The sequence below is a fragment of the Taudactylus pleione genome, unplaced genomic scaffold (genome assembly GCF_031769625.1).
Source record: "Taudactylus pleione unplaced genomic scaffold, aTauple2 ptg000004l, whole genome shotgun sequence".
Taxonomy (NCBI): domain Eukaryota; kingdom Metazoa; phylum Chordata; class Amphibia; order Anura; family Myobatrachidae; genus Taudactylus; species Taudactylus pleione.
This window is the reverse complement of record NW_028284407.1, coordinates 9,304,311-9,426,206: the sequence shown is the minus strand read 5'-3', so window position 1 is coordinate 9,426,206 and position 121,896 is coordinate 9,304,311. Positions and strand designations below refer to the sequence as shown.

General features: G+C 43.8%; 1 protein-coding gene across 1 annotated transcript; it reads right to left on the bottom strand.

Moving 5' to 3' along the window:
- Positions 1-6,360: 6,360 nt before the first annotated feature.
- Positions 6,361-88,082, bottom strand: MTX2 (metaxin 2). The gene is made up of 10 exons (XM_088474337.1): positions 87,859-88,082; positions 67,478-67,525; positions 60,569-60,615; positions 37,894-37,966; positions 26,554-26,630; positions 23,671-23,763; positions 18,980-19,018; positions 18,474-18,599; positions 16,095-16,171; positions 6,361-6,739 (listed from the first exon to the last, which is right to left on the bottom strand). Exons 1-10 carry the CDS (start codon positions 87,896-87,898, stop codon positions 6,529-6,531), a joined length of 831 nt encoding a protein of 276 aa, XP_088330463.1. The 5' UTR covers positions 87,899-88,082; the 3' UTR covers positions 6,361-6,528.
- Between the last annotated feature and the right edge of the window lie 33,814 nt (positions 88,083-121,896).

Genomic DNA, 121,896 nt, shown 5'->3' with positions numbered 1-121,896 from the left:
GCCACCATCACGGGGCACAGCCGCACCAGTAGCTGCAGTACAACAAGAACGGCCATCTAACCTGCCGCTGTATACCATCAGAGACTGCCGACCACCACCCCCAAATCGCAACGCCTACACAGGCACCTACCGGTAGGTAAGTTGTACAAATTGCGGGACGCCGCCACATCATCTATCCTTACCAGACTTCCACCTACACTGTGCCGGGCGTTAAGACTGTCGACCAAAGGTCCAGCAGGGACAACGTGCTGGTCCAGAACTGCACGGAAAAGGAGCCCCCTAAAAGGGTCTACCCACCTTCCCCCCCGTGCACCCATCCTGCTCTTCCCCCCACTGCTCCTGGGTCAATTACCCTCTAGTAGCATTGTGCCTACCTACCTTAAACCAATAAAATTACCTTGACCCAACACCACCGTCTACGTCTCTCTGTCATACAGATCACTCTTACCCAAGCACTTTACACACTGCCCCACCATATAGAGAGCGCGCCTTACCCAGCTTTTACCAGTCTCTGATCAAATGAAGCCTAATATATGTGTGGAAGGGAATTCAGGCTGGAATGGGGCAGGGACCCATTAAATAATATGGTGGTACTATGCCGATAATAAATGATAAATTGTTAGTTACACTTACCTGCCTGGTGATCCAGTGCTTTACACTTACATATCCAGGGGTAATCTCTCTGCTCGGAGTCTGCATGGTGAAGTGGGAAGATCCACCTGTTCTCTTGCCTAGAAGACTGTACTGTACTACATAAATATTCTCTGCATATAAGGGAACAATAGCACATTGGGGCAGCAGTGCAGATCTACAGGCCTTTTAAATAGTTACAATGCCGGCTCAGACCAGGTGGAATTAAATAAATAAAATCCCATTATTAGGGGTAATTAACCCTTTCACTGTCAATAATTTAATCTGCATGTCATGACCTGTCCAATACTAGGAATCCAATCCAATGTTGTGGAAACAAAGTCACTTTTCAGCCAATTCCCCGCATCCATCTAAACAGAAAACAAACTTTGGTGAGCCAGAAGACAACCGGCTCTTATGTAGGGTTGAGTATGTGATCATACAGACAGGATTAGGTAATTATTCTAAACCTAACCCTCAACCCTAAGCCACCTTTCCTGTAGCCTAACCCTCCCTCCCCGCAGCCTAACCTAACCCTTCCCCCCCACAGCCTAACCCTAAACCTAACCATCCCCCTAACCCTAATACTTACCTTCAGGATGCCAGTGGTCGGGATTGTGGAGCCAGAATCCTGGCACTGATATCCTGACTGCCGGGATGCTGACTACATCCCATGCATCAATTAGACGCTTGGGGAACATAATCTAAGGCTGTGTACACACCTATAGATATATCTGTCCAATCTGTCTTTTGGGAAGGAAAATCTGGTCCGTTTTTTTAGTGTTTGGGAACAAATTTCTATGGTTATTTGCTCCCATACATTACCATATTTTTCTTCCCACCAGACAGATTGGACACATATCTATAGGTGTGTACTCAGCCTAAGAGAGAATGTTATCCCAGTGCGACATAAAAGCTAAATGAAACAGAAGTGAATTCGTCTAGTAAGTCTAAGATAAGCACTGATAGAGCATGTGATATCCAGCTGCACCAAGAATTAACTTGGGTCCTAAAGCCCCCAAAAAAGGTTACAATATGTTAGGAAATAATAGGAATAACAATAAATCATTAATAATAAATATTATGTGTAGAGTTTGTATGGGTTTCCTCCAGGTGCTCCAGCTTCCTCCCATAGTCCAAAGACATACTGGTAGGTAATCTGGCTGCTGATAACATTGACCGCCACGTAGGTGTGTCCACGTAGTAGTGAATATAGATAGTTAGCCGCACTGGGGCAGGGGCTGCTGTGAATTATTAAATCGCTGCATAATATATAAATAATACTTAAACACAATAAATAATACGTTAGAAAGAGATAGACAGATTACATATATATATATTAGATGGAGATAGAGATATATATACAGTCAGGTGCATAAATATTGGGACATTGACAGAATTTTCAGATTTTGGCCTCTATTCACCACCACAATGGCTTTGAAATGAAACAAACAAGATGTGCTTTAACTGCAGACTTTCAGATTTAATTTGAGGGTAATTACATCCAAATCAGGTGAACGGTGTAGGAATTACAACGGTTTCTATATGTGCCTCCCACTTTTTAAGGGGCCAAAAGTAATGGGACAAACTAAACAATCCTAAATCTAACTTTCACTTTTTAATACTTTGTTGCAAATCCTTTGCAGGCAATTACAGCCTGAAGTCTGGAAAGCATAGGACATCACCAGACACTGGGTTTCATCCCTGGTGATGCTCTGCCAGGCCTCTACTGCAAATGTCTTCAGTTCCTGCTTGTTCTTGGGGCATTTTCCCTTCAGTTTTGTCTTCATCAAATGAAATGCATGCTCAATCGGATTCAGGTCAGGGGATTGACTTGGCCATTGCATAACATTCCACTTTTTAGCCTTAAAAAACCTCTTTGGTTGCTTTTGCAGTATGCTTCGGGTCATTGTCCATCTGCACTGTGAAGCGCCGTACAATGAGTTCTGAAGCATTTGACTGAATATGAGCATATAATATTGCCCGAAACACTTCAGAATTCATTCTGCTGCTTTTGTCAGCAGTCACATCATCAATAAAAACAAGGGAACCAGTTCCATTGGCAGCCATATATGCCCACGCCATGACACTACCACCACTATGCGTCACTGATGAGGTGGTATGTTTTGGATCATGAGCAGTTCCTTTCCTTCTCCATACTCTTCTCTTCCCATCACTCTGGTACAAGTTGATCTTTGTCTCATCTGTCCATAGGATGTTGTTCCAGAACTGTAATGGCTTTTTTAGATGTTGTCTGGCAAACCCTAATCTGGTCTTCCTGTTTTTGTGGCTCACCAATGGTTTACATCATGTGGTGAACCCTCTATATTCACTCTTGTGAAGTCTTCTCTTGATTGTTGACTTTGACACATATACACCTACCTCCTGGAGAGTGTTCTTGATTTGGCCAACTGTTGCAAAGGGGTTTTTCTTCACCAGGGAAATAATGCTTCTGTCATCCACCACAGTTGTTTTCCGTGGTCTTCCAGGTCTTTTGGTGTTGCTGAGCTCTCCGATGCGTTCTTTCTTTTTAAGAATGTTCCAAACAGTTGATTTGGCCACACCTAATGTTTTTGCTATCTCTCTGATGGGTTTGTTGTGATTTCTCAGCCTAATGATGGCTTGCTTCACTAATAGTGACAGTTCTTTGGATCTCATATTGAGAGTCGACAGCAACTGATTCCAAATGCAAATGTCACACCTAGAATCAACTCCAGACCTTTTACCGGCTTAATTGATAATTAAATAACGAGGGAATAGCCCACACCTGTCCATGAAATAGCTTTTGAGTTGATATTCCCATTACTTTTGGCCCCTTAAAAAGTGGGAGGCACATATAGAAACTGTTGTACTTCCTACACCGTTCACCTGATTTGGATGTAATTACCCTCAAATTAAATCTGAAAGTCTGCAGTTAAAGCACATCTTGTTTGTTTAATTTCAAAGCCATTGTGGTGGTGAATAGAAGCCAAAATATGAAAATTCTGTCAATGTCCCAATATTTATGCACCTGACTGTGTATGTGTGTATGTATATATATATATATATATATATATATATATATATATATATATCTCAAATACCAACAGCGGCTGTCACTCCTCCAAATCGCTGCAAAGTCGCAAGGTGCCTGATACAGATCACAGATACAGGTGAATGTTCCCGGTACGGCACTCTTCGCTCTTAATACAGTAAAGAACCCCCTGGGAACGGGTGGGTTTCCCAGGGGGTTCTTTACTGTATTAAGAGCGAAGAGTGCCGTACCGGGAACATTCACCTGTGTGTGTGTATGTATGTATATATATATATATATATATATATATATATCTCCGTTATTGGCAACAAGAAATTGTCTGCAGGAGCAGAACAAATTTGCTTGGGTACTTGTTAAACATTTCTCATTAGCATTATTCTAAACAAAGCTCCTGCATTGCGACAAAGAAAAATATATTGTGTTCTGATGTGTACAATTGGTACAGACCATTGTCAGAAGATGGGATATTTGCTTTTAATTGGACACATCCCATTTAAAAATAAATATGGGCATAGGTAAAGATAATGGCCGTGTCTCTGCATTTTCTTATATCCATTCACTGTACAAGAACTCCAACGCAGATCATCATACCTGGGACACTTACATGCAGAGCACATCATAGACAGTAAATGCTATGACCAGCATGTTATGCTCATAGAATGGGCAGGAAGTTTTGTGTATACCCCCATGTCATTACCCCAGCAGCAGTTAATCATTAGTTGGTACATGCCTGACGGCTCACATCTACCGCAACAGAAATTAATCCTTATGTTACTTAACGAGTTGATCCTTCTACTAGATCACATGGTTACTTCTCAATTTGGCAGCCTGTCAGGATCACATCCAACTCCATACCTGACAAAAGTCCACGTTCTGGATACATTTTCCATCAGGCCCACCAAGGATCTCCTCGAATTTTAAGAAGGCCATTATAGGGTACTGTGGTCATTTTCAGCCCACAACGCTGCAATATCGGGCTGATTGCATCCTACTCGCTGCCATATTGCAGGGTGTTTGGGCACCACCAGCCTGCAAACTTAGTGAGCCACACTCACTCTAGAAGCTGAAATTAATGTTTACATGTAGGCAAATGTTTTATAAAATCAATGTTTCCTTGATATTTAAAAAAATATAAAAAGTAACTGCTAAATCACAAACCGATCATGTATTAAAGCACAACACAATATTCACAGAAAATACCACGTGACATCAATTTTATTGAACGTTCTATATAGGTAACAATTTTCTCTGTGCCAGTCCCGTCCTTACGCATTAGTTACAGCAGCACCATTTCTAGTGTTGTCTAAGGTATCCTATGCTCTTATTAATTCCCAGTATGACACCCATCAGAAGGCATGCATGCCTATCAACGCTGTCCAAGTGCGCTGCATAAGTGTTACAACTAAATGATTTTTGGTAGGGATGTGCAGGCTCGGATAGGTTCGAGTTTGCACGTTGAGTTCGGATTTTTCCCTCCAAAAAAATGGAACTCAGAAAGAGGCTAAATGTCATCTTGCATGGACAAACATCATCATTCCTTTGTCCAGGAATGATGATGTTTGTCCATGCAAGATGACGTTTAGCCTCTTTCTGAGTTCCGTTTTTTTGGAGGGAAAAATCCGAACTCGGCGTGCAAACTCGAACCTATCCGAGCCTGCACATCCCTAGCTTTTGGCCAACAAAATATAAAAAAAAAAAAAAATTAAATCTACAGAAATGGTCCCAGATTGAGGAAACGACACAAAAAAAAAAAAAAAAAAAACTTCAAAAAATGCATTTGGACTATAAGCAGAGAGCTAAACAGCCCTGGCTTTTTTAATTTAAAAAAATAATAATAATTATTGTAGTATTTTCCAAGACAACTTCCTAAGTGCACTTACTTTTGTACATACCCTTGTGTTACACTGGTCACATCAAAGTCATTTGTTTATTGCCCGTTGAAAAAGTACAATAAAACTTAATTATAAGCAGATATTTACTCTTTAAAGGTGTGTTTAGTTACTAATTATTATAGTGATATAAATCATTTTATGTTGCTGTCTGCTCTTTACCCAATACAATGATCAAACATCTTTCTACTGTTCAAAAGCGGGCAAATGATAATCCCACTGGTTGCTGATACGGTAATCACCGTATAGGTCAAAAGAAAAGCTACCTATGACCTGCCTGACATGATTGGTTTCCATCAACCGACCTTTGCTTACTTTCAGACAGAAGGAATGTGAAGCAAAATTACCCAGCCTTATGGAATAACGTAATATATGCTATAATACACCCACCCCTACATTTGTATACAGTACATTATCATTCCACTTCACCTGGCTAATTCATCAAAATAAACCAACCAGCACCAAAAGGAAGGCACAAGGAGAGAGAAGATCATGTTTGAATTAATGCGATTAAAGAAATAAAAAGAGAAGTGTCATATTTTACTTAATTGGATTAAAGATATGCTGCCATCTTTGGGATGCTAATCTGTTCCAGGGGCTAATCACCTTGTAAACACACGGATTTTCTGAGTGCACGCTTGTTAAAACTAGAAAACAGTAGTTTGACTAAGTCTTGCTGCATGGTGTAAGTAGCACTGTAATCCCCAGTGTGTAATGCAAATGACCTGCCTTTGTTCTCCTCCTGTCAGGCTACATCTGTATAGGTCTTAGTCAGGGGCTTTGAGTAAGATCAAACAGAAGGAAGTGTAGTCTTCATGCAGTTGTCTTAGATTTATTATAATGCAGATACAGTTTGATTCTATGGTTGCTTTTTGTGCAATTCACAGGGTTACCTGTTGTATGTACGTATCTAGTAAATTAGGTCATATTTCAAGTCCCGTTCCCACGTTTCCCAAACATAACATCGAGGTGACCCTAGGTCAGTGTCGGACCTTTGGATAATCTTGTAGAGAAGCTGGCAGAACTGTCTCTATCGTGGTCTTCGAAATAATTCTGTTCGATCCTTCGGCAAAAGGCAACAAGGTTGTTGTAGTTTTTCACTTTTTCGCGGAGTTCGTCGTTAGTAAGCTGAGTGGTGAGAATTGTGAACAGATGCCCGAATACCAGAGCGTCCAGCTCAGTGGGTCTACGGAAATTGGACAAGAAACAGATCAGAGCAGTCTTCAAGTCAAAACCATCTGTAACTCCTAATGAGGACAGAACACGTAAAATACATTCTGTAAAATGTTTCCATTCAGACGAATGCCTTTGATGACACCATGTTTGACAGTGAGGATGGTGCAAAAGCAAAGTGTTAAAATTGGAAAGTTTTATTCTTAGCCCATAAAAAAAAAAAAGAGTCAACAGTATATATAGGGGACAGTAGATGTTAAAATGGCATTTACAGTGGATTTATCAAGGTGGAGGTGGTTATTTTGTGAGCTGAACCAATATTCACAATAAATATAGTTTATTAAAAAAAAAAAAAAAAAGTGGCGTCAATAAGGCATGAGGCACTTCTTGCCTTATTCCTCAGTTATATTATTATACGTTAATAATAGGGCACCACAAGTGGTGCTCAGCGCTGTACATAGAGCAGGCAACAATAACGGTACAGGGTAACACAGTACAGTAAGTAGTACATAGCAGTAATTCTCAGTACACAATACAGCTGCGGCAGCAAAGGAACTAGTTAGCGTACGCTGAAACCTGTATCCAATAGCATATGCGCAGGTAACAGGTTTAGGGATGATGGGAGAGATGTGTAGGTGGGCAATAATCGGCCCTCCAGCTGTTGTTGAACTACATATCCCAGCATGCCTTGCAACAGTTTTAGCAAGGCCAAATAACAAAACTGTGGCAGGGCATGCTGGGATGTGTAGTTCGACAACAGCTAGGGGACCACTTTTTGCCCACCCCTAAAGGCAACGATCGAGTGGAGTACAGGGGTATAGGGCCACGGAGGTGGTGTAGGCTGTGGGCGATGTGCATGAGAAGACGACTGTGAGAAGAGAATGGTAGAAGACCCTGCTCCTAGAAGCTTACAAGGGGAAAATGAGGAGTAATCTAGTGTAGGGGGATTGAGACAGCGTAAGGAGACCTAAGGGAAGGATGCAAAAGTGGTAGAGACGGCTGATGCAGGAGGGTGGTGCGATACCTCCAATTCATCGTTGAATATTTTGGCACAGCCCAAAAGTGGGAGCATTCCCTCTGTGTAGGTGATGAAGCCACTTTAACAGTTAAAGGTCCATTCAACTGCGGCTGATGCCCGAGATGTGCCATTGCAATTGCGTTGGAACACGAGCAACATCCCATCAAACTGCCCGAATTCATGTATCTGTGTATGTAGCCCCACAGGGGCGTGTGTAAAATATTGGACCTAACTCTGAGTTGGACACAGTGGAGCGATTTTTCTTCTGCGCGTGCATCCAGTGTCCATGCGTACAGATTGCTATTAAAGCGCACGATAGACGCGCGGTCTCAGAAAGGTTTTGAAAATGTGCCAGGCATTCCTGGTGGTGACGGTTCGGTGGCCAAGTGGATGCACTGAGATGGTCCATCTTGGGGGCGTGTTATTGGAGCGTTGCTGATACTGGATGCGTACAGAAACGCAGAATTATTCACATAGGAGGCCATAGTCAGACGGGTTGGGTACGGGATACCGACACTCGGGATCCCGGCGTTCAGAATCCCGGCGCCGGCATACCGACATGGTTAATATACAGACACCTGTCGGTCGGTATCCTAACCCTCTCCCTACCCCTGACCCTACCTCCCCGGGGCCTAAACCTAATCTCCCCCTCCCCGCACCCTAAACCTTCCCCCTTAGTGCCTAACCATATCCCTCCCCCTAGTGCCTAACCCCGCGGTTGGTATTATGACCGCATCCTGTCAGACAGATAACCTGCACTTGCCATAGTACTGGTGTAAGTTTCGATAGCGCGACCATTGGTGGCTTCTAAAGCAGCACCAGGTGGCATCGGGCATCTGATGACACTCAAAGTCGCAGAGGCAATATCAGCAAATGAAGCAGACATGGGCAGGGCTGCTGAGAGCTGCGGCGGGGGGTCGGGTAATAGGGGGTGTGGCCTAATCGCGGGAGGCGTGGCCACGCCCCCTTCCCGTAAAAAAAAAAAAAAGATATGCAGCGCCGCGAAGCGGCGTTGCGCGCTGGGGAGGGGGGCGCTCTGTGCCCCCTCAGCCCTGCTCAAAGCCAGTGTCAGTGTGATCGCTCCACCCCACAGGCATAGGAGACTGCTGTGGCTGCTGCTCAGCAGCCACGAGCAGTCTCCACTGCAGCTCAGCACACGCTGTGCGCTGGGCTGCTGTGAGGGAGGGGGAGCGGCGCCGGACCCGGGCCCCGGTAATCTGTACCCGCTCCCCCCCCTCTCGGCGCCCCTGGACATGTGGACTAAGAATCAGGCCCATAACTGGGGAAATAGGAGTATAGTGACTGCAGTGGGGCCCAGCCATTTGACCAGCATATTTAGAATGTAACTCTCTACATGTTTCCCAATGCCCCACACCTACTCTACATAATACAATGCCCCACACCTACTCTGACATAATACAATGCCCCACACCTACTCTGACATAATACAATGCCCCACACCTACTCTGACATAATACAATGCCCCACACCTACTCTGACATAATACAATGCCCCACACCTACTCTGACATAATACAATGCCCCACACCTACTCTGACATAATACAATGCCCCACACCTACTCTACATAATACAATGCCCCACACCTACTCTACATAATACAATGCCCCACACCTACTCTACATAATACAATGCCCCACACCTACTCTACATAATACAATGCCCCACACCTACTCTGACATAATACAATGCCCCACACCTACTCTGACATAATACAATGCCCCACACCTACTCTGACATAATACAATGCCCCACACCTACTCTGACATAATACAATGCCCCACACCTACTCTGACATAATACAATGCCCCACACCTACTCTGACATAATACAATGCCCCACACCTACTCTGCATAATACAATGCCCCACACCTACTCTACATAATACAATGCCCCACACCTACTCTACATAATACAATGCCCCACACCTACTCTGACATAATACAATGCCCCACACCTACTCTGACATAATACAATGCCCCACACCTACTCTGACATAATACAATGCCCCACACCTACTCTGACATAATACAATGCCCCACACCTACTCTGACATAATACAATGCCCCACACCTACTCTGACATAATACAATGCCCCACACCTACTCTACATAATACAATGCCCCACACCTACTCTACATAATACAATGCCCCACACCTACTCTACATAATACAATGCCCCACACCTACTCTGACATAATACAATGCCCCACACCTACTCTGACATAATACAATGCCCCACACCTACTCTACATAATACAATGCCCCACACCTACTCTACATAATACAATGCCCCACACCTACTCTGACATAATACAATGCCCCACACCTACTCTGACATAATACAATGCCCCACACCTACTCTACATAATACAATGCCCCACACCTACTCTACATAATACAATGCCCCACACCTACTCTACATAATACAATGCCCCACACCTACTCTACATAATACAATGCCCCACACCTACTCTGACATAATACAATGCCCCACACCTACTCTACATAATACAATGCCCCACACCTACTCTACATAATACAATGCCCCACACCTACTCTACATAATACAATGCCCCACACCTACTCTGACATAATACAATGCCCCACACCTACTCTGACATAATACAATGCCCCACACCTACTCTACATAATACAATGCCCCACACCTACTCTACATAATACAATGCCCCACACCTACTCTGACATAATACAATGCCCCACACCTACTCTGACATAATACAATGCCCCACACCTACTCTGACATAATACAATGCCCCACACCTACTCTGACATAATACAATGCCCCACACCTACTCTGACATAATACAATGCCCCACACCTACTCTGACATAATACAATGCCCCACACCTACTCTACATAATACAATGCCCCACACCTACTCTACATAATACAATGCCCCACACCTACTCTACATAATACAATGCCCCACACCTACTCTGACATAATACAATGCCCCACACCTACTCTACATAATACAATGCCCCACACCTACTCTACATAATACAATGCCCCACACCTACTCTGACATAATACAATGCCCCACACCTACTCTACATAATACAATGCCCCACACCTACTCTACATAATACAATGCCCCACACCTACTCTACATAATACAATGCCCCACACCTATTCTACATAATACAATGCCCCACACCTACTCTGACATAATACAATGCCCCACACCTACTCTGACATAATACAATGCCCCACACCTACTCTGACATAATACAATGCCCCACACCTACTCTACATAATACAATGCCCCACACCTACTCTGACATAATACAATGCCCCACACCTACTCTACATAATACAATGCCCCACACCTACTCTGACATAATACAATGCCCCACACCTACTCTGACATAATACAATGCCCCACACCTACTCTGACATAATACAATGCCCCACACCTACTCTACATAATACAATGCCCCACACCTACTCTGACATAATACAATGCCCCACACCTACTCTGACATAATACAATGCCCCACACCTACTCTACATAATACAATGCCCCACACCTACTCTACATAATACAATGCCCCACACCTACTCTACATAATACAATGCCCCACACCTACTCTGACATAATACAATGCCCCACACCTACTCTGACATAATACAATGCCCCACACCTACTCTACATAATACAATGCCCCACACCTACTCTACATAATACAATGTCATCACAGCTATTTGGTGAGGTTATTTACACATATTACTATCAGTGTGAATGAGGATCTATTGTATGTACCCCCATAAATGTCACTGGCGACAAGTCACACGATGGAAACGTTGTAGTGACTGAGGTATTAAATGAAGCCACAAGTTTAATGTAACAAAAGCTCACAGCTAAATCTATCCGCTAGCATCGCCTCCGACAGGGAGTGCTAAGGAGCTAGGACACCCAATTTCAGTCTATTTGTAACTGGACCATCATTTTCTGCAATCTGTACATGTATTTATAAAGTGCCAACATATTATGTAGCACTGTACAAATTCTAGGATAAATATTTACAGTAGGTATATGAGACACTATACAGAGATATAAATAGAATTAAAGAATTTAAAGAAAGTAAGCTCTTTCGAGCAGGGCCCTCTACCCTCCTGTGCTTCTCCCTACTGTAATTTAAATTATCTTTTACTCCCCACTAGCGCAACACTTGGCTGCTTATGCGGCGTAAAGGTTGCCAATATAGCAATGTTTATCCATATCCTGTATTGTATTGTATTGTAAGTCAATGGTAACTTATTTGTCTATGTACTTTGTAAGGCGCTGCGGAACACTTGTGGCGCCATATAAATGAGAATAATAATATAACAAGTGATCCTGGCCAAAAGGGCTAGCAGTCTAATGCTGACCGCATCCTGTGATCCTCCCTCTCGACCTGAGTGACTGGATAATTTTCCAATTGGTCACACTGCTGGTGAATGGTAAATTTGGACAAGTGCTGGTTAATACTAGGGCATGACCGCACCCAGTACTACACGGGGCCCTGTTACTGCAGTCAGAAAACAGTCACACACACAGGTCTATAATGGTTCTATTTCAACTAAATTTCGGTCAAGTTATTTAACATATAAAAGATTAAGATCATATTATTATTATTATTATTATTATTATTATTAGAGATCACGCTCATTTTAGGCAATCACATGCTGGGATTTTGGGACGATTGCTGGAGATCACTAGCCATATGACAGTCTGTGTGGTTAGCTAATAAAACATGGATAAAAATAAAGTACTTGCGAATGTGCGCACCCTCTGGGGGTATAATGACCTATTGCTGAGATTTCCTGGAGTACCATGTTCCTGGGTCTCTTCAGGAATCCATACTTGACAGGGTTACTCCAGGAAATCTCAGCAATAGGTCATTATACCCCGGGAGGGGGCGCACATTCGCAAGTACTTTATTTATATACTTGACTATTTGAGGAGTGTGACCACCTCTGCGTTTGGGTGCTGCACTGTTGTGTTGAAGAGCTTTTTTCTCTGCATTATAATTTAGTAAATATGGAAGCTAAGGAAATTAAAGGAAGACTGCAGTAGCCCCAATGAGGTTTTCCACAGTAATGAGATTTTGAATGTATTAAAGTTAAGTAAGTAAACTTTAGTGGTTGCAAAATTGGCCATTGTAAGCAATAATCAACCGTTGTAAGAGGTCTATGGATACACTTTCCTGAATAGGTGAGTTTGGATGGAATACTGAAAGATGGAAACGAACATCTAGAATAATGCAGGATGGCTTTCATGCCTCACACATGTGTAGTGTGTGTATGTGCATCCTTATCACAGCCAGCGATGAAGACATGACAGAGCATGAGAGAGAGAGCGGGGGAGAGACCCGGAACCTTTGCAAGACGGGTCCAAAACTACTAGTCTAGCATAAGGGAGAGGATATAAGGTAGCACAGTGCTGGAAATAGCTTAGCACAGTAGTGTTGAGGGGCTGGAATTTAATTCCAGAAGTTCTATGGAATCAGAGAAACAGTAGATGCTATGTGGATAAAGTATATAGAAACATAGAATTTGAATGCAGTTAAGAACCATTTGGCCCATCTAGACTTCCCCAGTTTTTAATATTTTGGTAACCTCAACCTTATTTGACCCTTAGTTCTTTGTAGGATATCCTTATATCTATCCCAAGCATGTTTCAATGGCTCTACTGCAGTGGTTCTCAAACTTGGTCCTCAGGACCCCACACAGTTCACGATTTGCAGGTCACCCAGCTGGTACACAGGTGTATTCATTACTCACTGACACATTTTAAAAGATCCACAGGTGAAGCTAATAACTCACCTGTGATTCTGTGAGGGGACATGGAAAACATGCACTGTTTGGGGTCCTGAGGACCGAGTTTGAGAACCTGTGCTCTACTGTATTAGCATCTACCACCTCTGATGAGAGGCTATTCCACTTATCCACTACCCTTTCTGTAAAGTAAATTTTCCTCAAATTTCCTCCACACCTACCTCCCCCCCTCCATTCTCAGCATATGTTCTCATGTTCTAATTCCCTCCTGTACCTTGTTAAAACCCATGATATATATGAAAGTTTCTACCATGTCCCCCCTTTACCTCCTCTGCTCCAAACTACACATATTAAGATCTCTTAGTCTTTCCTGGTAAGTTCTGTGATGTAGGCCATACACCATTTTAGTTGCCCTTCTTTGTACAGTCTCTAATGTATTTATATCCTTCTGGAGATATGGCCTCCAGAACTGAACACAGTATTCTAGATGAAGCCGTAACTATGACCTGTACAGTGGCATTATTACTTCTTTCTACCTGCTACTGATTCCTCTTCCTATGCGGAGTCCAGAACCCGTATTTGTATGGGCTAGAGAAGAGATAGGTAATCAAATGGAAGACCAATAAGGAAAAAGCTTAAGCAGTCCAGGTTTCATCTTCTTCACTGACCATTAACTCATCTAGTTAATGAATCAAGGGCTCATATATGATGGCACTGTATGAATAAACAGTAATCAATAGATATATAGAAGAAAGCAGTGTTAATATGCTTTCGGCAAATATATCTGAATCCAATATAGTGTATAAAGCTATTTCTTGCCGACAGCACCCATGTGCAGAGGAATTACCATGGCCAGTGTCCAGCTCTGTGGCGTCAGGTAGTGTGACAAGTGACAACTGCTTCTCACTGTTTAAGCTGGTGGGACAACTACATGGATTGCCTGCCCTCTTCCCATGTCCCCTACGGCTCTCCTGCATAACAAAACGGACTAAGAAAGGAATAGTGCACTTCAAACACTTCTAGACAACCCTTCTGGGCTTTTCATGTGTCTGGAATTTCTTACCTAGTGAGAATAGGAACTACGTGGTGATGGTGGTGGCACTTAGCTCCATTTCTGTTGTGTAAAAGGTCTAAACAAATGGTAATAAACATCACATCACAATCAAAGGGGAGCAGTGACTCTGTGAAAGACACCACTTCCAGAGGCTGCCGTGAATACGGTGACCTTGTCACCCATGCAGATGTCGGGCCATTGGTGGAGGGGTAAGGTAGTATTGGAGAAAACGCATAGATCGGGCGCTCATAAACATACAAAAAAATAAATGAATGAAACTAAAATCAGCTCAATTCGGCCTGGGGATTAAATATTGGCAAATGTAGTAATAAAAGGAATAGCCACATTATAAGAACAGAGCATAAACCCAAACGGCTGGCTATGGCTAAGCTACCCTAACTGATGAGAACCTATCTGCAGCCAGGAACGTACTAACCTGCTACATAGAAAGTGTGAATGCTCCCACTACAAATATCCGGATAGTGCTGTGCAAGCAGCAGTATCATTCCAGACTGGAGCTCTCGGGGAGTGCGAATGACCTATTTCTATCTGCAGCAGACAAATATGGGGAGTATAGTTCCCCCTAGTTTAGGTGGTAAGAAGGATACTGATAATTAGGCTGCATTAAACAGATGGATATTAACTCTGTCATCTAACTCAACCTCTATGATTCCTTTTCTTCCTTCCATCACGTCCCACTACCCCGTCCTTGTATACGGAACTACTGTGTACGTTTTTTTTTATCTAAGTATTTGCTAAACTTTCCAGCTCGGTCAGATCCATTAGGGTTGCTGTGATTGTATTTTAGCCATGGCCCTTCCTTATATTCTCATTCCAGCATAGTGGTTATTAGTGCATAGCTGTATAAACGCCGACCCTCTCCCATGGAAGGTATAAATTGTATACGTGTTCCCAAGTTTTTAGTGTGGTTCATCCATTTACATTCTTCTATGTTATACAGATGTATCCTCATACACCTAGCACAGTTACGCCCTATGGTGCATCTAAGCGGCGATGCGATGCGACTAGGACGCACCAGCAGACTGCGCTGATTAATGCGATATGTGACACTTGTATATCTGTGTGTACTACAGTCTGTATATGAAGCACAATGGAACTTGGAATGAAAAAAGCAGGGGTCGCTACATTGTAGCACTTCGTACTCAGATATACAAGTGTCGCATACCATGCTAATCAGCACAGTCTCCTGGGGTGTCCTAGTCACATCACAATGACAATTAGATGTATATTTGTCAAAACAAAAACAAAAAAAAGACGCCCGGCGCTAGCAGAGTCTCCCGGGGCCTGGCGTGCAGAGAAAAGCTTTTAGGCGCAACTGCAGCAAAGATGTATACGGACACATCTATACATAGCAAATGAAAGTTACATATAGTATGCAAGTAACATCCATGTTCTAGACTGCAGAGTAAAGTTGATTTTTAAATGCACACTGAATATAGCGCAGTATATGTATTCTAAACAAAATTACTTACTGTTTATTGAAGAAGTACGGCTGGGTTCCTAACCTCTGTGATAGGGCCTGGCAGCACTGATCTACGTCTTCATACACCTGAAGGGAGACACATGCAATGCTTTCAGACTGCCCAGTGCGTAAAACTGATCCATCCTGTATAACGGTTACATTCAAACCCCTCCTACGTGGCAATCACTGCAGAGAGCCCTCGTGTCATCACGGAATGTCTGACCAGAGATTCTGCCACTCGTCCAGTACCACAGGTTACCACTCGGAGGTGGCTGCCAGTGGCTCTCCAGTGGTTGCGGAAGGCAGGTGAGGCATGGTTGCTTCCTATAGCAGAATTTCCATCTTCATCAGGACTTCATTACAACACAGTCAGACTGTATAAGACCATACGTATATATGCATACTCTCATCCCATGGCTCATCCTCCTGATGTACAACCCAATGAAACTGTAGGTATATCCACTAGACGTGTAATTATGAGGAGTACCTGACAAAGGGCCTGGTTCACTACCGTACGCAACTGCGTATGCAATAGCGATTATGCACGCAGCTAAACAGCGATAGTATGCTAATTCACTGCAATCCCAATGGAGTACCATCGCACCCTCACGCACACTTGCACAAGCTCTGACCTTGCTCAGAAATTGCTAACAACCAAGCACGCTATGACACCTCAGTCTGCATATGGCATCGCAGTGGCTAATTTATGCACGCCCCTGCAACGGCGTGCAAACGCACTGGCACGCCTGCGTTTCGCAGCCCACCCATCACCTCCCACAAACAGCACTTCCTGCCAATCATTCTGCAATGGATCTGCGTAGTCACTGCGATCGCAGTCCCCGTCGCAGCGGCCAGTTCGCACACTGCGATGCCTACGCATGCGCAGTGCGAAACAATCGGCAGATGGCGTACGTAATCGCAGTTGCCTGCGGAAATGAATCAGGCCCCGAAGACCACATTAGACGTGTGAATACATCCTTGAAAGTGCATGGAAGTGTCTCTCCAAACATACTGCTGACAGCTACATCTTTTTAGAATGGCTAAACGGCCTTTGTAATGTTGTATTTTGCACTTTGAACCTGTCGCCAACCCGTAACGAAGCCCATCTGTTTGCAAACCCCTGGAAAGCTGATGCTTAGTAAATATGCCCCTTGCAGTCAGAAGGGGACAGTAATAAGCCTGAGCAGTCATCTTCCCATCTCACTAGCAGACCCGGTGTATGCTACAAACATACGCTCTCTGCTTGTCTGCGAGGAATCCAGTACAGTATGTGCGAGCGACTAAAGTGACGATCACTATGTAACCAGTAATGAAGCACAAATTTCTTCCTTTGCAAACCTACACTGGGCAGGATTTACTTTTACATATGTGAATATGCTTGAAATGCCTTTTACAGCACAGATTAAACATATGAAATAAAGAGAGAGTCAGTGAAAGGGAGATATAATAATATACTGTAACCCCAACACCCTCCTTGGGTTGTTCTCAGAGGATAATTATAGTTTAATAAATCACAGCATACTGACCATGATTTTGTAAAACTATTACTACTGTACTTACAAAAGTTATATATTGATTTGTCACTTTTTCCAAGGGAAAGTCATGTCCTATACAGACAATGAAAGTAGCCGTATTGTGGACTGGAATACACCTAATTCAGCTCATAAATGGACTAGAAAATGTGACCAAACTGGGGTATAAAATCAATTCAATTGTAATTTACATATTAAAAACGTAAACCTGTGATCCTCAAAGGTGTTTCTGTACACAGAATTATTTTATGTCCCTCATTTTATGTCTACTCTTCTAGACGTTGCCTATTCTGCCCAGGATAACCTATGTAGCATGCCCAAAATGGCCGCCTCATGTGATACCTTTCATGGGTGGGTTATGTAACCTGTGGAATTGCCCAAAATGGCTGCACCAACCCTGCATTAAGCTCTTTGTCCCTGTTCCTTGCACTATGTTCATTGTTTTTTGGTTTGTTTTCTTCTTGCCGTAATACTAAACCTTTGTGCTATGCTTTTTATGCTTGTAAGGCGACTGAGTCCTGTTGGAGAAGAGCGCTCTTTCTACGGCGGAAAATAGGTGTGCGCTGTGTTATGTGCTCAATGTACAAATAGGTACAATTAAGTGAACATAATATGCACAATATCTTTGCAGATTCTGCACATTTAGAACTGGCCCATCCGGTCAGGACACCACTAGGCGCTCCCCAGGAATAGATATATGAGGACTATAATAGACCAGCAGTTCATTCAGGAGACATGCAGATAAGAGCAGCGGTTCCAGGGGAAACACCCAACTGAACACTAAGCAAATAAGAGGAATAATGCCAGACGGAAAACATCATTTTCAGGTCTGGACCAATGGCACAAAGATCACTGACCTGTTCCACGTTTTTTCCAGCCCAGCCAATGGCTTTCATTTTTCTCTTAACGTCCCATTTCTTTTGAAGAACTAGTATAACGTTGAGTGGCCACGAGTACGGGGAGCTGTACCGAGGCTCCGTGATCTAAATAAGACAGAGAAACCGCAAGACCCTCAGAACACAACAGACAGAGCAATCAGGGAGGGAATACTAGACGGCACAGCCTAATGGGTTACAATTTCAAAAATGAATATTTTACAAAACAAATGCATAGCTTGCAGCGGTAAATATTTTCCTTTAAACATTGCTTCTTATAAATGTAAAAAGAAAATAGCTAACAGCTATATTAAAATTTGCTAGATGTATTGCAAAATGTATGTGCCAGCAGAAAAAAAATAAAATACATCGTATCAACTAATGGTATAAAACCTCAATGTTTCATTTATGAGAAGGGACCGACAATTGTGAACAAAAGTGTTTTCTCATTAAAATTTAACCAAGATAAATGCTTCAGAGTCACTCACCTCTTCTAGTGTAGCTTCATCACACCACTGAATATACAACTGCAAGCAAAGAAATCATATAAAAATAGATACTGTATACAGAAGAAAAGCAAAGGGGAGAAGGATTTGGGTTCATATATAAAAGGGTCTTTATCTTTTACATACTAGCCAATCAAAGCAACTACTGCCCTTATATAAAACAGTGTTTGCTCAATCTCTGCTACGAATTTCGCCTCATCTCACATAGATCAGAAATAGAAATATATAAAATTTTGGTAAAATTTTGCACAAATACGACTTGAAAGTGGAACAGGGATTATGTATGCAAAGGTGCCAAATTTCCACAATACGTATATCTCTGAATTTTTCTTATGGTTCATCATTTCATGGAACACTGGGCCTGATTCAGAGCCGCTCGTAAGCGGCCGCTCGTTTGCTCCGAGCGATGTTCGCACATCTGCGCATGCGTATGGGTCGTAATGCGCATGCGCCAAAGTCATTGCGGTCGGAAATCGTGCACTCGCAAAACAGCGAGGGCTTGCTAATTTGAGTGACAGAATGAGGCGTTTGTGGGTGGTAACAGGGGAAGGTGCTTGAAAACGGGGAGTGGAGATCCGAACGCAGGCGTGCCAAACGGGTGTTTTAAGGGTGTGCATAATTAACAAAGCAGCGTCATCGGCTACGTCACTTGGTTGTCTCTTAGCCTGAACTGTTCGCATGATCGCGGTAGGAAAATCCAACCACAAGCACTGCGAGCAGTTCAGACGCCTTTCGATGTACTCGATTAATCTAATAGCGGAGATGACGTATGATGCGAACGGCCAGGGGGCGTCTCTACAAAATAGTGAGCGCTTTGTCGTTCGCTCGCTCAAAGAGGCGTCAACAGACCGCAAAGAGCGAGCGCTCTATTTAAATATCCGGCCCCTTTTTCTGAACGAGCGAGCGCAAATAGCGTCCGGCTCTGAATGAGGTCCACTATTCCTCACTGTGTCCATGGAATTTATAGTCTGTGAACAAATGACTGTGAATTCATTCTGCTGTGTGGGGTGGTTGGAAGTAGGATTGGGCACACATAAGGGCAAATTATGCTGGGTAGAAATCCAAAGAAAGTTTTGTATATTTTAATTACTAACTGATGTATGATGTTGAACTATTACTCTTACTTCAGGTGTTTTTGGCAAAAGTCAAGTTACCACCATTTTGTTTGACTGACCCAACACCCTAATTAACGGAAAGACAGATCTGGCCAAGTTGTATCCAATCAGAATAGTATGTGCATATGCAAAAATGCGTAAAGTCGCTTCTGCACTGTATGCAAAAACCGTAGTTTGCGTACGTAATCTATGTGACTAAGTATCAGCCCCACTGCCTCTTGGTAGGAATGGACTACAAGCTTGGGACTTTAAAGTGTATATCTCACCTTTATATATGTGCCCCCATATACTATTGCCGCAGTCACGCCAAACAGCCATTTGTGCGGCAGGTCCCATGCGACTTGCGGCAACCTATTTTTCGCTTAAATGTGTGTCTTAGTCACAACGCAATGCAACATGAGACTACACTAATTAATCCGATATGCGACACTTGTATATCTGTGTACGACTGAGTCTGACTCTGTATACAAAGTGCTACAATGCAGCGGCCGCAGATTTTTACCACGCCAGGTCCCGTTGTGCTTCATATACAGATTCACCCTCAGTCGCACACAAATGTAATCAGTGCAGTCTCATGAAGTTTAGTTGCATTGCCTTGCGACTGTGGCCCGTATTCAATTTGAGCGGACCCGTGATTCTTTTCCGCCTCCCGGACTTTTCGCCTACATCGCGTGTTTTGCAGGCGGAAAAGTACCGCACGCGTGCACGCCTATCCCCGTATTCGATTTGAAAGTACGCGAAAACGGGACCCGGCGAAACTGAAACAAGCGGAAAGTCCTGTCAGATTTGGGGAAATCAGCCTGACACCCCCCAAAAGATGCTCTGACATGGGGGTTTACCTATGGTGCCCCCCGATTTGGCTTGCTGAAGGTATTTGGTGTTTTTAAACGGGCTCAATTGCGAAAAATCAACCTGCCGCAAGCCCCTGCAATGAAAAAAACACCTGGGGCAAACTTGGGGACCCCCCTAGAGTCTAGTTCGCTAGTTTTTAACTTTGTCCCGCAACATTTTTTTTTTTCGCCCCCAAAATGAAAGTGATTTTTTGGGGTGTTAAGTTTTTTTTTTTTAAATTTTGATGCAGTTTACCTTTGGGGGACTGTCAGAAGGTTGCACGGGGGTTCTCGCAACGTTGCACCCCAAAACCCCAATTCTGCACTTTTTTCCACCTGCTATTCATAGGCGAAACTTTTCTGCCTCGTACACTGCATTGACTTTCCGCCCAGGCGGAAAGTCTTTCAAATTTAATACGGCGATACTTTTCCGCCTGGCGAAATGACGTCATCGGCGATACTTTTCACCGATTCTGGCTTTTCGCCGCAAATTGAATACGGGCTTAAGACGCATATTCGAGCAAAAAAGAAGATACGCCGCTCAGTGCAGCTCACTCGCGCCGCTTGGCGCATTAAGGCTAGAAGTATGAAGACACATCTGTACATAGTGGAGGCAGCTATGTGTAGGGATGACTCAGTCTGTCAGTTTACGGGGGGGCTGGAGACATCACTTTGTGTTTTGCACACCTAGTGAATTACTAGTCTGCAATGTAGTACAAATTGGTCCAGGTTAAAGAAACGCTTTCTTCCTCTGTGTGAAGGTGACAGGTACATTTTGGATTACAAGTTACATACAGAAAGTAGTCATTTAACAACAATCAGTTCCCAGAAAAACAGATATATTTATGCAGCATTTCCTAAAATGCCAAATATTATAGATTACATTACACACAATTCTAAATCGTGTTAATGTGCTCCTGTAGTGTCTGCCAGTATCGTAACTGAGTGAAATGTAAGGGACAATACTTAGTTATTTCCAGCAGTGTTACGTGTGAAATGACTTCATGTACTGAGTATGATGTGAGTCAGAATCGCTATACAGTTCGTTTTATGAATTACACTAATCTGAAGCACAGTAGGTGGAACAACGTCAGGCAATTATAAGAAATGTACAAACGTCTGCAGCAATTATTGCTCTGCTTCAAGAAGTAGATATACAATATGAAATGTTTACTTGCTTGGACAAGGTAACACAGGAATAATATATACAAACGTATCTGTTCTATGTATTATCTGTAAGGGCTCATCCACAAGGATTTATATCTTATGTGTGTGTTCTGCTGCATGTAGCAAGGAGCAAACGCAGATCAGACATGGCTGCTAATTCCAGGGAGATGACAGATTCCTGGGCACTATGCTCTGTCTGTACGGAGGTCAGGAAATCTACGGAGCTTACAAAGAGCAAAGAGGAAAATGCCCTATTTTGTGCCGAGTTTCCAAAAGAATATTACATGGGGATCAATAATCTCTAGGATAATTTTTCTTCTGTGTAGTTGATGTGAGAAGAGCAGCAATGTGGGTGAACCTTACCAGGGGAATAAAGCTAAAATTAAGATTTTAAGAAGCAGTCTTTTTGAGTTGCGGAATTTCAGTGATTAAGGGGTGAATTCAATTAGCTGCGGGAAATTACAGCAGCTAATTGACCCACCCAGGTTATTCAATTGAACCCGATAGCCGGCACGATTGGGGATATTTTTTCACCTGCCTTGAAACAGGCGGCCGATAAAAAATCCGCGCTAAGTGTAATTTTTTTTCACGTCCGATATTGCAAAAACATTAAGTGAATTGCACCCTCCCACCCCAAAAAAAATTGCAATAAAAACCTGTTTTCACTGCACGAAAGATCATCGTGTGTAATTGAATTCCCCCCTAAATCTGCACCAAGAAGTTAATATAAAGACTACAAGTGTGATATTGAGTGAGGGGGGCTTCTGTGTAAACGCTCAGTCCACCCGAGGAGCGAGGCTAAAAATTGGGCCGTTTTTAAGAAAATGGTCACTTTTGCATTATACTTATTTATTTAACAATTTTAAACGAACTTGCTGGTTAGCACTGAATACAAAATCACTGTCGACTGAAAGAACATAGTATAAAGAATCCCAAACAGTAGTTACCAAGGGATTGGTATGATTCACCGCCGGACACATGCCCGACGGTTCTAATGCAGACACTGGAAGATCGACGGTTATAATCCCGACAGGCAAGTATTTCCTATTCACTAACCTAACCCCCCCCCCTAACCCTTCCTTAGGGGTGCCTAACCCTAACCTCCCGCCAAGTGCCTAAACCTAACCCCTCCCTGTAAGTGCCTAAACCTAACCCCCCCTTCCCCGCAGCCTAAACTTAAGTCTCCCAGGGGGTGCCTAACCCTAACCTCCCCCCGGGGGTGCCTAACCCTAAGCCCCCCCTAGAGCCCCTAACCTAACCCTGTGGCTGTCCGCGCCCGGCTTACCTACGATCGGTATGCCGGGCGTCGAGCTCCCGGCGTAGGTAAAATGACAGGCATCGGGATTTTGACGCCTGTCATTAGATCCATGCTGAGATTAGACAGTCGGCATTTAGACCGTCAGCATCCCGACTGCATACCGTTACACCACACGAAAAAAACAACAATTGTGTCAGGAGAACAGAGGCAGTTTGGCACCTGATAGAGATGTACTGGAACCATAAACCACGTTGAGTTTATGAATGAGCTGCAGCGATAGAATACTATAATAGCGTAGCATACCTCTGCTGTCAAAAGCTTATTATTAACCAGTTCCATATATGCTTTCATCTCTGCCCTCTGGACTTCATCCAACCCTTCGCTGAGTGCATGGCCCTATGTGGGGAAATAGGTCAAAGACTTATTATATGAACATGCATCTGTATACAGTTTGCTTTTAACATGTAACTACACCTAGTTATTTATCAGCCATATCAACAGTGATAAAACCAAGAAGCATGGACCCGACTGTGTGGGAGCAAAACCGGCCACGTGAGAGGTTATATTGTGGCGTCTCACAGAAAGCATGGAGCAACTAAATCACTGCTTAGAAACCAAAATGTTTAGCAGCCAGTTTATTCATCCACAATCAACAAGTGGCAAACAGGCTCACAGTAAGTGTAATGTTATGGCATAGGCACAATAATGCAGATTTTCTTTATTATTATTATATGTCCTTTCTTGTGTGAGTAAAACACACTAAGGGGTCTATTTACTAAGCAGTGCTAGGAGACAAAGTGAAAAGTGATAAGAAAGTGATAAGGTGCCAGGAAATCAGCTCCCAACTGTCATTTTTCAAACACAGCCTGTGAGATGACAGTTGGGTGCTGATTGGCTGGCACCTTATCACTTTTCACTCTGTCTCCTAACACTGCTTAGTAAATAGAACCCCTATATGTTGTATGTGTAATCTTAAATGCATAAATCAATTAAAGGTTAAGTTTTAAATACATATTTATAGATAAGAGTGCCCCCACTAAGGAGTCTTCTACACTATACTGCTATACAGGATAGCTACAGTACGAGTGTATTTCACAATAATTCAGAGTCTGACTGAACCAACCGATCAGCAAACCTACTGCCCAACATGTGTGACATACTGCTTGTTGAGAGATCGGGTTGTTTACCCATTTTACCATTAGTCCCTGCCTACCACTGCCTATGCGTTTTTATACAAGTCAGACATCCTACGTCAGCTTTATCTGCGGAATAACTGCTTTGCATAAAATCCCCTGGTGGCCATACAGTATATATTATATTATGTATGGTTCCAGCACCAATGATGCTACTCTGCCCATGGCCAGTAAGGGAACAATGTACATATACAGTACAGAATAGTGCAGGCAGTGCAGTTAGCATTGGTGCCAAGCATGAATCAATCAATTATATCTTTGTACTTATAAATAATAATGATGATGATGCTTCTCTGGAAGAAAAATCTAAAATTACCCATATGTGTGGGTCAGGACGCCATAAAGTTGGTTATTATGGACTCGCTCCCAATAAATGATCTATATTCAGATAGAGGGAGTGAGAGAAGGATTATCTGGCGATCCAGCAAGATTATCTGGTTCTAGCAGTCTCAGACTCGGTCTGGGAATATTTCAGAATAGGCGTCTCTCAGGATGAGCGTCCCTGCCGCAAAGTCAGGGATATAAATCCAGAGTGAATCACTTTGTGATGTGTTCTTAATATGCAGTGTCATAGAGATATGTGTAGGCCTCTGACCTGGGATCCTTCTTTTCCCTAGTAATTAATCCCCTGGCATTCTGTGCCCTTACCCAGTGGCATCACTATGGTTGGTGACACCCATTGTGCTGTACTCACCATGTCACACCTTATATGGCTCTCTGTGCGTGCTCCAGAAAGGAGTGCGACCTTGTGCCACCAAAGCCACACTCCCTGATGCATAGCATTTGGGGAGATGACCCTGTTCTCATCATACTGGAGGCTTGCCCATTGTTCCTGGTGCTGCTTGACAGCCTCCTGGCTCTCTCTCTCCCGGCACAGTGGATTACACATGCATGTGTGCATCATCTATCACCGCTGCTCGGTGACACCAAAATAGTAGAACAGCGCTAATATTTTGGTCACCCCCTCGGATGGTGTCTCACAGTGCAGCCTGCACACCCAAGGCCAACACCCCCGTGAAACCCCTAGTGACGCCACTGCCCTTACTTCTTTCATGGCAGCTAGCCTCCCAACACCCTCTTGTCTCCCATTTCTTCCAGCACCCTTCCCCCTCGCAAGTGCAATCATTAATTTATGGGGGCGTTACTCTCCTTCTCTGGGAAAGTAACCAGTCTCCTAGATCCCACCCAATTCTACAGAGAAGTGAGAGGTATAGGGACTAGAGGACTCTATGGGCAGCGAATTGTGTTCACGTGGCCACTTTCTCCTGTGTCCAAGGGCAAAAATCTCAGCATTGAGCAGTGGGCAACGATAACACTATTATCGGTGCCATGCATCTTGCACCTCCCACCCATAACTCCTCTCTGGGAGATCCTGGAAAGGGGATACAAAAGTGGGTGAATGTAGCTAACACCACATATTACTTACAGTAGATAAAAGTTTGTAATACCCCTTTTACAAGGGGCCAGGGTTGGATTCCCAGGTCAGTGTAAAAGGGGCCAGGGTTGGATTCCCAGGTCGAGAGACCCGGCAATCCAACCCAGGTAACTTGCAGGGTTTTACACGGGAACAACCTGTGAAACCATGCAGTGTAAACGGGAACCCTGGGTCATTCGACCAGGTCCCGTTTACAGCATGGAGACTTCCGGGTTTCTTAGCGCTTGGAAATGATGTCATCTTCAAGCGCCAGGAGAAGTGTTCCACTGCACCCGTGTGCAGTGTGAACAGCGACGATCCGGGAATAATCTGGTTCGGCGCCACAGTAGAAAAGGTCTGTCCTGGGTCTGACCCGTTTTGGAACGGTGTTCCAAATCTTGGGTCAGACCCAGGATTTTGGTGTAAAGCAGTATTAGTCTCCTTTACACCATAAAATTAAATAACACCATACACTGAGGAATACCGACTTTGAGGGACCAGGAATCTCAGGGTGCAATGAATAATCACTGTGCATAACTTAGTGTTGGTCATGAATAAGTCTATTGTTATAACGCTTACCTTGGCTTTCACAAATTGGACTATTGGTCCCAGTTCCGATATTACTTGATTCCCAACATGGATAAAAGGAACTTTGCCTATGAAATATAAAAGGATAAGATGTACGCAGACTATACACTCAAAGCACTTTGGTAAAGTGTAGTTCTTCCAATCTTTTATAGTCATTCAAGGCTACACAATACATTATGGGCAAGACTAACAAATTAGTGAAACTGCCAACATAGAATCTACTGTTTGGTTCCTCAAAGATCCAATGTCTGGAGTTTTGGAAGCCAATGTGAGCTCTAAGTCTAGAGAACTTACTGCAGACAGACTTGTTACTAAGTCTATTTCTAAAGCTTAAACACTGTAGTAGGACAGATTTTCTTACTATAATTCTAGCAATATTTTATATTAAAAACATAAGTACGGTAAAGTAATTAATACAGTTACATACTGAATGGAATAGTCACAATATGTCTGGTAGATGCCGAGAGTCTATTACTGCCAGTGTGATTCACACCCCTCATTATTATCAAGAACTGTGAGCGCAATCATATTAAATTCTCATCACACTCCAGGATTTCAGCACAGTTCTTGGTAATCTGAGGAACCAAATATTATATATAATATTATGTATTAAGCCGGCTATACACTAGCGTATCCCTCCCCTCGGCCTAAGTTACAAGATAACTGTCCAATCTGGTCATGCATAGGCTTGCCATATCATCCTTTTAATTCAGTACACATATGAATTATACCAGTGATGTGTGGTCAATGGCTGGGGAGGCACAAATGGGAGTGTTGGGAGCCTGTCTCACCCCCTACTCACTGTAACTCTCCACTCACTACACCAAGCATCAGTGTCCACCGATTCTCCTACCTGCATCACTGTGTCTTCTCTTGCTTCTGCTGACTAAGCTCCGATCTCTAAACACTGCAGTGAACTTCCTGGTCACATGACACATCCAAGGTGTCCAACAGTGCTCAAGGCCAGCCCCCTATACTTAGAGGCATGCCTCTATTAGCGCTCTTTCTGTGCAGATTGCAGCCCATAGTGTGACCCCGCCCCCAGCTCTGCAAGCAGTGTCTGAGTATACAGAAGCGAGGCTGAGCTGTTGCTGCCTCATCTCTCCTCTCCCTGCAGTCCCGGGGAGCTCCACAAACCTGGTGAGTGTTAACTATAAAAATTATTACAATGAACAAAGAAGATATTTATAAGTTATAAATATCTTCTTTGTATTATTCTAATCATTTTTATATCACATCTCAGGAGTATGACAGGGGAACCTGTGTAATTCACATGTGCCATGAACTAAAAGGGATAATATGGAAAGCCTAGCCATGCAAGCTGCCAAATAATAAAATCTTGCCATTTGGCACTCAAGCAACTAGATTATTTTTGTAATTGACTAGGTCTGACTGCACACACATGCCTGGGGGGATGGACACAAGCCAGTGATCTGTAAGGTCCTTGAAACTGTGCACCACAATGTACATATGGGGATTGTGAAGACATGTAGAGACTATTTTAGTGACCTATAAGTGACTGCAAACTAAAACAGGTCATTGTAGTAACATTTATATAATACAAAGGGCAATCTAGTGGCATTTATACAATACAAAGAGCATCTAGCGATCATTATACAATACAGAGCATTCTAGTGACTGCTATACAGATACACAAGCCATCATAAGAAACTATATATAATACACAGAGTCTTCTAGCAACAATATACAATACAGAGAGCATCCTACTGACCTTTCTAAATACAGAGGCCCTCATTCAGAGCCACTCGTAAGCGGCAGCTCGTTCGCTCCGAGCGATGTTTGCCAAACTGCGCATGCGTACGGATCGTTATGCGCATGCGCGAACCAGTCAGTGCGGCCGAAATTCATGTGCTCGCAAAATAGCGAATGCCTGCTAATTTGAGTGACAGGATGAGGCGTATGTGGGTGGTAACAGGGGAAGGTGCTTGGAAACGGGGAGTGGAAATCAGAACGCAGGCGTGCTTAAAGGTCAAAACGGGCGTTTTATGGGTGTGCATATTTAAAACAGCAGCGTCATTGACCACGTCACTGGGTTTTTTTTTAGCCAGAACTGCTCGCAAAATTGTGGTAGCAAAAACCAACCCCAAGAATAGCGAGCAGTTCATACCCTGTTCGATGTACTCGATTAATCTAATAAATAGCGGACATGACGTCGGATGCGAGCGGCCAAGGGGCGTAGTTTCCCAAAAAACGACCACAAGTTTTGTTCGCTCGTTCAGACCTAGAGGCGTGAACAGACCGCAAACAGCGAACGGTTCATTTGAATAGCCACCCCTATTTTCTGGACGAGCGAGTGCAAATAGCGACCGGCTCTGAATCAGGGCCAGAGGCTCTTAATAAACAGTATAATACAAAAAGCATTCTAGTGACATATACAATACAGAGAGCATCCTAGTCACCTCTATACAGAGTTCATCTTAATAAATAACAGACAACATGGAGAGCATTCTAGTGACTTCTATAGAATACAGAGAGTGATTTAATGATTGTTTTACAATACAGGGAGCATCTGAATTAACAATATATAATCCAACAAACATTCTAGTGACCCATATGCAATGAAGAGAGAGAATTCCTGACTGCGAGCCAAAAAACAGTGCATATGAGTGACTACTTTTCAATGTCTGCCCTGTTCTGAGCTCAGTATAAAATGCAGGTCCAAAATCTTTGACAGTTTTACAATAAAAGCACTTCAAATCTCTGATGGCTTTACTATAAAGGCACAAGAGCTATGGTGGCTTTACATCACAGACCTACTCCAATCTATGGTGGTTTTACGATACGAAACAAAGACTTCTGGTAAATTTATATTGTAGCTAATCCCATTACGCCACCACCCCACCCTTGTTTGTGTCTCTATTTATATTGAGGTTAACTAAAATCTTTACTTATGTTACTGCAAATAAATAGAATCCATATATTAATAGTGTGAGAACACATATATTGAACCAAAAACAGTAATTCTTAAATCTATTGGAATACTTGTGTTTAGCACCACTTTCAGTAATAAGATAAAACCTAAAAGAGGTCGCTCAGAATAATTTAATGTGTCATAATTCTATTTTTAGAACTGTGCATGCGACCATTACTATAATTCCAAAGAAGTTGTAAATATACACCATAAAAAAGGAAAATAAAAACGTCTGCAAAACATGGCTAATTCCATACTCTGTCCTCAGTACCCCACACAGGTCACCCAGCAGAAGCACAGGTGTAGTCATTACTCACCGACACAGTTTAAAAGATCCACAGGTGGAGCTAATTATTTCATTACTGATTCTGTGAGGAGACCTGGAAAACATGCACTGTTTGAGGTCCTGAGGATCGAGTTTGAGAACCTATAGAACAATCTCTGTTCTGGCCACACTGAAGGATCATCAAGGAAAACAAAGCGAAGATTGCAGAATAATAAATTATTATAATGTATATATATATATATTTATATATACAACACACACACACACACACACACACATATATATATATATATACATATATACATACATACACACACACTTACGTACACTTATGCTGCCAGTATATTATGCAGCGGGAAGCTGACGGATGGAATCCTGACCGCCGGCTTCCCGACTGTCTAATCCCAGTAAGGGTTAAATGACAGGCGTCGAGATCCCGATGCCTGTCATTTTACCTACGCTGGGAGACCGATGCCCGGCTTCCCGATCGAAGGTAAGCCGGGCACGGACAGCCGTAGGGTGGGGGGAGGGTTAGGTTAGGGGAACCCTGGGGGGACTTAGGGTTAGGCACTCCCCCCGGGAGGGTAAGGTTAGGGGAAGGGGGGGGGGGGATTAGGGTTAGGCACCCCTAAGGGAGGGTTAGGGGGAAAAATTAGGTTAGTCAATACTTACCTTTGACGATCGGGATTTCCTCCTCTGTCGGGCTGCCGCTGTCAGGATTAGGGTAAATCATATGTATTCCTATGCAGCACTATACAGATCAGCCCCTGGCTAAGATATACAATCGCACACATAAATAACGCCCATTTTAGTTTGAAGACTATGTAGCAGAATATCTTGGACAATGGGAAGACAACGGAACACTGAAAGAAAACACATGTGGACCCAGTGAGAACATACAAACTGCATGCAAATCCTACCCTGGTTACAATTAAACCCAAGGATTCAGCATTGCAATGCTATCCACTGTGCCATTTAAACAATTGTGTGCGTGCCAATGTCTCTAATTTGCAATGTTGCTATTCGTCCCTATTTTTGTTGTCTACTTTAAAATATATATATATTATTTGTGCGTTACTTTTTATATCTGTAATAATGGGGTCATTCTGCGCACTTAGACTGATTCAGAGATGGATGGTAATGTGATTGCACCTGCGATTCCGTACGGAAGGCAGCAGCGAAAATATGATAATTGTCCCAAAGATCACTTGCGCATAGAGACGCCTACTGCTGCTTTATTATCTGCGTACGACGTCTCTTACCTGCGTAAATATCGGTAACATCGACGCACATCGCACAGCCATCTTGCCCTTCTGGCAGGTCTATCCAGTTACAGAATCGGTAGCTCTCCTGGCACGCACAGGGCTCTCATGCTGCGTAGGAGATCGCAAGGGAACACTTTCTGCACGCCCATGGAACAGCGCTTAAACGGACAGACACTCCTCCGTTTTTTCTGACCACCCCTCGTTACCACCACCAAACGCTGACAACCTGTCACTCACTTTGCGATCGGTTACTCCATGTGTCCGTAATCGCATTGCGATCGCTGCACACGCGCAGCTTATATACACGTGGAATTGCAAACAATCGCTCGATCTGCATAAATATCAGCATTGCGTAAGTCTCTAAATCAGGCCCAAAGTCCTTTAAGAAAACTTTATTTAGCAAAAAAAAGAAAGCATAATGTAACATCAGAGCAATCATTTCACAGCCAGAGGAGGAAGGATCATCGTATGAAACTGGAGGGGAAACTGTGTCGCTCCCTGTGGCTTCACGTCATATTTAGAGGTTCTCCAGTGTTCTTCACCAAATGTTCCCCCCAAGCACATGCAGGAAACCTGCTGTTAGACCTGGTTCACACAGAGTTCATGCTAACAGCAGGCTCTGACATGGTCCTTTTCAGTACATTCCCCCTTCTCTCGCTCACAGTCAGCCTAAGGGTAATGGATAAGGTACATCGCACCAACAAAAGCCTCATCTGCATCCATACTCCAAAGTGTATTACAAAAGGCATGAAGATCTTTTTGAACTGCAATGAGTCAAAGGTTTCATTCAGACAGTACTGCCGTGTTACTAGTGGACGGATCTTTTCATATTCTGACATATATATTCACCATTTGTAACCGCCCTTACATTCCTCTAGTAGACGGGAGACATACTGTATCTAGAATACATTGTCATTGAGTTTCCTGGGCTGTGCAATGTTCCAATATATATTTACAGGTTGAGTCTCCCGTATCCAAATATTCAGAAATACGGAATCATTTTGGCATGACTGAGATAATGAACTTTTGATTTTTGATGGATCAATGTACACAAACTTTGCTTGAGCCACAAAATTATTGAAAATATTGTCTAAAATTACCTGCAGGCTGTGTGTATAAGGTGTATATGAAACATAAATGCATTCTGGGTGTATATGGGGGTCCCATCCCCAAGATATTTCATTATCATATGCAAATATTCCAAAATACGGAATATTCCGTTATCCAAAATACCCCTGGTCCCAAGCATTTTGGATATGGGAGCCTCAACCTATATACATATATATATATACACACATACACACACATACTGTATTTACAGATATATACACAAATATATCTGTATACACACACAGTGTGTGTATATATATATATATATATATATATATATAGATAGATAGATAGATAGATAGAGAGAGAGACGGACACACACACACTGGGAAGGTTAAACCCTACGGCCCGCACCCATAAATAGGGGGTGTGGCCTCTCAATAGGGCGTGGCCTTGTGGGAAATGCAGAAACGCCCGACCCACGCCCGTCTTAGTCATGCTAGGGGCTTGCCCAGTGTTCCCACAGGTGGGACACAGACACAGTGCCTGTAAAATGGGACTGTCGCACTGAAATCGGGACAGTTGGGAGGTATGGGTTCGGTTGATGTATGAAGCAGTGAAAAGAGTGGAGGTGGACCAGTGGAGAAGTTGCCCATAGCAACCAATAAGCATCTACCTATCATTTTATAGAATGTACATTCCTCAAAGCGGATTGGTCGCTATGAGCAACTTTTCTACTGGTCCACTTCTCCACTGTTTTCATTGCTTCATACATCATAGTGACACTACTTCAAGTTCACAGGCTGAAGACGTGGGAACATTTGCAATTTACAGATAAAGGACAGTGATATAATTACAATTTATTAGCAATTATTGGTACAGCGTCAGCATACACTGTAGCTTTTAAAAGCAGAAAACAAGACTAAGGTATAATAGGGTGCTGCTCTCTCCTGTGCTCCTGTGTCTCAGTAATACTTTCCATTTAGAGGAATAGAGGCTTCAAGCAATCCACTTACATTTACTTTATTCCAGGATTTTCCTTTGTTCTGACTATTTACTTGTTCGGTTTTGACTGTATTTGAATTCTCTTTAATATACTGCAACTATTACACAGAAACATCAATGGGTGACAGACTTGAATAACTGTATCAGTGTCTCCCCACCACCACATAATTAATATGTTCCGTATGGATGCAGAGCTCAATTAAAATGACACCATGGAAAAAGCGAAAGCATAGAAAGTGCTTTTAAATATTAATATACAGATTCCGCCCCCAGCAGAATTCACTTTACCAAATATATCCCCTCTGCATGAAACACTGCTGATGGAATGGGCAGGTAATTCCACTTAATCCCAAAGTTTCTCCGCAGCCAAGGTAAGAATTACTGCTACATATGTGCAGCTAAAGGAAATATAGATCAACGTGGGCCACGAAAATCACAATGTTTGTTCTAGTTTAACAATAGGCACGTTTGACAATTGTTCAATTCAGAAACAGAGACTGTACATTTATTTATTTGAATAACCAAAATCACTGTGGATGTATTCCTACAGCATCCCGGCACACATGATACCGGCGCTGAGAATCTCGACTGGTTTGAAATACTGACACCTGTAGGTTAGCACTATAACCCTACACCTAATCCTACCCCCCTGCAGCCTAAACCTAACCCTCCCTTCCCACAGCCTAAACATAACCTCCCCACACAGCTTAAACATAACCCCTCGGCAGCCTAATCCTAACCCTCCCACACAGCCTAACCCTAAGCCTCCCACAGCCAAACATAACCCCCCGCAGACTAATCCTAAACCCCAACACACACAGCCTAACCCTCCCCTCCCGCAGCCTAAAACATAACCCCTCTGCAGCCTAATCATAACCCACCCCGCAGCCTAATCCTAACTCTCCCATACCGCCTAACCCTCCCGCAGTTTAAACATAACCCTTGCGCAGCCTAATCCTAACCCTCACCCCCCCCCCCCCTACAGCCTAATCCTTACTGTCGGGATGCTGGAGCCGGGATTCTGACTGCTGTCGGGATTCCAGTGCCGGAATTCTGAGCGCTGGCATCTGACCGTAGGGATGCCAACTACATCCCATTCCTACTGTTGTTTCTGGATGTATAAACTTCTCTGTTTCTTTCAAAATGTGAAGGTTTGATGTTCCGAGCAATCAGTGCCAGAAGCCATCATTCAAGAACTGACAAACTTGGCAACAATAACCCTTCCTCGGTCTCCTCATGCCACCATCTGATACCCGCTGTGACTTTTAAAGTCAAATTAAAAAAAACAAAAAAACAGCAGAACACAAAAATAGTGGGACAGGAGATTTAAAGACAGAAAAAAAACTTGGAGGGGAGATTTGAACAAATCGGTAGACATAGAGATGACCGTTTCTATGTTTTCCCTAATCTGTTTCCGTCGCATAGTATTGGCACAGAGGACAATGTCTCCCAGCAGCACTAACTGCTTTCCAATACTATAGCTGAAGCATTTGGCCTTAGCAGCCCTAATAACTCTTCCACTGTATCTTTGCTCAAGCTTTCCATTAGTTTCTCTATCAATTGATGCTTAGAGAAAAGTCAGCTCAGCACCTTCCCCTTGGAGATCAATATTCTCTTTATTGTGACACCTACAACAGCAGTAGAGTGGTTATTATTTGTAGATATTTTGAGAATATGCAGAGAGCCATCAAAGCACTATTTCTAAAGAGTCACCGATCCTGGCAATAGTGCACAGCTCAGCAGGGCCAGGATTAGCCGATACATTCAATGTTAAACTCAGTATATCATGGCTAGTGTGTTACAAATGAACAATATGCTGACGTTTTCAATAATCATAACCGAGCGTGTGAATGTGATCCATTTCACTGAAGATACAGATAATAATTTACATTTCTAAGGAATTTATTCACATTTTTACTTACTGAGCCGGTTTCTACAGTGGGAAAAACAGTTTAGATGGCGATGTGTAAAACTTAGTGGTGAAACCACATTATATAACTCTTTAATACAACGTCAAAGGGTCAATATCATTAATATTGACTTTTTATTTGAAATATATGTTTAATTTATTTGGAATTTGTTGGTGCACAGGTCCACTGTGCTTCTAATGCAGGCTGCAATATCATATAGGCAACTAGCCCAATTACCATGCTTGGATGTAGTGTTCATTCTAGGTCCGGCGCGGGGGAAGGTGCCGGACCATAGAAGGGGCGTGACCACGAGAAAAAAGGGGCTTGTCTTTAAGACTCGCCCCTTTTTCCACCATTCTTGAGGGCATGCCCAGCACTTACGGACATGCTGGGCTGCCCTCAAACTCTTCCCTCGCTATGAATAGATGCTGTGTGCATGCGCACGGCGTCTATTCACCGGTGATGAGCGCTGCACCACAATATTTCCCCCCGCGGGTGGAGACAGCACTCGCCCGGCAGGTAGTTTTAGCAGTCATTCTGCCCTACTGAAACAGGCGGGGAGCAGCGCCCTGCTAAAATAGCCTAGCGGGAATGGTATGGATGACCCTGGATGAATGTTAAATCAAAAAGATAGGCTGATTATCAGGCATGTTGGCAGAGACCTGTGTGTATACTTACCCAATGATGCCAGACATAATCCAGCTCCATGGCCTGAATGGTGAAGAGCCCAAACTTGTCCAATTGGGTTACTTGTACGTGTGGTCAAATAGGACTTCATAATAAGCTCAATTGGCACAAATGCTCTACAGAAGGATCAGTGCTATTTGTCCCTCTCAGTGAGCAGCCAGGTCACAGATTGAGAAACTCTACAATGGTCTGAATGACCTGACCTCTGTGTGTGTGTGAGAATGTTTATATCAGTACATTAGTGTCAACACACAGAAGAAAGGAGATGGAAGAATGAAGAGTAAAGCTGGCCACACTCTAGACCAACTTTCATCCAACCAGCCAACTAGTTGATTGGTTGGAATGAAAATCTGGTAACGTACGGGAGTAAATGATGATCAGCAATTTGCTCCTAAATGCCAGAAAACAGATGAAAATGGTCGTCAGACAAGTTGAACAAATTGTTTAGATCAAACATTTAACAAAACAACAGTTTTTGTCCATTTTCCAGCGTTTGGGAGCAAATTACTGATTGTCATTTGCTTTCATCCCTTACCAGATTTTCATTCCAACCAATCAACTAGTTGGATGGTTGGATGTAAGTTGGTCTAGTGTGTGACCAGCTTTAGAGAGGAAGTTGGAATAAATATAGCCACAGTATGGATTCTTGTCATGTGACATTCAGCTAGGGGCAATGTGGGTGCCATGCCCTCTAAGTGCTGTTAAAAGGCATGAAATGGCATATATCGCCCCTAAATCATCCTGATTTCACAGCAAAATTGCAACAAGATTACACATTTTTATTTTCAGCTGCACAGGAAATTGTGCAATCTCTGGACTACTGTACGTATGTGTGATTGCATCGCCCTTAATGGAATTGACCAAATACAATGTAAATCGGAAAAAAAAAATACTAAGCAACAGCAAGCCAGGAAGACAAACCATTTAGATAACCCCTGTGCGTCACCCCTGCCTCTCTCCTTTAGATTATAAACGCTCTACAGCAGGACCCTCTTCCTTCATGTGCCTTTCCTTCCCTCACTTATATCATCATCATCTCCTCCCCACTGCCTACAACAGCACCAAACCTTTGGGTTCTCCCGCCCTGCTGCGTATTTGGGTATTACAACTGTTGATGCAGGAATGTTTATAAAGCTTGTTCGGGTCGGGAATGAATAGCCGCCGGTTCATATCCAGACCCCGGAAGCACGAAAACTGAAGGTGCCGACAAGGGCGGTATGAGGCCTAACCCTGCCCCTCTCCCCCCCTAACCCTCCATTAGTGGTGCCTAACCTCCCCCCCGGGGGTGCTTAACCCTAATCCCCCCTTCCCGCACCCTAAACCTAACCCTCCCCGGGGGGTGCCTAACCCTAACCTCCCCATAGCCTAACCTTAACCCTCCATGGGTGTTGTCTAACCCTAATCTCCCCCCGCGGTCCCTAAAACTAACCTTCCTCTCCGCGGCCAACACCTTACAATGATGCCGGCTGTTGGGATTTCGGCATCGGGCTAAAGATAGGCGTCAGGATTTTAACGCCTATCTTTAGTCCCAGGTCGGGCTTCTGACGTCGGGATTCCTGCCACCGGTAAATGAACTACATCCCACTTGTCCATGTCCTGCAATGTTCTGTACTGTAAGTCACTTTTTATTTTGTTCATATGGTTCCTGTACTTTGTAAGGCGCTGCAGACCCCTTGTGGTGCCATATAAAGTATAATAATAATAATAATAATAATGAGCTAGGTGTAGTGTGACATTCTGACAACACCGTCCTTTTAAGGGTGCATAACGTGTAACTTCGCCTTTTCACACAAACTGGATATTTTCAATTTGCTTGAAACGTATTACAGTCAATTGATGCATTAGTTAGGGAAGGTGACTTTCCTGCTGCTTGGCACCACGTGTATAAGGGCCGCAGGCTTTCCATACATAGGAGCTCCTGACTGTGACTTATAAGCAAGAGGGAAAGAGAAAAAAAAACTCCATCTTTGCTTCCCATCTAGCACAGAGAAACGTGTAGCTCTAACAGGTGATAATAATACACCTAGATTTATCATTTTTATAGCCTTTTCCAGCAGCACGAATTACAAGTTGTGAGAAGGAAAGTCTGCGTGCATGGTAATGCGGATATATTTATGACTGGGAGGCCTGCTTTGCGTTGCTATGGAGTCACAGCACCATTTCCAATACAGCATCCTAAATGAATACCATGCTTACCAGATGGAGACATATATTCAGCGTTTGCCTTACAAACCACCTGGACTGGCAGATTGCACATTTGTAAGAAGGCCTGGAAAGACAATGAGAACAGAAATAAAGCATTTGTTGGCTGATGGCAAAAAAAAAACACAGATTAAAAAAATAAGACAATACGCAGTGGCTCATTACACATGTTTACTAAGAATTCAGCCGCTTAGATTTGTACCATAAGCACAAAATCTAAATCTCTCTATGAAGCCAGATAGGCTAGCTTATTTGGATTGGGTAGACATGCAAGGATATAAAGACACACATTGGTAAAATGCATCCATCCCACCCCACAAGAGTGGGCTTACACAGAAGAATGCAGCCTGTTACTGTTTGGGGGAAATCTCAACAGACTGCTGTAGTGGCTAAAGACATTCTCTTAGAAGTATGAAGATTTCTGAAAGATACTAAGGGATCTATTTACTAAGCAGTGTTAGGAGACAGAGTGAAAAGTGATAAGGTGCCAGCCAATCAGCTCCCAACTGTCATCTCACAGGCTGTGTTTGAAAAATGACAGCTGGGAGCTGATTGGCTGACACCTTATCACTTTTCACTCTGTCTCCTAACACTGCTTAGTAACTAGACCCCTAAATGAGCAAGACCTGAGCCATCATTTTATATTGCCTGTATGGACTTCTGATCTACCTTCATATGGGGGGGGGGGGGGGGGGGGGGCGTATTTATCAAGGCTTGGAGAGATATAAAATTGTGAAAGATAAAGTACTAATCAATCCGCTCCTGTCATTTTTCAAACACAGTCTGTACAATCTAACTAATGGTGCGTACACACGGTACGAGCAGTCAGCAATAACTATATCGCCGACTGATCGTCCTGCACCTTCCTGGAATGCTGGACTATCAATATCGATCATCCAGCACGCCAACAACAACCCGCGATCAACAATCGATATTGACCAGGTTGGCCTGCATGCACGGGCGATGGACAATACCGTTATCGTCCATACGTGCCCGTGCATCGCAGGTCGCTGGTGGGTTGGAAGGGACGAAAAAATGCACAATATGAACGATACGATCAATAACATTATCGTTCATATCGTGCATTTTAATCGTCCCATGTGTACTCACCATTAGAAGCTGATTGGTTAATACTTTATCTCTCACAATTGTATCTTTCTCCAAGCTTTGATAAACACCCCTTAATGCGCTGTATGTCTGTTGGTGGCTGTAACGTTACACACTCCTCTGGGTGAGCCAGGATGGCACTTCAAAGCAGATGCAGTTCTAAGGAGTGAGTATCTCCAGAAATATAGTTCTATAAATAGTTCTATATCTTAAAGCACATTGTGTGCCATGCATACAGAAAACGCAAAAACTAGACCAAACACTGACATTACACAATTACAATGAAATGGTTCAGTATGCAGGCACTAGGTCATCATTTACGGTGTCAACATTGATGATGTTGACATGGTTAAAATTTCGACATTATCAGAATGTTGACATTGAGGCTTAGGGTTAGAGTCAGGATTACTGTTGCAGTAGGGTTAGGCCGTGTACACACTAGAACGATATCAGCATGCAAACTGGAACGACAAGTTGTGTATATCGTGTAGTGTGTATACACAATTGCGCGCTGCCGCTAGTTGTATATGACATCCGTGCTGCACGGCCAATCAGAAGATATTGTGTATGAGGCGGTGCAGTTTAATGAAGGACAAAACAATATATATTGCTCAGTCATATATTAAATTGCACAGTGTGTACGGGCAATCGCAGATGGTCCGCGACAAAGGGAATTCGTCCAGACCGACCAGATTGCCCGTCGTTCTGATGTGTACCCTGCCTTAGTGTTTAGGTTCCATATGTTGCCTGCCGCACCTCTTTTTTTTTAATATAAAATACAGGCCTAATCTAGTGTTATGGCGAGGGGAAAAGTCATGGCGCTAGCACATTTTAATGCACCCTTGCACAGAAAGCATAACTGACACACAGCAAGGTGGTGCGTTACAAACACGGAACACCGTATTCAATAAAACTACATTCCCAACATACACGTAATGATGTAAGAAGCAGATCTACAGCAGAGCAGTGAAATGGCCATCACAAGCCGTAAAATACACTGTTCTTTTGTTTCCTAACACAATCAACGTTACATTTTATCATCCAAATATTGGAAAAACACTACTGACCTGCTATAAATATTCAATTGCATTATTTCCCCTTTTCTATCAAAATGAGCATTTAAATCACACACATTCAAATCAAGTATTTCCTTCATGACTTACATGGGAAGATTAATGGAAAATTAATATGTGGACAATAAATGAAGTCTAGCCGGTGTCTGAATTACTTTATATGCATCACGTGCAGTTTCATGGATGCTCCGGAGACATTGTGTCTGCATTACGGTGAGGTTTGTGCGGATGATCTAAGGGCTTTCAGACTTCTAGTTATCAACCGACGTATAATAGAGTTAGACAGCATGGAAATGACAAACCTCTGCTGGTGCAGCCAAAAGGAAGAGCAGTAAAATAAATTCTGGGGAACGGATTTTACGCTGAGACACAATAGCCATTAGTCATTTAACATTTACTTTTCCAGTTTACTGCTAGAGTTACGTAAACAATTCCACAATACATTCCATGGAAGGGGGATATCTGCTATAAGGGTAGACAAAGAATTCAGAAGCCGGTCACTTAATCTAGGAGACATCTGAAGCTTCTAAAGATGAAGGGATTATGGGCGTCATTCAGAGTTGTACATAGACCGATGGTTTCCACACAACTCCAATATTTAATGATTGGTGCATGCATAGGATCAGTACCGCGCATGTGCCGATCACTGACAGTAGTTGCAGCCCCCCCAAAGCTGCAGCAGGATTGACGTGGTGTTGCGGTTTGGGGTAGGGAAAGGGGCGGGGCCGGATAGCGTTCTCGAAAATGGAGACGTGTCTTCTGACGCATATTTCCCGGGCCCGGTACAGTGACCTAAGGGTTACTCAGATGGCTGATGTTTTCGCAGACGATTCGATGCTGCGTCCGAGTAAGCTGCAGCGGATCACAGGAGGTAACGTTATATATATATGGTGTGTATGTTACCTGTATAATGTTGTTTGGTTGTCATAGTTACCCACGATAGTAAGAAAAAAGATGGCGTCCATTTGAATGGAACACAACATCATCATGATATTACTGTGTGTGATACAGCCCGAAATTCATAAAAAGGCTTCAAGTGCAGCATAGAAAATATTCCCTGTCATAGGCTTCAGTGTCTAAAGAGGATGTGACAGATCTGTAAAAAAAAGCCTGTAGTGTCCTATGTTCCCTCTGTCCAGGAGAGAGCATAATGACTCCCTTCAGAAGGTAAGTCCTGGTGCCATCTGGCCTGTTTGGATTTGTGGTGGGGGGAGCCCCACGCTGCACTGACCCCCTCTATGGTTCCACCAGCCCAGGCGGTCAATGCCCAGTGCTGGTTACCTTAAAATCATGGGGGGACCCCACAATTTCCCCCCCTGATTTTGGGGTAACCAGCACTTGGATGAAAGCGTCAGTGCAGGCTTCAAATTGGGGTGACGGACCCCATGTATTTTTTTTAATTCATTTTTGTTTTTTGTTTTTTTATTTTTAACACGCAGAAGTAGCCAGACTGTGTCTGCCTACTTCTGTAATACTACAAAATCTTTCTGTTGGACAGGAAATTGGATAGTCTGCTGAAAAAGTTAGCTGGTTGGCTGGTCTGCTGGAAAAGTTGGTTCAGTGTGAGGTGTACCGTTTTAGTTGGACAGACAAGTTGGACTTTAAATTTATTGATTTATCTCTTATGAATATGTGATTTTTTTTTACCAAAGCATTTTTAGGAACTGCTTATTTTTCTGGCCCATGGATATAAGACACAGAACTGCTCTATACATGCCATTATATCTAATGCAATGAACTAAGCTGCTCTACATCCTGGGGAAATTGCTATAAATAACTTCATATTATGTAAATAATAATAAAAAAATAATAATAATGTAGCAAAAAAAAACAAAAAAAAACGAAACATTAAAAACAGTTCCTATAATAGTATTTAAGCAGGTAATAAAAAAGATCCAGGAATTTAAGGTCAACATTAGATTTGAAAAAAAGTGTCATCGCTGCTACAGAATTATGACATACATGAAGAAAAGGCATCTAGTAAGATTATAGAATACAATACACACGTAAGTGTCGGAGCTTGTGCTGGAAGCAGACACATGCTCCTGAACTGTGATGCTAGGCTAATAAGAAACAAGCCTTCACAACTTCTCAAGTGTCTCTTAAACGACTGTTTTGCCTCTATGACCTTGACCAGAATCTTATGAATCATTGAGGTGCCTCATTTGACATTGTGGAAGTTATTTCTCACTAGGTTTCCCCCCCCCCCCCAAAAAAAAATAGACTTTAAATAAAAGCTTCCTGCCATTTCCCTGCTGAGAAGATAAACTTTGTTGACCAATCTAGATTTCACTCAGATAGTCACTGACAGCAAGCCCCAATCATTAACAAATCCCAGTATTGGGAAAGGGCACTCACTGGCTGTTAGTGACTGAAAGACATGGCGATTTGCGTGCTGCCAAACATTACCGTAGTGGTTTTTTTGTAAGAGGAGCGTCAGAGGTAAGCTATGGAGTATATGTTGAAATCGATGCCAGCTGAAGATCTGGCTGCAAATCCAGTTCAAGCATGCAAGTATAGCACAATATTACATCTACTGAACGGCAAAGAGGAGGTAAAGATAAAGTAGCTGTCTCAAAGAAAGTGCCTATATGTATATATAGGTTACAACCTTCACTATTTCCAGCACAAAACTTAAGGGAGACCAAAAAGCCTTTTCCTTAACATAAACCTATTTTATTTAGTTTTTGCCAATTGTGTAAAAATCAATAGGTCAAACTGTTACTATCCAGTTAAAAATTAAAGCAGCAATCATTCATAGATTTATTTATTTTTTTACTTTAAATAGCAAGTTAAGTATTCTATAGTCATTTTTCCTTAGCTGTCCCTTTGACACCGACAAAACCACTCTGTGCTGCTGGAGCACTCTCCTTACCTCAGTTTGTAGAATAGTGTTTCCCACACATCATGGTGGGGCCGGGATGTAGTTTTAGTTTCCCGGCAGTCGGGATCCCGGACGTCGATATACCGTCACAGGAATCGTCCGTTATGCCGAAGCCAATATCCCGCACAACATCAGGATACTGGCCTGGGGATGGGAGGGGGGGGGGGGGGGGCTAGGTTTAGGCACCCCCCTGGGAGGGTTTGGCTACAGGGAGGGGGAGTTAGAGTTAGGCACCTCCCCCGGGAGGGTTAGGTTTGAGGTGTGGGAGGTGGGGTTAGGCTCCACAAGGAGGAGATTAGGGTTAGGCACCACTAAAAGGTTGTTAGGTTTAAGGGGGGGTTAGCATACTTACCAGCCCCAGTTGGGATTCTAGATCGGGCTTCCGGCATCTGTATGAGAACCGGCGGCTATTCAACTGTCAGTATTTCATACAGATTCTGGTGCTGCTTACTACATGCAGCTCTATACCAGCTTTCATAACACGGTGACAGTGACAGACCAGTAGTGGACATATCCCAAAGTACTGCCTGAGGCTGAAGGACCCTTTTCCCTCAGGAAGGTGTTCTGTAGAATATCACTGTTGACAGCTCCTGTTTATCACTATTTCTGGTACGCAGTTTCACCTGCTATTGGTGGATTCATGATTTCATGGATACATGTTTTTACATGTATTTTAACAGTAACACACTGAGAACCTGTCACAACCCGGGTCTGTTTCCCCTGTCGCTGGGTCACTCACCGATTCTGCCAGCATTCTATGTCACATTCCGGACACACAGGCTTTAGTGTTTCTCGGCCTGCTAGGCCTCAAGCAAGATCTAAGCCTGCTACAGAGAACTGCATTGACAAGTCCCGATCACCTGACTGTAGCGGCCAATCGAGTGATAGCCTGAGCCTCACCGTACCACCTGTCTCTGCTCAGCCTATCCCAGATAACCCAGGGGTATATATCCCAGCTGCTGACTCTACCTAATTGCCAGTACAATGTCTAATCTCAGTTCCTACTGAGTGAGCTATACTGAGCTCCTGTTGCTTACTTGTATCCTGTTTGTGCAGTTTTGATTCCTTCTGCTACACGGACTCCTGCAAGTGATCTACACCTGTGGCAGCTATTCCTCTGGCTGTACAGAAAATCTCAGCCTGTTCTTGATATCCGAATCTGCCACTCACCTGTGTATACTACTCTCATTGCATGGTGAGCGTACCTGGTTCCTGCACCATTGAAGCCGTCCCTGGTATCATCATCCACTATCCATTCTGGTGTCCGGTCTGAATCCGCGTCTGTCTATGCCTAAGGCAGCTATCTAACTAGTTGCACAGTGAATACCTACCTGATCCTATTATCTGAACCTACAACACGCCTGTGTATACCATTTTCACTACATTGTGAGTGTTCCTGCTTCCTGCTCCATTCGCTGCTGTTCCTGGTATCATCACCTACTACCTATTCCTGTGTCTTGTCTGCATCCAGTCCTGCTACCATCCGAGTGCTCCTGGATCCTGGATTACAGCAACAACCCAGTTTCAGCCTGGTTAATACATTGCCAGCATTCAGGTTACAGTAAGAAGAGTGGTTTTTATTACTTTATCTACAGTACTAATCCAGTATCAGCCTGGTCAATCTACTGCCACACTCCTCTGATTGCACATAACTTTTCTTCCACACAAACGTCCCTGGTGGTCTAGTGGGTATGATCCGGCATCTCTCCGCCGAGACCCAGGTTCGATTCCCAGTCAGAGAAGTGCTCTTCACTACATGCCTCCTTAGGCCTGCCAGCTTTCTGTACACGGACGAATATCCAACACCGCGTTCACAAACAAATACTAGTCTGACAGAACCATTTCTGTTTCATTCTGAGGTTCAAGCAACAAGTTGAATCCAGTGTATGGGAAGTCATTCCCGTTTATGGTTTGCCCACATACAAGAAAGCTCTTTGTGAGTACTTTTGATTTATTTAAGGTTGACATAATTATTCTTGTGAAGAACAAAGAAAATCCATTAACATCGGTGGATTTGGTTGTGATACTACAAGTGAACATATGCCAAGAAAGATGCACTTTGTTATATTTTATTTTTATGATGTATGTATGTGGTTAGTGATTACCTCCAGTAATGGAGAAGCACAGATTATTATAGCGCAGAAGACTAAAAGTTTGTTGTATTTCTATCACTACTCATGTTTGTGTCTCCTGGATGCCCATAATCTCGAGTTATGAGACCGACTGTCTCAATCCCAACACTACAATCCCAACGCCGGGACCCTGACAGGACGCCGGACCGTTCGTCCAGCGCCGGAGGTAAGTAGCGATGTAGCCGGGGATGGGGGGGGGGCTTAGGGTCAGACACCCCCTGGAGAGGGTTAGGCTAGGGAAAGGAGGGGGGTTAGGTTTAGGCACTAGGGGGGGGGGGGGAATTAGGGTTATGTTTAGGGTGCAGGGAGGGAGGTTAGGTTTAGGCACTAGCGGGGGGAGGTTAGGGTTAGGTACTAGGGGGGAGGGGGAGGTTAGGCACCCATAAAGGAGGGTTTGGGGGGAGAGAGTGGAGGGTTAGATTACTTGCCTCCGCTATCGGGATTTCCTCCACGTCGGGCTAGCGCTGTCGGGATTTGAATCCCATTCCATTTGGTATATACCTTACCTAATATGTGTTATGTGCATTATTATGCAAAATTAATTCTCCAAGAATATCCAGTATTATTGCCTTTGTTTGTTTTGTACTTTGTGGATTATCTGCATGCTACTGTATAGGCTGTATTCCCCCAGTGCACGGTGCTGCAGAATTTTGTGGTGCCTCATAAATAAATAACAATGTTGTTTTTTGTATGCTAGTGTATTAGTGTGTGAATATGCTTATTACTGTATATGCTGCTCTGATGCACAAATAGTTTTGCTTTTGCAGGAAAAATAAATATACATTTGGTGCCGCATCAGTGTCCTTTAGCCACTGCTTATAGTAACTAATGGAAACAGCTGCAGGGATCCTTCAAATTTGGACCACGTCCCGAGTAAAGTAACTGGTCTAAATGTGTAATTTTAAATTACATTGCTTATTAGGGATTCATGCCAATGCACACTCATTTAGTGCTAATTGTTGACTTATGGCTCAGTATTTATTTACAAACAGATGGAAGTGTCATTGTACATAATCTGTACTGGTGTGACAAAAGACAATGATAGAGGGTATAAAACCTATAAGTACTGTACGAAAGTTAACTGGTTGTAATTCACCTATCTTTTTCAAGGTCATCTAACTCAAGGGTGCTGACAACAAACATGGAATGAAAAACTCTTGTAGCAATAAATCTTCAAAAATACCTGGAATTAGAATTAAAAAAATCCCAGGAATTCCGGGATTCAAAAAAACACGCCGGGACGGGCCGGGCTGGGGGGGGCGGTGGGATGATACTTACCTTCTTAGTTTTGGTCGCATTAATAATAGCACAGGGGGTGGGGGGGGGGGGATAGCATGGAGGACAGGAGGGGAAGATAGATGGCAGAGATAGGGGGCCCCCCCCCACCCTCTATCTCTGGCAGCAGAAAGGACAGGGGGGATGGATGCCAGAAAGTACAGGGGGGTTGATGGCAAAGTGAACAGGGAAGTTGATGGCAGAGAGGACAGGAGGGGGAGATGGATGACAGAGAAGACGGTGAATAAAAGTACATTTAAAAACAATGCTTTTATTACCCCTTTCTCCTTAATCACAGTGCCGAAATTATAGCCTGGTAATCCCGAAATCCCGGGACTGATTTGGGGATTAGAATCCCTAGCCATGACACACTACAGTAACACAATGTCTTCAAAGCCTCTCACAAAGAGAAACAACATTGATGACTTCCTCACATAAATGGCTGTCTACCATACCTACTGAAGTGTTCTGGATGCTGCCAAATAAACATATTTAATATCTCTCATCTCTGCTTAGGCTTCTAATCCCTATGGTTTGTAAAAGTCATTTGAACCTCTCCTCAGCCCTCCCACACCAACTACCATCACTCACTCTCTCTTTCTTCCTATTCTAGGGACCAGATTGATAAGAGCAGACACAAAATGGTACCCACTTCCTTCCTGAGCTTGCTCAATTCCTTCACTGCAAGCTATGGCACCTTCTTTTCATTGGCTCCCACAAATAATGTACTATCTACGCTCTTCTAATCTTCCTACTCCTAAAAATTGTTTTACCTATCTACTGTGCTCATTCCAGCCTTAACTAAAAACAAATCTAATCTTTTTCTCTCTACTGGTATCTTTGTATCGTTATTCAAAATTGCAGTGATTACTCCTATTCTGACCCAAACTCTCCCTTAAATTACCGTGCCATCTCTCAGTTCCCTTGGTCCACCAAGCGAACTCGAGAGGCTTGCCTACACCCGCCTTCTGGAGCCACTTCAGTCTAGATTTTGTTCCCAACACTCTGCACTGACCAAGGTGGTCAATTATATTATTTCTGCTGCAATGCTGACCACTCTATTCTCCTACAATTGCAATATTCAATAGAACACAATAATATTATGGTTTACATCATATGTATCATTTGCCCTTTCAGCCTTTATTATCCACCTCCTATATCAGCACTACAAGACTCAGTCCTGGGTTCTCTGTTCTATTCTATCTATTCCACAACTCTTTGAAAATTAATCAGCTCCTTTGGATTTCAGTATCATCTCTATGAGGCCAATAACCAAATCTACCAATCCTTTCAAAGACTGATCACTATTGGTGATGGCAGAGGTAGCCAATGTCTTTCAGCTATTTCATCTGGGATGTCCGCTGGCCACCTCAAAGTCAATCTTTTATAAACCAAGCTAGCAATATTCCAACCAGCTAACATAATTTACCTACCAGAAATCACTCTGTCTTGACAACATGATAACAAATCCCACCCTTTAAGCCCTCTTCCTATGGATTATTCTTGACTCAGAACTGTCTTTTGGACATTTGAGACTAGCATAGAGAAAGTACAAAGATCTGACTCTCTAATGTTCACTGTTTTGGCATGCTCCTACTCTCTGGAATGCCTCTAGTGCACTAGAAGACTGGAAAACTCACCTCTTGATGCAAGCTTATCAAATCTATGAACCGTCCAAATTAACCCCCAAGCCTTTTTGACCCAAATACCACAGAAAACTTGCGTGTTATTTTTACTCAAACAATCCTCTGACCCCAAGACCAATGTTGCTTTTTGATTGGATCGCATAGCCCCACATAACCCTCTTCTAACTGACTGAACCTAGCCACGATATGGGGCAATCTACCTCATGTAGTGTATTCCTGGTAGAAAGCGGGCAGGGCCTGGGGTTCCGGCCGGGAGCTTCAGCATGCTCCAGAAAAGGGGACATGGCCACTGAGAGGGGTGTGTTCTTGTGACATGCCCCCAATTCGTCATACTTGGGGGCGTGTCCAGCACTTACAGCTTCCCCCATGCTCTCCCCTCACAGTGAATAGATGCCGTGCGCATGCGGGCGGCGATCTGTCACCGCAACTTTTCCCAACCGCGGGACACTGCGGCCGAGGAAGGCTCAGGGCGGGCTGTTTTGGCACGGCACAGCTAAAAGGCCAGGGCGTACTTGCCCTTATAAAATCGATGCCCCGCTAAAAGAGCCTAGTGGGAACACTACCTCATGCATCAACGTCCAAATGCCCTACAGATTGTAAGCTTGCGAGCAGGGCCCTTTTACCTCTTTGTAAAGGACTACACAGTCTCATTTTAGGACTGTTTATTCCTAATGTAAAGTGGTGGTGTTCTATAAATAGAAGGTTAATAAATAAACATTTCCTACTTTAATAGAGCTGAGGTAATTTTATGTGGATCTCTCACCAGGCCCTATGACAGTGATTCCCAACCTCGGTCCTCAAGGCACACTAACAGTCCTGGTTTTAGTGATATCCATGGTTAAGCATGGATAGTTAAGTCAAAATAAATGAGGTACTAATTAAGTCAGCTGTGCTCAAGTATGGTTATCCTTAAAACCTGGACTGTTAGTGTGCCTTGAGGACCGTGGTTGGGAACCCCTGCCCTATGAGGTTTCTTTTTTTATTTTTGTATTTACTCAATGTCATGTGCACTATGTAATTATCACTGTTTTTAGTGTGGTCATCTCTCGTCCAGGCGGTCTTAATTCCATCAAGAGACTGGAAGAGCTGTGAGCTATAGCGTATTCCGGCCCAGTCATAAAAAGTGTGACAGCTCAATACGTTTAGTAGGTTGGCGTGTCGGGGTAAAGAGATCACTCCCAGCCTGGTTTCCCAATGCCTCACAACTCTACTGCTGCACGGTCTGGGAGAGGTCTGTCTAGGAGAGAGCATAATAAAGTGTCTTTGGAATAAAATACTCTCTTGAAGGAAGAGTGTTCAGAGGAAGTAATAATGATTATCTTCATAGGGGTCAATTCAGTCAGGCTCAATGTCTTGCGTTGCTCAGCTGCACATATATATGCCAATTAGCCAATACAATTAGCAATTTGCCTGTGCACATCTATAGGTGAGGCAAAATTGGGGATAGAAGGGTCCTGCGATGCCCCATTCCGATGTACAGCGCATCAAAGCAAATTGAATTACCCTCGTTGTTTTGTGGATAGTAAAAGCTACAAAACACTGCTTATTAAAGAAAGGCCAGAGTAAGGATGGCTTTTAGTGCTGAACCTACACATTTATTTCTTAACTTAAATCAGGTTAAGAAGATTCTATAAAAAAAAATAGTGTTTATTTTGATATTTGCTATTAAGTCAAAAAGGGAATGTTTCCAAAAGTTGTCAATGGGACTTGCTGTCTGAGGTTAGACACATAACACACACCTACTTTTTCTCTGTGATAAACAAAGCTTCTAATTTAATAATATTGACATCTATAGTTTACCACACAGAGGGGTCTTAATTATGTTTGTGTTGATTTTCAGCTAAGGATATTCTTTTAAACCTGTGAATTAAATTTATAGTAAAGTCACGTTAAGTTTGGAAAACAATTTATTTTGCAGCACCGCTGAACACTCCAGTGATGATATAATATAATTGGTGCAGGATTTAGAGAGAGTAAATTCACTTGTAGCACAGGGGAGGTACAGAAGATAAATGAAGATTCTATTCATTTAGCTGTAATTTCATCTGAGGTCTGTATGAGAGATGGTCGCACTCACAGAGTAAAACTGCTTAGCTGGGAATTTACGGCTGGCACAGAGACCATCCTGTACAAGCCGCTATGCGATTTCAAGTTAATTAAACTTCTACGGAGACCACTGTAGCAAAATTATATATGCTGCCGCATTAACATGTAAAACTGGTATCTTGGGGATTCTAGAAAAATCAGATAATTTATTTAAATTTTAGCATACAAGATTATATCAGTAATGGGTGATTACGGAGGCAACACACTAAAGCAATCCTTACTTACCAATGTTTGTAGCATTGAACTTGCTGTATGAAATAAGGGTCCTCCCATGAGGAACAAGATACTTAGGAGAATTAAACCCTATTCAGATAGAGAAAAGGACCCAATAATTTTTCCAGGTCAACCAGAATCAATTTCCTTTTAATTACCGGGTCCAAATGCTTAACCCAGCAATTTCATCTACTGTCTGAAAGGGGGTACTGGCCTGGGACCGGGAACTGACCCATGTTCCAAAAGCCGGGTACATGCCAGGTCTAAACTCTGGCTTCTTTGTAACAGTGATATTACTGGCATCATCAGTTCCCTATAACCTGGAGGATCTGTGTACACTGTTCAAACACCCAATCCTATTGTAAAAGCAAAGATATTTAAATTGTCTTTTAATTTAAGTTAACACAGTTCCGTCAAGCTGGCTCTCATCTATATACTTGGTGCTTTACATGAGACCATCACCATTTTGTGACTGGGATATGTAGTCCCACAGCAGCTGGAGTACCAGGGTTTGCCACCACTGGCCTAGGAAACACCCATCGGTGGTTTGCTCATATTATCGCCAGTATGGTTAGAGTTTCTCACAATATTTAGTCACTTGAGACAAACATAAACGGCAAATTTGCATTTTGGAGGAAAGCAGCACCAAGTAACACTCCATAATATTCAATAAAGTATCAACGTTTATTTATAAAAGGCACCACAATTTCCAAATGAGCCAGACAGGCAAGGAAACAAATAAAAGAAAGCCATATAAACGTACGAGTCAGGTAAGAACAGCCGTGCGCTAGGACCGGAAGTGCGTAAAGTCTTGGAGCGGGTATAATCGTAAATTTCAAAGCAAGTGCAAATCATATAAACCACGTAATCATTACAGAGTTGGCGACAGCACAGAGTGGACAGTGCGAATGGTTAGATGTGGGCAGATGTGAACCAAGTTTTATAGGGCACTGTTTGTGAAAGCCTACAATCTAGAGGGAATCAAAGGAGTGTTTTTTACAACAATTAAATAATGTGAGGTGTATTGGATAGACATACTGGGGGAGATGTACTAAGCCTTGAAAAGTGATAAAGTACCAACCAATCAGCTCCTAACTGAAATTTTTCACACAGCCTGTAAAGTGACAGGAGCCGATTGGTTGGTACTTTATGACTCTCCAAGTCTTAGTACATCTCTCCCTATATGACAAATAAAGTCCTGCAATTTAAAATTTTATGTAGACCTTCTTAGGTGAATACTTGTTTAAGGAATGGTATGTCTGCACATCAAACTCATATATATATATATATATATATATATATATATATATATTTATTTATTTAGTTTGCTGTAGGAATATTGTTTCATTTGTCATCGCACCTGAGGCTTGCTGCTGGGTAATCTATACAATGTCAGTTGGTAAGATGTGTGTAACATGCCAGCTGTGACTGAGTTTATGAGCAATTGGCAGCGTGGTTTTTTTTACTTCTGAGGAATCAAAGTGAATTAAATGGTTCATTGGGCCTGATGCAGAGGCGCACGCTATTTGTGTGCGCTCGCTCTGAATCAGGGTGTAAATTTTTTATTTTATTTTTTATCTCCAGCCTCCAGGCCGCTCGCACAGCTTGTGAGAGCGGCCTGGCGATGGTCGCGACCATCGGGCTTGCGGTGAGATCCTGCGGGAGGGTCTCGGCTCCGGCAAGCCAGAGTGGACTTCCTGCTCTTATAGAGCAGGAAGTCCACTACTGACATCACGAGTGATGTCAGTAGGGCCGCCCACAAACGGCAGGCGTTCCTAAGGGAACGCCTGCGTTTGTGCAGCCACGTCCCCTCCCGCCTACAAAACGGGGCGAGCTATCAATCAACATCGACAGCCGCCCCTCTTGTAGTAAGCCCCGGAACGACGGAGCTGCCGTTGCTCACTGAGGCAGCGCATGCGCCGGGGCCAAAAAGCGACCTGCTTGCGAGCGGGTCTGAATCAGGCCCATTGTCTGTTCTGCACATAAAAAAAAAAACACCATTGACTACACCAAATTTTTAATACTTGCCTGTCCTCCAGCCTAAAATGAGATCCCTGTTACTGGGTAACAATTTTACCCCAGAAGGGTAGAATTAAGTCGGACAAAAGCGGATCCCTACTGACCAATGATCATATGCCCTGACTGGCAAATGATCAGTGATGATGATCCTATTAGGCAGCTTTATTATTTGGTCTGTACATATATAGCAGGTTGTGGCAAGTTTGGTCTAAAATTTCCTAATTCATTATTTATAAGCTATGGCGTCATAATACAGAACATGGCTGCTAGACAACAATAGTTTGAACTCAGCTGCAGAGCCATTAAATACATGGAAATGGGATATATATATATTACACATATATACACACACGCTGAGTGGCCAAATTATTATAAACACCGGGTTAGTACTTTGTTGGGCCACCTTTTGCCCTTAACACAGCATGAATTCTTCTAGGCATGGATTCTACTAACTGTCGGTAAGATGTGTGGGGAATATTAGCCCAAATGTGATGAACGGCATCTCCATAACGTTGCCTCCCTGTTTGCTGCAAATACCAATGGCGTATGGACAGGCCTTCTGCTTCTGTAGCCCATACGATGTAATGTAGGGTGTACTGTTCATTGAGAGGCCATCTGAATTTGTCCCGAATTCAGATTATCCGTAATTTGATACACTGTTACCCGTCTGTAGAACTGAACAAGTTTGCCCGTCTCCGTTCTGCTTAAGCATCCAGTAACCCACAGGTTCTCAAACTCGGTCCTCGGGACCCCAAACAGTGCATGTTTTCCAGGTCTCCTCACAAGTGAAATCATTAGCTCCACCTGTGGATCTTTTAAAATGTGTCAGTGAGTAATGAATACATCTGTGCAACTATTGGGTGACCTGGAAAACGTGACCACTGTGGGGTCCTGAGGACAGAGTTTGAGAACCTCTGCAGTGACCGATTACAACCACAGACCTTGCGCTCAGACAGTTTTTGTCTGCTGGTCCACTGAGGTGCCACCCTTTTGCTACTGTTCACACCACTGCTGCAAGCGCCAACAATCATTCCACGTTAAAAGTCCCCCAGATCGCGTCATTTACCCATTATTTCATGAGTGATGCACTTCATTAGACTCTGCATACCTCCCTCTGCCTTTCTGTTTTTATACAGAGTCGGACATCCTACGTCAGCATTATCTGCGTAAGAGCTACTTTGTATAAGATCGCCTGGTGGTCATAATAATTTGGCCACTCAGGGCTCGATTCAATTGGCCGCGATGTAAATAGCGCCGGAAGATAGCTCCCGGAGCTATTCAATTCTGCGCGGTGTTTAGTCGGAGAGTGCCCGTTCTCGCGACTAAACACCCTGTTTAAGGCCCGAGAACGGGCATTCCCCGACCTAACTTCCCGGCGCGATGCTGTTTTCCAGACGCGAAGGGCAAAAAGCCTTGTGTCTGGACTTTTGTCGGATTTCTCTCACATCCCCGGAGAGGTGCGAGAAGAAATGCTTAGTCGGGCTTAGCAGCGCGGTGTATTGAATTGCTCCGGGAGCCGATTCCCAGCGCTATTCACTTTGCGCAGAATAGTAACGAGCCCTCAGTGTATGTAAATACAAATGTTTGTGATCATTACTAGTAACTCTAGGTAAAGTGATCCTTTAATTACATGACACAGTAAATAATGGAGGTAGGGTAGTTCCACACGGGGAGATTCAATGCCATCAGAACCTCAGAACCTTGCGGGTTACCGAAGCAAGATACTACCAAGTTATTTTGTAGGCTGTATTCTCATGACTATTGTCTATTCAGCCCACACAATGGCTGACACTGCGGTGTTTAAGTGGAATCAGTATGTATGACCGCCGGCCGCATGGCTTACCTTCGTTCGGTATGCTCCCGGTGTAGGGATAATGATAGGCATCGGGATTTCGACGCCTATCATTAGACCCCTGCCGGGATTAGATAAACAGTCGGGAAGCCAGAGGTCGGCATTTCAACCGTCGGCTTCCTGATTGCATCCCGTTTAAGTGGCTGGTGCACTTTAAGATAGTTTTTTTTAAATGACTGAATATTAGACATGGGGGGAAGCTTAAGCCACACAGTATTCAAGCAGTGCTTAGTCTTATTTAAACTTCTGAAGCTTTAACTAGAGATAAGACAAATGTGGTTTTATATTCCAAAGGAAGCTGCACTATGAACGGATATCTCTTCCCTTCTGTCATAGGTTAGATATCTTTATAGATCAAAAATATGCACAATCCACAGCCTGAATCTGTATTTAATGAACTTCATAAAGAAAATCCTTTGAGGCCATTTGAATCAGATATTTTCATAGAGTGACCACATATAACCATGGCTACTATCAGCTGTCAGCCCGGCTTATTAAACTAAAGCATGCAGTCTCAACACACACAGAGTTTAATTTATCATTGAAATGACAGATAAAGCAGCAGAACTGTAGTCTGAAGTTACTATACAGGTTTGCTAGAGCATGTAGGTGTACTTATTTGCAGTCATTTAAAGAGAAAGGTCCTGGGTAACATCCTAATCTTTGGCACGCCGTTTTATAAAGCACACTGCAAATTAGAACAGAATTTTAAAGTATCAGGCAAATATCAATTTGTACTTAAAACCAGCAGCAACTAATGTTATGACAGCAGCAGCAGCGAGCAGTCAAAGCTGCAGGAACAGGTAGGAGAGGACCAGCTCGGCCTGCCAACTCTCCTGATTTTTGGTGGGACAGTCCCAAGTTTGGTTTAGTGTCCCATGCTGTAGGACTTTGTCCCAGTGCAGGGGCAGTTAGGTGGTATGCTCCGCTCTAATAGTGGAGGAGCCATATGCTCCCAATCCACTCCTACCAGAGACTATACTACAGCATAGTGGCATACTGCATGGACCATGCGATTGAGGCTCATAATGAGCTCAGTGATTATGCATGAGTAACTGTCCCTAATTGGTTCCCTGCAATAGTGTCACCAGAAAGAGTTGTCTGTAACGAGCGGTAGACAGAAAATGATGGGGGAGCAAATTAGTATACTCGGGTCAGAAAAATCAGTATTGTGCAACCGGTTACCTTCCGAATGTTGTGGGAATATAATCCCTAGCATGCAGGATATGCTGGAGTTTGTAGTCCCACAACTGCTGGAGCAGGCTAGGAGGGAATATGAGGTCTGATAGAAGAGGAATGTTGGGAGCACTGAGCAACAGGGAACACATTTCCCTTCTATCTGGGACTAAACTTTACTCTGCTATAGAATTTAAGTATCCAAAAAACTAAAGGAATATTATCATTATCCTCATTATTGCTTGCTGTGTTATCTGACTATTTTTATTGTGGGTGCTCATGCTGTGAATGTACCAGGGACCATAATAAAGAAGACAGAAGGCAAAGAGGCTAATTAAAATGAGTATTTCTGTGTGGGGAGGGAATATTATGATGTCTGTGTGCAGACCCGCTCGTTAAGATGCATACTCTCGCGGCTGCCGATGGTATGCAGTGTGTATTCATTGTGCGTATACCTTACCGAAAGTTCACAATGCATTCGCTCGCTGCGCATAGACAGCCCAGCAGAGTGAGTGACAGGGGAAGCCGTTTGTAGGTGGTAACAGGGGCTGGCCATTAAAAACGGGGGAGTGGAGGTGCAAACACAGGCGTGCCTGAGCATCTCAACGGCGTGTTAGAGGTGTGCATAATTATTAGACAGCATCATAGTACACGTCACCTGGCTTGTTTTTACACTGAAGTGCTCGCAGTGCTTGCGGCAGGGTATGGTCAACCTCAAATGCTGCGATCGCATCCGATGTACCGATGGTAGCATACACTTCCTGGACATGACGTGCACAAGTGGGTGTCGGCATACACTATGTGATCGCTCTCTAAGAAATACTGGGCGTACTAATGCATTGCTGTGCGATAGCACTGATTACGCAATTTGCATATACATCGTGCGAGCGGCTCTGAATCAGCTCCCAAGTTCTTTGGTTCATTTTTGGGGCGTGGGTCCCCCTGGATTGCTTTGGTTGATCTGTTTCAGGACACCGCATTATAACACATTTTAACCCTTCACTGTTTGTTTATTATACATGTATTTCACTTTTCTTTTTCATTCTTTATAGGCAGCTGTGGCTGCTCTTAACTATTTCTTTTACACTGCACTTTTCTTACTATAGCGGTGCCATGGATCAACTTAGCTGGGCCAGTTTGGGGGGGGTCCTGCGCTCTGGATTTGAACCCTAGTATGTTTAAAGAGGTTACATGGATATGGTGGGTAGGCCCATAACCTTGGCCATGATTATGTTAAAAACCTCTATTGATTGCAAAATTGTATTGCATTTACATATTATCAAAAATTTGGAGTTGTGCACCTGAGATTTGTCTGTTTTTGTGCCTGCAATTAGACTCATCAGGTGGCACCTCTCATTATATATATATTCAGGTTGTGCAGTCCAGGAATCTTTTCCATAAGCTCCCAAGTTCTGTTCGGTCTGTGAGTGAAGCGGAGTCTATGGATTTGGTGAGGAACGGCATTAGGCTGCAGGATAATCAGTACTAGCTATCTGGAGGATTACATGTATATTGGTATACTGTATATTGTAGAATACAAAGAGGAATATGGAGAAATAATGTAGCTGGTGTATATAGGGTAAGTAGTGTAAATATAAGGGGCTGCTGGGGGTGCCATGGGAAAGGCTTGCGGCATGGATGGATTGGAGTGGGAAGGGACACAAACCAAAGATCACAAAACTGGGTACTTGGCTATTCATGCAGAATAAAAATCAGGTTTGATTTCATCAAATTTTCTCAAGTAAGATGAAAAGAAAAACCAAGAGAACATGACGTGAATCCCAGTATGCAGTTATCATTGGGAAGCATGCGGGCCAGCTACGCATGAATATTATTATTCTTCTCCTTTATTTATATGGCGCCACAAGTGTTCCGCGGCGCCTTACAAAGTACATAAACAAATAATTTGACAACTGACTTACAGTACTAAATAGGACAAGGACATGAATAATATACATTGCTACATTAGTGACCATAAAACCTAGATATGCAACAGAGCGTAAGCAACCAAGTGTTAGGTGCCCTGAGAAGTAGGTGGGGGGTAAGAAGTAGGTGAAAGTAGAGTACGGAGAAGCACAAGAGGGTAGAGGCCCTGCTCGTAAGAGCTTACATTCTTTAAGGGAGGGGCATACAAACAGGTGTGACACAGATGGGGTAAACAGGGGGGAAGGAGCATGTTGCAGCAAGTTAGGATGAGAGCTGGAAAGCATGAATGAAGTAGAGGGTCTTGATAGCCCGTTTGAAGGATTGTAAAGAGGAGGAGAGTCTGATACGGAGAGGGAGAGAGCTCCAAAGGTCGGGAGCAGCACGGGCAAAATCTTGGAGGCGCGAGTGGGAGGAAGTAATCAGTTGGCATGAGAGGTGGCAAGCATTAGTTGAGCGAAGGGGGCAGACAGGAGAGTGAAGGGAGATGAGATCAGAGATGTAAATAGGAGAGGAATGGGTGAGGGCTTTGTAAGCAAGTGTGAGAACCTTGAATTGGGTTCTAAAAGGGAAGGGGAGCCAGTGGAGAGCTTGTAGGAGAGGGGAGGCAGATGCAGAGCGTTTGGAGAGGAAGATGTGGCGAGCAGCAGCTGGAGAGGAGAGAGATGGGAGTTGGGGAGGCCAAATAGGAGGTTATCTGACTTTTCAGCTCACATTGGGGGGGAATTCAATTCAATGCGCTATTGAATAGCGACGGGAGGGAATCCCAAAGCTATTCAATACACCGCGCTGTTTGGGCACACTACGGATTTCTTCTCGCACCCCCTGGGAATGCGAAGAGAAATCCAACCAAAATGCCGGGTGCGCGACTGTTTTTCTGCATAGCGCGGCGCTAACAGCTGCGCGCCTGGCACTTTGGTCAGAGAATGCCGGTTATCGCGCCTTAACACCCTTGTTAAGGCTCGATGACCGCGATAACCGGCATTCTCCGACCACACAGCGCACTGAATTGAATAGCTCCGGCACTATTCAATTTGCGTTGAATTGAATCGCCCCCTATGTGCTTCTATTTGTAAAGTAAGGTGATAATTGTTTCTGTGGGAAGGTGGGCTGCAGTTTGGAACCATAGTTTATTGCGCAGTAGGAGTGATAAACCATAATTTCTTATATCTGTGGCGACACAATCTGCTTGAGCAGTGGTCATGTTGAAAAGTCAAATGAATGCATGTGTGGGCATATTAACACTGAACCCTCTAATGTAAATTCTGCAGTGAGATTGGAAGTGTAACTGCACCTTCTACAGTTTGCTAGTATTTAAAACCGAAAACTAAACTTATTTATTCTAAAATATTAAATAACATTATACAAAGGAACAATGTTTTGTAGCCCCTAACAAAAGATCAGATATCCACTTTTGCAGACTGATGTAGGCAGACTAATAAAAAATATTATGTGATTTGTTGCTAAGGATTACTGCACCATTGTAACCTAACTACATTTCTCATTAGTAAAATAGACCAGGCTATATCTAGGTCTGAGAGAGGTTTTATTTAAAGGTTATTGTGTGGCAATATATCCAATTTGGATACTGACGTATTGGCAAATGTTGCAGATAGTTTATGATCACACGGACAAAGGAAGCAAAATGGTAGCATACATACATACAGGTATGTTGGTAAAAGCATACATGGAGAAAAATAACACCAGCTTATAGTATCGGATCTGATTGAGCAGAATAGAGAAACATGTTGTCTGATGGCCACAATCTATCACTTGTGCGTGGTCACGGATGGTGCGGCCGGCGGTTCGATTCCTGGCAGCGCCTGACCGACATCAGCAGAGTTCCCGGGAAGCGGAAGCCCGACAGCGCTGGAAAGCACGATCGTGGATAGGAAAGTACTAACTAACCTAACCCTCCTTAGGGGTGCCTAACCCTAATCCCCCCTCTAAGTGCCTAACCCTAATCCCCCCTCTAAGTGCCTAGCCCTAACCCCCCCTCCCCCCCCCCCGGGTGCCCTAAACCTAACCCTCCCCCCCCCCCAGCGGCTGTCCGCTCACGGCGCCCGGCATCCCTTCGATCGGGATTCCGGGTGCCGGTCTCCCAGCATCGGGGAAATGTCAGGCGTCTACATTTAGACGCCCGGCTTTTCATCCCTCACCGGGATATGACAGTCGGGAAGCTGGCAGCCGGTATTAAGGCAGCCGGCTTCCCGATTGTATACCCCCTGGAAGAGATGCTGCGCAAGCTTTCTGCTGCAAGCTATCCTGTACAGCTGCATTTGTGTAGTTTGTTCACATGTGTGCAACCAAACTCCTCACTAATCTGCTCATTCACAAGCTGAGTTCAACATCACGGTTACAGTACATGCCAAAATTTTCTTTTTCACAGAATGCTTTTTAGCTCATTGAGGGCTAATTAAAATTGTGCCTATTAAAAATTGCTTTTAACATAAAGACAACAGTCTCAGTCCAACTGCAGAACCTCCAGCAGCAGCAGCAGTCCGCACTAGACGGACTGACAGCTTTTGCAGACCAAGCAATTTCTGGAGAGTCTGAAGTTTTATTGTTATAGACACTTGAAATATTGATCATCTGCTACGCGGCCAGGGCTATAGCCAAGACACCAAATCACAAATAAGAGTCTACGCCTTAAAAATACACTCGTATGGATTTTTGCATGCTGTACATTCACTCGTCTCAATTAAAAGATGACCTCAGGATAAAATGAACTCAGACTAAACTAAACTGAGCATTTTGGAATGAGCGGCTAATGGTCATCCCACGAGTCTTTCAAGACTAAAGACCATTAAGCCTGAAGATTTGACCGAGTGGGAGCTGACGAAAAAGACTACCGACATCTCATAAAAATACAAGGTGAACAGATTTGCAAAACCATTATGGGCCTTTATTATATAGCTGGTATGTAGCCAGTGACCAGCACCGTTTATGGTTAAATGTTCAGATACTAGAAATGTATGATTTCAGATATAGACCTGTAATAAATAAACAATACTGCGTTGCTTATCTTTAGATATAATGCATGGAGATAGGATTATGAGATGATCGCGGTCAGGTCAGGACCATGGAATAGTTCCACCCCAGCAGATGACCGAGGTTAGAAAATGAGATTGTCTTCATTGAGCTCATGAAGTGAGGTGCTTGTATTTGGCTGCAAACCTGAAACGGGGCCGGCTGGAGGTCACAGCTGTAGATTTTTAACAAGGGAGTGCAGGGGAACTTTGATTTCAAGAATAAATCATTACCTGGACAGCAAGACAAGATGCATTGTCAGACAGCAAAACCTGTTCACCTGAGAAACAGCAAAAACACAACAGGATTAACAATGCAAACATGTTTGGAGATAAAGATTGTGGTACAGGAGGGGGATTTATAACTGTAAGACGGTTTCCCTATATTCTAGGCGTCAGCAATGGAAACACTGCGTGCTGCTTACATTCACAATTCCAAATGCATCTTTTTAAATGAACATTCGCTAAAAAGTGTCATCTTTTCAGGAATTAAATAAAAAAAAAAAAAAAAGATTTTTAACTTTATTGTTATGAGACACAAACAAAATTGCATTTAACCATGTAGTCATTATATATGTCCACATTAACATTAGGTTATTCCACAGAAATATATCACGATAAGCATGTGTATTTTTTTTTTTGTATTTTTTTTTTTGTTTGTTTAAACCATTTACTGTAGAGGGAAGGAGGCAAAATGAAATGTAAGTAAAGGCATACATGCTTCAGTAAGGCACAGCACATATAACATAATAAAAAAAGAGATATAATCCCTATAGATTGTAAACTTGCAAGCAGGGCCCTCTTACCTCTAAGTCTGTCTGTTATTACCCTGTTTTGTTCTATCAATGTTTCCAATTATAAAGCGCAACGGAATATGCTGCGCTATATAAGAAACTGTTAATAAATAAATAATAAATAAATATGAAGAAAACAGTACAGAGACTGATAAAAAAAATATATCATAAAAAACAAACATGTTATCATTCTCCTCCCCATATATTTTTGCCAAGATAACCTCTCACTTTTCTGTAACTAATAGTGTGTGTCTAGCACAGAACTGCAACTTGTGCCATCATTTTTGAGGAGCCGACCCTACGCATTTCACTGTCTACACAGCGTCATTATACCAACAGCAGTGGTTAGAACCAATAACTATTCGCACTACTCCATTCAAACCTAATGTCCCTGGCTTTGTGATGGTGCAGCAGAGACAGACACCTGCATGAATGGCAGAAGCAGCAGTACAGGTAAGGGCTAGATATGTACACTCTATTAGAGGGTATAACATAGAATTTGATGGCAGATAAGAACCACTTGGCCCATCTAGTCTGCCCTTTTTGACCTTTTAGTAACCTACACCAAGTGATCCTCAGTTCTTTGTAAGATTATTCTTATGCTTATCCCAAGCATGTTTATATTGTTCTGCTGTCTTAAGGTGCCTATCCACTAGAAGACAGGCAAAATATAAGGGTTTTAGTAGCATCATGGGTGAGAAAGGGTCTGTTCCTGGAAATATTTTTGAGATGCAAACAGCAGGACTGTGAGAGGTGCTGAATGTGTGGTTTGCAGGAGAGGGAGGAATCCAGGAGAACGCCAAGACAGAGCCCTTGGGGCTAGAGGAGATAGTTGTGCCATCAATTGATAATGAAATTGTGGGAAGTGAGGTTATGCAGGAGGGTGGGTGGATGATCATCTCAGTCTTAGACATGGTAAGTTTAAGAAAGAACTGGGACATCCAGGAAGAGATAGAGACACAATGGAGATACGGGTGAGGAGAGAGGGGGAGAGGTCAGGGTAGGAAAAGGTAGATTTGAGTATCATCAACAGAGATGATATTGGAGGTCAAGAGTTGTATGTATACAAGGAGAACAGGAGAGGTCCAAGAACAAAACCTTGGGGAACATCTACTGTTTGTGGAAGTGGGGGGAGGAAGAGTAGTCATGAGAGGAAACAGAGAAGGAACTGTCAGATAGGTAGGAGGACAGCCAAGAGAGAGCAGTGTCACGTAGACCAAGGGAATAAAGGATTTGCAGGAGGAGAGGGTAGTTCACAGTGTCAAAAGCAGCAGAGAGGTCAAGGTGAATGAGCAGAGAGTAGTCGTCCTTGGATTTGGCAGCAAGGAGGTCATTGCCGATTTTTGTGAGGGCAGTTTCAGTGGAGTGGAGAGAAAGGAAGACAGACTGAGCCAAAGAGGGAGTGGGAGGAATGAATGGTGGTAAGACAGTTGTAAAAAATACACTCAAGGAGTTTGGAAGCAAAAGGGAGGAGAAAGATGAGTATTTAGTTGGAGTGTGTGTTAGCATCTAGGGTAGGTTTTTAAGAATGGGGGAGACAAGGGCATGTTTGAATGCAGAAGGGACAGTGCCAGATGAGAGGGAGAGATTGAGGAGGTGGGCAAGATGGAAACAGGCAGAAGGAGAGAGGTAGCGAAGAAGGTGGGAAGGGATAGGGTCTAGGAGGGATGTGGAAGTTGAGGACCGTATGAGGGCCATGATTTCCTTTCCAGATACAGGGGAGAAGGATGTCATAGTTGGTAAGATGGATGGGGGGGTGGTCTGGGAAAAGAATGTCTGGTAGGACACAATGTCCCTCGCATCCCCTCCTCAAGGACAGAGAGCGAGGAGGGGATGCGAGGAGGGTGGAGGGCAGAGGAGGGAGTGGAAAGTGGCAAAGAAACGCCGGGGTTTGAGGACTGGGAGGAGATGAGGTTCTTGAGATATGATTGTTTGGAGAGGGACAAGGCCGCACTGTAGGATGAGAGCATAAATATGAAATGAAGGAAGTCTGCCCTAGAGTGTGATTTCCTCCACTGTCGTTCAGCGATTCATGAATACTTTTGCAGGTATCCAGTGCATTTGGAATGCCAGGGTTGAGGTGTGAATATGCGAGGGAGAGTAGTGATCGCTGGACCAACAAAGTCAAGACCAGAAGTAAGGGAGGCATTGTACAGGGAAATGGCTAGTTCAGGGCAGGAGATAGGTGAAAGAAGTAAGTCAAGCAGGAAGGGAAAAAAAATAGTGTTGACAGCCTTAATGTTACGCTTAGTAATGGTAGCCTTAGGAGGTAGAGGAGGGCAAGGAGAGAGGGATAAGTTAAAAAAGAGAGAAAGTGATGGCTAGAGGGGAATGGGGAATTGGAGAAGTCTGAAATATCACATCAGTGAGTGAAGACCAGATCAAGTGAGTGCCCACTCACATGGGAGGGTGAGGAGGTCCATTGGGAAAGACCAAATGAAGATGTAAGGGTAAGGAGTTTAGGGGCAGAGGATTCTTTGGGAATATCAATTGGAATATTAAACGTCACCTAGGATAACGGAGGGAAGAACTGAGGAGAGAAAGTGAGGGAGCCAGGAAGCGAAGTTGTCAAGAAATTTGGAGGGACGGTAAATGACAGCTACAGGTGTACTGGTTGGAAAAGGCGTATAGCATGCACCTCAAATGTGGAGAATGTAAGGGATGGTTCAGAGGGTATTAGCTGGTAGGAGTAAGCGGGGGGTAGAAGGACCCCAACACCACCACCAACTAAGTATATTTTTAAAAACCTCTAAACCCCATTTGAATTATATATGGCAGCAGATTGTGTTCTGTAAATTGGACTCCAATTTAAAAGCGATGTAGTTTGGAAGCCGACGGTCTAAATCCTGACCACCGGCTTCCAGACGTTCTAATCCCGGAGTGGTACTAATGACAGGCGGCCTAAATCTAGATGCCTGTCATTAACCAGACGCCGGAAGACCGACGCCCAGCATCCCGATTGAAGTGATGCCGGGTGCGGACAGCCGCGGGTGGGGGGGGGGGGGGGGGGGGAGGGGAGGGGAGATGGTTAGGCTTAGGGCTCCTGGGGGGGACTTAGGGTTAGGCACCCCCCCCCCGGGAGGTTAGGTTTAGGCGGTGGGGAAGGGGGGGGTTAGGTTCAGGCACTTAGAGGGGGGATTAGGGTTAGGCACCCCTAAGGGAGGGTTAGGGTGGGGAATTAGGTTAGCGATACTTACCTTAGGGACGATCAGGATTTTCACCCTTGCCGGGCTGCCGCTGTCAGGATTTGAACTGCCCTTTTAAATGGGTGTAGTAGGTAATACCTACTACACCCATTTAAAATGGATGTACATAAAAAAAAACACACTACAACTCCATACTCCTTACAACAGCATCTAACCCTTGACCTCCCTGCTACTTATTTGACCGATAAGACTGCTGTTGCAGTAATGTTTATATACCATGTACTTGTCCTGTAATGTTTTGTACACACTGGGTGATATTTTGGACAACGGAACGATAAAGATATCGTTATCGTTCAGTCGTCCAAAATATCACTTATTTTCTGCACAAAAACGATTAACGATAACGACCAGCAATACGTGCTCCCGCTGATCGTTTGTCTTTGTTGTTCATCGCCCGAACATGCAGGCCAACCTGACGATATTGTCAGGTTGTTGCATGTTCGGAAATGAGGGAGGGAGCCCGGCACTGAACGATATCGTTCATGATATCGTTCATTGTTTGTGCTCAGTGTCGCTAACGACATTGAGCACACCCCTGCCGGGGACACACTAGATGAGGTCGCTCATGGAGCAAATAGTCTAGTGCAGGCCTGGCCAACCTGTGGCTCTCCAGCTGTTGTGAAACTACAAGTCCCAGCATGCCCTGCAACTGTTTTAGCATTCCCTAATAACAAAACTGTGGCAGGGCATGCTGGGACTTGTAGTTTCACAACAGCTGGAGAGTCACAGGTTGGCCAGGCCTGGTCTAGTGTGTACGCACCTTAAGTCACTGTTCTCTTGTTCTGCTCAACTGTTTATGTACTTTGTTAGTTGCTGCGGAACCTTTGTGGCTCCATATAAAAGATAATAATAATTACATTTAAATGTTTCGATTATTCAGTCATCATTGTTTTAAACACAGTTATGTGGAGTACGCACTGATTGGCCGTCCGACCGATCTAACGATTTGGTAAGGTTATTGTGCGACTTTGTGCGTACCCACCAGCATTAGATATGTATTATTCCAGCAGAATACATCTATAGCTTGTATTAGCAATTTAGGATCATAGCCCCTCCCGCATCTAGCTGAGTGATATGAAAGGTAAAAAACACAAATGTATACTGCTGCAAAAAAATACAATAAACCTTATACGGTCAGTGGCAGTATCACATTACTGTACCCCGTCACTGGCTGTTCTGCACCATGTAACGGTGTCTCTCAGATCTCAAAAAAAAAAAAAAAAAAATTTATATTACAGCTTTTGAAAGCATCTGGAATAGACAATCACAGCAGAGGAGCTTGCAGCCGATATTGCAAACGGCGGATCAAGCCCGTCGGACAAGAGGGATGACAAGATCACTGCAATAAAAATTCCATGCCTAAAAGACTATGAGGCTGCCATGTATTAGTCTTCATTACTTTGCAGCCTTTTGACAATTGTAGCAGGCTGCAGATCACCAAATGTGGGCAATAATGTAATCTGATGATATATGAAGAGCTGCTGAAGGGAGCAAGGACCACTGCAGCCTGTGTATTTTAACAGCTCCTTCTCCATCAGCCCCCCCCCCCTCTCCCCATCCCTTTCCATTAACCATGACACTTCCAATATATGCTGCCTCAGCTATTTTTTTCTTCTTACCGGTAACCATGCCAACTGTACTTGCCCCAGTGTTATTTCACATAGCCGTCGGCGGCCACAGCACTGAGTCAATAACGGATGCTTGGCTGTCTAGGGGAGATTTTGCAAGGCTCTGCTCAAAGTGACTGTGTATATTGGTAATTAACAGGTGTGCACAAGGATCTTCATAACAGAGGTCATTGTTATAGCTCTATACTGTGCATGAGCGTTACTGCATGTGGCCTCTTCAGTTGTACAGTGTTATATGACAGATGCAACAATCATTTGTAACCAGTGTATCAAGACACGCGTGTCACCATAGCCGCTTCATGGCAATGCATTAACGTATGATTAACATTAAGCTCTCCAAATAAAATTATTGATTTGATCTTTCAAACAAGTTTACATTTATTCAGGGATAGTTTGGTGCAATGAAATATTTGAACAACATTGTATCACAAAAACATAATTCATGTGGCTTCTGTTTCAGCAGGTGCGTCACAATGCCTGGAGATCAGGGAATCAATGGGAGACTGTCAGGAAATCTTTTATCCAGAATATTCCAAAAATCATAGTTTAGCCTCGTTATCTAGCTTCTATACCTTCCTTTCAAAAGAGAATACTAATAGCAGCAGGTGGAGCATGTTTAAGTGATTAGCATTTTCAAGTAGGCGGGACAAAGCGTATGGCATTGCAAAACGTGTCATTACACCACTGCTCGCTGTGTCCACTGAAGTGGGCGGTACATCCCGATGACAAGTCTGCGCCCACTCTGCAGGCCAGACAGCAGCAAAAGAATCGTCTTCTCCGCCAGGATTACAGTTGACTGTCCAATAATCCAGGAGATGTATGTAGTGTTCATTCTAGCACCCTGCACCCTGTCACAACCCGTGCAATTCCTCTTTCCTACCTTGGGTATCGCTCTATGCTCTGGTGCTTTTAGCACACTCTGGTCTGTATCTCAGCCGTTTGTTGCATCAGCCGAGTGTGCTAGAAGCACCAGAGCAGAGAGTGACACCTGAGGCTGGAAAGCGGAACTGCGCAGGTTTGTGACAAGTGCAGGGTGCTAGAATGGAACATTATGGGCGGAATTCAATTGTTTTAGCGCGCCCGATCTTTCGCCTAAAGTGATGGGAGATCATGGGGTGCTATTCATTTGATGGCAATTAGCATGCTGATCGCGCCCATAGAGGTCATGCTTAGCCGCGTAAAACAGCTAAACCCGACCAAAGTGCTGGCCCGTGATTGTGAAAAGTGCCGTTTGGGCGCCCAAAAGGGTCACTTTTTACGTATTTCAGCTCTCCATTCTCGGGGTTGATTGCGCCCAGCAGGAGCAACAGCTGAATAGCATCATCGGGCGCGAGTCAGCTGCCGGCGAAAAGAATTTCATTGCGCCCCTTGTGTGCATGCTGTTCCAAATTAAAGGAAAAACATCGTTATCTGGAAAACCCTAAATTACCATTACTGATAATAGATCCTATACCTGTACTTGCTAGCAGCAGTCATAATACATTTCTAAATAATTGACAATAGAAATATACTCACTTTTCAATGGCTGATACAGGGCTGCATTTTCTGGCCATGGTTCTACAGCTGTGGAAGAAAACATATTGTGCAGGATTAGGATTTGTGCCAGCATCATACACAGTAAACATGTTTTGAAGATTTGTGGATAACTCAAAAATAAATTAAATAAACTTAACATGACATACAAAGCAGGGACATTTGGTCACTACATATATTAGCATGTCATATCCAACTACCGAATACACTTACAAACTCGAAGAATCCTGATACCACCTGCTGTCTCAGTATGTCAGATATATAATCCCGAGTGTATATATACATGATTACATTGGTTATACTTAGTGACTGGCACAGCAAGGGTTACCAGTGGCACTTAAAACTTGCAGCATCACTCTGCTGAATGGTGCGCGGAGACGTGAACAACATTTGCAGAACAGTAGGCATGGAAATTACACATTGCTACAGCTCTGTCATATTTCCAATCCATCAACTTGATTAATGTTATAATAACTCCGTATAAACTTATCATTCACGCTGTAATGAAGTCAAACTCTAGTTTATTCTTCGACTACCAGGCTCCTCTAGGCAGCTACTCAGGTATATAAAACAGTATGCAGAGTTTCAAGCATTTTTGTCCATTCAATGAACAGACATTATGGTCTTAAAGGGATACAGCTACATTCTCAGGCCAGACCCTTACAGTCTCATTAATAGAGTTATTATTGGCATAGATAAAATGACACCCCGCCATGTGCCACAGAACATGTAGTCTGGCATTCAGCCTGAGAATATCAAGAATATCATAAACATTAACAAAAAATAATTACATATTAGTACCTAATGCCGAATTTAACAGCTTGAAATTAAAAGTTAGTCAAAAGAAAAGTACGCGGAATAACAGCGTGTTTGCGCACGTACACATTTCAAAATACACATGCCCCGTAATCAGCGGAAAAAGCAAGTTTCCTATATATCATCATAGATCTAACAGGCATATACGTGCCTACTTGCTCGTCTGCACGGGCAGCATTTGTGTTAACACGCCGTCGCTGAGCCTTGCCTGCATGCGAACGCCCTTTCCTTCCCCATTGCAGCTCTGCCGTTGTCCAGTTTGATACGTGTAAAATGCGCGAGGATCTGCATGGCCGCGTATACATGTGTTTGTTCTCGGATCACGCATAAAACAAATTCAAGCGAGCACAGGCCAATCCAAATTAACTCTGAGCAAATGAGAAAGATCTGGTCATTCACCAATTAGGACATAAGACTGGATCAAAGCCCAAACACTGCTAATGGATTAGTATTGGCGTCTGCTTTGGGCACCTACCAAGAGCAATGTAAGACGTCTGAAGTTCCAATAGAATTACCAGCAAAGGGAAGTAGTCAGAAACCTAGAAATTGGCTGAAAGATCGGCAGAATGATAGAATAAAACGTTTGCCGTTATATGCATTTCCCTTCAAATTCACAGGAATGGGAAGTTAACAAGGGAGGGGCTTTGCCAACCTGAATAAGGGGGTCATTCAGACCCGCTCGCGAGCGCAGGACGCTCGCAAGCGGGTCGATGTTCCCCCACTGCGCACGCGCACGATGGAGGGAGCTCCATCGTGCGCATGCGCGAGACCCGGCGAGCGACGGGCTCTCCATCGTTCCAGGTCTCGCACCAAAGGGGGCGTGCTGTCGATGTTGATTGACAGCACGCCCCCTTTGGTGGGCGTGCCGGGGGCGTGCCTGCCAGACGGAGGCATTCCCATGGGAACGCCTACCGTCTGAAGCCGGCCCCACTGACATCACTAGTGATGTCAGTGGGAGTGATTTTGGCTCTGATAGAGCCAAAATCACTCCAGGGCTTGCGGCAGCGAGACCCTACCGCAGGGTCTCCGTCGCAAGCCCGATGGTCAAGACCATCGCGACCATCATCATGGACGCTCTCATATGCTGTGGGTGGTCACCCACAGCTATGCGAGCGGCCAGGAGGCCACTCCATTTTCATGGAGGAGGGCCCTGATTCAGAGCGAGCGCTCTGGTCAGAGCGTCCGGCTCTGAATCAGGCCCTAAGTCCAGTCTGAGTGGGGAAGAGTCACATCAGTTCACCAGCCGAACCACCAGTTTCTCTGGATGTTAGTGTACAAAATATATATTATACAGAACAGAGCGAAAACAAAAAAAATCCTACTTTCACTTTACACATGACCACACAGTATTTATGTCTTGTATTGGATGTCAGCAGAAAGGTAACCACTATTTTCAATGAGATGTCACCTACACAATCTAGGTCCAAAACAATACTACAAACCACTGTTACTTGATTTTATCAATTTCAATGTTACTAAAGGTGTGTATCCACTAGCAGATAGTGGAACGACAGTACGATTACAACATTGTAATCGTACAGTCGTTCCTCTTACCCTGCAGTGCCTACACTGAACGATATGTCGTTCAGTGTAGGCACCCTTCCTCATCCCTGAGCATGCCCAGTCTGTTATCGGCAGATTGACCAGCATGTTCAGGCGATGATTGATGTCGGAAACGAACAACAGGAGCGCACATCGCTGGTCGTTTCCAACATTTTCATGCCCGATTTGTCCATCGGGCATGCATGCAGGCCAATCTGGACGATATGGTTAATTTTCTATATGGGAGAACGAAAGTTGGTCGTTCATCGTTGGTGTATCAACAATATCGTTCATTTGCCACACTAGGAATTTCAAGGGCGATTTTCAGCGATATAATTCGCTGAGCAGATCGTCCCGTGTGTACCCGGCATTATCGTTCAATCGCTCATTTTAAATTGCCAAGTGGATACCCGCCTTAAGACATATACAAGCAGCTCATGGAAATAAAGAAAAGACCAAATAAAAAGCAAGAAGCTCGTTACTCTGACGTATCATGGACAATAAAACCCACACAGGGTGAAGTGCATAACCATCTGGGCACATAGGCAATTATATGCAGATAATGAAACTTGATGCAAAGGGCAACAAAACTTTACAATTAAATTCTCTGTCAAAAGGTCCTCAAAGTGTTTTAGATCATATTTCTACATTGAGGCATCCTGAAAAACCTCAGCCAAGCCTGACTACTATCACAAGGCTAGTACCGCACACAACTGTACTGAGGGCCTGATTCAGCAAGGAACGCAAAAGGAGAGAACGCACGCACTTGGCCGATGTTTCTGCACTGTGCGTGCACGAACTAGCCAGTGCGATTGGGTTATGGTAAGCAAAATGCACGCAGTGTGTATGCAGACCCTTCCGATATTGATTGACAGGAAGTGCCGTTTGTGGGTGGTGACGGGGGGTGGTCAGGCGAACGCAGGCGTTATAACGCCGTTATAGGGGCGTGCATAATTAAGGCAGTACGGAGCCATACTGTAAGCTGTACACAGGAAGCGGCTAATATCCTGCGGCAGGTCAGGTCAACCACTTTGTGCTAATGGGTCCGATGGTTCTTGATGTTACCGATGTTTACGCTATCTTGCGTACTGATCAGGCTGTGAGTAAACGGCTTAATACAGGGCTGGGCATCTGCATCTTGTGCTGCGGTCTCCGTGCGTATATGCATTGATTAGCATATTCTCGCAGCGGACGGATGCGTGCGTCTTCTAACGTGCGTTCCTGGCTGAATCAGGCCCTGCGAGCGTGTTATCACTAATGACAGTGGTTCCCAAACTGGGTTCCGCAGGGCACTTGCAGGGGTGCCATGAGTTGGTGGTCCAAGACCAAATCAAATTATTTATGGTCAATGTCATTGGTAACCGTCACCACTGGTTTTGCCTATAATAAAATATGTGGACAAACAACCCTGCCCATCGCACCATAACTGAACCTATGGATGACAGATAAGCACAATTTACTTCATTTAATAATCTTCCTTGATTTTTCAATAAGACATTTTTGGGCTAGGGTTGCCATGAGAAAATGCTGATCCTCTATGATGCCGTGATTCAAGAAAGTTTGGGAACCACTGGACTAAGGGGAAAAAAAAAAAAGGGAAAAAAGCCTGGTCTCCACCAAAAATGTACAATCAAAAAGTCACCGCCAGAGGTGGCCCTAGAACAGTGTTGGCTAACCTTGACACTCCAGCTGTTATGGAACTACATAACCCAGCATGCACTGCTACAGTTTTGCTATTAGGGCATGCTAAAACTGTGGCAGGGCATGCTGGGACATATAGTTCCACAACAGCTGGAGTGTCAAGGTTAGCCAACACTGCCCTAGAAGCTATAAGATTCGCCGGGTATTGTTGACAAAAACTTCTCAAAGCTTAACAATTACTGCTGCAATCCTTCTCTTACTGCCAGCTTAGGAAGGGGATAACGGAAGAAAAATCGATGAAAAAAAATGCTGCATTAGTTAAAATGTATTTTTCACATGAAAATGCTTTAAAAAAAAGACAGATAAAAAAAATTATAATTTTAAAAGTTCTGAGTTAATGTTTTTAAACAAGGGGAACTGAAAACCCCAAGTCAGCGTCTGGTTTTCAGTTCCTCTGCACATGTGTGAACTAACTGTGCAAAGCTCCGGTGACTGGCCCAGCAAAGCAGAAAGTTACTGGGTACCACTCCAGACCAGTACCTCTGATGCTGCTGAGTATCGATCAGTTGTCTTGGTGAAATTTTATTGATAAATGATGATGATGGATGGTTTTCTATCACTGTTATAAGCGATAGAAAATCTTGCCCCATGGCCACATTTGAATAAACAGGCCCGTGAGAGAGTGAATTGGTAGACTTGGAAGGAGATACAGGGATTGATTTTGACTTTTAAGAAGGTAAGAAGCACCAGCAAGATGGATATTATTATACATTTCTCCCTATAAATACATTCTTTATATAAATACAAAAAAGTATAAAAAAAATTAAAAAAAAAAATCTCTACTGGTTTTCATCATGAGTAGAAAAATTCCAACTATGCTGTATATATAAAATCCAGTCACATTGTCGACAGTTACCATGTAGGCATCCAGACCTGTTGACATTCCAAGAATGCAGTTAGGTTTAGGTGCCAACGGGAGGGTTAGGGTTAGGGATTAGAGTTAGGGCTAAGATGAAAATACTCACTGAAACCGCCACTCCGATGTCTGCGCCAGAAGTGACAGTCACATGACAGTCCCGGAAGCCGCTGATACCAGGGATGTTAGGTCGACATCCTATCATGTCGACATGTCATCTGTGTAAACATGATGGAGGCGATTTAACTGTGTTTTAAGGTGCTCTAACTAATGGGTGTCCAATGTTGCAATTCCATTGTTTTTGGGCGGCTTATCTCGCTTGTTGAGCTAATTAGACCAGGGTTAGCCGTGTAATTGGCTAAACCCATCTAAAATCTTGGTTAGCAGAAACAGAAGTTTGGGACCCCAAAACTAGGACTCATCGGCTATTTCTGCTCGCCTCCTCAGGATCGAACAACCAAAAATGCTGTCGCCGGCAGTGAGAGTCGCTGGTGCTTACATTGAATCACTCGAGATGTCGACACGCGAAGCTTGTCAACATGCTACATGCCGAAATTTTAATCATGTTGATATTCTCATGTCAACCTAATGTCGGTCGACATAACTGTCAACCTGAGGGCCTGATTCAGCAAGGAACTGTAGGTAGGTAGGTAGGTAGGATGACCCACTGACAGTATAAGAATGAGCACAGGTTAGCCTAAGCAGAGAGGTTCTGTGGTTTCCATTATTTGAAGATCTGTCAAGATTTCCTAACACCAGATAGAAATACAAAGCTGGTGTGTGAGTAATGAAAACCCCCTAAGGATAATATTTATTTTTCCAAGACTGAGACAATTTATCATATTGATAGTAATATACATGTTCCTGGATATTTAACAGATAGAAAATTCATTATGTACTTCACCAGACTAAGTAGGAGACGTTTTCTAATAACTTACAGTTTGTAATGCCTTTTTGGTCTTATTAAATTGATTTACAAGACCAACAAAATTAGTTATAAGCCATTTTAATAGAGGTTTCAAAGTAAGGATGTTTGTTAGATACATTGATGATTAAATGTTCACTTGCCAACCGGGAGGGGAAAAAAAAATCTAGCACAGGCAATTTTATAGCAAAATCTATTACATCTTAATGTTTTCCTAATTAATCAGAAGGCGAATTGGGTGGCGTATAAAATAAACATCTGAACAAAGAAATTGTGTGAAGAAATTAACAAGAAATCAAAAGAAATGCACAAATTGTTTGAATAACTTGTAATTCTGGAACACATACAGGTGAGTATACAATATGAAGTGCTATAGATGTGGGGCTAAGTGTGCTCCTTAAATCTATCTGCATATTATTGGAAGTGTAGTGATGTCACTGGTCACATGACTCATTTTGAATGCGTTCCATGATAAAATGCATTACAGTCAGTGAAGGTAAAACACATCTAGGTAGGAGACTTAGCACAAAAGCTGCATATACACACACACACAACGATTTTCTGTCAGATTTTTTAAAGTGTAATGAACGATTTTTTTGAACTACAAACGATGTTTGCATAGGGCCTGATTCAGAGCCGAACGCTCTGACCAGAGCGCTCGCTCTGAATCAGTGCCCTCCCTCCATGAAAATGGAGCGGCCTCCCGGCCGCTCGCATAGCTGTGGGTGACCACCCACAGCATATGCGAGCGTCCATGATGATGGTCGCGATGGTCTTGACCATCGGGCTTGCGACGGAGACCCTGCGGTAGGGTCTCGCTGCCGCAAGCCCTGGAGTGATTTTGGCTCTATCAGAGCCAAAATCACTCCCACTGACATCACTAGTGATGTCAGTGGGGCCGGCTTCAGACGGTAGGCGTTCCCATGGGAACGCATCCGTCTGGCAGGCACGCCCCCGGCACGCCCACCAAAGGGGGCATGCTGTCAATCAACATCGACAGCACGCCCCCTTTGGTGCGAGACCCGGAGCGATGGAGAGCCCGTCGCTCGCCGGGTCGTGTGCATGCGCAGTGGGGGAACATCGACCCGCTTGCGAGCGTCCTGCGCTTGCGAGCGGGTCTGAATGACCCCCATATTCCCTTAATGAAAATCGTTGAGATGACAAGTCTGACAACTACAAACGTGAACGCGCATGAACGATTATCGTTCATCGTTTGACTCAGAAAGTGAACGATTTTTTCAAACGATATTGTTTAACGATAATAGTTCAAAAAATCGTTGTGTGCGTATGCAGCTAAAGAAATAGCTTACTTTGTTTCAATTACAAGGGATTTTTATTTATTTTTTTAGTTCATCAGGATCACTAATGGCCCGTACACACAGGACGATCAGACAACGATCAGATATTGTTTCCTGATCGTCCTGCATGTGCTGGATGTTCGTTATCGAACATCCAGCAACATGCACCAACACCCAAACGACATAATGACCCGCGGTCAACGATCGCGGGTCCCTATATTAAATAGGCTAACCTGGTCGATATCGACCAGGTTGGCCTGCATGCACGGGCAATGGTCGATATCGATATCAACCATCCATGCCCGCGCATCGACCATCGTTTGGTCGTTGGAGGAGTTAAAAAACAAAAAAAGGACAATATACACAATCAAACGATATCGTTAATATCGTCCTTTTTATCTGACCGAGTGTATGCACCATAAACCTGAAAATGTAAACTGTCCCGATAGACACAATAACGATAGATTACATTATGCAGTATGAGCTCAGGGCCTGATTCAGAGCCGCTCGTAAGCGGCCACTCGTTTGCTCCGAGCGATGTTCGCACAACTGCGCATGCGTATGGGTCGTAATGCGCATGCGCCAACCAGTCAGTGCGGTCGGAAATTGAGCGCTCGTAAAATAGCGAGTGCCTGCCAATTTGAGTGACAGGATGAGGCGTTTGTGGGTGGTAACAGGGGAAGGTGCTTGAAAACGGGGAGTGGTGATCCGAACGCAGGCGTGCCAAACGGTCAAAACGGGCTTTTTAAGGGTGTGCATAATTAACAAAGCAGCGTCATCGGCCACGTCACTTGGTTGTTTCTTAGCCTGAACTGCTCGCATGATTGCGGTAGGAAAATCCAACCACAAGCACTGCGAGCAGTTCATACGCCTTTCGATGTACTCGATTAATCTAATAAATAGCGGAGATGACGTAGGATGCGAGCGGCCAGGGGGCGTCTTTACAAAATAGCGAGCGCATGTTTCGTTCGCTCACTCAAACATAGAGGTGTCAACGGACCGCAAAGAGCGAGCGCTCAATTTAAATAGCCGGCCCCTTTTTCTGAACGAGCGAGCGCAAATAGCGTCCGGCTCTGAATCAGGCCCTCATTTATTAGTGAATTATAGTATACTATTACCACCTCCGCACTCTGTTAAAGATGCCAGAACACATATAGGGTAGTGTAATAATGGACACCCATAGAAGAGAGTAGAGACTGCCCTCATCAGTCACCTGAGCTCCTATGATATTCCTGGCCCTGCCCCTTTGCATCTACTGGGATCACACTAAACACTATGTGACAAATTTAGAGATGAACTTGCACTGTGTGTTCCTTACTAAATGTGGATATTTGCGGACATGCCGAGTTGTAAACATCTATAAAGCAAAAGCTTTGCTTCTATCCACGTGCTTGGCTAATAGTGCACACTTGCACCAGCGCCATACCTGATGCAAGAGATCGGTCTGAAAAGAGATGGCTATTTACGTACGCACAACTACGGCTACACATCCTCACTAAATCTGGCCTACCTGCAAACGCCCTATTGCCGCCCATTCAGCTGCTAGTGAACAGGTGACTGTAGATGCGTACACTCAGCAATGGAGCATACTCAGTGCTAAAACTGCAAGATCCGTCCCAAAGACAGACTTGTGCACCACTCTGCATTAGCTCCTATGTAAGTAGCGTGCTGGTGCCCAGGAGCCGAAAGGGATTACTGGACCAAGTGCTGAGTCCAAAGGCTGGGAATGTCTGGTCTCAAGCTTTACTGTAGTGTGAGCTTCCATTTACACCACGGTGGTGGTCAGGAAGCCGCTAACACGATGACATATGGACAAAATAATGTACAGAGCACCTTTTTTTCCCCAAGCATTCTGTTTAAAGTGCCCTAAGAGTATGCAGTCAAGTTATGTCGACACCTGGAAATGCCAACATATGAAATGCTGACATTGTGAAAATGTCTACATTAGCGTTAGGTTTAGGGATTAGACTTAACGTAAACCAGTGTTTCTCAAACTGGGTCCTCATTGAACCCTTACAATACGTGTTTACAAGGCATCCTCAAGAATAATTAGTACCGACTGTAAATCTATTGAGTTAATTAGCACACCTGTGCTCCAAATGAACTGGAAAACATGCACTGTTAGGGTCCCATGAGGACTGGGTTTGCAATACAGTGACTTAAACAGACATTGTCAACATTTTGATCATGTCGATATTTCCTCACTTACCAACATGAGCATGTCAACATGGTCAATGTCGACAAGATATATTGAACCTGCCCTGAAAACAATGTGCTGCTCTGTAGCGATCAATACGAGCCGTTGACTACCCTCCAGTCCGAGCTGAAATTGCATTGTGAAGCACAGAAAAGTCAAACTGGGCAACATGTAGATGCCCTAAAGCTGGGTACACACTGGAGTGATGTTGGGCCAATATGCCGTTTCGTACGACATATCGCCTACATTGCTCAGTGTCTATGCATGATTGCACACCCCTGCGGTCGCTTGAGACGGCCGCCAGGTTTGATGTACTGCACATCAAACCTAGCGAGATGGCTAACGGACAGTGCATTGTTAATGAATGATGTAACGGTGATTGTTCCATCGTTCATTAAAGTCGTCCAGTGTGGACGCACAATCACTGTTCACGGGCATTTGTTCCGATGTCAATGTTTAAGATTTAGAAAGTCACGGAGAACCTATCACAAAAAATATAGAGGCTTATAACAGGAATGAGCAACTTTCCAAAGTTATTGCTCTATGATGTCTACAAGATTCTCAGCCATCAGGAGCTTCCGATGTTACTGACCAATGGTTTAGAATGTTTCAGGAGGAGCCCTTTATGGGAAGTTTAAGAGCACAGTGTCAATTTCAGAGGTGGAAATTTTATTCCTTGAGCATAAATTTCTATTTTGCCATGTGTAATACTGCGAGAAATTTCTCTGAAATGATTAACTACTGCACGGGCTCTTGCAAAATATCAATAGCAGGAAAGCAGAATGCATGGTAGAAAACTCAATGGCTCCAGAAGCCCATATCTCATTAAAATTATGAAACTGTGCAGCCAGAAAGAACGCAATTAGAATTGTTTTGATTGGCTGCCTTGCTAGCCTGGACATGCCATGGCGTTTCATAGCACAGACTTAATGGACTAATTCACTGCTCCCTGTTTCATTACCCCAAATCTCAATTTCCTCAGCTGATTCCCAAATTACTCTCGGCATGAAGACCAAGCCAAAAAGGTTAACTATTTGCACGGAGACACAACGGACGTTAAATATTTACAAAACCAATATTGCTCTCCAGGGGGAAAACATTATGTATATATGGATCATTGTAATAGGTACAGCAATGAATTTCTCTTTATATATGTCCAGACAAATAAATATTTAAATGCAGAGTACTTTGATGAACTATTAAGTAACTTTTCTGAAAATATTAACAAAGAATTCAGTGTTAAAGATATTTTTGTTAGTACTGGAATGTGGAGGTATTAATAGCAACTTCAATTCTTTGCTGGTATGTGATTCTTGTGGTATTAGGATGGGTGTAGGTTATAAATGCATAACAAAAAGATACATATTATAAGTCAAATGGGAAAAATAGAAGCGGTTCTAATTCAACGTACACGTAAAAGCTACATTAGCACCTGGAACATCACAGGTCAGTCTGCTTCTTGGAACCCTAGGGAATGTGCGACACTGCTGGGGGCAACAGGGGAGGGACAAGAACATGCTGCAATAAAAATACTGCGCCTCCAACTCACACACACCATCTCAGGCCAGTTGATAGATGGTAATTAAGATTAAAATGCAAAGGGGTTCAATGAGTTTTATCATACGCTACAAGTTTCAAAACTTGCTGCGTATGATAATGGTGCTCCAGCCAATCAGCTCCCAACTGTCATTAGTTTGAAAAATGACAGTTGGGAGCCAATTGGCTGGAGCACCATTCATCATACGCAACGAGTTTTAAAACTTGTTGCGTATGATAAAACTCGTTGATAAATGGGCCCCATAGTACTTAATGGGAAGGACAACTGTCCATAAGATCTCGCTCTTGTACAAATCCAACCAGTTCCCATTTGGTTGCTCTACGTTGCATTTGTCCGACTATGCAGCACTTATCCTTTCTATTGTTTATTAGGCAGCACGGTTGGTGTAACTGTTAGCATTACTGCCTCACAGCACTGAGGTCTTGGGTTTGATGCCAACCATGGCCCTCTATGTGTGGAGTTTGTATATTCTCCTCGTGCTTGACCCTAATTTCCTCCGGGTGCTCCCGTTTCCTCCCGCAACCTAAGCATATACTGGTGGGTTAATTGGTTCCTGACAAAAATTAACCCTAGTATGTACATGTGGTAGGGAATATAGATTGCATGCTCCATTGGGGTAGGGACTGATGTGAATGGCCGAGTAAAGTGCTACAGAATATGTGTGCACTATATAAATACCTGGTTATAAATGAATAAATAAATATTGTTCATTCCAGCGGTTCTCAAGTAAGAGCAATAGGTCATGTTTTGTGGATATCTTTAATCATACACGTGAGCTAATCTATTTTGCTGGGTCCGTAATTATCCCACCCATGTCCACAGACAGATATCCAATTCAATTAAGAGCAGACAATCATTAAGGCTAGGGCCCATGGGCAGTTTTAATTTGCCAGTAATATGTAAAAAAAATTTCTATTGGCACTCAGAAGATAGAAGAAGGAGCAAGGACTGTTTAATAGGAATACTAAACTTATGAGAAAAAGCGTTGCTACGCAAACAAGCAGGATGCCCATGGAAACTGGAAGGATAAATCCATTACATTTAAATGTACCTTTGTTCTGTATCTGAATGTTAGTGTACTTGTCAGTGCTCTTTCTCATAGTAAACACCGAAGCCTAGTGCTCCAGCGCTAAGTGGACGAGATATTGAACGGAACATTTCAAGAGAGAAGAGATGACATAGGTGAGGCCCAGTGATTTGCAGGTTCTTGTGACGTGGCACAAGTATACCTCCCTGTTTGTACGAGTACGCCCCCTTACTTGTGCGTGCCACCGGTTTAGAACAACGAGCTTAAAAGGTATGAAAATGACAAACAGCTTTTCTGTGTAGGGGTCAGTGGAAGAGGTAATGAGAAGGAAGGCTTCTGTGTGGTTCAAGTAGAAATTACCCACAACAGTTGAGGACAAGCACGTGCTACCAAGGGGAATCAGACCCAGGTTGTAGGCCTTGTGCTCAGAAGGGGATCCCCTGCTATGCAAAACAAGCCACGCTTCATCACAATTTAACAGAATCCAGCAATGGGAAGGATTGGAGTGAAATGGAACACTGGGGAAGGATTGGAGTGAAATGGGACACTGGGGAAGGATTGGAGTGAAATGGGACACTGGGGAAGGATTGGAGTGAAATGGGACACTGGGGAAGGATTGGAGTGAAATGGGACACTGGGGAAGGATTGGAGTGAAATGGGACACTGGGGAAGGATTGGAGTGAAATGGGACACTGGGGAAGGATTGGAGTGAAATGGGACACTGGGGAAGGATTGGAGTGAAATGGGACAATGGGGAAGGATTGGAGTGAAATGGGACAATGGGGAAGGTTTGGAGTGAAATGGGACAAAGGGAAGGATTGGAGTGAAATGGGACAAGGGGAAGGATTGGAGTGAAATGGGACAAAGGGAAGGATTTGAGAGAAATGGGGTAAAGGGAAGGATTGGAAAGTAAGGGGAAGGATTGGAGTGAAATGGGACAAGGTGAAGGATTGGAGTGAAATGGGACAAGGGGAAGGATTGGAGTGAAATGGGACAAGGGGAAGGATTGGAGTGAAATGGGACAAGGGGAAGGATTGGAGTGAAATGGGACAAGGGGAAGGATTGGAGTGAAAAGGGGACAAGGGGAAGGATTGGAGTGAAATGGGACAAGGGGAAGGATTGGAGTGAAATGGGACAAGAGGCAGGATTGGAGTGAAATGGGACAATGGGAAGGATTGGAGTGAAATGGGACAAAGGGAAGGATTGGAGTGAAATGGGACAATGGGAAGGATTGGAGTGAAATGGGACAATGGGAAGGATTGGAGTGAAATGGGACAATGGGAAGGATTGGAGTGAAATGGGACAATGGGAAGGATTGGAGTGAAATGGGACAATGGGAAGGATTGGAGTGAAATGGGACAATGGGAAGGAATGGAGTGAAATGGGGTAAGGGGAAGGAATGGAGTGAAATGGGGTAAGGGGAAGGATTGGAGATAAATGGGGTAAGGGAAGAATTGGAGTGGAATGGGGTAAGGGAAGAATTGGAGTGGAATGGGGTAAGGGAAGAATTGGAGTGAAATGGGGTAAAGGGAAGAATTGGAGTGAAATGGGGTAAAGGGATAGGAATGGAGTGAAATAGGGTAAAGGGATAGGAATGGAGTGAAATGGGGTAAGAGAAAGGATTGGAGTGAAATGGGGTAAGGGGCTGGACAGAGTGAAATGGGGTAAAGGGAAGAATTGGAGTGAAATGGGGTAAAGGGATAGGAATGGAGTGAAATGGGGTAAAGGGATAGGAATGGATTGAAATGGGGTAAGAGGAAGGATTGGAGTGAAATGGGGTAAGGGGAAGGATTTGGAGTGAAATGGAGTAAGGGGCAGGACAGAGTGAAATGGGCATGTTGATAGAATGAGAAGCCTCCGCTTCAGCAATAAATCCAAATAAAATAATTAAAAAACAAGAGAGGTGTAATACAGGGCAGCAGAAACAATGCAGAATTCAAAATAAAAGTAAAGTGTTATAAGTTAGGCTAAATACTGTAATAAAAAATTGGCACAATGAACAATAAATATATCAATCAAGTTTTAGGAACCAGTAATGAGTATTACATATTGGTAGCAGAGAGAAGAGTTAGGAAGGCAGAATGCTCATTAGTTCTAGGGGACCTAGTAAAAGGTCAGCCTCATTATAAGTAGACCCCCTTGAATTGCTTTAGTGACAAATAAATCTTAAAAATGGGACCCACATCACAGAAGTATAACCAATAAAAAAAGAGGAACACAATATAACATGGATACAAGTGGGATATTGATTGAATAAGAAAGGCACATTTAGGACGACAACGTAATTTACCAGGAATTACAACAAGCCAAGAAAACATCGAAATGTCTCAGAAACATGTCTACCCAAAATAATAGTGTGCTCACAACCCTTAGTTAAACCTTTTGGAAAGTCGGAGCTTAGTGACAGTATCCGGTATCTTTTTTTCTCTGTGATTGTCTCTGTGTCCTCTCTCCACCATAATTTTCTTAATCTACAAAGTCTACAGCTTTACTGTACATATAAGTCACAGGGAATTTACAGCACGATTCCCCTGATAGTGACCGGCAGTAGGAAGGTTTCATCTATTCCCAAAACATCGGCTATGTCATTGAACCCTCAATGTAAGTGTTCTCTCTTTTCTTTTCATATTCCATCATTCGTCGCTAAAGCTGGGTACACTCTGCGATCCGTGTTACGATTAGAGATGTGCGGGTTCGGTTTTATTCGGATATGTTCGGATCTCAAAAACAGCATTTTATTGGTTATCGGCTATCACATGTTTTGGATAGCCAATAAAATAAATCCGAACTTGCGATAATTTTGTCGAGAAGAACCGAGTAAAACCGAACCCGCACATCTCTAGTTACGATAGATTGTTCTGGCATGGATCGGAACGATATATTGTGTGGATCGTATAGTGTGTATGCCCGTTCACAGCGGTAATTAATTGAATCGTCCCATCTGCTGTGCTGCGCAGAGGATGGGACGATGCAATGAATGACGCCATGCTGCTAAGTGCAGCAAGGAACGATATATATCGCGAGGATCTTGTAGTGTGTATGGTCCGTGCAACATATATTGTTACATCATTTCCTGCTGTCACTGGGTACGCACATCATATAGCGTGCCTGATTTAGAGATTTACGCAAAGCCGATATTTTGTGGTCTATCAGGGATATATTCTTGTAAAACTGAATGATTTCTCAATAAGGTTTTGTGTTTCCCCAGAATATCTTTTAGATTTTGTTCTAAAAACTATGATAATCACTGCTAAAAGGTTAAAAAATTACTACATTTTCTTTACCAACGAAGTTATAATCTTGCTTTCAAATCTCACTTTATCTACAATATTCAGTTTTAGGTAGCCGCACTCTCACTTTCATTTTCATACATCAGTGACTGATCTTCACAATTTTTCTAGTACTACAGTTTTTAATTCAGTCCTTTCCAGCATGGTTTTAAAAATATAAAAATAATTGCAAATCCGAACTTGTGATCAACAACCAACAAACAGGTTGGCACAGCTGGGTCCAAAACTATTCCCATTGCAGTACCTCATAATTGTAGGTAAAACTAACATTGTGCTTCTACACAAAGATTTACACATTTAGGTATGGATGTCTCTAGTAACATGAAAGGGACTCATCCTTTTTTAAAATCTTTGCAATCACAACAAGACCCTTTTTGTGTTAAAAGGAAGAGCAGATGAACTGTATCTCAACTACATACAACCTGAAATCTATTTCCCATATAAAGTCCTTTAGATATTGTAATATATAGGCAGTTTCATGGGAATGGGTTCAAAATCCCGGTAGTTGGGATGCCTGCTGTCAATATACCGACAGCGGCATCCCGATAATCAGGAATCCGACAAGGGTCGGGAAAGTATAGAAACCCTCCCTTCTCCCCCCAACCCTCTGTTTCTACATCCTAACACTAACCCTCCCCTCTTGGTGCTTAAACCTAACCCTCCCCCCTTAGTGCCTAAAGCTAACCCCATCCCCAGTAATGCTTAAACCTAACCAACCCCCAGATCGCGTTGTTTACACTGCAGGGTGACACGGGAACAACCCGTGGTCAGCCCTGCAAACTACCAGAGTTGGATCCCCGGGTCCCTGGACCCAGGTGGATCCATTTACACCAACAAAAATCCCGGGTTGATGTGTGTTCACGTGCATCAACCTGGGATTTTCAGGTCGGTGTAAAAGGGGTATTACCCAGTCTTATATTATTGTAAAGTGCAACAAAATATGCTGGAGTTATATAAGTAATTGTTAATAATAAATAAATAAAAAATGAAAGCTTTTATGTTGCTAAGAATACCTAGACATCCATTCAAAGATGACATCCATTAAAAAGAAAAAAAAAACACCAGCAAAGGGGATGGTTGGGAGCAAAGATGAGGATGGTAAGTATTTTTTCAGGGACTAATAACTGAATTGGATTCGGCACTGAAAGGCCCCCATACACCAGCGACTGATCGCCGCAAACAAAATATGATTGTGATTTGCAAATCGGTGAAATTTAACATGAATTTCACTGATCCTCCGATGGACCGAGGAACATCGAAGGCAGTCAGCTAGCATTTCCGGCCGGCAGATCTGCGTTTCCGATCCGATTGCAGGATCGCACAACCTGGCGGTAGGTGTATGGGGGCCTTTAGCCACTGTAAAACGATTTACAAGGCAGCTCACACTTATCTGAATTCCCCCCCCCCCTCTCTGAGTGATGGGACAGAAGCATTTAGCGATACTTTTTAATGTGTTCCATGCCTTACATTCTCACAACTGCAATCTAAGATTTCTGAACACAATGGGCAGCACATCATGGTTGGACTAATTTTAATTTAGGAAGATTTTGAAGGCTGCTTGAAACACTGGGATCAATTAAATTCAACGTGAGTTGAATAGTGCCGGGAAGGAGCTCCCAGAGCTATTCAATTCTGTGCGCTGTTAACCCCGCCTAAGGATTTCTTCTCGCATCCCTCCTGGGGAGTGAGCAGAAATCCAACAAAACTCATGGCACAATCCTGTTTTCTGCCCTTAGCACCGCGGAAACAGCATCGCGCTGGGCAGTTTAGTTGGAGAATACCGGTTCTCGCTATTAAACAGCATGTTTAACGCGCGAGAACCGGCATTCTCCCACAAAACAGTGCGCTGAATTGAATAGCTCCGGGAGCTCCCTCCTGGCGCTATTCAATTCGCGTTAAATTGAATCGTGCCCCCTGAATATGTCAGGTGATGTTTCTTACATTTTGATAAACAAAAAAACCTGACAGACCGATATTACAGTGAAACTATTAATACAGTAATTATCTTCTCATAAATTAACATGTCAAAATTGATATGATGGAACAGGGGCCCTGATTCAGAGCCGGACGCTCTGACAGAGCACTCGCTCTGAATCAGGGCCGTCCCTCTTCATTTTTAGAGCGGCCTCCTGGCCGCTCGTATAGCTGTGGGTGACAGCTATAGCAAGCGGCCAGGAAGATGGTCGCGATGGTCAAGACCATCGCGACCATCGGGCTTGCGACGAGACCCTTGTGGTAGGGTCTCGTTGCTGCAAGCCCTGGAGTGCTTTTGGCTCTATCAGAGCCGAAAGCACTCCCACTGACATCACTAGTGATGTCAGTGGGGCTGGCCCCAGACAGTAGGCGTTCCCATGGGAACACCTCCGTCTGGCCAGCCACGCCCCCGGCACGCCCACCAAAGGGGGCGTGCTGTCACTCACCATCAACAGCACGCCCCCTTTGTAGCGAGACCCATAGCGACAGCTTGGCCGTTGCAATCCGGGTCTCGCGCATGCGCACGACGGAGCCGGGTCCGTCGTGCGCATGCGCACTTGGCCAACATCGACTCGCTTGCGAGCGGGTCTGAATTAGGCCCAGAGAGTGTGATCTATAAACTTTATTTTACAATCTAGAACTCTTGGTTGACAATTGCATTGGTTTCTGATCTCATTGTATTGTGACGCTGGCAATATTCTTCTTAATAGTTAAACATTGGGGTTTACAATACATGGGTCAAGTCCTAACAGCAGTGTCATCACATGAGAAAGTTTTTGGACATTAGTTGGTAGATGTTTACAGAAATCTGCTACTAATAAAAATAAAACTGGTCGTACATATTAAATCTAGGTCCAATCGCTGGTTTATCAAATTGTAAATCACTAAATAGGTCCAGCATGTTTTATCTCACTTCAATGTAGCATCCTGCTATGTTTGGAGGGATGTTCTTCTTCTAACTAAGGGCCTGATTCAGCAAGGATCACAACCGCGATAACGCATGCAATCTGCCGATTGTTGCGTTCTGTGCCTGCATCGCAGTGCGCAAACATTCCACTGCGATAGGGACTGCGATCGCAGTGACTACGTAGACCCATCACAGACTGATTGACAGGAAGTGCCCTTGGGGGTGGTTGGAGAAACGCAGGCGTGCCAGTGCGCTTGAACGCCGTTGCATGGGCGTGCATAAGTAAGGCAGCGCGCTGCCATATGCAGTTTGGCCTTACACTGTGTGCACTGAAGTTAGCCATTTCTGAGTAAGATCAGGGCTTGTGCAAGCGTGCGTGAGGCTACTATTGTACTCGATGTTACTGATGGTTTTGCAGTCTTGCAAAGTATTACGGATGAGTGCAAGGTAAGGTGGGCTTCCTTATGTTGTGCTGCGATGGCATAACAATCGCAGTGGATTAGGATATCTTCACAGTAAGACTGCGTGCGTAATCGCAGCCATGATCCATACTGAATCAGGCCCTAAGTAAGCAGACCTTGAATGACCGTTTCACAGGCTTGTGTAATAATAATAATATTTATATAGCACTTTTCTCCCAATAGAACTGAAAGGGGGGGATTAAGTTCCTCACAATGTGTCAGCAGCCATTGCCGCGATGCCAGGCTGTGCACATATCGGCCATTTAATGTAGTGCTAACATCGCAAGATGTGCCATTTCAGAACATCGTGATGATAATGGGGGAATAGTTATTTTATGTGTGTATATTTATTATCTGTGATAATATATTGATCTAAAAATTATATAAATGGTATAAGTTAATACATATTGACTGTTTTATGAGCTTTGAAAGGATTTTGATATTTACATGTGCAGCCAACACGCATAAGTGCCATGCCAGCGTCATACATGCCTACTCTTCTGAAGTGCCCGGGATACTCCAGAAGTTTGGCCATTCCACACGGGCTCTCGGAACAGCAGCCCACCCTCTTGGATCTAGCTTCACTTTCTTCTGAAGTGAGCAGGGACTCGATGATGCAATCCGATATATAGCGCATCATCGTGCTCTCTGTTGCATAATGGTGCAAACCACATCACTGCGTGGCAGAGGTGTGGCCATGATGGCGCAAATAGCATTATCAAGCCCCACTCCTCTAACACACCTGTCCCTTGGACCTCCATCTGGATCTCCCAGGGAGGTCCAAGATACAGTTAAAAAACTCATTGCAAATGCAAAGTGTTGTCTTGATACCCCTTTCAGACATACAACAAAAACCCAGGTTTTTGGCCATGAACATGCATCAACCCAGGTTTTTGCTATGTGTGAACAGAAACGACCCGGGTCGAAGTCCTGGGTCCATGACCCTGCTCTGTACCAGGGTTTATCCCAGGTGAAAACCTGGGTAGGCTCTAGTGTGACTGTGAATTTATCCAACACAGGTTTTTAGACCTGGGTTTTAAGAAAACTTTCTCATTGGCTGTTCTGTGCACCTGCAGATGACATCACCTGCAATCACCCGTATAACATGGCTGCGGAGCAAACGGATTTAAGTGTGTATTATTTTATGTTTAACTCTTTTTATGTGACAATGCTGTCTTTGTATAGACCAAAAAACTTTATAAAGGCTATATTCATAATTTTCTTATATCGTAATGTACAAATTTATTGTATTTTCAATAAATAATAAAAAAAAACATTGGAAACAAACTTTGAGACCTTCATTCTAAAAAATGCTAATTTTTATATTATGTCATTACTGTGAACAAAAAAAAAAAAAAAGTCCCCTTCAAATCCACACCAAATTCCAGGGCAGACCCGGGCTCAGTGTGAACGTATCCGACCCTGGAATTTCCCAGGTTTTGGTGTAGTGTGAATGGGGGTCTCAGACTACGACCTGGGAATTTCCAGGGATGATAAACCTGGGAAGTACCTATGTATTTCCCGGGTCTTAGGTCTGAAAGGGGTAGGAGTCATCTGCTGGATGCAGTATGCACCCGACTCCTGGGTGCTACAGTAACTGATGACGTCAGGGTACAACTACTGAAGGGGATCTACCCGCTACCGTGCTGCATGTGCATCGTGGCTCAGGTACCCGCTGCCTCCCCAGCTGTTGTGCTGTCACCACACATGCTGACCGGCCATGATGCTGTAGGTACAGCGGTGTCACTCCTATGCATCCTGAGGCTCCTCTATGTACAGGCCTGTGACAGATGTCTGCAGCGCACTATTACCTGCTATCTGCGACACAAAGGCTTCGGTAACCAGAGACATGGCCGGGCTGGGGACTCTCCGTCGTGCACATGCAAGGTTAAGGTCATAACATCAGGAAGTCTATCATCTACTTCCGCCAGTAGCCCAGGTAACGGGAACGCGGTAGAGCGGTTGACGTGTCTGTGTAATCTTAATAAAGTTTATTTGTAGAAAATAAAAAAAGGGGGCGTTTTGAAGCTCAGGCTGCTCCGCTCTTACCGCCGCGTTCTAGTGCAGTTCAGGGGCGGCAGGACTGTCACTTGTCAGGGACTGGCTACAGGAGTAGAGACTTACAGGCGCCATCTTTGTTTTGGGCAAAGCGGAGTGCTTTGAAAACTACTGTAGAATAATGAAGGGGTCGTTATTTATTTCCATTGCAGCGCCCTAGCCTGTCTTTGTGTAATAACAGATGCTCCTTGTATCATTTATTTTAACAGTTGCAGTAAAGTGGGCTGAATTATATGTGGCGTTCATATATTTTACTTTAACAGGTCATTCAGGCCAGTTTACTGCAGTTGAAAAAAAAAATTGGAGCAGCAAAGAAAATCATGGTTTGCAACTGTGCACAATCTCTCATGATTTTAAAACAATGCCACTGATTTTTAATTCTCAGAATACTTTCTCTTGAAACCGAGAACCAGGACCCCTCCAGTCGGGCACCCAATTCTTCCCGCACTGCTCAAGTCCTGGATGCAGCCCTGGATATCGAGGACTTGGTTCCACATCTGTGCCAGTGGCCTGCCACCCAGCTGGCCTTAATCTCTGATTCGCGTTTCCACTAAGCCTGCTCACAAACCTTCGTTGCCTACTGCTGCCTGGGACTTCTGTGGACCCTGCTTCACTCCTTATTCTTCCTCCCTGAAGGGTCTATTTACCAAGCCTTGGATGGAGATAAAGTGGACGGAGCTAATGTACCCATCAACCAGCTCCTAACTGTAATTTTTTAAACACAGCCTGTGAAATTATAAAAAATATTGACCGTAAGTGCGCAATAAAATCAGGGATGCAGCAATGGTGAAAAATACAATTGAGTAAACACCCACTACTCAACAAATCACATATAATAGGAAAAAAGGTGTATTCCACCCCTAGCGCTTCCCCAACACCACATGCAAAAAGGTGATAAGGCAAAAAAAGAGGACTTATAATCACCATAAAACAACTTCACTTGTTATGGGACCATATAGACATAAATGAGTCTTGCAGTCTCTGGTTACAATAGGATCTGAATTTTCTTATCCTCCAAAGCTTAAATGCGCTGATCACAGCAGGATATCACATATGGGGATAAAAAATACAAACATAGGCCCTCATTCAGAGCCACTCGCTAGCGGCAGTACGCTCGTTCCGAGCGATGTTCGCACATCTGCGCATGAGTACGGATCGTTATACGCATGCGCGAACCAGTCAGTGCGGCCGAAATTCATGTGCTCGCAATATAGCGAATGCCTGCTATTTTGAGTGACAGAATGAGGCGTATGTGGGTGGTAACAGGGGAAGGTGCTTGAAAATGGGGAGTGGAGATCCGAACGCAGGCGTGCTTAAAGGTCAAAACGGGCGTTTTATGGGTGTGCATAATTAATACAGCAGCGTCATTGACCACGTCACTGGGTTATTTTATAGCCAGAACTGCTCGCAAGATTGTGGTAGCAAAAACCAACCACAAGAATAGCGAGCAGTTCATACGCTGGTCGATGTACTCGATTAATCTAATAAATAGCGGACATGACGTATGGTGCGTGCGGCCAGGGGGCGTTTTTAACAAATAAACGAGCGTATGTTTTGCTCGCTCATTCAGACTTAGAGGTGTGAACAGACTGCAATTTGCGAACTGATCATTTGAATAGCCACCCCTTGTTTTTGAACGAACGACCGCAAATAGCGAACGGCTCTGAATCAGGCCCATAGTGTAGATCCAAATAAAATAAAATACTTTTAATAAAAGGTTACACTCACAAATGACAAGTCAAAAACGAACATGTAGAAATCCATACAGCTTCTGAGGAAGGACCAATCGGTCTGAAACGCGTTAAGCGTGGGCTCTAAGGACGATATCCATTATTGGCAGAGGCTGGGCTGTACTTGCGTTACCTTGTGGCATAATACTGCATCCGGAGCGGTTATCTTTGTTATTCCATCATCCAAAGAAATCCAAGGAGGGAATTCGCGTACATGCTGTTGCTGTGCCATGCTGTATGGATTTCTACATGTTCGTTTTTGACTTGTCATTTGTGAGTGTAACCTTTAATTAAAAGTATTTTATTTTATTTGGATCTACAGCCTGTGACATGGCAGTTAGGAGCTGATTGGTTGGGACTTTATCTCCGTTCACTTTATCTCCATCCAAGGCTTAGTAAATAGACCCCTGAGTCCCTACTAGCTAGACTTCCACTTTCCACAGTTTGCGGCCTGCACAAGTGACTTCACAGATCTGTTGCTTCAGTTTGCTCCACTGGCCTCCGCTAATATAGAGGCCTGTGACGAAGCTTCACCTGCATTTAAGGCCTTTAGCAAAGGACAAGTCTTTGCACCCACTATCAGAAATACGATAAAGTCAATCACCTGGATTCTCTTCCTCGCTACCTAATAAGGGGATGTAGTTATGATACCTACAGCCGGCATATCGGCTGCTGAAATCCCGGCGCCAGAATGCCACTACTGTTGGAATACCAACTGTAGTGGACATCCAGACAGCCAGGATGCTGATCGTAAGTATAGCGGGGCTTGTTAGGTCGTAGGTGTGGGGGTGGGGTGGGGGGGTGAAGCTTAGGTTTAGGTGCCACGGGGGGGGGGTTAGGCTAGGGGGGGGTGGAGGCTAGGGTTAGGTACCACCGGGGGTGGGTTAGGGTTAGGCACCACTGGGGGCGGGGTTAGGTTTAGGCACTAAGGAGGGAGGGTTAGGTTTAGGCACTAACCGGGTGGGGAGGGTTAGTGTTAGGATGCAGGAAAGGAGGGTTATGGGAAGAAGGGGGAGGATTACTATACTTACCAGACCCTTGTCAGAATCCTGAGCATTGGGATGCCGCTGTGGGTATGTTTGATAGCAGGCATCCCGACATTCCCTAATAAGAACCATGGAAAGACATAACTACTGCAGTAGTCCACATGTTTGCAATGCTACTAGATCTGCCAGGATTCTGCTACATCTAAGCCCCTGCACCAACATGGGCCCATCTATTCCCCTGAACATTCTGGCCTTAGAATTTTGCAGACCTCTGCACCATAGTGGTCTGTACTATGCCTATAGACCAATTGTTCCCTAACCCTGTGTGTCTTATGTTATTTGTATACTCCGTTGCCTTCTATGGGTAGGGAAGAAGTACCAATTGGATGGAGCTACACCAGTGTGAGGCCGAGAAGATGATCAAACTTGACTATCTAGAGGAAGTAAAAGACGTAACAAGATTCCGTAGGTGAACCTTCTGAAGGAGATACACCAGTGTGAGGCCTCCTTTTCTATCTGAAGTGCTGCACAACTATGTGAACATTACTGCCATCTTCAGAACCGCTGACAGACTTTCTATGCATGCAGTGGCGGGGACATACCCTGATACATTATTTTATATGGAAGTAATAAACTTTCAAGTGACTGGACACTTATAACTGAAAGCCAACCAGTAAGCGTTCTTGCAATGACTCCAGCTGTAGATAGCACTTTTGCTACTAAGCACTAAAAAAATGTTTCTTCTATTGGTTTTCCTAATGAAGCCCTGCCCAGAGGTACGAAGGCATGGGGAAAGTGCATTAATAAAAATAGTTAATGTTAATGTAGTGGTCATTTAAAGTGAGGTCAATCTCAGGAATCAGTCCGTGCAGGGGCGTAACTAGGTATTTGAAGGCCTCAGCAAAAGATTGTAAGGGCCCTTGTGTACCACCCAATGGTGAAAAATGTATATAACACATTTAACTTTGACAAGGAAGATGGGCCCCCCTCATCTCTGAGCCCCATAGCAGCTGCACCCCTTCTACCTATGGTATTTACACCCATTAGTCATATGGAGGCATACAGCTATTTATTAGAAGAACTGGGTTATGTCTCAAAACATGTATTAGGAGCCTCTTTTAAATTCTACTTACCTAGATGTTGAGATGCTTATAGCTCTGCATTATGGGCCTTTAGCCAGCGCCCTATTCTATATATACTCTTAAAACCCGACGAAACATGGCCTCTGAAGCATTGGATTTGTGCTTGGGAACCGACACACCCATAACACACCTACAAAACCCTTTTTGTGATCACTTCTGGTCACCTCCCAGTCTCCACCCTGATACGCCCAGGGATCGCAAACCCCTTCTCAAGTGTCAGCGATACCGTACGCAATTGTGAACGGTATAGCAGACATTGGTGCATTCGTGCGCAGTAAGGGTTTTCTAGACTTTTCACACATGCACAGTAACAAAACATCGCTCAACTGCGTCCATCTTGGAATCACGCCCTATGTGCGAATATACACATTATTTTGGTCATGGTTCCTTTGAGCAAAGTACTCCCAATGTACTTCCAGCTACATCAGGCCCCTGGAGTCCAAGTTCGAACAAAAACAAAATAAATACTCCTACAGATTGTTAGTGCCAATACTATTTTGTTGGATATATTAAGGACCCTTCCCATGTGTTTGGCTGTTCAATCAGTGATAACATCATATGTGAAGACATTGTTATTTAGGGAACACTAACTTTAATCGTTTTTATTCATTGGTGTTGTGCTCAGGAAATATGGCCACTTTTACTGGCTCCTGAGTACAGGGGTGTATCTAGAAGTCTGAGTGACCCTGGCAAAGTAATGGACTGGTGCCCCCCCTCCATATTTTCTGATTAAATACATTCTGTCTCCCCAGCCATCCCCTCGTCTGTGTCCCCAGCCATCCCTCTTCTATCTCCCCAGCCATCCCTTTTCTGTGTCCCCAGCCATCCCCCTTCTTTCTCCACATCTATCCCCCTTTCTCCACAAACATCTCTCTTCTGTGTCCCCAGCCATTCCCCCTTCTGTCTCTCCCTAGCCCTCTCCTCTGTCCCCAGCTATCCCTCTTTTGTGGCCCCAGCCATCCCTTTTCTGTGTCCCCAGCGTACCCCCCTCCCCCTGCCCCCGCCAGCAGGCAGGCTCCTCAGTGAGTGCAGCAATGCAGCGCGCGTGATGTAAAAAACTATTAATTGCTCATACCAGGCAGCTGCCGGCAAACGCCAGCGGCTTCCCGGCCCTAAACATCTGCCCTGGGCAGGAGTCAGATTCTACCCCTTGGCCGTGGGTGGCATAGCTGGACGGCGCCCCCCCCCTCGGTTGGCACCCCTGGCGACTGCCATCCTGGCCAATGGGAAGATATGCCCCTGCCTGAGGAAGCCACCGACAGTCAGAGAAACACATAGAGACTCTATTGTGCCTGTATCACTGACCGCTAACCGCTGCCAGCACTTCACCCTCGATCTCAACTTCTGAGCAGTGAGTGTATAACAGGAGGCCGCTCTAAAAACTAAAAGGGACGGCCCTGATTCAGAGCGAGCGCTCTGTCAGAGCGTCCGGCTCTGAATCAGGGCCAGAGTTTGAGAACCACTGGGATAGATGGATATACACTGCTCAAAAAAATAAAGGGAAGTCTAAAATAACACATCCTAGATCTGAATGAATGAAATATTCTTATTAAATACTTTGTTCTTTACATAGTTGAATGTGCTGACACCAAAATCACACAAAAATTATGATTGCAAATCAAATTTATTAACCCATGGAGGTCTGGTTTTTGGAGCCACACTCAAAATTAAAGTGGAAAAACACACTACAGGCTGCTCCAACTTTGAAGTAATGTCCTTAAAACAAGTCAAACTGAGGCTCGGTAGTGTGTGTGGCCTCCACGTGCCTGTATGACCTCCCTACGACGCCTGGGCATGCTCCTGATGAGGTGGCGGATGGACTCCTGAGGGATCTCCTCCCAGACCTGGACTAAAGCATCTGCCAACTCCTGGACAGTCTGTGGTGCAATGTGGCGTTGGTGGATGGAGCGAGACATGACGTCCCAGATGTGCTCAATTGGATTCAGGTCTGGGGAACGGGCGGGCCAGTCCATAGCATCAATGCCTTCGTCTTGCAGGAACTGCTCACACACTCGAGCCACATGATGTCTAGCATTGTCTTGCATTAGGAGGAACCCAGGGCCAACCGTACCAGCATATGGTCTCACAAGGGGTCTGAGGATCTCATCTCGGTACCTAATGGCAGTCAGGCTACCTCTAGCGAGCACATGGAGGGCTGTGCGGCCCCCCAAAGAAATGCCACCCCAACCATTACTGACCCACTGCCAAACCGGTCATGCTGGAGGATGTTGCAGGTAGCAGAACGTTCTCCTTGACGTCTCCAGACTCTGTCACATGTGCTCAGTGTGAACCTGCTTTCATCTGTGAAGAGCACAGGGCGCCAGTGGCGAATTTGCCAATCTTGGTGTTCTCTGGCAAATGCCAAACATCCTGCACGGTGTTGGGCTGTAAGCACAACCCCCACCTGTGGACGTCGGGCCCTCATACCACCCTCATGGAGTCTGTTTCTGACTGTTTGAGCAGACACATGCACATTTGTGGCCTGCTGGAGGTCATTTTGCAGGGCTCTGGCAGTGCTCCTCCTGTTCCTCCTTGCACAAAGGCGAAGATAGCGGTCCTGCTGCTGGGTTGTTGGCCTCCTCCACGTCTCCTGATGTACTGGCCTGTCTCTTGGTAGCGCCTCCATGCTCTGGGCACTACGCTGACAGACACAGCAAACCTTCTTGCCACAGCTCCCATTGATGTGCCATCCTGGATGAGTTGCACTACCTGAGCCACTTGTGTGGTTTGCAGACTCCATCTCATGGTACCACTAGAGTGAAAGCACCGCCAGCATTCAAAAGTGACCAAAACATCAGCCAAAAAGCATAGGAACTGAGAAGTGGTCTGTGGTCACCACCTGCAGAACCACTCCTTTATTGGGGGTGTCTTGCTAATTGCCTATAATTTCCACGTGTTGTCTATTCCATTTGCACAACAGCATGTGAAATTGATTGTCAATCAATGTTGCTTCCTAAGTGGACAGTTTGATTTCACAGAAGTGTGAATGACTTGGAGTTACATTGTGTTGTTTAAGTGTTCCCTGTATTTTTTTGAGCAGTGTACATATAAGGATAGCAAGAATGCTCTTCTCTATGGAGCCCATTTATAAGAAGAAGAAAAAAACACAAAAGAAAAATATGAATAAAACACAGCATCAGAAAATGAACAGAACCTTACGTGTCTAAAAATCTGCATTGTCCATTCTTATATATGTTCCCTGTTAGGCACCGTGTGAATGTTCTGCTGCAGGTCTGGCCTGTCATGGGCAAGTACCAGTTTGTGTCACAAATGCTGTTTCTCGCTCAAAAATATGGCGAGACCTGCAGGCACTTCTGCTATAGAGACCTGCCCCATTCTGTACACCCTGATTTTATACGTTTGTCACCCTACTGGGAGACATTATTACAAATTATGTTATTCTTAAAATGCCTTTTAGAAGCGTTCCCCTATATCTGCTTGCACACAGACTGCTGGCCTATTTAAAAATAGTTGAGAGGAAAGAAAAGTATTCTCACAGGATGCAAGTCAGCTGCTTTGTGATTGCTGAGCAAGAGCACCTGGTAATGCTGCTACTGCTGCTGATAACATCTTTCCATCTGACAAATGATTGAAAAGTTATAGGAGATTTGTACTGACCATGAGTCTGATATTCTTCCCCTTGTAGCAGTGGGAACAGGAGTTTACAAAACACCTCAACATTTCTCCAACCGCTTCTTTATGGATTTCAGTAATAAAGGGCCTGATTCACTACGGATCGCGGCTGCGATTATGCACGCAGTCGGACTGCGATAATATGTTAATCCATTGCGCTCGCTATACCGTCGCAGCACTACATAAGATCGCCCACCGTAGCTTACTCACATCCGTAATACTGTGCAAGACTGTGAAACCATCGGTAACATCGAGTACCATCGGAGCCTCACGCACACTTGCACAAGGTCAGACCTAACTCAGGAATTGCTAACCTCATTGCACGCAGTGAAAGCCCATGCTGCGTATGGCATTGCAGTGGCTAATTTATGCACGCCCAAGTAACGGCATTCTAACGCACTGGCACGCCTGCATTTCACCAACCACCCCCAAAGGTACTTCCTTTCAATCACTCTGCGATGGGTCTGCTTAGTCACTGCGATCGCAGTCCCTATCGCAGTGGCTGGTTCGCGCACGCACACTGTGATGCATACGTAACATGCACTTCCACCAGTTGTGCGATCTCTGTATGTTCCAGCCTTTAAGACACCATATGGACAATGCTATTTATTTTTATATATAGATTAACCAGTGGCATGAGTGAGATCATTGGCCAGACAGTGTCATGGAAAGGCGTATCTATAATGTGTGCAGGGTGTGTGGGGCACACGTGCCCCTGGGTCCAGGGGGCCCTGCACCGCACACCCTGCAGCCATAGTATTGTTTACCTCTCCGGAGCCCCACATCGGCGCGGGGGTCCGGCTCTGCAAAAATGACTGGAAAATGGCCGCCGCAGCCATTTTCCCTTCGTTTGCACATGCGCGGTACAGGGGAAATGGCCGCCACGGCTATTTTCCCGGTGACCTGCGCATACTTTATAGACTCTGGGCGCACTCTAGTGCACAGCTCAGTGCGCTGCCGGCGGCCGGACAGAGAGGAGGGGGCCGTGTCGGAGACTGCACACGGGCCCCCTCCTCTCTAGAAACACCCCTGATTATGTAGCATGGAAGGATATGTTTTTTTGTGAGTAAACCTCACTAAGGAATTCAGCCCTACTCTAACCAGGCTACAGCTGGTTCATATTATGTCTCTTCGTTTTTTAAATCTTATTTCATGACTGTAAAGATATGCGCTGACGTTGCCGCCATTAAGGGGTCTATTCATTATCACTTCATTTATAGAAAAATGAAAATTTTCACCTACTTTTGTATTAATTAAGTGTCAGGGCCATTCATTACTGTATATATCACTGATATCGCCTGCTTACCTTTCAGTTCTGATACGGCCAGGGCCGGCGCTAGCCTCCGCTCCCTCCCCCCTCAGCTTAAATATATCCCATAGCGCGGGGAGGGAGGTGGACGTTTCCTGCGCCCTCCGGAAACAGTAGCGCTACGGGCGACGGACCGGCTTGCCCGTGCCTGGAGCCGCTACTGGGTACGGCCTGAATCGTATCACCTGTCTCCATGCCAGAGCAATGTTGAATTGCACTGGCTCTCGCAGCAAGTCAGGATGTTAATTATCGGGGCCCGTCCGGCCCCCCAATAATTAACATAATGAATAGGCCCCTAAGTATCTTTATACCAACCCTGAGGTACATTGCAACAGATATGCTTTCTTATTATTTGTGTAGTCAGGCCGTAGATGTGCACTTGTTTGTTAGTACCGTGCGGTGATGACACTGACATAAATGATTGATAAGATATTTGTAGGTTTCATTAATTATGAATGGAAGTCTCCACCACTCTCTCTCAGCCGTATTACATATACTTGATGCAGCTGATTTGTGGCCTCAGAATTCCAGCTCTCAATCGTCTAGGAACTAGTAATATCACTGAGGCATGAAGACTCATTTCCTAAGTATAGCAAACGTCTACTATTCCAAAGAATCACCTAAACCTATACAAGGTGCCTTATTTAAATGTACAGTAAGGTGGTGCACGTTTTAATGAAGATAAGTTTGACTGTCTCTGTTGTGTGTCAGGGTTTTAGGTGGTTACATAGTGGCTCTCAGGGCTTGCAAAACACTCACAGCGGGGCAAGTCAGGGACTGTACCAGCACAGGACTAGACACTATGGGCATAAGGTAATAACCTGCGAGTTGCAAGAACTGTCCCGCTTCCGGTATTTTAGCCCATAGACTTGAAAGGGTGATAATTTAAGTCAAAACCAACTTGGAATCTTGCCAGTTTTTGCAACTAGCAAGCTGTTACATAAAGACCTAAGTGTATATGGGTTGGGTACGGGATGACGACGTCTGGGTACCCCTGCAGTCAGAAACCCGACACATCCCGACATGGTTGCAATCCCGACGCCTACAGATAAGTACCCCTACTATAACCCCTAACCCTGCCCCTAATCCTAACACTCCATCCCTGCAGTCTAATCCTAACCTCCCCCCAGTGCCTAACCCTCTGCCCTAGTGCCTAACCCTAAGCGTTGGGATGCCGACGCCGGAATTCTGACTGGTGTCGGGATTGCGGCATGCTGAGCGCATCCAGACAACTGGGATTATGACTACATCCCGTGTATATAACAGGTGATCTAAGAGATCTCAATTTATTTAAAGAAAAAAAAATCCCTTGCAATTTCCGTTTGGTGATTTTACTGAGATTACTGAAACCTTCTTCTTGAATATTTTGTTATAGATGACATAATTTGTTTTTATATTATGGTTTACCCTCATTTTCCCAAGGTGCAATATCCTCTTAACCTTCGCTTTACAATATTGCGTGCATCATACTTACCATGAGTCAGTCACGCTCCTTGGATGCCAAAGAGCCTATAAATAACTGTTTGTCAAGTTTCCGTCAAGTATATCACAAAGTATATTTAGTATATTCATGCCATGTTTTCTGTTTCATGCATTATTCATCAGGAGACGGTGCAAGGTTATAGCAGGTGGAATAAATGCGATTAGGAAAGGCAAAGCTCTGCTATAAGAAAAAGAAGAGAATGACACCTTCCATCATAAAACAATATTCCTAGAGCAATATTTCTGTGCACAGTGCCTTACACATTCACAGGTAGGAAGCAGATGTCAGTGACGCATGTAATGCTATTATAGAATTGTCATGCATGTAGATACTTAAGAAAGCTTTTAATTTGTTTAACAGCACCACATACGTTAGACTATTATAGAATTGTCATGCATGTAGATACTTAAGAAAGCTTTTAATTTTTTAACAGCACCACATACGTTAGACTTTCTAGGTAAAAATATAAATAATGAATTCTACAAATAGAATATGCACACTGGCTGGTATCGGCATGTCTATCCATGTTTTAGCATCCTGCTAATGGAGTAAATGAATGTATGCATGCTTAGGATTTAAATTGTGGTGCAGGTATCCTGGACTGATCGCACACGTAAAAGTCCGATAATCTAAAAAGCTAGAGCTATTAGTAACTTTACATGTTTATTATAAAGGGTATGTTACTATAGACTTCCCCCAGCGGCACTCAGGGAGGCACAAGTATGCCCCCCAAACCACCTTTGGCACCACCATGTCCCAGCTTCTGCATAGGGCCAGGCATCAAGTGGAGTGTGGCCATGGTCCCATATGCTTGGTCTTGCCCCTTAGTCAAAGGTCCAAATGTTCTCTTGGCAACATTAACTTCCCTACTTAGTGGTATAGGAAATATAGAGACCATTGAGGCTATGGGCCGTATTCAATTAGCCGCGAAAAGCCGAGATCCGTAAAAAAGTATTGCTGATTGCGACTTTTCGCCTGTCGGTTAAGTATCGCCGTATTCAATTCCACACGCTTTTCGCGTAGGCGGAAAGTCAATGCAATGTAATAGTCAAAAAAGATTTGCCTCTGAATAGGCAGAGAAAAGAAGTGCAAAATTTTGGTTTGGGGGGTGCAAAGGTGGGGAAAACACTCAGAGCCCTTGGGACAGCCCCCCAAAGGACAACTGCGTCAACAAATTCCTAAAAAAACTTAAGAACACTCCAATAAAGTACTTTGAATTTGGGTGTGAAAAAGTGCAAGTGGGGGAACAAGTTCGCAAACTAGTGAAATAAGGTTCTGGGGGTACACTAAGAAGGGGTCAAGTGTTTTTGGGATTGCAGCTGCTTTATGCCATTCTTCACCACTTGTGCAAAGACGCTAATTAGTGGCAATTGTGCGACCTTAAGTACCCCAAACTGTTTTATTAGGGCTAATCGGGCACTACTACATTGATCCCCAATTTTTCTGCAGCTTATTGGGGGGTTCAGGCTGATTTCCTTGATTCTGACACCTTGGGGCTATTTCACACCTGTCAGTTTTTGTTTTTTAATTAAACAAGGGACCTGGTGGGTTCTTTCACGCGGCACGGGCATGGCATGGTCGCCGTGTTAAAGCTGGGAATATCCAGTGAGAAGCATGGCTGCCATGCCGTGCCCGTGCCATACCTGCAAGCCAGTGGAGTATAGGAAACAATGTTTCCTTTCAAACACACCGGCCAGCGTGTACTACTGCTGCTGCGCATGCCCAGTAGATGAAGTAAAGAAAAAAACACATTAAAAAAGACTCAAAGCTATTCCATGTGAAAGGCCCTGAGTGCCTGAAAACAATGGCCAGCTTCTGCCTGTTTTTTTGCCGGCCGGGCAAAACCGGCAGGTGTGAAGTAGGCCTTAGGCTGTTGCTTGCTTTCCAAAACTGGCCTGGGACATGGGGGAAGCAGGTTCCTTTATGGTTAAACACCACTATGGGGTGTATTTGCTAAAGTGCAGGTTTTTAGAATTGGAGTTGTTGCCCATAGCAACCAATCAGATTCTACTTAACATTTATCTAGCACCCTCTAGAAGATAATAGCTAGAATCTGATTGGTTGCTATTGGCAACATCTCCACTTCTAAAAACCTGCACTTTAGTAAATATACCCCTAAAGCTGCATACACATCTAAAGATTATCTGTCCAACCATCCAACTAGTTGATTGGTGGAATGAAAATCTGGTAACGTATGGGAGTAACTTATGATCAGCAATTTGCTCCTAAATGCCAGAAAACAGATGAAAATGGTCGTCAGACAAGTTTGTTAAATGTTTGATCTAAATAATTTGTTCAAACAACAGTTTTTGTCCATTTTCCGGTGTTTGGGAGCAAATTGCTGATCATCAGTTACTCCCATACGTTACCAGATTTTCATTCCAACCAATCAACTGGTTGGATGGTTGGACAGAAAATCTTTACATGTGAACCCAGCATAAGAGTCAATGAAAGATGGATAGGTGTAGTCCGGCTTCTTCTGGCTTCTGCTTGGGCACAGGTCGCGGTGGAAGTGACCAGGACTTTGGGGCCTAGTGACAGGTGAGTATGTTAATCATCACCAAGGCAACCGTTTATGGAAATGGAGTATAACAGGTTTATCTCAAACATAGGTTTCCACAGGGTCCCGGACACAGCTTGCAGCACCAATGTTCTTAGGAAGGTAAGCGTTTCTCTCACTGTGGCTCCAAACTGGAAACATTTAGATCAAACACATGAGAGACCACCCGTGTTTCATCCAAAGGACTTCGTAAGTGGGGTGTCCAAAAATGTACATAAAGAATGTAAGCAAAGTATATGGAAATCGCCAGCATTGTTTGTTTTATTTATTTGTCACATAGCGTAGATGTACTAAGCCTTGGAGAGTAATAACGTGGAGATAGATAAAGTACCAACCAATCAGCTCCTAACAGTCACTTTACAGGCTGTATTTGAAAAATGACAGTTAGGAGTTGATTGGTTGGTACTTTATCTCTCTCCACTTTCTCTCTTTCCAAGTGTTAGTACATCTCCCCAATATTCAGAGGTCACAGGTCACAGGGGCCAAGCTCAGCACTCAGTAGTTGATGATGTTGTCAATGGACATTTGCCCACTTATCATATTAGCATGTAGAATTTATACATTTTGCTGTAGATTAGCTGGAACGCGAATTGTTCATGTAGCCGCGCAGTGAATGGATACTGACCAATCTGAGGGGACTGCTGCCGAATTGCATTACATGACTTTAAACTTGCAGAAGTTATCTGTAGAGAGAGTAGGTGGGATGGAGGAGGGGATCAGTGAGGACATGCAGGAACGGAGAGACAAAAACAAGAGCAACTTGGTTAAAAACAAACAACCTGAGCTTGATAATATTGTTGTGAAATAGGTAATTGGAAATAACAAAGTACTCAAGTCAGTAACAGGTCACTTATCTATTTAGAATCCTTCGCTATTTGCTTTGCCTACAGTAACAATATTGACTAAATTCTAAACGCAAAGACAATCTAACTGCCCCTTTACTTCCTGCGGATCAGATAGGTCTGTAGATTACGGGAAAACCTGTTCAGTGACTTATAGACACAGGGCATCTAAGTCTCTTTTAAAATATTTGTACCAATCAGACTGTGACACCAGTTGGTATCTCAAACTAGCCCATAGAGTACCCTGTTACACAGCCCTTGTCTTTAGTCCCATCTCCCCAGTCAACCTCTTAGGAAAGATTTTATTGTGCAAACTCGGATGCACTATCTACTACTCACCTTTACAATACCATGTGGAATGAGCATGAGATGTCAGCTACCATTAGGGTTGGCCAGGCCAGCACTTGCTATGGGTACGGGTGGAGGAGTGGTACCACACGACTCAGCCACCCACAAATTATCACCCCTGGGATCCCACGGTTGCCCAACAGGCAAATTAACCTAGTCTTGTCTTTTGTCCAAGATCCTGTCTCTACGCTGCGTCACAGAGCCGCCATGCTGTTGTCACTAAGAAGTGTTGCACGCAAAACATCTTGATGTCGCAATGCATCTGAGCAAATCCTCCACAGACCCCGAGATAAAGTGTGGTACTGTTTAGACTACATTAGATTTAGAGTCTCTTACAAATTGCAAGATTTAAAGGGTAATATTTACTAAAGTGAGAGTTTTTAGAAGTGGAGATGTTGCCCATAGCAACCAATCAGATTCTACTTAACATTTATCTTGCACCAGAAAGTAATATCTAGAATCTGATTGGTTGCTGGGGGCAACATCTCCACTTCTAAAAACTCTCACTTTAGTAAATATACCCCATAGAGTTCCAGAAAGAGATCCCAGTACCCCCTTACCTTGTGGTACCAACCTGCAAATGAGGTAGCAAATATAATAATAACCACTCCTGTCAAAATAACTATTCATCCTACTAAGCCACTTGCTAGTGTTCAGCAATATCTATATAGGTCAGAGGCTGTAGAAGCCATAAGCCGAGTGATACAGAATAGGTTTAAACACACAATCATTATTCTAATCAAAGTTTCTGTACTATAAACACTTAAGTAAATTAAGTACTTAGTTAGAACTGCTAATAATATGGTCTTCCAATGGAACACAATCATGTGATTATATGTTCTATAATTTTTTATTTATTTTGTAACATTTATTTATATTGCAAACACATATATTACTTTATAGAGCATATTTAGTCATTCAATCCTTGCCCCAGGGGAGCTTACAACCTATATTCCCTATCACATGTACACACTTACACAATATGGTTATAACTTTTTCAGAAGCTAATTAGCCTACCAGTATGTATTTTAGATTTATGGGATTAAACCCATGTACACATGGGGAGTACATACAAACTACACACAGATATGACCCTGGTTGGAATCTAGCCCATGACCCAGTGCTTTGAGGCAGAAAAGCTATCCACTGTGCCTCCATGGTGCCCAAATAATTGCACAAGAAACAAAATAACTTACAGTATTAGGGGTGTATTTACTAAGCCTTGGATTGAGTTAAAATTAACTGAGATAAAGTACCAACCAACCAGCTCCTAACTGTCATTTTTCAAACACAGCCTGTTACATGGCAGTTAGAAGCTGATTGGCTGGCAGGTACTTTATTTCTGTTCACTTTATCTCCATCCAAGGCTTAGTAAATAGACCCCATAGTTCTTTACTCTGTATTTTTCCGTATTCCTGCACATTCTTAAATGTGTAAATGTAAATAAAAACTGAATAAGCGACAACAATGTACCAGGAACATGTGGAAGGGCCCATCCCTCTTTTCTAAAATCCTGAAGAAGGACTTATAGGGGCCCATTTATCAAAGTGAATTTCAGGTAAATTTCTCGTAAACACATGTTTTCGGGGGTTTACCTCAAATACTTAGTATCCCCCGGTTGTGTGAAGGAGGGACCGCAGCAGCTATCTCCAGTACCTGCTGCGATCCCTCCATTGCCGCCGGCAGCCGTATCCACCATAGGTTTCTATGGGGGATGCGATGCTGCCAAATGTACCAATATCGGGAATGCTTCGCACTATAGAACTGGGCCACTATAGAACATAGATATATGTTCTAAAGATAGCATTAGCCGCTGTAGTCTATGTGGACTCACCACATATCAGCCGGCGGAGGGATCTGCCAGATCCCTCCGCCGGCAATGGGCGACGCTCATGTGCAGTCCGCGGGACTGCGCATGCGCAGAAGCCCCGACCGCCCTCCGGAGACATCGCAGGGATGGGCTCTTTTCGGAGCCCGTCTCCCTGCATTTCCCGGATAATACATCCGGCAGATAGGATCGCATTTTGCAATGCGATCAAGGGCGGTACTGCATGCCCTGATCGCATTGCAAACTGCGATCATTAATAAATGGGCCCCATGGTGAGTACACACGGGACGATTAAAATGCTCGATATGAACGATAACAATATTGATCCATCGCCCGTGCATGCAGGTCAACCTGGTCGATATCGACCAGGTTACTATAGGGACCCGTGATCGTTGATTGCGTGTCGTTGGCCGTCGTTGGTGGGTTAGATCGTTGACAATCGTCCAGTGTGTATGCACCATTAGATTGCCTGTCCTGATACAGTGTTTGGAGAATACCTCTATTGTTTTCTCTACTGCCATTGCACATTGCTATATGATGACGGTATGCCTTCTCACTGATGGAACCACTGTGCCATCTTATTAAAGAATAAATACATTTCTGGTCAATTCACACCAAATTTCCACCTATGTGACAGCAAGAACACCATTCCTATCTTTAAGCATGGTGGAATAGTATTTAGGGGGTTTGTCAAAACAGGAAAATTAGTTTTATATTCCAGCAGGACAATACATAAAGCAAAATAAATATTGGAGTGGCTCAAATACAAAACATATATCTATGTTCTATAGTGGCCCAGAGCTGAAGCCCATCTAGAATCTGTGCAATCACCAAAACGGTCTCCATCCAGCCTGATGGACCGCAAGCAGTGTTGTAAGGAATGGGTGAAAGTGACGGGGTCTAGATGGGCAAAGCTGTTCTAGACTCAGCTGTAATTGCAGCTATTGGTCTTCCTTACAAGGATTATTACAGGGGGATGCATGCTTATGTAATCAGTTATTGCCGGGATTTTTTATTTCTGTGTTTTGTTCGCTTGTTTATTTTCAAAAAATAAATTAATTCTGAGACTGTGATGTAAGAAAATACAATATGAAAACTGCTAAAGGGCTAAATACTTTTCATAGGGCCTGATTCAGCAGCGTACGCCATTGCAAACATGTACTCAGGGCCTGATTAGGCAAGGATCACTATTCTGCCAATAAGCACGCACCGCAGATGCTAATATTAGCGGGAAAATGCAAAATGTTTGCAATCGCACTGCGATCCCAGCTTACCATAAGAATGCCCACTTCCCCTTACTCACATCCAACATAGCGAAATAATCGGTAACATCGGACCCATACGCACAGTTAAGGCAGGTAACACCTCACTCAGGAATTGCTAACTTCAGTACACGCTATGAGCCCTCAGGCTGCGTATGGTATTGCAGTGCCTAATTTATGCACTCCCATGCAACAGCGTCTGAACGCACTGGCACGTCTGCGTTCGCCCGACCACCCTCCTGTCACCACCCAGAAACTGCGCTGCCTGTCAATCAATGTGCTTGGGGTCTGCATAGTCTCTTCTAATGCATTTCCCATCACAATAGTTAGTACACGCACACGCACTGCAGAGAGCTAAAACATCGGCCGAGTGCGTGCGTTCTCTCCTGTGCGATTCTTGCTGAATCAGGCCCTCAGATCGATCGATTGTTAAACACTGCGCATGTGTAAATGTTAATCTGTGTAATTATTTATATATAATATTTTCATCGCTAATTACGGTTAAGACACATCTATGTATTTACACATCACTGAAAATACTTATGAACTCTCTCTGTAGATCTAGTGTCTGTTATATGTTAATATAGTTGTGGACATTCATTCACATATCCCAAGGGTGCACCACCAACTAATAAGGAACACACACTCTATTTAACAGTTTATCTCTAGGACAAGTTGGTTTGGACATATCTTTATTATAATCCTGTGCGGGACCATTCTAAATCATTTTAGACATGTGTAAATGTTGCATGATGGGCCGATGTGCGTTGATGGTAGCCATGTATACGCAGCAGTGTGAAGTAGTACAGATGTGAGAAAGCAGCAGTGGGCGTCTCTATGCCGGATTAGATGTGACAGGCGTTAGCATACATTCAGTAAGGATCACTATTGTGTACGCAGCTGCGAATTCGCACGGAACGCAGCTGCATACACAATAGTGATCCTTACTGAACCAGGCCTGTAGCCAGTCTATATGTGTCTATTATACGTATCAGAAATGAAGATATTTGAGAAATATAGAATTCCCTGTACCTTAATAGAATGTTAATATATGTACCATGTCCTTATAATTTTGCCGCTGTTAGTGCTATTTCTTTGAACGTTATGGATGGAAGAAATGTAGTGCCCCCTTTCTGTGCATGCATTTCAGTTACACATGTATCCATGGAAGTAAGTGTTTTACTAAATAATTAAAGAAATAACAATGATACTTATAACATTCAAGGAACACCTCCTTGTTCCTTGGGGGCATAGGGCCTGATTCTAAATCAGTGTCTATTGCTGGTTACACGTCTGTGTCTTTATGCAAATACCGCTACAAGCCCCTCCCTCCGTGTGTCTGACTGTGCAAGAACTGAGACCCCCACTGTCAGCATCTTCAGGTGCTGCAATCATGCTTGGTGCATCTTTAGACGCAACCATCGAGAACTGCACCAGCCACGTGGTAGGTGCAGATTGTCCGTCAGAGTATGGCCTCAATGTGAGCGATTATGCGCACGAGTACACAACCACTTCAATGACACGCCTGCGACATTCCCTTAAGAAGACCATAAGATGGACCATCGCCGTTTGTCTCCATAGCCACCTCCCAGACACCGGCGTGGAACGCCCAGCACAATTTCACATTTTCAAGACATTTCTGAGACTGTATATCTCAATCGCAACTGAGTCTGACATTGGCAGTGCGTCCAACTCAGGCCCATAGTCTAGCAGCGATTAAAGAGCCTATCAAAAGTGGTGACAACCTGCGAAAATGGGAATTTCCACAGGATTTAGGGCTTTTGCCTATTTTCCATATCTCTGCTCCTAGTGATGACTATTGCCGATGATAGCCTTCACCTGAGGCCTCCTGCAATGCTTCCCAGCTGCTGTCCTCCGTTTGTTAACACAATCTCAAAAATGACATTAGTTGGGGTCCCCACAGGAAAAATAATACTTTATTAGTAAAATATTTTTTTCTTTTTATTTTCTTTTTTTTGTTTTGTTATTAATAAATAGATTGAAAGTCAATTTTCTACCGCTGTGATGAGCAGCGTCAGATAATCTTCATTTAGGAGGGGTTTTGATGAATAGACCCTACAAATGTAATGTGGCCTCAAAACACGTGCAATGCTCCTATAAAAATTATATGAAAGCCGACTGGATAACATTGGGGTAAGCCCGTAAAGTTATAGTTATCTGATGATCACTGTTGTACTGTTTGCCTGTGTGTGCGACCTCTACAGAATATACAAACAGTGGTGATCTTATGTCAAAATGAGAACAATGGGGACCTTGGAGCTCTAGTTTCAGAAGAGGGCAGGTAAGCACAGGGTTGGACTGGCCCACAGGGGTACAGGGGAAATCCCCAGTGGGCCCCACTTCCTGAGGACCCACCCCTCTCTTCTAGGTGTCAGGTTCCAGACCTAAAAATCATACATTGTTACTCTATTAGATGGTCAGTTACCTGGTGGAGTAATACTACTGATCAACAGAAACTACACAAAGATTTCCCTATTGGTTAGCCAAGTGTCTGTGGTGGCTGGCCACACCCCTTAGGCATGGGCCCCTACCACTGTATTTCCCCAGTGGGCCCTTCTTGCCCCAGTCTGACACTAGGTAAGCAAGCTGTGTAACCAAGCAAGGGAAGATAGAATACATGGCTGTAGAGGAAGAGGTATTACTAGCAGGAAGAGACAGGGTATAATCGGTCACTATCAGGAACTCACCTCCAAAGAGACATCAATAAAACATAAGAAAGACAACTCATAGATGGCTAAAAAGATGGTGCATGGGCTGCAGAACAAAACTTATCAGGAAAGAGGTGTAGAACAGATCATGTAGAAGAGAAAGTGATAGAATATATTAAATGTATTAATGGAGGTTAATAAGGGAATACTGGAGTTTGAATCGTACCCCTCCCGCACCACTCTCCAATGCCATGCCAAGTCCCCTCACTCCCCCCGGCCGTGCTGACCTGGCCTCCTTCTCCCGGAGTTTTGCAAAGCTCATACTGGCCCCTGCACTGTACATATTCATATTCATACAGGTGAATAAGGGATTATCTGTACTCACTCAGATCCTCTTTTTCCATGCTGTTGCGGTCTGTATTCTTGGTATCGTCAGTTTTCACACGCTGTTGCCTGGGCTGTGCACGTTGGTGGCCTGGGCCCATAACCTGTTGGCAGACGCTACGGTGGTAGGTGGCACCAGGTGTGCAAATGGCGGTTAGTTCACACAGCAGACTACTTAACCAGAAGATTGGTTTATTAACCAGTTAGAAACAGGTAGCATGTAACACACTGTTAATAACAGGTACAGGCTGCAGAGATATGCCAGTTGCAGCCTGGGTCGTACAGGGTATGCTGGGCATTGTAGTGCACTGGGTATACACACAGGGCTGCAGTGGTGGCAGTGGGATATGGGAATATACACTGTGGTGGTGATACAGCGTCAGTAGGGGTCTGTATATTACCTCAGGGGCACGTCCGTAATGGAGGACAGAACAAGGAGAATTGTGCGCGTGGTATAGCTAGGCATCGGCAGAGTGCGCGTGTTGGAGGTCATGCCTCTGTGGAGAGCGGCTGGGTCCTAGTGCCCAGTGGCTGCAGGCCATTAACAGGCAGCACAGAGTGCATTTTTAATAAAACAACACCCATTTTTATGGGGTACCCACAAATAAGGATCCTCTGAATGTATGTACGGGAGACCGCAGCAGTTATCGGAGATGTCTGCAGCGATCTCCCCGTTTTTGCTGGCGTACCCAGCCTCCTTTTTTGCCTAGTTTGCCAAGCTCTGGAATGCAATGCTTAATCATACCGATTTTTCGGGTAACCCCCCAGTACCCCCAGAAGTGTAGGCAGATCTCCCGCATCCTGCCCACTTCCTAGTGAAGTGGGCAGGATGGGGAGATTTAATGGGGAATTTGCGGGTCCGCGATGAGGGGCGGGGCTAATTGACGCGATTTGTGTCATTTAACTTCACCCCCTCCTCGCGGACTTGCAAATCATGGACTTTTCCAGGAAAGGGCCGGTGCCAAATTACGTCAACAGTCCAGCCCCACCTCCTGAACCGGCCTGCTCCCTGAAAGGAAGTTGGTAAGTATGTGCTAAATCCCGGTAACTAATGCTATATGCAGATGGCGTTAGACATTGCAGCCTACAGGCTACATATTGCAAGAGTTACCGAGATAGGAATCCTCTGCAACCTCCACTCGCGTATGCATGGTCTGCAGACCGCAAATGTGCAGCTGTGCGCACAACTCCCAAAGGAGAAGGGAGGTGATCTAACACAACACACAAACAGGATCACTTTGGAGCCCCTGTCCCTGTGGGTGTATTTTCAGTAGGGGTGTGCACCGGCCACTTTTCGTGTTTTGTGTTTTGGTTTTGGATCTGGATCTTTCTTCGTGTTTTGGATCTGGATTGGTTTTGCCAAAACCACCCTTCCGTGTTTTGGGTTCTGGGTTTTGTGTTTTGGATCTGTATTTTTTTTAAAAAAAGCATAAAAACAGCTAAAATCACAGAATTTGTGCGTTTTTCTGCTCCTATGCTATTATTAACCTCAATAACCTTAATTTCCACTCATTTCCAGTCTATTCTGAACACCTCACACCTCACAATAGTGTTTTTATGTCCAAAAGGTTGCACCGAGGTAGCTGGATGACTATGCTAAGAGATACGAGTGGGCGGCACAAACACGTGGTCCATCTAGGAGTGACACTGCAGTGGCAGACAGGATGGCAGTTTGAAAAACTAGGCCGCAAACAGTACATAATTCAAAGAAAAAAAAGAGGTGCAAGATGGAATTGTCCTCCCACCCACCCTTATGTTGTATAAACAGGACATGCATACTTTAACAAACCAAACATTTCAGCGCCAGGGTCTGCCACACGACTGTGGCTGAAATGATTGGTTTGCTTGGGCCCCCACAAAACAAGCTGGCAATTAATCTGTCCCTGCACAAACTGGCTCTACGGAGGCAAGATGTCGTCCTCATCCTCCGATTCCTCACCCTCTTCAGTGTTGTGTACATCCTCATCCTCACAGAGTATTAATTCGTCCCCGCTGGAATCCACAACCACAGGTCCCTCTGTACGTTCTGGAGGCTGGTCTCCCTGGAAGAGTTGATAATTCATTTTATGAACATCATCTTCTCCACATTTTGTGGAAGCAACCTCCTACGCCTTTTGCTGACAAGGTTCCCGGCTGCACTAAACACTCTTTCGGAGTACACACTGGAGGGGGGGCAACTCAGGTAAAATAGAGCCAGTTTGTACAGGGACCTCCAAATTGCTTCTTTTTCCTGCCAGTACAGGTACGGACTGTCTGACATGCCTACTTGGATGCTGTCACTGATGTAATCCTTTAACAGACAGATGCACGCTTGTCGCTGCTGCTTTAAGGATGCAGGTGCGGCTACAGCCCACACATTTCACAAAGACAGAAAAAAAAAGAAGAATATTTTTATTGTTTGTGGAGCGCACTTTGAGGGTGTCACCACCCTTTAACAGACAGACGCATGCTTGTCGCTGCTGCTTTGAGGACAGTATCATATGCAGTGACAGTAGACTTGTCAGAAATTGTTGGCACGTCCTTCAGTCCGGACCATATGTCCAAACCAGCCCTTGATTTATGACACAGGCGCACGCTTGGCGCTGCTACCAAGTTGATGCACGTGCGGCTGCATCGCACACAAGTCACAAACACATTAAAAAAATAGTTTTTTATTTTTTGGAGCACTTTGAGGGTTACACCACCCTTTAACAGACAGACGCACACTTGGCGCTGCTGCTTTGAGGATGCAAGTGCGGCTACAGCCCACACAATTCACAAAGACAGAAAAAAGAAGAATATTTTTATTGTTTGTGTAGCACACTTTGAGGGTGTCACCACCCTTTAACAGACAGACGCACGCTTGTTGCTGCTGCTTTGAGGATGCAAGTGCGGCTACAGCCCACACAATTCACAAAGACAGAAAAAAAAGAACAATATTTTTATTGTTTGTGTAGCACACTTTGAGGGTGTCACCACCCTTTAACAGACAGACGCACGCTTGTCGCTGCTGCTTTGAGGATGCAGGTGGAATCTAGACGGGATTTGGAACCGGGGACACACTACCTCCATCAATTGTCTAAATCCCACTGCACTAATGGCGGATACCGGACGCACGTCTAACACCAACATAGCAGTCAAGGCCTCAGTTATACGTTTTGCTTCAGGATGACTGCTGTCGTACTTCATCCTCATCGCTATGGACTGTTGGAGGGTCAATTGTTTAGTAAAAGTAGTGATGTTCCTACTTCCTCTATGGGATGATGAACAACTCCCAGCAGCAGCAAAAGCACTAGGAGGAACAGATTCTTGATCTTTCCCTATTTTATTTTTATCGGAGAAAGTTTGGTCCTCCATTTATGTTATATTGATATATACGTGCGGCTAAAGCGCACACAAACACAGAAAATATTTTTTTATTTTTGCTGGAGAGTAGTGCACTTTGTGGGTTACACCACCCTTTAAGAAATGAGCCAGCCGGCTCTTTACTTATGAGACACAGGCGCACGCTTGGCGCTGCTCCTTTGTTGATGCACGTGCAGCCACAGTGCACACATTTCACAAACAGAGAAAAAATATTTTGTTATTTGGTTTGGAGTGTACTTTGGGGGTTACAGCACCCTTTAACAGTCAAGCCAGCCGGCCCTTTACTTATGACACAGGCGCACGCTTGGCACTACTTTGTTGATGCACGTGCGGCTACTGCGCACACAATTCACAAACACAGAAAATAATTTTTTTTTGGTTTGGACTGGAGTGTACTTTCGGGGGTTACAGCACCCTTTAACGGTCAAGCCAGCCGGCCCTTTACTTATGACACAGGCGCACGCTTGGCACTACTTTGTTGATGCACGTGCGGCTACTGCGCACACAATTCACAAACACAGAAAATAATTTTTTTTTAGGTTTGGACTGGAGTGTACTTTCGGGGGTTACAGCACCCTTAACGGTCAAGCCAGCCGGCCCTTTACTTATGACACAGGCGCACGCTTGGCACTACTTTGTTGATGCACGTGCGGCTACTGCGCACACAATTCACAAACACAGAAAATAATTTTTTTTTTGGTTTGGACTGGAGTGTACTTTCGGGGGTTACAGCACCCTTAACGGTCAAGCCAGCCGGCCCTTTACTTATGACACAGGCGCACGCTTGGCACTACTTTGTTGATGCACGTGCGGCTACTGCGCACACAATTCACAAACACAGAAAATATATTATTTTTTTAGCACTTGGGGGGAGCACCCCTGATGGACAGAGCACCCCCTGGACAACACTACAGCACCCCTTTAGGACTGGGACACTGCACAGGACTTTGGAACTGACTGCACAACACAGTCCAGCCAGCCCCTATGGACTTTGAAGTAGTGGACACAGCCCCTATTAACAACAGCAGCACAGCACAACACAGCCAGCCCCTATGGACTTTGAAGTAGTGGACAACAGCAGCACTACACTACACTACACTACACAGCACTAACTCCCACCCTCCCTCTTCACTGTCCACAGCCGAGTGAGAAAATGGCGCCGACGCGGGTACCTTATATAGGATCCAAAACCCGCGAGACTCGGAAGGCGGGATGATGACGTTTTGCCTCGATGTCAGATCCGAGTCAGGCGGGAAAAGTCGAGCCTGACTCGGATCGGACTCGGATCGGGGGGGCTCGGGGGGGTTCGGATTTCAGAAATCCGAACCCGCTCACCCCTAATTTTCAGACATTCCGATGATCAATCATTTCTTATTGCCAAGAATAGTGGTGAGAAAAAGTTATAATTGGGTCTAAGACCCAATAATTAATAAATATGACCCTAAAACTGAAACAAAACATAAGGAAGAACCTGCCTTTTACAGAAAGATTGATAGATCCATGGAATAGTCTCCCAGTCCCAGCAGTTGTGTACAGTAAAATAATTGAAGAATGCATAGGACAAACATATGGCTATTGTTAATACTTGAGGTGCATACACACAACGATTTTTTGAACTATTATTGATAACGATATCGTTTAATCGTTGAAAAAATCGTTCACTTTCTGAGTTAAAACGATGAACGAATATCGTTCATGCGCGTTCACATTTGTAGTTTGTAGTTCAGTCAGACTGACCAACTCAATGATTTTCATTAAGGGAATATGCAAAAATCGTTTGTAGTTAAAAAAAAAATCGTTCATTGCACTTTAAAAAATCTGACAGATAATCTGACAGAAAATCATTCAGAAAATCGTTGGTAACAAAATCGTTGTGTGTGTATGCAGCTTAAAGCATATTCCCTTAATGAAAATCGTTGAGTTGACAAGTCTGACTGAACTACAAACTGCAAAAGTGAACACGCATGAAAGATAATCGTTCATCGTTTGACTCAGAAAGTGAATGATTTTTTCAAATGATTATCGTTAAATGATATCGTTTAACGATAATCGCTCAAAAAATCGTTGTGTGTGTATGCAGCTTTAGATCTAATTTTTTTCAAGAATACACAAAATAGGGAAGACTATGGTCCTGTAGGTTCTTTTCTGTGGTAAAATTATGTTTGTATGTTTCTGTAGGTAAATGGTCGACAGTGCATTAGGCTGACAGAATTAAAAGATCAACATGGTCAAAAAGGTCGACATGCAAATGGTCGACACAAAATAGGTTGACGCATTATTTTTATGGTTTTTCATGATTTTTAGGGTTTAGGGTTTAGATTAGTTTTAGGGGTTAGAGTTAGGGATTAGGTTTTGAGTTAGAGTTAGGATGAAGTTTAGGGTTAAACTAAAATAACAAAAAAAATGTTAACCTTTTTGTGTTGACCTTTGGCATGTTGACCCTTTGACCATGTCGACCTTTTAACTCTGTCAACCTAATGCACTGTCAACCATTTACCTGTTAACTTTTTAACCCTGTCAACCTATTCATTGTCTACCTTCTGGTGTCTATGTATTGACTGTCTATATCAGGGGTTCCCAACCACGGTCCTCAAGGCACACTAACAGTCCAGGTTTAAAGGATAACCATACTTGAGCACAGGTGACTTAATTAGTACCTCAGTTATTTTGATTTAACCATCAGTGCTCAACCATGGATATCACTAAAACCAGGACTGTTCGTGTGCCTTGAGGACCGAGGTTGGGAATCACTGGTCTATATCTATCAATCCACACCCTATAAGTCCAGTATTACACATCATCAGAGAATGGTACAAATTTTCTCAATGTTGTATATTGTAGAACGTAACTGTGCAATGTGATCCCTGTCTTCACGTAAAATAAATGATGTTTATCATATGAGTCAGATGTATGGGTGTTGTGTAGTGTACTGAGATGTGTGACCATGTATGGAAGGAGGTATACAGTAGCTTGTGGGATACTCACCCACAATTTGCCTATATAAAGGGTTTATAAGAGAGAGTTCTGAATACTTTACTACTCGTAAAAGCATGTTCCCATTAATCTATTATAAGCCTTTGCTGGAGCCCATGTCCAGGACAGCTGCCCAATGCTTTTCATCAGGTAAGTTATGGAAGAACATTTCACCTATTAGTAAAAGAGTGGGCCATTTGTATCAAGATATTAACACAGAATATAACAACATTTTCAAAGATTAGTAAAGAAAATTATTTCCATTGCAGGCCTTTACATGTTTATTGTAACTTATTATTTCTTGACAATGCCTTTTTTGTGTTTTTTTTTTTTAAAGCAAATTAAAGAAAAGAAAATAACCCATTAGAACCATCTCATTTTACTTTTCTGCTATTTTTGCAGTAATAAAAGTATTTTCACACAGGAAACTTGAAAGTTCTTACTCAGTACTCCACAGAAGATTTTAGATTTTTATATCGATTATGCGTTCTTAAATAGACAAATTGGTAGATGATCTTAGGTGCGGTAAACAGGGAATAAAATCAAAAGAGGGAACTCCACTATTTATACTTTTGTTAAATACACCCTCTCTGTTAATACCATGGGAGGTAATTATCAAACCTGGGAGAGAGATAAAATTGTACAGACTGTGTTTCTAAAATGATAGTTCGTGCTGATTGGTTGGTAATTCATTTTTTACAATTTTATCTCTCTCCCAGCTTTGATAAATACCCCCCCTAGTCCTTAACTTTACACTATACTTTAACTCTAAGAGCCGCACATAGATCCAGGTTATAGACATTACCAAAATAATTTTATTTGCTGCCATTGATCAGTACATTTGAGAATTTGTGTAATCATATTGTTCTTCATTTTACTTCATCTAGATAGCTTTAGGCTAACATGTTCAGCATAACTAATATTCCATTATAGCTCTTACCAACTATATCCATTCATCATTTGGCTACCCTGTTCTACAGTTTAGTAAATTATATTTCATTGAGGCGATGGAGATCTGAATTAACACAACACTCCAATGTAGCTGTTCTAGTAGGTTGCAAATTCTATTCACTATGTCTTTCAAAAATTATGTTGTCCAAAAATGTTGCAGTCTATTTGAAATAGAAGCTTTGCATCTCTTTACCAGGAAGGCAACACAACTAGGGATGTGCAGGCTCGGTTTTACTCGGATTTACACCGAACCCGCTCACCCCTAAACACAACTAGATATGAGAAAGTAACCTAGAACAGATATATATATATATATTTAGCAAGTAAAACTAACAGAATAGTACAGGATCCTGATCATTTTATGAAGTAATAACCATATCGACAGCTCTTTTAGAAACAACCACCTACCTGCAGGAGAATTTTGGAATTTCACCGTGTTCATTGGTCTGATTGGTTGGCTGCAACAAGACAAGTGACTGGGACTGGGGGGTTAATATTTTATAATCAGTGGGGTATCTCACAAACTGGACACTGCCATACTGCCAGGGAGATGTTGCATAAACACATGGGGAGGAATTCAATTGTTTTAGCGCGTGTTGCGATATTCAGTTGATGCCAATTATCGCACTGATCACGACTGTAGAGGTCGGGTTTAACCAAGTAAAACAGCTAAACCCGACCAAAGTGTTGGGCGCGATCGTGAAAAGTTCAGTTTGGGTGCCCAAACGGGTCACTTTTCGCGCAGTTCAGCTCGCCTCCCCCGGGGGTGTCGAAGCTGAAATGCTGGCACTGGCAACTGATCGCGCTTGGCAGGAAAAACAATAGAATAGCTCCATCGGGCATGAAGGGGGTCAGCTGCCGGCAAAAAGAATTGAATTGCATCCATAGGATCCTATTATTGTCTTTCTTTTTTTTAAGCTATTTTTATTAGAGCTACTGTGAAATCAGGTGAAACAAGATTCATAAGATTGAACTTCAACATACAAATATGCAGAGGTACTGAATCAATGTTGACATTAAAGGGAGGAGGGGAAGAGGGGGAAGCCTGGATGGCAAACCGTAATAGGAATACGGGACACTGACTTTAGAGAGATCAGCACTTTTCTTTAGGAGTAAATAGAACAAATAATAATAATAATAAAAGAGATGTCACTAAAGTGTTTCTTCTCCCTTCCTACAGGCCCAAATATTATATTGAAATTCCTGGCAACCTGTCTCAATTTTTTGGTGTCCAAAAAGTTTGTGGCTTACCTGAAATGGCCATGGTCTTGGCAATTGTAGAGTGGGAAGGATGGATGGGAGCCGTGGTCTAATTGGTCAGAGTTTTCCAGTCAGGAATGTAGGGATGTAGCTTTGATGAGACAGTGATGAGGGTGTGGAAGATATGGAATGAGAGGTCCCAGCTTGTGGCCGAGAGTTGCCCCTTGTTTTCCACACAAAAGATTAACTACAGAATTAATTTTTCTGATATTTTGTATTTGTTATTAACCAGATTTTCAGGACACCTGTGATTTGGGGAGAGATGTATACATCATACATGCCCACAATAGGAACATCATTCAGAGCCACTCGCAAAATGCGAGCGCTCGCTCAGAATGAAGGCAGCTGCATCTCTAAAAAAAGCCGGCCTCCTGGCAGCTCGCTAAGCTGTGGGTGACCACCCACAGCTTTAGCGAGCGGCCAGGTTGATGGTCGCGATGGTCAAGACCATCGCGACCATCGGGGCTTGCGTCGAGACCCTTCTAGTACGGTCTCGTCTGCCGCAAGCCCTAGAGAGCTTCCGGCTCTAATAGAGCCGGAAGCTCTCCCACTGACATCACTGGTGATGTCAGTGGGGCCGCCGACAAACGGCAGGCGTCTGTTTGGGAACGCCTCCGTTTGTGAAGAAACCCCCCCAGCCACGCCTACAAAACGGGGCAAGCTGTCAATCACCATCGACAGCCGCCCCTTTTGTAGTAAGCCCCGGAGTGAGAGGATTTCTCTCTCGCTGCAGGGCTTGCACACGAGCAGTGTGGCCACTGCACGTGCGCAGAGCCCAACATCGACCAGCTTGCGAGCGCTCTAGTGCTTGCGAGCGGGTCTGAATGAGACCCTAGATCTTATAACTATGACCTATTTAGGACCTAAAAGAAAATATGGGGGTGAGCACTTATACTGTCATCACCTTCAGCTCACATTGATATCTTGGTTTTTCAAAATTAGGCAGCAGCTGGACTCTGCATCGGAAGGGTGGAAAAAACTCTAGACCTTTGTGGGTCTATTCATCATCACTTAATTTTTACAAAATCAGGTGAAAATGAACATTTTCACCTGCAATTGTAAAACTTAAGTGTTAACTTTAGGCCATTCATCAAGAAGGTAAAGCAGGAGATATGACAGATAGCTCCTGCTTACTGTCCTCTAGCGGAATGGCCCACTGTCCCCATATGCTAGTATGGGGACAGAATTCATCAAGCTCCGAAACTCGGAGCTTGAGTGCGAGAGCATTCGTCATCTTCAGATTGGCGTTTGCTCCCGCTTGTACATCGCAACCCGCTCCTTCCCTATGGGAAGGAGTCCCGGGTTGCGATGAGGGATCCTTTTGGATCCCTCTGCCCTTGTCCAGCTCCCTCCACCAGACGTCGGGGCTCCTGTGCGCATGCGTGACCTAAAGGAGCAGTGAAGCCGCTCGCGGGGACAGCTGATTTCAAATCAGCTGTCTCTGCGCCGGAGCAATTATGAATTGCTCCGGCATCCGTGGCGAGTTAGAATGTTAATTATCGGGGTTTGGACCCCGATAATTAACATCATGAATAGACCCCTAGGTATTATATAAGTAGGCTTGCCATATCGGCCCTATTTTCAGGGCACATATGAATTACACAGGTTTTGTGGCTGGCTGACTTCAAGCCTGCATGTCACCTGGTTTAATCAGCCACAGAACCTGTGTAATTCACATATGTCCCAAATTAAAGGGATGATATATAATTTTACTTTTCAATGGATAATTCCACATTTTTGGACGGACAATGGAAATGAGTCATCCATAATCCACCTTGTTCCTCCTCAGCCAAACTGTTGGGTCCCTACTCTGAGATCACCCTGTGCTGTTAGGGTCACTGAAAACATTAAGCCCCTTCAAACAAGGTTATGACCTAAGAGCTGATAATGCACATTATACACATATTCTGGTCATCCAGCGATTCAGTCTCTTTGAAAGGGAATAGAAAGTCTTCTTATTAAGGTTTTGGGTCTTCAGGTGTCCTTGTCAGCCTAGTTAGTGTTATTACCTATATGTCTCTACCCCTTATCAACATACATAGTTAAAGGTCAATTTTTTATAGCTACCATGGGCATCGGAAAGGGGGGGCAAAGGGGCGGCTGCCACCAAAAAGACATGTGAAATGGCTGCACAGTACTGCATGGAGGAGGAGGTCTAATGTGTGGTCTTTAAGTTAAAACACTGCATATTACACCTCCTCCTCCAAGCAGAGGTGTATAGCACAGCCCCTGACCGTCCGTGGCCAACGCTCAGGTAAGAGGAAGGGAGATGGAGGGAGGGGAGGAGGCAGGTGCCGGAATGATTTTATCCCCCCCCCCCCAACATCATATCGTCCTGACGTCCCTGATAGATACTACCATAGCTGACATAGCTCAGTTCTAGAAAAAGTATTACTCCCTGCCCATGGGCATAACTACAATAGGTGCAAAGGGTGCAGGTGCTATGGGGCCCGGAGCTTAGGAGGGCCCATATTCATTGTCAAAGTTACATGTGTTATATTCATTTTCACCATTGGGTGGCACATGTTGTATGACCTCACACAATAACCTGATGTGCTCTACCCTAAATCAAGACCTACTTTTGTGGGGGGGACACAAGTTTTTTTGTGACGCTAATGGCACAGAGGATTAGGGTTCCAACGCTGGGGCTCACGGTTCAGGTAATTGAAGAAAAGGGTGCCATTTTTAAAATGACTCACCTAAAAGGTAAATGTATCTTTTTTTTGTGAATGTAACATGGCTGGGGATCCAGATGGAAGGTTGGCATTAATTAGATCGACAGTCAATACGTTGACACCAGGTGGTCGACATGGTCATAAGGTCAACAGGGACAAAGGGATAACTGACAAATGGTTGACTGTGCAGAAGGTTGACAGGATTACAAGGTCGATAGGTTCAAATGGACAGCACAAAAATGGCTGACACATTTTTATGGTTTTTCAACATTTTTAAGGTTAGGGTTAGAGTGAGGGTTAGGCACTTGGGGGAGGTTAGGGTTAGGCACTAGGGGGAAGATTAGGGTTAGGTTTAGGCACTAGAGAGAAGATTAGGGTTAGGTTTAGGCACTAGGGGGAGAGTTAGAGTTAGGTACTAGAGGGAGGGTTAGGGTTAGGCACTAGGGGGAGGTTAGCGTTAAGCTGCCGGAGGGGACGGTTAGGGTTAGGCACTAGGGGAAAGATTAGGGTTAGGTTAGGTTTAGGCACTAGGGGGAGAGTTAGAGTTAGGTACTAGAGGGAGAGTTAGAGTTGAATAATAATAATAAAAAAAAATGTGTCAACCATTTTTTGTCACCCATTTGATCATGTCAACCTTCTGCACTGTCAACCATTTGTCAGTCAACTTTTTGTCACTGTCGACCTTTTGACCATGTTGACCTATCGATCATCTGGTATTGACCTACTGACCGTCGATTTAATTACAGTCGATCCATTATACCACACCCATTGCCGGGAGCAAGCACAATACATTTCGGGATTAGATTGTGACCAGAGAGCACGCTAATCAGTTTGCAGTTCAATAACATCAAATGGTGAAATGTACATTTTTTTTTTACATCTACGTTTAAATTCCCAACATATAGAACCGTTAACCGAGATGTTTATTTTTAGACTTTGGCCATAACCTTGTTCCCTTACGTTGGGTGTTTTAGGTGGGCCATTAGGTAAGATATTCTGTGAGACATAGACAATGCGGTGTGATTTATGGCAGACAACGTCACCTTGTACATCTGTACATTCAGTAGAACAGGTATCGGATGTCATGGCCTTGCCCCTTACATACTCCATCACATATTAAAGGTTTCTTTTATCATGGGGGTTAAATTGACAATTTCTCCTTTTCGTTCCAATTCTAGAAACAGGTTGTTGAAATAAGTAACTTGGAGGTCACAGAAATGTGATAAATCAATAGACAGATATGAAATATGATAGATGTGTGCATGACAATTTAGGCTGTTTATAATGAGAACGGGTCAGTCAATAGCCCTGGGTCCAGAGCTATCCCCTAGTGGTGAAAGTATGTATTTCCAGGAATCCTGTCCAGAGACTGCAACAGTGTCATTTTAATGCAGCAGCTGACAACAGACAAGGACCATGGACAGAAGAGAAGTGGCTTCCTTACTTGTACACGGAGCTGACTAATGGTGGGTTTTTATGAGGGATTAGGCCGCTCTCCATTTCTTTAAAGAGCAGCATCATAAATAGATTTTATTAGAGGTGAGCGTTTCCGTTTTGACTCGGTTCTTCGCCAAATTATCGCAAGTTCGAATTAGTTCAGATTTATCTTATTGGCTATCCAAAACATGAAAGAGCTGTATAGTCAATATGATGCCGTTTTTGAGATCCGAACATAATCGCTCATCTCTAGTTTTTATTTTGATAAAACAAACACAAAAATATATATTTTTAATTGATATATATTCTGCAATGTATGGGGTTATTCACTGCTGCTTAGTGTAATATTATTACTGATTTCGTATCAGTGTCCGCTTCCTGTGGTGTATGGATGAATTACGTACAGTCCAGCTCATATCCAATATTCAGGCAAAACATATATAAGCATTTCACTATTAGTACCAGATAAAAATTAAATAAAATAAATAACAAAAAACAATAAATAAATAGAACACAAATAAAACCATTTCATGATGTATAACATGTACAGATTCTATATTAGAAGTAAAAACCTGGATGCTAAATGAACACATTTAAGTATATCAATATACCTAAAGTCAGTTCATTCAATATTAATCTCGCTGCTCATAGAAAGCATTCTGTCCCCCTCTGGGGACACTTGCTTAGGATGTGTTGAGAGAGACAAATCCCTCACAACATATTTTTTGCAATAGAAAGCAATGGTTAATTACTTCATCTTCTGCAAATAGCTGAAGATATTATAGTCTGGCATACGCATGTATCAATATGTCAGAGTATTTATACCTTAAAGGCCCGAAAGGTATGACAATGAGGCCTTTCAGGTGGTTTTCCACCAATGTGCTGAATAGTAGTGTCCTGTAGTGGCACATCTATAATATGTGTATGGTGCACACATGCCCTTGAGTAAATTGAGGCCCACACTCATACCCTGC

Coding starts and splice junctions, on each gene's coding strand:
- MTX2 (XM_088474337.1), bottom strand. CDS start 87,898: ATGTCTCTGGTTACCGAAGCCTTTGTGTCGCAGATAGCAG. Junction 37,967..60,568: donor CATCTTGTCTTGCTGTCCAG/GTAATGATTTAT, acceptor TTGTCTTTCCAG/GCCTTCTTACAAATGTGCAA. Junction 18,600..18,979: donor ATGAAGCTACACTAGAAGAG/GTGAGTGACTCT, acceptor TGTCTTATTTAG/ATCACGGAGCCTCGGTACAG.